Source organism: Aulostomus chinensis, chromosome 15 (assembly GCF_037954235.1).
Source record: "Aulostomus chinensis isolate RoL2024-O1b breed Wild chromosome 15, RoL_Achi_v1.0, whole genome shotgun sequence".
NCBI classification, from domain to species: Eukaryota; Metazoa; Chordata; class Actinopteri; order Syngnathiformes; family Aulostomidae; genus Aulostomus; species Aulostomus chinensis.
The window spans coordinates 4,420,692-4,563,730 of record NC_141334.1 but is presented as its reverse complement, the minus strand read 5'-3'; the positions used below and the strand labels follow the sequence as shown (position 1 = coordinate 4,563,730).

The 143,039-nt window shown below is 43.9% G+C and overlaps 5 protein-coding genes across 16 annotated transcripts in view; 2 read left to right on the top strand and 3 right to left on the bottom strand.

Annotated features, from left to right (window-relative positions):
• Nucleotides 1-10,143, bottom strand: part of gtf2ird1 (GTF2I repeat domain containing 1) — a 25,401-nt gene extending 15,258 nt beyond the window's left edge. Inside the window, exons 1-8 of one of the 4 annotated variants that reach the window (XM_086226247.1) lie at nt 9,754-10,143; nt 3,626-3,755; nt 2,862-3,003; nt 2,539-2,715; nt 2,195-2,378; nt 1,004-1,311; nt 769-864; nt 161-244 (exon numbers count right to left, since the gene is read on the bottom strand). In XM_086226247.1, coding sequence (XP_086082373.1) covers nt 161-244; nt 769-864; nt 1,004-1,311; nt 2,195-2,378; nt 2,539-2,715; nt 2,862-3,003; nt 3,626-3,751 — 1,117 coding nt within the window. In that variant the 5' untranslated portion in view covers nt 3,752-3,755; nt 9,754-10,143. Of the gene's footprint in view, nt 1-160; nt 245-768; nt 865-1,003; nt 1,312-2,194; nt 2,379-2,538; nt 2,716-2,861; nt 3,004-3,625; nt 3,759-9,753 lie in introns of all 4 variants that reach the window. The other 3 variants (XM_086226246.1, XM_086226244.1, XM_086226243.1) reach the window with 3 other exon arrangements.
• A 1,428-nt stretch (nt 10,144-11,571) lies between these two features.
• On the bottom strand, nt 11,572-45,464 carry clip2 (CAP-GLY domain containing linker protein 2). Of its 3 annotated transcripts, none has more exons than XM_086225865.1 (18): nt 44,963-45,464; nt 42,759-42,981; nt 34,224-34,726; nt 32,831-32,955; nt 31,488-31,701; nt 28,293-28,490; nt 28,097-28,200; nt 27,270-27,330; nt 25,868-25,972; nt 22,043-22,426; nt 20,678-21,253; nt 20,532-20,589; nt 19,982-20,065; nt 18,877-19,033; nt 16,014-16,173; nt 15,714-15,902; nt 14,889-14,948; nt 11,572-14,803 (listed from the first exon to the last, which is right to left on the bottom strand). In XM_086225865.1, exons 2-18 carry the CDS (start codon nt 42,868-42,870, stop codon nt 14,792-14,794), a joined length of 3,102 nt encoding a protein of 1,033 aa, XP_086081991.1. In that variant the 5' UTR covers nt 42,871-42,981; nt 44,963-45,464; the 3' UTR covers nt 11,572-14,791. The 3 variants fall into 3 exon arrangements, with proteins under 3 accessions (XP_086081991.1, XP_086081992.1, XP_086081993.1); XM_086225866.1 differs by lacking the exon at nt 25,868-25,972 and adding an exon at nt 24,136-24,186 and having other exon boundaries at nt 44,963-45,457; XM_086225867.1 differs by lacking the exon at nt 25,868-25,972 and having other exon boundaries at nt 44,963-45,452.
• Nucleotides 45,465-47,670: 2,206 nt separating this feature from the next.
• On the top strand, nt 47,671-53,512 carry cldn2 (claudin 2). 5 transcript variants are annotated; one of them, XR_015109288.1, is made up of 5 exons: nt 47,671-47,883; nt 48,977-49,059; nt 49,404-49,473; nt 50,719-51,619; nt 51,800-53,512. XR_015109288.1 is itself a non-coding variant. In XM_086179401.1 (4 exons), exons 2-4 carry the CDS (start codon nt 48,985-48,987, stop codon nt 51,567-51,569), a joined length of 996 nt encoding a protein of 331 aa, XP_086035527.1. In that variant the 5' UTR covers nt 47,671-47,883; nt 48,977-48,984; the 3' UTR covers nt 51,570-53,512. The 5 variants fall into 5 exon arrangements, 4 of the variants coding, with proteins under 4 accessions (XP_086035527.1, XP_086035529.1, XP_086035530.1 ...); XM_086179401.1 differs by having other exon boundaries at nt 50,719-53,512; XM_086179403.1 differs by having other exon boundaries at nt 48,977-49,493; nt 50,719-53,512.
• Nucleotides 53,285-61,544, bottom strand: rbm41 (RNA binding motif protein 41). The gene is made up of 7 exons (XM_086179397.1): nt 61,508-61,544; nt 60,249-60,365; nt 58,596-58,797; nt 57,943-58,141; nt 56,278-56,783; nt 55,275-55,422; nt 53,285-55,095 (listed from the first exon to the last, which is right to left on the bottom strand). Exons 1-7 carry the CDS (start codon nt 61,513-61,515, stop codon nt 54,935-54,937), a joined length of 1,341 nt encoding a protein of 446 aa, XP_086035523.1. The 5' UTR covers nt 61,516-61,544; the 3' UTR covers nt 53,285-54,934.
• On the top strand, nt 61,094-139,199 carry klf8 (Kruppel like factor 8). 3 transcript variants are annotated; one of them, XM_086179398.1, is made up of 8 exons: nt 61,094-61,181; nt 62,580-62,691; nt 100,439-100,777; nt 119,040-119,312; nt 119,394-119,628; nt 126,155-126,266; nt 130,567-130,706; nt 131,156-139,198. In XM_086179398.1, the coding sequence occupies exons 2-8, from the start codon at nt 62,665-62,667 to the stop codon at nt 131,335-131,337; spliced, it is 1,308 nt and encodes a 435-aa protein (XP_086035524.1). In that variant the 5' UTR covers nt 61,094-61,181; nt 62,580-62,664; the 3' UTR covers nt 131,338-139,198. The 3 variants fall into 3 exon arrangements, with proteins under 3 accessions (XP_086035524.1, XP_086035526.1, XP_086035525.1); XM_086179400.1 differs by lacking the exon at nt 61,094-61,181 and having other exon boundaries at nt 62,334-62,691; nt 119,040-119,291; nt 131,156-139,199; XM_086179399.1 differs by lacking the exon at nt 61,094-61,181 and having other exon boundaries at nt 62,336-62,691; nt 119,043-119,312.
• Nucleotides 139,200-143,039: the final 3,840 nt, after the last annotated feature.

The following is a 143,039-nucleotide window of genomic DNA, read 5'->3' as shown; positions in this document are numbered from 1 at the left end:
AGCACACATTTAAAGCCAAACACTTGTGTCCTGTGGCTTGGTCACAGACAGCTGGTCTCTCAAGGACATTCCAGGTTCTGCTCGCCACATCGGCGCTCGTCTCTTCCTGCGTGATAAAACTGATTTCACAGGACCCTCAAAACAGAGGGGCTTTTCTCACCGTATCTGCTGTTGAATAAGATCTGAACACATTCTCTCAATGTGTTGATGTCCTCCGTTTCCCGAATGAATGAATCCCATTTTTCTGCAGAGACAGAGAGGACGTTCCTATGAGTATATCACATACAATGAAGAAGCCCGCAACTTCAAAGTAGCTTTGTTTCATTGTTGTGCTAACGGTTTAAAATTAATCTTCTTCATCTACTCAGTGTCAGCTCGGGATATTAGTGCAATCTTCTTATAGGATTACTCTTAACATCTTAGCTTAGCCCCTTAATGGTTGAGGGTTAGTATAGTTTAGCTTAACTTCAGTAAACAATGCTTGGCTACTGTTTAAGCCAGAAAATCCAAACAGGAGGACATGAAAAGATACGACACAAAATGCAAAGAAATCCGCCTCAGATGATGCAAATTTTTACTTCTAATATTACAATATTTATAGATTGTCTTTTTGTCTTGCTAAGCAGGTCAAAAAGACTCTGGAACAGAAAGTCAGTGCACGGGAGCCAGTGGCCGTGGTTTTCTCTGATAAAAAATAGGTGGCCTGGTTTTATAAAACATAATCCTCTACATCTACATCACAAGATCTACATCTTTTTTCAATCCCACCTGATTTTTCATGGACTATGGAGAAGAGAAGCCTCTTGGATATGTGGATACCAGCTGGACTCTGGCCCTGCTCACCAGGTAGCCGTGTTGTCTCATCTGTAAACATCAGATAAATTAAACAGTTTCATCTTAGTTCAGTCAGAAATGTTTGCAGCCTTTTTTCATTCTGCCTTGCACATCTTCAGCATAACGGTTTCGTATTCTTTGTTATTATGATAGTTATCAGCATCCTCACCACTGTTCGTGCCGTCCTTTGTCGATGTGCTCTTATCTGTCCAGCTGGCCAGTCTGTCCTTGCTCAGGTTGAGGAGGGACATGGGTTTGAAATCCAGCTTGCCATCTGGGTGGGGTTTGGAGGACATGGGCATGCCGTAGAGGAAGTTTGAGAGAACAGAGTTGGTGGAAGTGGTGGGACTTGATGACGTGACTACCTGGGCAGTAGTCTTCACTGGGCCGTGGCTGCTCTGCGACATGATGGCAGTGGAAGTGTTGTGATTGTGATCTGTACTGGACTTGGCTTCTCGAGCCAGATCTTCTGCTGGCCTGAACACACGCACGCACACGCACGCACACACACACACACACACACACACACACACACACACACACACACACACACACACACACACACACACACACACACACACAAAATAAATGAAGAATAGCATAATCAAGTGGGTTTCTGTCCCGTGTTAACACGTCCCTGATGACTATCCGGGCACTTCTACGAAGAGGACTACATACCGTATATAGAGAACTAGTTTGCAAAATGTAAACAACAGTTTAGGACACTACAGGGATCTGCTGAGGCTCGCTGTCCTCTCACATAGCCAGCAGAGTGCATGATGGGATATAGTGTTGGGATAGTGACCATTAGCTGTACCCTACTTCTCCCCTGGCATTGTGGGCCAGCTTAGAAGACGATACTGTAAACACTTTCATAGGATTCAGTGAGATTGCAGGTGCTGGTAGTTACAGAGGCAAAACTGCATCAAAGGCACCACAGGAAAGAGGCAGGACAACATATAGAGACTTGTAATGAGTTCCGCGTCACCTTGTCTAGAGCTGTTAGGACAAAACAAGCCGTCCAACCCTGTAAACCTGTACCTGCCCTGGAGAACAGCACAGTGAGAAGACTGTTTTCTGATGCGTGATGTCCTGTGTTATTGTGTTTGCAAGGCGTGTGATGGCCCTGAGATCTGAAAGGTTGGCTGCAGAAGAGCAGGAGGGGATTTGGAGTGATGTGCCACTGTACAGATGACCAACGGTCTTTGATGCTCCTTTTGTAAATATTCTCTCTTTGCATGCTGATCCAAGCTGTGTGTGCTTGCAGCCAAACACAAGATGTGACCGAGCTGGTTCCATGGTTGAATACAAGCATTCACACAGCCGTCTCTCATCCCACATACTCACTTTGCTCACTCACCTTTTCACTGTGAACTGAATGCGGTGACTCTGCTCCAGAATCTTCATCAGGGTCTTAGTATCATACTCCGAGGGCTTTTTCAGGGTGACGCCCTCAGGCAAACCGTGGGCCACCAGACAGCTGGGGTCCTTCTGGATCCATTCATAAGGCACAGGGACCAGACTGCTCTTCCCCACAGCTTCACCTGCACATGCCATCAGGCAGTTAGTGCTGTGCTACATAACTTGTAAAAGAAATAAAAAGTGTTTGATTCTTGACAACAAGGAGTGGCAATGAGGAGAGAAATGTTTAGGAAAGAAAAAGCACTGTGGGAGAGAAACATGTTGTCTTTAGGGATTCCTTACTGTAAAGCACAGTGAAGACTTCCTCTACCATCTTCCTCAGAACAAAGATGTTGGACTGAGCATCGGAAGGAGCTCTCGGTTTCCCGTGCTCATTGTCCTTACTCAGTTTGCTGGGATCGCCTTCCTGGTCTTTGGTATGGGTATTGGCTGTGGTCATGTTTTGCAGACATGGCACCCCTGAAGCCAAATAACAAGACAGACATTACAGCGGTGTGGTTTCAGAGTGAGTACATGTTGTTTTCACTCATTGATGTTTATCTGATAAAGACTAACATGAGCAGAATGGCAGCTCCACTTACAGGGTGAGAGAGAGAGAAACTTACGACAAAACTTGTAGAAGTCTGTCTGGATTTCCCTCCTGGAGTTGAGGAAAACTCTGCCCCTTTCTGTGCCAACGGCAATCACGCTGTCTTCGTGTACGGTGACGCACGCCACCTCAGCGTTGAGTTTAGACATCGCCATACACTGAAATACAAGCACACAAGGATTTTTGACTGGTCAATGCAAAATGAATTAAATAATAAATACTAATAACAAATAGCTAGGCGGTTGGAAAATATTCTCATGGAAATATTGATTTAAAAACAATGCCTGTGTTCAGAATCACCTACTAACATACCACCCACACATTGGTGTTTCTCAAAAACTGGGCCGGGTCCCATGGGTGGGCCGTGGAGTGCTTTCAGGTTTTGGCTCATTTTCAGCCGGGGAAATTATTTTTTCATTAAAGTAGAATAATAATCTAAAAACGTGATGAGATGTATATGTCCAAGCCATATGAGGTTTATACAAGAGCTAAAATAATAAATCACTGACAATAAATGCATTCTATTTATTTAGTTCCATCACTCCTGCCTGTCTCACAGGGAGTGGTGTTATTGGATTTAAATTATGCATTTCAGATAGATTATTAGATTTAAATTCAAAATTCATTTACAATACAGATGGCAGGAACTACATTCTCAGTTTGACATCATACTGTGCAAACAGCACATTAGCAGGTGATAGTGAGCACAGCCAGTCATTGGGACACAACAGAGTGAGACCCTCAGAAAGGAAACAGTGTGGTTTCTTCCCTTGGACGTACCACTGAGTCGAGGGCAGACACCAGGCTGGTGAGGATCTCCTGTCTGGCTGACACCAGCGGAACCTGTGGCTCAACCCGGGAGTTCGTCCTGACGCCTTCACACGCCAGCTTTCTCATCTGAGCCATGCCTCTGCTGGGACCAGATGAACACAGTTTAGCCACAGTGCTAAAGACACAAATCCTGGACAGTAAGAGGTCCGGCATGCAGTCATGACCACACATAGCAGCCATCTGTATTCAACAAAGTTTCCGCTGACATCATTGGTTTGGATTTAAGCAATTTAAAATTTAAATTCAGACATCGATACAACACTGGAGAATGAAAGTCGAATACAGAAAGAAAGGGTAGAAACTTATTCACTGACACCCTGGAGCACCACACGACTACCAGAAGGTGGCTCCTACACACCTAAAACCTGTTTGCCAAACTCCATTTAACAATAAAAGAGCGGAAAAAATACTTTTTAAGAAGTGAATGTGGGTAGAGTGCAGTGCTTCAGAGGGATCCAGCCTTAAAAACCCAGTTTGACTTGATGAATAAGATCTCGTGTCTGTCAATCCACAGTATGAAACAGGTTACCCTAAACATAATCATGAAAATTCCCTAAGCGCATTAACATGCTAACATTTGCCAATTACTCAACACAAAGTGCCGCTAAGGCTGATCGGAATTAACACTGAAAGTATTTGATCAAAGCACCAAACACATTTTGCATCCATTAAATCCCATTTGTTTCTCAAAAAAATCTGATGTGATTCTCAAGTCCGATACATTCGATAGTGATGCTATCACACATCCGCAACCAACCTACTTAAGACACAAACTACGGTGGCCAGTATCAGTGGAGGAACCGGTCGCAAGTGACACAAAAGACTCTTTGTTCTTTTCTTTTCCCCCCAATTTGAGCGTAAGGATGGTAGACACTGAGATGCTTCTGTTTCTGCAGTGACGTGGTTTAGATTGGATGCGCAAAAAAAAAAAAAAAAAAAAAAAATCAGCTTTCATAGCGACACGTCACTCGGACCCACAACCGTTAATGTCATGGTGGTGCCTCAGGAGAAGTCAGACCGTGAGAATTCAGACAAGCCATCATCTCAGGAGCCTGCATGTTGGTACAGTAGTTAACTTCATGGCAATCCCATATTTACTTGAATAACTCACTCTGGAGTGACAACAGCACTGCTATCGTTACGCCAAGCATACAAACCAACAAATCCATCAGAGTTAACCAACTGGTGTTCTCCTTGCCAACTGGGACTAATTAAGGCACTCACATGTTCAGATCATGATCACTGGTGGATGGCAAAGGAAGAAGAGACACTGACTAATGATGGGCCGTCGGCCATATAAATAGAGACTAACATCCTATCAAAGCAAACTTGCATGAACCCAAATAAAGAAAAGACCCCAAATGTAAATGAAAGCAAAGAGGCAAACAGATAGGAATTGTTTAAAAAACAACAACAACAAAAAACGCTTGGATAAAGCCAGGCACTATGTTCTCATGGCAACTGAAACCCGTCTCCTTGGAAACTAATCTCAGGGCATTTGAACAATGCAGCTCTGGCCTTTAATCTCTGCAGACACTGGGAACCATTATACTAGCCTCTGGCAGGCCTGAACCACTGACTCAATAGAGAGAGGACAGAGAGGTGGAGAGAGATAGGCAGAGAGAAAGAGGAGGGTGGGTGGGTGTGGTGGGGTTCAGCTGCACCAGTCTGAACGTGCCAAGTCTATTGGCCATCTAAATCGGTCTCCCCTGAGGCCACTGCAAACATTAGCCCCCCTCCTAAATTATTATGGCCTCAAAATAGACGGCCTCTTTCCCTCACATATTTAAAAGGCACAGGAAGGAGCAGGCAGGAGAGAGGTGGAGGCTCGAAATAATGCCGTGTCAATTACTTTGCAAACGGCAAGCCTAATGTCGTGGTGCAATGATGGTTCTGTGAATATTAAAGACTTCAGTGTGGAGCAACAAAGTAACTCATTTTAACCACGAGTCTATTGTGAAGCTAAAAAAAGGAAATCCACTCCAGCATTCGTCAGAGTAAATCCTGCTGTTGCTCTGTTGATAGACTCCAACTTTGTGGACCTGCCAATAGCATTCGCTGTGATTTTCTCCAGTTACTTTGACAAAAGCTCACTTATTCTCTCAGCCCATAAAAGTCCTTGTTAAAGTGGTAGCTACAGGTCGAGTCACGTGCTTGACATCGGGGCTTAACTTCTGACTTCACAGCGGAAGGAACACAAGGTTTCTACTGGACTTGATTAGCACGAATCAAGGAATGAAAAGTCCCTAATTCATTTAGAGATGTCTCATGAGGATCTGTGAATCTTGCAGGGTTCTTCCTGCATCTTAAAATCCTGGGCGAGCTGCCTGAATGCTATTTGGAGCTCTCTGTCCCCACTCAGTAATGCCATGAAGCTATTTACTGACAGAGGGTACTTTGGCCACTGATCCATATTACGTCAATATCAACACAAGTCTGTCAAGGTGACCAACAAAGTTTTTATGATCCTATAAAAGAGAACACTGAGGTTGCTCTAACAGCTCTATGCTTTTAACAATAAGGTACAGAGGAGGACTCAGTCTCCTCCAAAAAAGAGCAAAAAAATGACAACAAAGAGTCACAAAGGCTGGTTTTCTACCAACATTTACCTTCTCTAACATTTAAGCTAAGCTAATCCTTACGTCTGGTATGAGACGATGATTTCAACCGCATTTGATGGTTTGTTTTCCTGGAAGTCAGCGTCGCAATGGGTTCCTTCCGCCAAAGACAGATGGGATTTTTACACTGGATTTTGAGTAACTGAACAAAATAAAGTAGAAGGCAAACAGAAATCTATGAGACTTAAGCACCAGACAATCTTAAGCAAGATAATCTTCACCGCTGATCATTGCCTGCATGACTTTTACAAGCTTAAATGCAATCTTTAGGAGTACAAAGCTAACTTTATGGCATGACGAAACTCCACCACAGACGCGCGGCCTCAACATCACCTTATCACTTCAGCATGATTTAATGTCTGCGACAACCTGTGTGGTCTTGTTTAGCCGCTTGCTACCAACCGCCGTTTTTAAGACTAAAACTAAGGGATTCTTAATTGTGACCAAGTGATCTTATTTCAGGTATTTAACTGAAAAAAAAAAAAATCCCAATGACTTTGAGACGAACAAACCGAAACTTCAACATCGCCAACTTATTTTCCAGGTTTTACGACTCATTCCGATGCCATTATCCCCAACACTGTTTTAACTCCCAATCTGGTCAACCTCAAATACATCAGTCTCACGTCCAAACCGAGACTGATCCACTGCAGTCATCAGAGGTTGAGCAAATTACACTCTCATATGTACAATTTGTACGACCTGGGAGACTTCACTGCTGTGTGCTTCACCTCCAAGCATCCTTCTGGGTCTGAAGCTGCTCTGCTTGGTTCAGTCCCATTCAGCAGCCCATCAGCGTTATTTCCCCCCACCTGCTCTATGTGAATCAAAGACACAGCAGGGCCTCTTCACTCAGTCCACCTGTACAATCCATCAGCTCTGCCGCGAACAAAGCTGGTAATATTTCCAGCTTTTGTTGACGCTGTCAGAAAGGTAATAACTCAGTGTGTTTGTAATTGAGGCCATAGCAGGTTCTGTTGAGTACTGAAGTGCATTATACTGAAAGCTGTTTTCTATTGTTCCTATGTTCTGCCCCCCATGCATGTTAAAATAAATAAACATGCAGTTAAATCAATATGTTTGAGAGAGCGTTGATCAACAGTGAACATAATAACACGGTCATGATCCACACAACAACAACAGGTTTCACATTTCAATCTTCGGTCTGCTCTGCTCCAAATGGGAACACTGAGCCACAACTGTCAAATGCTCTGACACAAAAATGCTTTCTTCCACATTGGAACACTTTTTAACTTTCATTTTAAGTCTTGCAGTCAGGAAGCCGAGCACGATAAAGCACCTACAGTATTTGTAACTCCTGACATCTGCTGTGTACCTGTGTGAACTGTCTATCACCCGGTCACGCAAAGAGGAACTTGAAAGACGTCACAGACCAGTAGTCACCAAGGGCCATTAGCCAATTAGCCAACAGCCCCTTTACACCACCAGTGTCACTCGTCTTTTCACAGCTGTACTATTTACTCACTCTTTAAACACATTTATGTATTTCATATTTTGTTGAAATGGTGCACAGGGCTGCTGATTGCACATGCTGTTTTGTATGCTTAATTAAAAAGCAAACAGTCTAAACCAGCCGAGTGAAGACCGCCTCCTGTAACACGCCCAGCGATAAAGTTGTATCCTGCCACAACAGGTGCAGAACTGCGAGTGAGGAAGATGCCAGTGATGCACATTCTCACTTTCTATGGGACCACGCAGTTCCCCTGAGGTCTAATTAGTTAAGATAAGTGTTAGCACCTGTGTGGGAACGCTACAAATGTGCAGGGCTATCAAGACCATCCTGGTGTCTCTGCTCACTGTCGCTGCTCAGTAGTTAGGTCAATACTTCAGTGGTTCATTTTACACACACACACACACACACACCTTTATACTTTCTGGGTATCAATTCCTGGATAAACAATATTATAACGCAGTTCTCTGATGATGTATATGAAGAACAGAATAGGAATTCACTAGCAGCGTAGACACAGCACGGAAGTGAAATACACTGCCATATAAATCGATTTAATATATTTTCTTGAAAGGCTGAGAGGGAAATTATTTTATTACATCCTTCCCCATGCACACAAGGGGGTAAAAAGCCGGAGAAAAAAGTAACCATTAAAACCCCATCGGTATCTGCCAAATTATTATCTTAAACATAGATTCTGATATTGACCCAGAAGTTCACAATTAGTCGCTCCGGTAACCTGCATTTGCAATCCCTTCAGAGAAAAGCCATCACTGACATTGATTTTGAGTTGTGGCAAACCACCTTGTCAGCTGGCAATGTTATACTTAGTTTTATACAAGTTTTCTTTTACTGGCCATGAAGCGAGTCAGGCTACAACAGCAGTCACACAGGGAATCATCAGTGACACATGTGGGGCTACGAGTTGTGGAGAGGTTCCTCGGGCTGGCAGAAGCACCATTAACTCCAGGTCACATGGGAGTGGAGGGGAATTACATTGAAAAACTGACCTCAGAAGGGAAGAAGAAGAAAAAAAAAAGAGCCTGAAACCACAGCATGCAAAACATGGGTGCAATAAATACAGTGAATCTCTATTCTTCCAGAGGACATTAGTGTGTGTTCATGCACAATCTATCTGTTGATTCACTGTCTTTTTCTGCTGTTAAAGGCAACTTTTATTCCAGTCAGCTGTTTTTTTTTTTTTAAGTTTAAAGTTAGTACCAAGTAGAGACAGGCAGGCATAGAGAGATGAAAAAGCTCTCTGCTGCTGCTTTCACATTTCTCACAAGTCAGTCCTTGATTTTCCTATAAATGAACATTTTGTAAGGACAAGATTTATTGATAGAGGAGTTCAAAGTTGGTGTTACAGTTGGGTTTGCTGCCATGCTGTAACAAAGTTGGAATTAACTTATCAAAGCTTCACCGCTGTCAAAACCAATACTGTTCTGCTGGAGATTTAAAAAAAACAGAAAAAAACAATGTGATGGTTATTTTGCTCTTGAACTCTTGCTAATTTGGCTAGCTGGCTTTGTTGTGCTAGCTTGTAAAGAAAAAAAAAAAACCTTTTCGTCACAGCAGTAAACAGACGGATAATTTAGCAAGGACACAAACGTTGTATCCCAAACATAAATACAGGTTAGCACTCCACTCGCACTGGTACGAGGAGAAGTCACTCCATCATTAATTCACTGCAAACTAACGATAACCTTTCTACGCTACCAGGCATGTGTGTAAGTAACCACCGCTGGCTAGTCGGCTAACGGTATCATAATAACGTAAGCTAGCTAACTAGCTAGCTAAACTCGTTAGCTCTCCCCTATAGCCCTCTTGCTAGCTTGCGCTAGCACTTTCCTTTCATCTCCTCCCCCAGCCCAGAAATTAGGTAATAATCCGTAATTCCTAAATGTTCAACCACAAAACCGAACACAAACGTCGTGAACCCAGTCTACAACAGTTCACTATTCCGAAAAGAGATGGCGAAATCTCACCTTAATTAGCGATTAAATAGCCTTGTTGCTGCTGTCAATCCCGGAATAGGTATATTCCCCCGTTTTAATCCATCAGAAACGCTCACAATTCCCATCCACAATGTAGCCGTAGCGTCTGCTAAAACATCGTAATCCGGAACATCACAACGTTGACCTCGATCCCTCGTCTTATTGTCTGTTATATGTGAATGTTTTCTCAGTTTATTTCTCTTTTTTTTCCCCTTAACAGAGCAGGGTGTCCCTTTCCCCTTTCTTTGTTCTGTAATCCAGTAAAATTGAAACTCATTCGCCTCCTGCTAATCCCAGCCCAACTCAACAACAGCATCTATTGGCTGCAATTTACATACAGGATTAACGGAGGAACCTCTGGAAATACCCTCGGGGAGCAGATTTTAAATGGAGAGGAATTCCTGGTGTATGTCCTATTTTATTAGGACTGTGACAGTTAAATCACTGTCTGCCACTCCACTAACTTCCCCATTCAGTTCAGTTTAGGAAAAAACACACACACACACACACACACACACACACACACACAAAATAACCCCTGCATAAATATCTTTGTCCAGATTATATTTTGGATGGAGATATATCCCAAAACGGTGTAAACAGCACATTTCTGTTAATCTAAATTTATTATATAAGATAGTCATTCATATTAAAATGCCAAAATTAAAGTATATTAAAATCATGTGATCCCACTGCATTGTTATTGTCTGTTCAGTTTACGTTTTGACTGATTTCAGGCCAAGTGAAAAACACTGGAACTACATTTCTCCATGCGTCCGCGCACTTCTTTGCTTCTCGCTTGCAAATGAATGTATCTCTTATTTATTCAAATGTCACCAGCATAACCAATCTGCCCTCCAGCTGGAGAACTGGGACATGTGGATAAGACCCGACATTTGCCAAAGACGACGTATCTGGAGGTTAGAAATCCTATGAAATATGCAGCATCTGGGCGTTGCATCGCATCATCAAGGAACTTGGCAGTATATCTGCATTAAGGAATTAATGCGTCCTCTTCTGCTTGACACGACTCATTTTAATAACTAATGCGCGCCGGAGAATACGATCTACAAGGCACAGTTTATTTTAGTTCATGTCTGCGTGAGTAAGAGGAGGGTAAATGGTTGGTCTCTCTGAGGTTCCTGTGGAAATCTGACTCCCCTTTCAATGTGGAAATATGCCCATCAGCTGGGCTTTCCCTCAAAAAACAAACACCCAGTGACACCTGTATAAAAGAAACAACACCACCAGGCCTTGCCGACACTGTTAATATTTAATGACTCAATCTCCGGGACCATTGCAGCAATCATCCGAAGGGTACGAAACCCTCCTGCTGAAAAGGCTGTGTACAATATCCAGTGGAAAATTTAGGTTTCACCTTGGCTGACCAGCACTTGTCCCTCAACGTGGGACACCTCAGCGTAATGTCTCCGTGAACAGTAACCTTTGACCAACGACAACACCGTCTAGCTGATAGATGGACAAAAACAATATCTGGAAGACTTCCAATCATAATAATAATAATAATAATAATAATAAAAAAAAGATCAGTATGAATTTATGACAAAAAAATAAAATAAATCTGAGGTACAGAGTCCTGGAGTGGCCATAAAGGATAAACATATATTTCATGGTCATGGGATAACTTGTTCCCTTAATTTAGTTAATTTGAGGCCATTTGGTGCCTTCATTTGAGTTCATTCACGTCCACTAGACATGTTTCTGCTTCAGTTTAGCAATTTTGTGGCACTGCAGACACAACTTGTACCCTCAGTTAAGTTAATTTGAGGCCACAAGATGTAACCCCCCCCCCCCCCCCCCCACACACACACACACACACACACAAATGAATCCAAGCGTGGGAAGAAGTTGTCTCATTATCTTGTGGTCACATATTCATCAAATTATGATGAAAATTTGTGGTTTCTGGTTTCAAAATTATTAGATTGGTAGAACAAGTTCTATCTTGTGGCCTCAAAATAGAGGAAATACGTTACATCTTGTTCTAACAGATTTGTTAAATCGAGGCGGCCAAGGTGTATCTTGTGGTCTCTTTTTTAAACAAACAAACAACTTCTCTATGGCAACAAAATATATGCACATATTCTCCTCTGTGGCTGCCCCAGGGCTCCGTAGCTGAGGGATGAGCAGGGTCATCCATTTTGGATTTTAGCTCAAGTGACAGCCCTTCAGTTAACAAAAGGTCAATAAAGAAATCAAGGACAGTTTAATATCCGGCGTCAAAATGGGTTGAAATGAGCATCATTCACTTAAACGTGGCACTTTTATGGTTTCAATAACACCAAAGTATGAACGGAGTCTGGACTGACACACAGTCAACAGTAGGGTTGCAGCGCCGTACCGTTTCCAAGGTCAACATTGACGTTACCATTTTACAATAACAACCCTTATTATCATTATTTACACATAATTCCATTCCAAAACAATGTTTCAAGCTCCAATAATGATAATAATAATAAGGATGATGATGAAGGCTTTGTCGAACCAAATAATTCTGTTGTCATTCCTTTGATAGTTGCAACTGCCAGTTATGGAAAACTGTTCAGACAATTATTGTGCTGCTGCAACCCTCTGTAACGGAGAAACAAAAATGGCTGCTCATTAAGGAGTGTATTGGTACAAGGTCAAACAGTCGAAAGAAAATTAAAAAAAAAAAATTCACAAAATTCATCCTATACAAACTTGATCATTAGTCAGAGATGAATTCAGCAGGTCTCCCACGCTCGTCTTCAGCGTGGGGGGGGGGGGGGGGGGGGGGGTCCATTGATGCACGGCGGCTACACAGGAATTTGACCCCGCTGACCACCTCACCCGACACCTGAAGACAGGATTTGGGCGTTCAGTCACTTCTGTCTGTCCGTCCTCCAACAGCCAGCACGCGCTGCACGTGACGCATGCCAGAGGATCACGAGCAGTCGATGGTGACGACTCACAGGGATCCGTAGTCTGGAAGGTTTCCGTATAGAGTAGACTTGCTCATCTACTCTACTCTAATTCCATGGTTCAGGGCTTAGAGTAAAAATTTTGGAAAAAAACAAAACAACAACAACAACAACAACAACAACAAAAAACATTTCAAATGAAGTTTCATGTCTGTCAGGGCGTTCTATTGAGTGATGAACCCAACAAAACTTCTTCATGGAGTAACATTCCGGACCAGAAGACTTTCTGAGGCGGTTCTGCTCAAGAAGATCTGGCACCTCAAGGACTGAGTAGAAATTCAAGTTTACAGCTGCAACAGCATGTGTTTTTTTTTTTTTTTTTGTTTGTTTTTTTACCGTAATACACGTACTACAGAAGTACTTTTGAGCGCTTGACTGTGAGTTTTTGGCGAATGACACCAGTTTCGCCAATTTCACGATCGGACGTGAAACGGTCGTTCACAGGACTCTGAATGGTCCCGTCGTTTCCAAACGTCACGTCTCGTTCACCCTGTTTACATTTCAGGTGTTGCTTTGGTTGAACTAAGGGGTTCGAATCAGATATGATAATTACGCCACAGTTAAAAAAAAAAAAGGACTGTTCTTTTTTTTTTTAAGTCACCTGTAAAGTAAGCGGTATTTATGAATGACAATGTGCTAAAGGGTCTTCAGAAGGAACCAGGAAGCCCTCAGAGGGCACAAACCTACACCAGGACCAACTCAGCCAAACCCACTATAAATTCAAAGATTACTGGTTTACTGGTTCCTTCCTCAGCCCATACAACAGCCCTCCACCAAGGGAGGGTAAAAATCTGCCTCATGGGTTTATGAGTCTCCCGGGTTGAGGTAATAACACATCTTTATGTCTGAACTTCTTTCTCATATTAAGACACCTTGTTGTGATTCAGCCTTAAAAAAAACAAGTTATCGTTTTGTGTGTGTGTGTGTGTGTTTTTTAAATCATCCAATATTTTTAGATTCAAGACTTTTCTCTGATAACATTCCATGGATGTTGACAAGACCGTGAGGGGTTTTGACGACCGCCATGACTGGTGTTAGAGGTCAACAGGCTAAAAAGAGAGAGAGAGAGAGAGAGAGAGAGAGAGAGAAAGCAACCAAAAACAAATATGGACTTTTTTTTTAAAAGGTATGTTATTAAGCAACATGAGAGGTTGTATGTGCGAATGAAGACAGAAAAAGTATCAAAAGGAACACGTACAGTGAATGGAGCATACTCAGTACATTGAAAGTGGAAAGCTTCATTATGCTGTTTGGAGGTTTTGTGGTTTTGAAACTTGTTCACCCGTTCTTTTTTGTTTGTTTGTTTTCTTCCCCCCCTCCCCATCCAAAACGGTAAAATCACCCAAATGGATTCAATCGGACTGAACCTCCATGCATCATGAAGAGAAACATTTTTACAACTTTTCTGATACTCAAATGACACATTTAGTGTGTCCGGTAATACGAATGACCTTAAATTACTTCTCGATTTGTGCACAAAGTAGGAACTAGGGACGAGAATTGCAACATGGCGGAAAGCAACCCTCTCATCGCGTGTGGAGTAAGGTGACCAGTGAGCCTAATTCCCTTATAAATGTCAGCGTTATCCTCCGAGAGGGTCACCGGCCGAGACGGCTCACCGATCCATGTTGGTAACAAAGGTGAGGAGCAGAGAAAAAGTAATAAATAAAACAAAGGGAATGAGACCCAGTTCAGTTCTTCACTTCAAGGTCCATCAGCCGTTTTTGCCTCCAGGATCCCAATTCAGACTGAAAAGTTCCTGGCAACTCGCAGATTTCTAACTACGGTAAAGCATCAGACGTTGCCGTGGCGTTTTCAAGAGTTGATAATATCTCTTCCTGTCCGTGTCCCGTTTTTCAAACTATACTTCATAGTACTTTAAGCGATCCTTATGATTGGCTAATAGGTGCTTTCTGCGACAACACATAATTTCACTGGAGATAGAGATTCGCTGTTTTGGTTTTATCTGTGAACTGCAATTTTCTTCAGGCGTCCGTCGCAGCTTCGGGGGGAACGACGGACGAGGTTTTTAGATCTGCGCGTCCGTCTCAGCTTGTCCGCTCCTATCAGTGCTGCTCCTGCAAAGTCCGAAGTAAGATGTCTTAGTGGTTTAAAACACACAGCGGTTCACAATGGTTTCAAATGCAATTGATGAATACAAACATCTCGAGTGCTGTCTGACTCCTGATGATGAATTCCATTGGCTGACTTGGCGCTGTGCCCCTAGAAAACACATAAATATTGAACGTAGAATCACTTGGAATGACGAAGCTGCACCACACATCTATAGATTATACTTTTATATATGTATGCTCTCTTTTGCTGTGCAAGTCAGAAGTTTTGCAATTAAAAATAGAACAGAAACTCAACAGCGCAGTAAAAGAGGCTTAATCTTTTTTATATAATTTATTTTGCGACGTTTTCTATAAATTTGTTATCAATGTATTTGTTATTCGTTAATACCGTTCCTCCATTGGCCAAAAGAGATGAGTCAGTTACTTCTTCCAGCATTAAGTCCCACCCACAAGAGCGAAAAAATACAAATTTGCAAGAAAAATGTTTGTCCCACTGATATATTTTTTTCAAAGAGTATTTTACTTGCAATCAGACATCTTTTTTGATCACAGGGTCATTTGCTCTCTAGGAATTGTTAATTATTTTATCCTACAGATTGTTTCCAAAATAAAATAAATGCAGTATGACTGCCCCCTATTGGCTGAAACTGCGCTGTTGCAATTGAAGCCTGCTATTGGCTAACCTGGTGACAGGTGATGTCATTGGACCAGCTTTCATGAGGAAAAACGGCTTGAAGAAGACAAGAACGTGGATGCGACCATTTTTTTTATATGTTTTAGACGGAGTGATTTGATTTTTTTTTTTTGCCCCTTTTTTGACAGAACTGCACTTTTCCCAAACGCCGGCTCCTCCCACGACTTTCATCTACCTCCCGGTTGAAGTTCAAAACACAACTGTTCATCTCCATTTTACCGGGCTTTTCTCTGGATGCCGGCCCATGGCCTGAACCAGCTGGTCCACTTGCTGGTTGTGTTCCAAGGCGGTTCTCAGTGCGTCTTCAGTGCTGAGCAGCCGCTGCCGCAGACGGTTCACCTCTGAGTCCAGAGCCGACGGGTCCAGCATGGAGTACCGGCGGTGGTCAGGTGAAGACCGTTCCCGACCCTGAGCCCAACATTCAGAAAAGAGCACATTTTCATTGTATTTGCTGGAGGCAACGGCCACAAATCTGTTCAATAACACTACAAATGTTAAATCCGTGTCCTTCCTGCTCACCAGGAGAAGAAGTTTTTCCCGCAGGGTCTTGATGTCGTCTTGAAGTTTTTGCTCCTTGATCTTCCACTCGGCCTTGTGCACCTCTCGGTTCAGGTCTTTCTCCATGTCGCGTGAGTGGCGATGTGATTCCAGAAGCAAAACTCTCAACTCATTCAGACTCCTGCCGTAAGAAAGAGAAGAAGGAGAAAAAAAAAGAAGCGCCACAACACTGAATACAACTACAAACATGAAAGGTGCTCCTGTCTTGGAGACCTTGACCTCTTAGAAAACCGAATCCTTGATCCTGGAGTACCAAAAGACGTTAAGGTCAGATTTGAAAATGAGATGTTGTGTTATGTTGCCTTCAGATTTCTCCTGCACGGAGGCATAAAGAGCACCGGAAGAAACACAGGAGTTTTTCTGGGTTGTGATGCGTAACGATGCTGAGATTACAAGTCGCCCGTCTGTTCAGGCCGGGCACAAAGGTCAGTATCATTTCACAGCTTAGCGCTCATTATGTGGATGATATGTTCAGCAGTCAGGCCATCGGTGGCCTCGTTCTCTCTAAATGTCAAGACCGACTGTTGCCAAAGGATGCTCGCAGTTAAGCAGCAGCATTTTGGCATTAAACTGTACTTGGTTAGCTGCCAGCTCACTAATATCACTGACTAGACAACAGTTTCCTGCAACCAGGGTGCCGCAAGTCACCACACAGCGCAAGAAAGTTTTACAGCTGCCTGATTTAAAAGAAGCATCCTCTCACAATAGAGACGTTCTGGACGCGCGTAGAAAATCTTTTCACAATGAAACACTAAAACTTTACCATAAGGATTTATCGCTTAGCCCCATTGAATCCTTCCTTTCATTAAAAAAAAAAAAAGAGTGCTACATAAGCATTACTTAAGCATAATTGACTGTTAAACCACTCAATTACTCACCATTTTTTCCCCATTTTGGTCATTTAAAGACCCCGACACTGCAGGCCGGTGTGGCTGCTTCCTGCTCTCAGTCAAACAACCACAGGCTTTCTTCGCTCATTTGAGCTGTAATCACGTCTTATTTACACGATGCACGCTCGCAACAGGACTCCATGAATTATGTTGCCGACTTCCTCATTAAAAAAAAAAAATTATGCACGAATATTAAACGACTGACTTTTTTAGGTTGCTTCTGCATTCTGATGTCACAGACTGAGATGCAGCACTACGGAAGAAAGCGATCTAACAAGACTCGCTCAGGGGAGAAGCAGTGAGTTCTCAGTGTGTGATACCGCATATATACACTTTTAATTATGCAACATAATTACTACAGTAATGATACATGGGAAATTATTCTGCTATAGCCAGAGGCATTTACTTCAGCACCTTGTAGCACTTACTGACGTCATAAACATGAATCATGTAAGAACTGCACAAGATAGCCGATAATGTAAAGCAATTAGATAAATCGGATGAGTCGCTACAGCACGACAGAGAAGTCCTTTGCTGAACGTGTTCGTGCTTGGACTTAACGAAGCCCCGGCGATGCTGCTGATGCAGCTTTCTCTTCACTCTAGGGTGGTTACAGGGACCCTCAATAGTCAGTTTTATCAGTTAATGAACTCAAACCACACGCATAACTTTGAAAAAAACGCTCAAATGTGGTCAAGGAGCTTGAGTGTCATCATCCGACCAGATTAAAACTACAGAGCGAAACGTTATATTACGCCAGTGTTAGGCCTCGGCGTCAATGTTTGTCTTCAGGAACCGAACAGCAGGACGGATCATTCTGCCCGTGACCCAGTAGCGGACGTAGTAATGGCACAGAATCGGCGGTTGAGTTTATACGTCTCTACGAACTATGACTTCCCAGGCTGGAGCAGTGGGCCAGCGTCCTGCTCCTCAGGACAACAAACTACCACAGTAAACAATACGACATCTCAATCATGAAGACCACACGTGCAGTAGCAAGGGGGCGTGGACCAGTTAACTGGGACCTTGAGCTCCTTGACTGGTCTGACTGGGCTCATGTTGTCTTCACCTCCCGCTGAGTAATTATGTTCCAGTTTCATCGCAGTACCCGCACATAAAACACGCGTCTCACCAAGTTCTTGTGCTGGAAATTGAGCTCATATCGATACTTCAGCAACTGCTGCTACACCGTCACAGTGCAGTGCCCCCCCAGTAATTTCTGTGTGTGAGTGTGTGTGTGTGTGTGTGTGTGGGGGGGGGGGGGGCATCAAATGCTTGTGTAAAAAGTAAAAATAATTTCGATTTGAAATAGGTTGTTTGTTTGTTTTTTAACATCCCGCCGCCTGTAAACCTTGGTATGATTTGTCTTCACTTGTATTTTACTGAATGCTGTGGTGATAAGTGTACAAAAAAGTATGAAAACACTTGTTAATATTTTATTTTTGTACATGTTTACAGGGATAATTGGTAATATGAGAATGTAAGGTTCACATATTGCAGTGCAGTTCGTCAGATGGATCTGAAACACTAAAGCCAAAATAGAATCTATTATTCTGTTTGTAGGCAGAGAAGTGCAGCCAACAGGTGGGAGCAGGCAGGATGGGGGGGCGGGGGGTCGCCAACACCAACCTGGTCAACCAGACTCAGAAAGGATGACAACCACTAGTGGTGTATTGTTCTGTGTATGTGGCTGGATGTTGTTGATTGTAATGCTGCTGTCGTTAAAGACAAGTACAGATTTAAATCCAGATGAAATAATACAACCCTTAGTATGATGAGACCGACTCAGTACCCAAAGATTCCAAGCATCCGTCCATTTTCAGACAGGTAACATGAAGCATTTCATTGTCGTATAATGTCTGCGTGTAATCCCCCCCCCCTCCCCCGTCTGTTCTCAAACAAGCAGCAAATTGTAAAATCAATACAGCCATTACCTCTCTTTCTTCAGCAGCTCCTGGCTGATGCTGACAAGCTGCCCAGAGGCATCATGGGACTTCCTGGTCATGGATTCCAGCTCGGCCTCCACACGTATCTTCTCCTTGGCCAGCGCTTCCGCTTTCTTCTCCCCCGAGCGAACTTTGCCCTCCAGCGCTACGGCGAGAGGAAGAAGAAGAAGAAGAAGAAGCAGCTGTGACTTTAAGCTCCACGGAACACGTTGATTAGTCTTCCATTATCTATAACTTATAAGCCGTACACGGTCAGGATATGTAATGTGTGTCAGTCGATGGAGGGAGTGGTTGTACGTGTACATAAGAACATTTTAATTGAGACACGGGGGACAAACAGGGAGCGGAGGCGCTGCGACTGATAAATTCTGTGAATGTTCAAAACGTTTCCTCTGCTTCCCCTGCATTTGGTGAATGTGTTCATGAATGTAAACTGTAACCTCATCGATGAGGAAGTCCACTCATTGAAAAGATCATCACACTGCACAGATTTATTTTCAATAAGAAAATAGACAGTTCGTAGTTCAACTACGCCTCGCGTCGCTCTTATGGCTCTTTTCTCTTTTTAAATTATTTACAAGCCATTCTTCAAAGGGTGTCAATCTGATTAAACCACATGGAGCAGGTTTTGAGATCTTTTGATGTGAAGGAACCTTTTCAAAGGGGAGGCGGTCGACAGAGTTCTGAGCGGCGATCAAAGAAGGTTAACGGAGAAGATGAACACGATCCAACAATAAGTCGACTCGGCTTGACGGCGCAGGCAGGAAGCACTCGGGTGTGTGAAGAGCGCAGCGCTGATTGAATTAAATTAATGGAGGTCAGTGACTCAATATCACAGATGATGGGATAACACGTTGATCAATTGTTCCGTTTTTTTGTTTTTTGTTTTAAAACAAGAACCCATTGTGGCTAATACAGGTTTTAGCACTGCACGGACACAAGGTCCTAAAATGAAGAGGATACTCTTCTGCCACCTGATGTATGAGCACTATTTTGCGACATCACCTCTCAGCAGATGTTAAAACATCAAGAGGCGAGACAAGAAAGGACAGTCGTGCTTGGAGGAGAACAACAGCCGCTGCGGAACGCGTACCTGCGATCTGTGATTTGAGGGCTTCAACCTGGGAGGTGAGAGTAGAGGCTTCTTTTTCCCTTTTCAGTAACTTCTCCATCGTTTCTGCAGATAAAGAAAACAACAATAAACAAAGCTGCGATCTAAAGCTGAAGCCCAAGATCAACTTTGAGACCTTTCTGCTACATTATGTAACAACAACTCAAAAAAAAGGCACCAGATTCAGGGAAACAGCTTGCAACTCTCTTTACACGGTGTGAGAGCGTGACGAAAACCAGCCAAAATATCCGCCATGTCTGAAATTCGCTGGTCGCGGGCTGCTGGTCAGGCTGTGATGGGATATGCTGCTGATTTCAAAGTGAATCACGTGTCTCAAAGTCAAGGCCAAAAACAGGCTGAAACATCTCCGTGTTGCCCAGCTGGAGGCAGGACAGCCATTTCACTCTACATACGATGCAAAAATCAAGCACTCATGTTGAGTAGACTTAAACACCTGCTGTCATTCTCTCTTGACCCAGGCGTGATGATAAGACGTCATTATTATTAAGATAAAAGAGCTCTGACACCTCACCTTCAATATTCTGTTTCAGCTTCATCTTCTCATCTGAAATCTCGTTATCTTCTATCACCTGAGGAGAGAGTTGTGAAGGGTCATGAAGCCATGACACCATATCAGCAACCTGAAAGTATGGCCTGGATTTGTTAGCTATGGCTCACGTTTGCGTCGCGTGAAGTGTAGCGGTCCGCCTGGATGGCCTGCAGCTGGTTTGCCGTCACCCTCAGCTTCTCCTCCAGTTTCTGGATCTCCTCTTGGCTCTCCGCCTGGGCTTTCTGCAAGGCCTGGTAGTCTGACATCTTCTTCTCTGACAGCTCCAGTCTCTCTCTCAGCTCCTCCGAACTTTTCTCCTGCTCTACCTGAAGCTTCTCCATCTCTGCTCGCCTCTGCTCCGCCTTCTGTAGTTTATCGTTCGCCTCCTCCAGCGCCTGCCTCCCGCTTTTAGCCTCCACCTCAGTCCTCCATGTCTGGTTGCCATTAGCCAGCTGGTCTTTGGCCTCCTGGAGACGAGTGCTGAGGTCCTCGCGTTCCTTGGCCAGAATGGCTGCTTCAATCTTATGTTTGGCCTTGAGATTCTCCAACTCCAGCTGGTGCTCCATCTTCAGGCTCTCCAGAGTGGCTCTCAGTTCCTGGGCGTCCAGCTCCTGGCCTGCTGGAGTAGCATGATTGCTACTGAAGGAGGCTCTCAGCTCCTCCAGGGATTGCTGGTGGTCGCTCACTAAAGAATCAAATTTAGCCTGTTGTGGGTTGAGAAGAGAATAATCAGATGCAAATACTGCAATGAAACAGTCAAACATGAAAAGATGACTCTAAGATGGGTACCCGCTGCCTTCAAGACCATTAAGAGTACTTCTGCACATTTTAGGTTTCATTTTTCAACCATGTTTGCCGTTTAGATAATTATGTCATACAATTTGGCAAAATTGTATATTTTAGGGGGGGTCAACCAATCTTTGCATACACAAAATGGTTTAATTTGTCCTTTTACGTTCCATTTAAACCCATTAAGACTACAACTATCGATCTTACAGCTATCAGAGCAACACGCATTGTATTCTTTCCGAGTCTCATTCTGGGCTTTGTGGCGCCATTTTGGTGTTTATATGTGTGTGTGTGTGTGTGTGTGTGTGTGTTTGTGTGTGCGTGTGTGTGAGTGTAGATGTAACTCAAATCAAATAAAACTGTACTGCTGTATTAAGGATTTTTTATCCCTACGAATCTCTTTCCCTGAAGGCATCGTGACAAAAAAAGGCATCTGAAGAGTTAAAATATTGAAAAATGAAAGAGTATTTCATATTTATGATCTGAACTGATGTTAGTCAACAAAATTAAGTCAGTGAAAGGGGAAAATAATATTTGTCTGTTTTGAAAACATTTTGTGTGTGTGTGTGTGTGTGTGTGTGTGTAACAAAGTGGCACACGGGTCCAGATGGTTAAAATCCCTTATGCGGTTTCACAGACACTAAAATGACTCGACTCTGCTTCTCTGATGTCAGCAGCGGATTAAGGGGAGTAGACCAGGATACCTTCCAGGTGTCCATCATGTCCATGTTCTCCTTGGTGGCCTGCTGGACTTTCTGCTTCATCTCGCTGATCTCCTGGTTCTGTTTATCCACCGCCTCCTTCAGCGAGTCGATCTCCTGCTGCTTCGCTGCTAACACTGTCTCATACTTCTCTTTAAGCTCACTGCTCTCCTTGTAGTGCTCGCGGCCCACCGACAGCAGCTGTTCATGCAGGAGGGGGGTCTCCAGTTGGCTGCCGGACCCTGGGGTGTCGTCGCCGCCGTTGGCTTGTTGTGAAGTTGGGCCTAGGCCTCTGAGCTGAACCTGGAGGGTCTCGATTTCAGCTCTCCGGAGGCTGAGCTCCTGCTCCAGCTGCATTATGCGACTCTGCTCTTCAACTGTGGTTTGCTGATGAGAGAGAAACAACATTGGTCACCGCAGCTGAACACTCCGGTGCAAGACGACAGCCTCTCAAAAGAATGACCTCATTGCAGGTGGAAGCGCCTGCAACAGCAAGACGTCATTCCAAAGAAAAGGTGAATTTATGTGCAGGAAAAAGAAAAGTCTTCAGGTCCTTGCAAGGTTTGGAAACAGTCGAGTGCATTCCAGTAAATATAAACATATATGCTACAAATATACTTCAACATAAATGGACAGTGACAGATTTGTTTGGCTCCCTGCTGCACAACTGATGAAAGACAACCCAAGACGTTCAGGCAATTTTTCTTCATAGTTATTAGGAAGTAAAGGATTGACATTTTCCTGGGGAAGTTACATTCCAAGTGGTGCTAGTAGCTGGATATTTGTTTAAAAGAATCGACGCAAACTACAGCGTTGGATCAAATCACCGTGCGCAATGGCGTCACTCACCACGCTGAAGCCGCAGAGAATGATCGTCAGATTAGTAAGCCATTGTTGTGGTTTTGCAGCCTGCAAATAAACTGTTTTGATTCCCCCTCAGACAGTCAAAGTTAGCGTCTCGCTAGTGAATATAGAGGAGCAATTAGCAGCAAAACAGGCCGATATTTCCCTCGGGAGCTGGAGGAGACCGAAACAGCAGAAATAGAGTGTGAACATGAGGAGTGCTGGAGTTGATAGAGTGAACTTTTTCTAGCCGTGTTCATGGGGGTGCTGGAGGGTTTGCTGGAAACCCAAAACAACGAGCTTCGAGACACTGGCTGCAGTTAACTGGGGGGGAAATAACCTGACCTGGTTGGACACTCCAGTGAAGAGATGTCAGAATAAGGTTAACAGTTGAATTATTGTTTTCATATAATCATGAATCCACTGAGGTGAAGGGGAACAAAAGAGTCAGGTTTGTCATGATGAGCAACCACTTTCAGATTGCATTTAATTTATTTTGAAAATGAAAATATTTATTCAGGCATCATCAAGTCCTCTAAATGACTCAGATCTTACTGCTGCATTCCACTGTGCCTTTTCTAGCAGACCAAACGTAAACTTGCTTAATATTTTAGGGCACCATCAAAGCACTGGCAGCACTCCGGCTTTTTCTTAGGGGATCTAAAAATCCAAACAAACCATTAAGACTCATTACATGATACAGCTGCCTGAGAATCAGACTGGACAGCCAGCACTTGAATGTTGAAGTCATTGTATCATTTCTATCTAAAGTATTAAAAGTAAGGAGCCAAAGGATCAATGTGTCACTGTCCAAATATTTGTGCAGCTCACTAAATGTGCCAAAAAGTGGAAGATGAGAGGCGAGCACAGCCATTCTCTGATCACCTAGAAGCAGCCAAGCAAATATAATAAGCAAACTTCCACACAGTCACACTGCAGACAAACAGCAAACATCTGACACGCACTTGTCTCCAATTAAAACAAAGAGATTAAGAAGGAAGACCTGCTGCACAGATGTTAAATTCATCTCGGAAAACAATCTACCAGACCGTTCAGTCGCTAGTTGATTCCTATTGCAGATGTTGCCCGAGCAGCATTCAGAGAGTGTGTGTCCCACACACAGGAGTGACAGAGTAAGACGCGTCTGTGCAAGGTTAATGTCCTCCACAGCGTCTGAGGTCGATTTGAAGTCAAGATTTGAGAGAGATCAGCAGCGGATCAAAGCCAAAACGAAGTGAAATCTTTATTGTCACCTTGGTTCTCTTACCCAACCTCAAGGATGCTGCATGATGGCTGCCTCTTCCCTGTTGGCAGAAGCAGACCTTACTGCATAAAGGAATCCAGCCGTTCAAAGGGTTTTCTCATGTTCTGATGCCTGACACACGCTTGTACGGTTGGATTAGGGTTGCCAGGGTCTACTAATGAAGAGGCCTTCTCTCTGGGGAGCAGCGCTGCATGTCAAAGAGGTGAAAACGACACTACCTTTGCTGCACTAAAGCACTGATGGTAAATGACCCCTATTCAGACACGGACTTAACATGCGCCCTGAGAGATCTGATAACAAGTGGACTGCTAGCTGTTGAGATCCACATCACTTTGCCCACATTAGATGGTAGTCTGGGTCAAACGTGGTCATATTTAGTTAGTAAATGTGTCTGAAGGACCAGCTATTGGGAAATGCTGCCTCTCTGTAACAGTGGAAATGGTGCAACACTCCTTCAGGACATTCTTATCTTGCCTGGATAGGCGTTATAGCTACTTTCTCCAGAGCTTGAGGGTGACGCTCCTGTTCTATTTTTGACTTTTTGTGGCCTCTAGTTAGTTCCTGTAGCCTCAGGTAGTAGCTGAATGTTGATGTCTTGCAGCTTGCTACCCCCTCCCCCCCAAAAAAACAGCACTGTGGCTGTTGTTGGGTGTGTGGCTACCGTCTTGTGCTAACGGCTATGCTAACACAACTCAACATCACGAACCCAGAACTGTTACAAAACCATGTCAGATCATAGAAACTAACATTTTATATTCATTTAAATCACCAAATGGCATTTAACGTCCATAAGGAAAATGATCCGTAGCATTATCTGTGCAGTCAAAGCCTGATGTAGGTTATTTTGCATTTTTGCCCAAAAAACAACAAAATTTATCAGTGGGCGACACAGCGCTGCAGGGATGATGATGATGATTTTTTTTTTTGAGCCAAGCAAGCTCTGCTTATGCTGTGAAAGAATTACATGTACATCACACACTTCATCTTACTGACAGATACACAGAAGGGTATTTATTTGCAAGCTAAAGGATAAATGTTGGAGTGCATCCATCCATCCATTTTCTACCGCTTATCCTGTTAAGGGTTGCGGGGGGGTGGAGCCTATCCCAGCGGCTTTCGGGCGAGAGGCGGGGTTCACCCTGGACGGGTCACCAGTTTATCACAGGGCCAACACATAGAGACAGACAACCATTCACACTCACGCCTACGGTCAATTTAGAGTCTGGATTAACCTCATCCCCTCTTGATGTCTTTGGACTGTGGGAGGAAGCCTGAGTACCAGAGAGAACCCACGCAGGCACAGGGAGAACATGGAGACTCCACACAGAAAGATCTCGTGCCCGGGCCGGGGCTCAAACCCGGAACCTTCTTGCTGTGAGGCGACAACTGCACCACCGTGCCGCGAGTGCCATGTTGTTCTGGGAAATTATTCAGCCTCTTTACAGTGTTACTGTGTATCTGTGAGTCATTTTAAGATCATCAACTAAACAGATGGACTTCAGGCTTCAGAGTGCAACAGATGCGCTAAATTCTTTTAGGGGCCTCTGAAGTCTCAGATCGACCCTCCATGTGTTGTTTAAAATCAGTAGGTCTCAAGTTAAATTTGGACATGAAACCTCGGCCTGCGAAGGTTGTGCGTCAAACGGCTACAAACACAGAAGCAAACAGATCCACACAGGGCCGAGGATACAGGCAGGGGGATCATGCTTTGGTTTTTTTACCCTCCTCTTCTCTAATTCTTTCTGAAGCGCCTCTGCTCTCGACTTTTCAGCGAGCAGGAGCTGCTCAAGCTGACGAATATGAGCATGTTCCAATTTTGTCTGAGTCTAAGGAAAGAGATAAAGAGAAGAAAAAAAACATAAAGGAGAAAAGAGAGTGCTGGAGAACAAGAAAAAAACAAAAGACTCAGAGGGAAAGAGACCCAGGAAGATCAAATGGGAACGAAAGAGATCAGAACAGTCAACAGGATGAGGAGAGGGCAGCTTTGTAGGCTGCAGCATGGAAACAGAATTTGACTGAAACGATGATTTATCTTCCACTCAGGTTCTTTCCAAAGGGACATAAAGGAGAGTGTTTGGTTGGTTTTTTTTTGCATGGCTTTAGAGGAACATGCTAACCTTTTGGGAAATACAATCTTTCGACAACCTCCCCAGAGCCAGACCATTATGTGCATCCATTAGGGAGCTGAGACTCACAGAGACCTCAGTCAGACCATAATTAGCTTAGCACGATGAATGGTAATGGATGGGAAATGTTAGCATAACTCTGTCAAAAGTCATTTCATGCATTTTTCTCAAGAACTATCTTTGTCTGCATTGGTATAACTAGAGTTGAACATAATATTCACTATTAAATAACCAGAGCACGACCAATACATCCGTGGTTATCAGCCGACCGACGGCCTTGTTGATCGTACTGGCATGAAGCCCAAATGTAACTTCAGTCGACAAAACAAAACCTTTGCTGACGACTGGAGAAGCGACTGCTACTACTAATCATGGCTGACTTTGGAAGAGACGATGAGGAGGACTACTTCCTCTCTATTTGATCATTTTTGACGGTGGTATGCTAACATTTACCATCCACTCCCATCCATTGTGTTAGCGGTCAGTCGGTCACTGCAGGTCCCTGCTGAGGTCTTCTTGTCTCGTCTCTGGGGGAGACGGTGAATGAGCACATTTCCCCAAAAACGGTGGAATGCACCTTTAAAATGAGGCCCATATTTAGTCATCTCAGCCTCTCATTCCTCAGGTTTGGTGGAATTTTTCCCTAAAATATTCTGCAAATGAAAGCCTCTTCTGATGGGAGGTAGCTGTGTTGTGGTGGGGGGAGAAGCTGTAAATCAAAGCCGGTTACTGACTCATCTAAGCTCCTTGTTCATGGAATAATACTAACAAGTTTAATTAGGTGCATCCAAATCATAAAGCCAAAGACATTAGCATCTATTCTACATGCCCTTGACACATCTTCCTCTGTGCCTAGATCTCCAGGGTTTTACTGTGCTGGCGATGATGTGTACTTGTACACCATGAAGAACAATCTACTGAAACACACTGCAGCCTTCTCTTGGGGCCGTGACATCAACTGACGTGCAGGCACAGATATTCTAACACCGATAAATACCTCCAGGTCTCCTTTGGTGATGCACTCCTCCTCCACTCTGAACTGGAGATCCTCCACTTTCCTGTAAAAGACGTTGAGTGAGATGGAGCTCAGAGGGTAAAAGCGAGGATATTGTCCTGACTTTAGTCAGCAACATTTGGCCTCATTCATGTCTCAAACCCTTACACACTAATTTGTTTTTACATAAACACACACAGGGAGTTTTAAGCCCTCGGTTTAGTCTCACAGGCAGGGATCAAAGCTACATGGCTATCTGTAACTCTGCTCCTGACATCTACTGTGCAACTCTGGTAACATAAAACATAAAATTCCTTGCAAGGAGAATAACTTGAATTTTTAATTGTTGGAAGACACAATTAGCTTAGCTGTTGACAGAGGAAAACAACAAGAAAACTAGTGTTTTCCTCTGCAACAAGAAAACTAGTGTTTTCCTCTGCTCCAAGTATTGTGCTAAGCTAAGACCTTCCTTATTATACTCTTGTACAGATGAAGCGAGGACAGAAATTAACTTGAAATTCATAAAAAAAACAACGACATGTCCTTATTTAGTGAAGAAGAGAAAAATCTGGGGCTTTGCTCGGCTTAATTCATTAGCACTTGTAGCATTAGCATGTAGAGAGCATGTAGATGTAGAGCAGGAGAAGCGAATAAGCACAGCTGTGGTTGTTGGTTGCTAAGCTAATGAGGCTGGTATCCACGAGGTGGAAGATGAGAAACTTATCAATTTGGTATGGATCCGACGGTCAAGACTGTTGATGATCACTTTTGTAAAACAAACAAACAAGCGATGCTTTCCGACTAAGGAAATGATACACTTGTGATATTACCTTTTCTCTTCTTCAAGCTGATTGGCCAGTTCCAGTTTATCCTTCTGCGTGCTGGCCAACATGGCTTTGACTTGTTGGAGAGTGTCCTCGTTCTCCGTTATGTACTGCAGTCATAAAGACGGTATTTGTTCATGTGTGTAAAACTATAAGAGACACTCAAGGTGTTCAGGTGAGATCATTAGTACCAGACCAGTACCTGCATGTGCTGCGATTTGAGGACGCTCATCTCCTTCTCCACCTCACAGATGTGGCTGGTGGCCTTGGCCATCTCGGCTCGCTCCAGGTCCCTCTCCGCCAGCAGCTGCTCGATGTGTTGCTGCTTCTCCTTGAGGGCTTCCTGGAGGGCGGTGGTGCCCGAGATCTTCCTGGCGTAACGAGACGATGTCTCCGTCAGCTTAACCAAGGAGGAGAGAGAAAACGTTAGGAAATATGAGCACAGGAAACCCCAAAATCTGCAGATGTCTTATATCAGAATATACTGGACATAATTACACTTACGATTTCTGTATAAGTAATTTTTCCATTCTGATTTGGGGAAGTAAAGTCCCTTTAGGAAAACTGTGACATGAGTTTCACATCAAAGGAATCCTAAGAGATGCATTATTTCCTGTCACCACTAGAGTGTGCTCTCTGCCAGGATTCCTGTCAGACCCGCCTTTATTCCGTAAGGGCATAATACAGAAAATAGTTTTCTTTCACAAGGGGAAATTTAGTTGAAAGCCAAAGTTGCAAATAAAAAAGTACTGGGATTTCACAAATAATCCTGACTTTTTGTTTTGCCTGCTGATAATCTGGTATTTACAGCCCATGAAGAAAGAATAAGCTCAGAGTGATCACACAGTTACTCCTGGTCACCGGTGTGATGGGTGGTGATTGAAATTAAAAATTAAGAAAAATATAGACAATTCTTTAGTTGGAGAAGTGGTGGTTAGGCTAGGAAGAAAAAGATGAAGGTGTGAATGTTTCAGAGGAAAAAGGTCAAGTCTGAGCTGGCAATAATCGGAGAGAACTTTCAAATTTTAGTTGAGGAAATATTTCAACCGCTTAAATAAATCCTGGATCGGGAGATTCAACCTTAAGTGGGAACTCCTTCAAATTTTTCCAATAGGAAAAACATCTTCAAAGCTTTCAGAAAAGGCTCTGGAATTTAATATCATAATAATTATGAGGCCGACGTAATCATTTATGAATTTATTCCACTTGTTCTTCCCTTTATCAGCTCAGCTGGGCAGCTGGAGAAGGGTAATGAGGGAGGGGCAAACGCTGCTTCTTCACTTCACCCCCCCCCCCCCGTCAGGTTTATCCTGCCGGTCTGGAGATTGAATCTCTGGCCTTCTGCTCACAAGATGGCTTCTTTTAAACCAGAATACTGCTGCTTGTTTGTTTGTCTGCTGTGGTGAACCGATGCGTTTCACAGAAGCTTTTGAGAACTCTGTTATTTTCTGACAAATAGAAAAAAATTACAGAGGTGAAGTAAGAAACAGTTCCAACTGACCCTCTCAGACTAGTGTAAGGTTGAAACGCACACAGAAACTAAAAAAAAACCTCAAACTTAAAAAAAAAAAGTTCTGGCAGGTGATTGGATGAAGCGTCTGTCCATCAAATTCTATCACGGTTCAACCAATCAGATCAATGAACTGACGTAGAAGCAGAAGCCAGTAAAAACGAGGGTGAGAACAACTTCAGTGGCTTTCTTTTCCCTTCTTTCAAAGAGGAAGAACTCTCCACTTCTATCCTAGCATCTGCGTTAACCTCCATCGCCGCCATCGTTGCGCGGCTCGCCGTTGTCACACCTAAGCCACGCCCAATATCTTCTCACTGGACCCTAAATTGTAACTGAAATCTAATATTCAACATTCTCAATACATTTCTGTAAAAATTCTTGCTTTTGTGTTGTGTTCTCTTCCATGTAGGCGTGTCCTGTATCAAGGGGTAGAAGCAAATAACTGGGACTTTCAGTTAAAGATATTGTGAGGCTCATCTATGTTTGATGTCAGTCATTTATAATGAGGATGTACAAAGTTAAGGGCAGTTTCTCCTCAACAAAACAGATGATTTATGATCTGTAGGAGTCACATGCCAGCTTTCTATCCATAGGTATCGCAAACTTGAGTTTTTATTTATTCGGCGTCAGTCGGTGGCGATGAGCACTAGCTGGTCCACTTATTCCCTCATCAACCTCCGAGGAAGAAGGTGCGGCAAAGATGATGTCATCAAAAGAGTGGAAGACAGAACAACAGGATGGACATAAGACCTACTGAGTTCTTTGCAATACCTTGTGCAGCAACTGAGCAGGAGGAGGCTCTGTTGTCGTTCTGCAGTTGCTTTTGTTTGCGTACAAGTTCCATATAATCAAAGAAGCCAATCAAATGTGATCTTCTGTATCAGCAGCCTGATATAAAGTTACATATTGTGAAGATCTTAGCCATTTCCTCACCCTGAGCATGCTCAGCTAATTCCTCTTAGTGCTGCCTGGCTGCCAGCAATTAAGGAAAGTGTCTATAAAGTTCTGGCTGAAGACCAGCAGCTAAAATCAATTTAAAGTTGCCTGATATTCATCTATTTCAGTTCACCGTCAGCCGTCCGTGAGCGTGTTATTTCTACAGACGCTCTGCTGAAAGAGGTGGACTGGAGCCGCGGGAGTTGTCACAGAGTAGCAAAATGCACGGTCAGTGAATCAGAGCCTCACACCACACTGCAACAAAAACTGTAATTAGCTGCTCAACAGATAAGAATTCCATGCAGCAGAGAGCGGAGGAGCTCGTCTTCTCATTGTTTGGATTTGTGGAGGGAATGTGGGTTTCCTGAGACTCCGGGTGACAAAAGCGAATTCAAAGGTTAAAAATACCCTGTGTTTTAGGAAAATAAGACAAGGTTGTTTTCTAATCTCGCGTCCTGCATGAATCATGTGAGGACATTTTTAAATTCGCCATATATATATATATATATATATTCATACAATTTTACTCAAACGTAGCAGGCCAGGTGCGGTATTGTGGTTAATGAGAAAACACCTTCACTGAAGCCACCTGCTTTCTCTATTAAAAGGAATAAGTTCGGTGTACACATCGATGAACTTTCTAGTCACAAGTTAAACAACCCCCTGCTGGTTAGCTTAGCTGAGCATTAAAACAGGAAAAGGGGCTAAAAAATGCTACCTACCAGCAACTCTCAAGCTCATTTATGAGCATGTCATATTTGGTTTGTTTAATCTGCACCAGGAAGGAGTGTAAAATATCTATATTGACATTAAAATATGGGTTTTAATGTATTTCAATAGAAAATATTGATGGAAACTGCCAAAAAAAAAATACATCTTTCTCAAGTTGCTCTAAAAAGTTTCTCTGCTTGCTCCAGGTGGTCTGTGGCTGAGAGACGGGAGCTATCTTACCAGTCCGGCGCGGCTTGGTCGTCCGCCCACTGAGGAGGCCACAGAGCTGACTGAGCTGATAGAGGAGCTGCTGGGGCTGTGGGCCAGAGAGGAGACCCCCATGGCTACACGCTTGCTCTTCTTGGCCTTGGCGGGGCTGGTGGAGGGGAAGCCGATGCGGATCACTTTGTGGATCGGAGCGAACAGGCCAAACTTGGGAAGACACTGAAAATATCTGCAGGAAGTGAGAGGGAGGGAGAGGTAGGAGGTCACAGATTGGCGATAGCCGGCAAAGGAACTACTTTACAGTCAGCACAGTCGTTGCAGTCAGTTTTGGGAAAGAATGGAAAGCAAAAATTCTGATATTCTGATTCTGGTGAAAACCAGTCCTCCCTACTCTATATTTAGGGGTTTTCATTTAAGGGATGTACCATGTGGTACAACAGGAGCCCACAAATGACCTCCGGGCACTACATGGGTTCCCGAGCACTTTAGACAGCTTAGTGATTTTATACACCTCAGGTGTTTAAGCTCCCTGGCTTTTTTGGGGGGGATTTTTTTTCTTGTTTTTTTTAAAGTGTATGGATGATGTTTTTGTTGTGAAATACAATATATTGCATACTTAGTTGAAATCATTTCCAAGCAGACACTAAAGATGGGAATGTTGATGACAGTTTGCCACAGCGGCAGGCTGAAGAACCACTGAAAATCAAAGTATCATCAATGCACCGATGTCGTGTTGCTGTGGCCTATTTACTTGACGTCAAATTTGCATATTTTAAATAGCTTAAAAGTCACTGTCAATAAATTATACATTATGCTTTCTTTCACTATCATCTCTGTTTTTTCCCTCTGACAGGAGATGCAAGGATTTCAAACTTCTTGCCTTCTTTTTCTATTTATTCAAATAAACCATGAATATATATGTATTTGGGAACTATACAAACATGACAACCAATAATAACAAAATCCCAAAATGAATTTTAAACAAAGAACTGCTTTTGTGGTAAATATGTCTTCGGCAACTGCAACTGATTCATTCTGCGCTGCCTGGCTCGCGACTGCCTGCCGACAAAGGTCATCTACAGCAAACGGTTTGTGGCAAATGAAGAAAGAGGAATGTGCGCCGGTCTGAGACGAAAACCTCGGTGAGGAAATGAAAATGACAAATATTCTAAAACTGTTACATATGAGAAGATAAAATCAGGCTCAGGCAGTGAGTTCGCAGGGAAAAACAGGACGATCTGCAGCTCCTCCACTGCCTTTTAAGGGAAAAAAGCAAAGGAATTTGAAGAGTTTGATGTATATATATATATATACGGTATACATCTTACGTGTGTGTGTGTGCGTGTGTGTGTGTTTACCTTGTTCCAGCAACTGCGCCATCATTTTTCCCCAGGGGCTCATCCAGCTCGACCCCACACCATTCCCCCTTGGCAAAGTCCGTCTCCCCCATGTAACGTATGACGCCCATCTTACTGCCTCCAACCTGACAGACGACAGAGAGGGAAAACCATCAGACTGCTGCTGCTGTTGGTCTACGAGAACATGTCAGCCCTGCAGAACTCTTTTCGTCCACTGTGTTCTGAGTGAGAGGAAGAATAGATGAAGAATCTTTGAATGAAGTCATTAGCGAACGGCTGAGTTCCTTCACTTGGTTGGAATTCCATTCCGAGGAAATGCAGAAATGTGCTTGTAAACGTCAGCTGCTGGGAGGAAAAAAAGAAAAACTAAGAGAACCTCAGCTGGACTCTCCGGGATCAGAGACCTCCTCTGGTAAATGTCGACAGTCGCGAAGCAGAGAGTTTTTGTTCTCGCTGTGGGTGATCAGACATCTGAAGTGCCGAGGTAAACGGAGACGGTAATCATGTGTTTAGCCTCTGAGGGGGTCCGTCTCTCATTTCAACAGTTACTTTAGAAATATCCTGTGCAACATGTCTTCTCTAGATGACTACTATTTACTCTCTCTCACACACACACACACACACACACACACACACACGTAAAGTTTGACCAAGATTTCCACTCTGCGAAAGAGCAGCACCAAATGGTGTGTTCAAGTGTGTGTGTTTACAATCTGAGTTTCATACTTTTTACCTATTTTATTTTATTTTTTTAACAAAATGTTCGAGGTCGTGTTGTATTTCTAAAAGCAGGCTACAGGATAGCAACACATCCCAGTAAGAGATGACACAGGAGAAGATTTGGAAATAGATGGATCCACTGATCAATGTGTCAGCAGTGGTTTCTCCTCTCTTAAGTGCTGAAAGTAATCCGGGCTGATTTACAATATTGACCAGTAGGAGGGCCCCTGGTGCAACTACCCCCGGTTCCCATCAGTGGATTGGAGGCAACGTGACCCCGCCAGGACCAATCGTTCCATTCATCGCTGATGAAACAAGCCAGAAGGAGATACAACTGGTCTCTCTCCTGGTGAAGGTGTAATCAAGGTTAGACAAAGGTTGAATATTGACGGAACAGAGGAAAACAGAGTCCCATCATATATCACCTTACATGCATCCGTCGAATGAGGCTTTCGTGAAGCTGAAATGACTGAGAACCTGAAACGAACCCAAAGCTGTGGTATCAGGCTGGTGTTAGGTGTCGCTATCAGTATTAAAAGACACTAAAGGCAGTGGTATTGGTACTGGAAGATCCTGAAGGGTGTAGTATCAGACATAAAGAGGTGTCAAGCCATCCCTAACCAGCAATGACATCACTACTGTTTCCAGACTTGTGGTTCAACACATTACTTACCAAAACTCGATCTCCAACTCGAAGATCCTTATCCCCGCCTTTCTTAACCGAGCCACTGTCAGACATGTTGGATCCTGACTCGTTGCCCGTCTTCACGGCGCTGTTGAGGAGGCCCTCTCTGAGCGGCACTACCACCCGCTGGCCGGGAGGGGCACCGCCGCCGCCACCTTGCACGTTCTGGACACTGAGGGAGTCGGTGGAGTGGCTGTCGCTTCCCTCTCCCACCGGCTGCCGGGTGAGCTTGGAGGGGCGCGTGAAGATGCCCTGGAGGGGCTGGCACTCAAAGTAGCGCACGCCCCCCACCGAACCATCGTTCTTCCCAACTAGGTCATTCAGTATCACTCCTGCCCATTGTCCTGGGGCAAACTGGGTCTCCCCAAGGTAGGCGATAACTCCTGGTTTTACACCGTTGACCCACACCTGTTCGCCCACCGTGTAATCCCCCAAAACATCGTCACCTTCCTCTGAGATTTTAGTCGGTGTGCTGGCCTTGAGAGGAGTGTCTGGGGGAAAAAGAGGCGCATTCTAGATTAATGTCTATACATAAAAGCCGGGGAAGAACAAGTTTAATATTTAATAAAATACACTCTATGTCAACAATCTAATTGTAACCATGTCATCTTAATATAAACATAAAACATTCCCCCACTGGAGGGTCCAGTTTGAAACACTGCATACATTGTGAGATCATCCTCATTCGCAGTCCAGCAGAATCGCCTTCACTCTATTCATCCCGTTTGACCGTGTCATGCTGGCAACAAAACAGAAAGAAAGAAAAAAACACGCTTGGTTGGCAGCATCCAGCACAACAGGGCAGTTTGTGCGAGATTAGACGACGCTAATTCCTCCAGAAAAGTGGGTCAGAGAGACACATCTGAGATGTGGCGGTGATTAACCCTGCCATTCAGTGCCGTGATAGTGCCTGTTTGACACATAGATGAGCAGGATCTCCTTTTTTTTTTTTTTTTCTTCTTCCCACAGCAGCCTGTAAACTGATCAGGGCGCCATTTAGCACGCGGTCTGCTGCACCGCACTGCCAGTAAAAGTCTGTGCTTATCTGTGTATGTCAGAGTGTGTGTGTGTGTGTGTGTGTGTGTGTGTGTGTGTGTGTGTGTGTGCAGGAATGGCTGGTGCCAGGGCTGCCTCCCCGACACCCTGAGAGAGGGCCTGGGGCTTCTCGAGCCCCATCGCTCGTGCTTTATGCCCCAATTGCTCCCATATGTTGTTGTGTGAGATACATTCAGCACAAGTCGGTGCAACATCAAAGAGGTCTGAACTTGATGATACAGTTTCCAGGAATGTGCTGTGTCTAGAGGAGATTTATTTTGGGAGAAAACTTACTGACAAAGTGATTACATCGCTCCAGATGAGCAACAAAGCGCTCAGACTTTTCAAAGAGAATGTGGAGTCAACCTTCTTTTCTTTTTTTTTAACTCAAATCAATAAAATATTTCACACATTAAGTGTCAGCTGACGAGCACAAACCCGGGTCGCTCACTGATCTATAAAGTGCCCACGTGAAGGTCGCCGGGGATAAACTGATGCACATCAGTATCAGCTGTGAGTCGTTCTGTGTTTGAATGTCTGATCGCCACCATGCTGGGGGGAAAAAAAAAGAAAAAGTTTGCTCACTGCCCGCAAAATCAAACACTGGGAGCCTCACAGTGCGCGGATCACCCAAATCGAACCAGTTCGAAAATAAATTCCCTCAGAAAGATGCAAAATTAAAGCCCTTGAAGTTTTTAAAGCAATGCATCCTGGTAGTTGTAGGAACAGAACAGAAACAGAACTCTGAGTCAATATAGCACACACACTGACCACATTTAGCGGCACGTTTCCTCTTCAACATGACAGTGTTTTGGAAATAGCTACCCAGCTAACCAAGTGTGGGGTTTAAAACCTGAGCTAAGCGGTGATTGGGGTTGCCGGGGCAACAGGAGAGCAAGGGTAAAAGGATCCTCGACAGAAGGAAGAGTGGACAGACAACCTTTACTTCCACCATTGTGCTTGGCCGCCTCCCACCACCATCTGAATCCCACCATTCATCAGCTTCACACAATGAAACCTCCACAGCTTCCTCTCCTCCTCCTTCTCCTCCTCCCAATTATCCCTCCATCTCTGCCTACTTTGGTTACACACACACACACACACACACGCGGCTTTCTTGTTTGTATGATATTACTTTTTCTCTTGTCGTTGCTGTGGTGTTGTTGCCGTCAGTGGTGGTTAACTGAGACTAAGCAGCAGACGGTAACAGATGGAATGTTTTGAGCTTGTTTTCTTTTGTTTGTTGTTGTTGTTGTTGTTGCTGTTGTTTTTTTCTTTTTTTTAAAAAAACAATTTGTAGCTTTAATAACTTGACAACTTCTGGCTTCCAGCACGGGTGTTATGAAAACCCCACTTGATCTTGTTTGAATGACAGTCATAGCTGCGTTTACTGTTACAAATCTAGCTTCATTTAGCCGCCAGGTTGGAGGTGATCTGGGACTCGTGTCATCACATGGACTCACATGGTTGAAAGCTTGTTCACTGGACGGTGTTTAATGAGATTTTGGCAGTGACTTTGTTACCATATGCAGCAATAATTTGACTATTGACCTTGTTCTAAATATGACAATATTTTTGAATGAGGCATTTTCACGAGTTTCTTTGTTCCAAGTCATATTCCTGTTAATGCGCAAACTGCCTGAATAACTGAAGCCATTTCTTTCATGTTGCAGTGTATTTTTGAGTGTTTGTAGCACTTGCTGGAAGCTGAACTGTCACAAAGAAATTTGACTACATGCTGCAAAATGGGTCAAATTTTGACTGGCACTCAGGGCCAGTCATAACTGATTATCTTACCAGGTGATCTGTGTGTGTGTGTGTGTGTGTGTGTGGGGGGGGGGGGGGTATGCATTCAGTCTGCCTCGATCGTTCCAAACTTTTTAGGATTTTAAATGGGTACGTTTACATCAGTACTTTCCAAGCTGAACCACTTCAGCTAATGAGGAAGCAGTGGCGGGGCAGCTGGTGGAGTTGCTAGGCAACATTAGCTAGTTAGCTATGTAGCACTACTGTTGAGCTCACTGTTGAGTTCTCATTTAAGAACCTGTGGTGATCGTGCATTCGCCAAAATTTTTACATCCTGACACGTCAGTCCGTTTCACTGAGAAGCGCTACTTGTTGCCCCGTACCAGGTGATCTGTGTGTGTGTGTGTGTGTGTGTGTGTGGGGGGGGGGGGGGGGGGGGTATGCATTCAGTCTGCCTCGATCGTTCCAAACTTTTTAGGATTTTAAATGGGTACGTTTACATCAGTACTTTCCAAGCTGAACCACTTCAGCTAATGAGGAAGCAGTGGCGGGGCAGCTGGTGGAGTTGCTAGGCAACATTAGCTAGTTAGCTATGTAGCACTACTGTTGAGCTCACTGTTGAGTTCTCATTTAAGAACCTGTGGTGATCGTGCATTCGCCAAAATTTTTACATCCTGACACGTCAGTCCGTTTCACTGAGAAGCGCTACTTGTTGCCCCGTGCCAATCTGCGTTCTGTTTACATCTGCTTCTTGATGAGCACATGTAAGCGCGACGGCGTGAGGTGGCGGGTCTTCGCCTCAGACACCATCATATGAATACGATCCTGTTGTGTGTCATTACTGTTGGAGATAGGATACGTGAAGATTCTCATTTAGGGTGTGACGTAAACAGATTTAACAACTGATCAGGATTTAAAACTCCTGAAGCGTGTGTTCAGCTGAAGGTAGCTCTCTCTCTCTCTCTCTCTCTCTCTCCACTCAATTGTCGGCAATGTTGCACATCAGTAAGCAGAACAAATTCATGGCAATACTGACTTGAGAGGAGTGCTGCATCAATATAATGAAGCACTTTAAAGGGGTAGTTGACCCAAAAATGAAAATTCAGTGGTTATCTACTCACCCTCATGCCGATGGACAGAAACAACTCCAAACAACTGAAGTGAATGGAGACCAATTTTAAAACACAAACAGATACTCAATAAGCCATCAAGTGCCTCTATACTGCTCCTCTGGAGAAGTAAAAGCACCCTGAAGCCTCGACGTGCCGAGTTGTTTCAGGAAACGTCAGTGCCGCCATGCTGTTAGCCTCACCGGTGACCGTAGCGTGTAGCTATGTCATGTTTGAGTGAGGCTAACAGCATGGCGTCATTCTACTTAAGTGATCAGGAGCTACAGCAACACCGTCCCTTTAATTTGTTTCTAGATTTGATGGATTAGGATGGTAATCAAGGTTGAAACAAACTCTGTACCCTGCCAGTCCACTTCTTTTTAGGGCCCAAATAAAAAAGCAGTACATATACCTCATGATAAAACAAACAAACCAACCAACAGACTACTGATTGCTTTTTTTGTTTATTATAACCTTCCACTGGATGCTGGAATCTTCAGACCAGCTGACGCTTGAAACGAACCAACTCAACTATGAGAAATCACGCCGGCACGTCTATGCTAAAACGTCACACTGGCTGACAATCCTGCCACTGGGAAGAGAGGCAACACATGATCATTTTTGCAGATAAGGAGGCATATTTTTCGACAGGCACATTTTTGGACAGACTGTCTTCAAAGGCATTCATTAAGCTGCTCTGTGAGCACAGCTAGAGGGAGGGTTCGAATCCTTTCATCACTTTGTTTGCCCTTGATTCAGAGTTAGAAAACTGTAACAGTGTCAGAAATGTGTGTGTGGGAGGCAGTTTTATGTAAACTAGCTTTCTGAGGTGTTGTAAGTACAAGACATGTGAAAACTGTGAACTCATGAGAGCCAAACCAACGTAGGAAGCTGCATGTGTTGAAAAAGGCAACAGCCAGTAACTTCTTTTTTGTTTTGGAAAGTAGCTGTCTAGGGTAGAGCAGACGTGGCACTGCTCTGGTGTTTTCGTACGCAATACTTCAGAAGAAAAATGCTTTCCTTCATCCACTCGATGACTCCAGAGGAAGAAATCAGCTCTTCAAATTGACTAAACTCTGACGACATCGTGGCTGCTTCTTCCCACAGTCTTGGCAGCTAAAACCAACAAACCTTGTTGGTTTTGTTGATGTTTGCGGGGTTGAGAGGTGATCAAGGTCAGGCCAGTGTTGAGGCGATCTGGAGCAGGAAACGACTCCCTCCGCTGACTCAACGAGGCCTCGCTAGCCGCGCAGAACCATCGGCTTTTTTTCTGGTGTCTTTTCAAAGTCACGAATGCAGTCGCCACACCGGTGAGAGGTGAAAGATGTGAAAATACCACCAGGATATAAAATATCTAGTAGCTGTAGTAAAAGCGGAATGGTGGACAGTGACGGTGTTTCTGTGGTTATTATTTTATCTTTTCTAACCGAGCAGCGACTGAACAATGTTAGAGCATCGCTGCTTGAACACAGGAACGTTTGTGGCTGCGACAGAAAGTGGAAGTTATGAGAGGGGGTGACGAGGTTTCATCGCCACCACGTTGTTGAAGTCCAACCTCTGTGTGTATGTGTGTGTGTGTGTGTGTGTGTGTGTGTGTGACTGACTGGGAGCAGCAGAAGCTGAGAGCAAATTACAGCGTTCACACTGGTTGATGTCAAATAGCCTCATCTACTTCAGGGTCATTTGACTCTCAGGGGAAAGGAGCATTTTGGTCACTAGCTATCTGAATCTGTGTGTGTGTGTGTGTGTGTGTGTGTGTGTGTGTGTGTGTGTGTGTGTGTGTTCTTGTACTTGCTACATAGTGAGGATTAGAATATGTATTTAACCAACACAGTGAGGACATTCTTCTGAGGGTCGAGGTTAGAATCAGGTTCTGGTTAGGTTTAGGGTCAAGGTTAGGGTCAGGCAGTCAGTTGAGATGGTTAGGTTTAGGGTGAGGGGAAGGGGAATGTATTATGTCAATGAAAGTCCTCACAAAGATATAGTACAAGGATATGTGTGTGTGTGTGTGTGTGTGTGTGTGTGTGTGTGCAGTGACACACAGTGACAATGGAGCCTTGGAATGTAATGTATTGAACGGTTCAGTTTTGAATCCCTAGTCGATATAAAAAAAAAAGACGATTTATTACCTTTCACTTGTCAATAATTAAAATGTTACGAGACATGATCAACTCTATGAAATGTCAAACCTTCTTTGTGCGGAACAGATCACGTTTTCCCCGCCGACACGGTGACACCGGACCACTGTAGCACATTCGATCACGAAAGCATTACTGCATCCACCGTGACTGTGTGTTTTCTTTGGCGGGTAAACAGGAAGCGACCCAACTGATGAGCTCATGCACGGAGGAAACAAACTGTGAGAGTTTGGTTGCTGATCTGATGAGCGGTAGTCACATCAGGACATCTACCTCCGGTGACAGATGCAGGGGAACAGGCTGCCGTCCTGCACGCCACATTAAGGGATTAACTTTTTGAGCTGGTAATGGAAGAGTTGGGGATTATTTCAGACACAATTCAAGCTGTTCCGGCCTCCACGCGGAGAGAACAAAAATGACCTCCAGGCTGGGTTGATGAATGAAAGAGAGTTGTGTTTAGAAATGGACTCAACACACCACAGAGAGACGATTATAATACACAGAAATGTTGTCCAACAGTATTCTGAACTGTTCCTTCCTTTCACTCCACTCAAACCTGTGCTCTGTATCGTATCCTATAAATGATGGTTTGATTTGGAGCGCTTACTGCAACTAAAATTAGTCCTTCAGATGTAAGAAGTTGTTGAGATTGGACTTTTGCAGCATGTAGACTGGTACATCTGACACTGAAAAACAGCTCCAACATCCCGCATCTCTACGACGAACTCATAAACCTTCGACAACTTGGAGAGTTAAAAATTGAAAACCTGCAATCACGATGCGTTCACTTCCTTCCCTTTAATCACCCTGACAGACTGAACAGTTCCATCTCCCGGTTTTAAAGTGGGTAAAATCTAATCGTTTCAGCGGTGATTCGTCAGAAAAACTGCATATCTGAGCAGGAAGATCCAGCGCTTCTCCGTCGACACCGTAGAAGAGCTTGAGACGGAAAAGGTTGGTGACCGCTGGGATTCGGGCTGTTCCATTCCTTCGGTTAAATATGGCATGAAATAGCAATGTGCTGGAATAATTACAAACAGTTTAGAGTCGTTCCCGACACTTCCTGTTGTGAGACGACCGTGTTTCCCTTCTCTGGTGAAATGCCGCTGTTAACGTGACCCGTGACGCGCTCGCAGCTGCCTCCGATAAAAAGCCTCCCTTTACACACAGGGATGAGAAGAAATATCGAACCAAAGAAGACTGGCTCTTCTTCTGCTGTACTCGCTTCCGCCGGGGGAGAGAAGTTGTAATTTAGACCAACATGCGCTGGTGGGTCTGGTGGGCCGGAGCTGTCATGTGAGCAGAAACTGTGCGGCTACATTTAAGGATGAGAGCAGCTGTGTTTACTCTGTGAGGACAGGGGTTGTAATTTGGATTCCGCTGCATTTTCAGAAATGTCTAATTGTGGTTGGTAGTCAGAGTGCCAGTAGCTGTTAGGTCAGAGTCATGTGGTACTAATTTACGCTTCCAATTTTTTTTTCTTTTTCTTTTTCAACAACAGATTTCTGTTAAATGTTTTTTTTTTTTTTCTTTTTTAATACTTTCAAGTGCTTTGTTTTGGCAAAGTGGTTATTGGTGATGGAATTTCCAGTTGTGTGGCGAACTGGGCGGAGTCAATACAGTGGAGACGAGTGCACCGCGTTGCATCAGCAGGGTTTTCACTGGAGGGAGCTCTGTTTGTTCCGTCCGCCCCGAAGCACAAACAGAGCCGTTTCCAGGGAGACTCTGTCATTTTTAAATATCTGGACGACCACAACCTCACAAGATTAGGGAAAAAAAATAGACTTGCCTCAAAAAAAAAAAAAAAAAAAAAAAAAATTAGAGATGCTTGCTCAGTGCAGTGCGGCTACTCCGATAAATGACAACGATTATTGACTGCAACGACGCGCCAACACTCACGATACGAGTTGCAAACAGGTCCGGCGTGATCAGGCCTAAGCCTTGATGACAGACACAATGTCTGAGATGAGAGGCAGAATGTCACTGATGACAGGCATAACGACCCAGATGTCAGTAACTGAGATGACAAGCAGAATGACTGAGATCAAAGTCAGAGGCTGCCAGGAACGCATTACATAAAGGGGCGGGGCATATCGAAGCACAGACATCACATTATTATTTGACGGCCTTGAGATTTTCTGACATCAGACAACTTGACCAGTTGTTTCAGTTCCTGTGACTAACGCGCCTGCAACACTGGGTGCCTGCTCTGTTAGATCAGGATTCACGTCCACCTTTATGGGCCTTAGGACTGTTTCTTTTTGAACCAAGTTTAATACCGTGACGTTCTCCTGGTACCCTGACAGCTTGGCGCTGGTCGCTTTCTTATCTCCCTGTATGAAAACACTTTGAACACATGTGGCCAACTGCAGCTGTGCTCTGGTGACTCATCCACATGAATCAACGGTCTGACACACTTCCGGGGATGAGAAGCTGGAAGGCATAAGTCTTTTTTTTTTTTGTTTCCACAAGGTCAGCAGCAGGAAGTAACTTACTGTCTTTAGGGACGGGGCTAGAAGTTCCACCCGCAGAGGTCCTTCCCACTGGGCTGGAATGCTTGGGCCCACGGCCAGGGATTTTCAATCCGCTGGACTTGAGCATGTTCATTCTACAGTAGCAGGGAGACGGCCAGGACCTGAGAGCTCCTTCCCTGGGTGACGAAGGCTTTTGGGTCAGGCACTAGATGTGGGAGCGGCGGCTGTCACTCTCCATGCTTCACTGTCAGAGGAGATTAAACGGTTAAGCCAAAAATGAGGGGCGAAACCTCCAAACCTGGAAGAACTGACAAGCTGGAACCGCCGGCTCTCCTTTAAGGTTGAAATAATTGTGATAAATTAATTTAATCCACATTGGGTTTCATGTCTGGTCAAAACCCAGACATGTTTGGCCGTCCTCATGACACTGCAACGTTTGTTGTAGGTCAGCAACTTCTGCGGCATCAGGCTGGAATATTTGTTTGATATTATTTGTTAGAAATCGTCGCCTTCTTGGAATCATTGCCTGAATCATCTTTTGACATTTTTTTTTTCTTAAACCAACTCCTTATGATGTTTTGTCTCCAGTTGTCGACAGCCAATTATTTTAAGAGGGCGACGAAATCTTTCTGTTCAGATTCTTGACCTCTTTTTTCACGTCTGTGCGCGTGACACTAATTTAAAAAAAAAAAAAAATCAAGATTTTCTATCCAAGCATGACTTCCAAAAAACAACAACAACAAAAAAAAGTGTATTTTTAGCAACACTGGATGAATCTAAAATGTTGCAAGGGTGAAAGAAAAACAAAACGAAACATAAAGCCGCAATAAATTCTCTAGATTTACAGGTAAAACGGCCTCTTAAAACACTTCAAACGAAACAGACCTGTGTTTTTGGCTAAATTACTCCAAACTCACGGTCATCCTATTGACTAGAAGTGTTGTGGGTCTATATAAATATAAATATATATATACATATATATATATATTTTTTTTTTTTTTGCTTCTTGAAACACGATGGAGGATGTCACATGATTTGACGCATTCCTGACTTATAAAATCCTTCTTTGCTGGTGTTACACGGGAGCTGCTGGTGCAAACAACGTCAGCTGCAGACTACCGGTTTACAGCAGTGAAGAAGAAGTGACTTCCTGTATTAGTCTGAGCTAACTGGGCGAACAGGCAGCGTACATTTTATAATATTATGCGTTTAGTACTTGTTAGCTGCATCTATGGTGAGCAGATCCCCAGCTTGGTGAGAGGAATCTCATCTCCTTCAGGTTTCTGACATTTCTTTGACCATCTTAAAGGTGTCATTCATGTTGGGGGGGGGGGGGCGGGGAGGTGGGGTCCTGGTACAGATTGAGGCCCCCTGCTGCAACTGTGATTTTTAGGTTCTATAAATAAAACTAGACTTGACTTATTTGGTTGCTGAACCCACAGGGGGGAACGGAAATTAATAGGCTCTTTCCCATGTGGCAATCCCACACTGCTACTGTAATACCTTTGAGCAAGGCAGAGAAACTTGCAACCAAACACTTAAGACGGCGCAGATTTCGTCATGTTTGGTTCTGTGTTTGGTGGCACTTGGCCACATTTAGTGGCTGGGTATCAGCTGACACACTGATGTTCACCTGGTAACCAATTAAAAGATAATAAAAATGATGGCGGTGCATTAATAACACCTCACTGCATGTATATTACCTCATGGTCAACTTACCACAAGGGTTATAATGACTGAGGGCCACTGTGGTGCCCAAGTGGACAATAATTCACGGCCCAAATTCCATAAAGAAGATTTAATAGTCAACAATTAGCACATCTGGTTGGGGATTTTATCTAACAGTGATAAGGGCGGCGAGCACATTCTGAGCCGTGTTATTTGACACAAAAACAATACAAAATCTAAAGAGGATGATGAGTTTTTTTGGGAATGATAAATTAAGACAAAAATCAGGCCCCGGGCTGTCTACTGCGGTGGTTTCCAGGCTCTACCTCTCACGCGTGGGCCTACGTTCCCGATCCACACCTGATTCTGCTGCCAGCGGGGATGGGAACCGGTGATAATGCGCACCTCCACCAAATGTAACCCAACGCCAGTTTGATCCATTGTTGTAGCTACTGCGGCAACGTGGTCCATCCACGCTCCCCTTCACTTAAAACACCCCACCACCTCCCACGGTAAAGATCCCACATGAAATCAGCACAAAAAAACAAAAATCTCACCTTCCTGTGTGCGATTAAAGAGTCCGAAGATTTTCCGGGAACTTTAGCTGTTCCTCCCAGGGAAAGGAGGATTAATGGTTGCCACTCCCTGGGATGCAAATATGGATGCTGAAGCAGGAACTGAAAGGGAGAGTCAGCGCGTGGAGGATGGCAACAACTGCACGGTGTCAGGGGGAGACAGACCGGTGATGGCTTAGCAGTTAGCCCTGCCACTTCATTCCAGCCTGGCAGCTAAGGAAGCTACCGAGGAGCATCGATAACCGACACGTAGCCTCGTTTCAGGGATTGAAAACTGTCACCACCCCGCCGCAGCATCAGCAATTCCGAAAAGGCAACTTTTCCCCCCTCCGTGTTTGTTTAAAATCCACTCCCGGCTGATAATTTGTCGGTCTCCTCTTTTTGTGGTCGGTGCTCCCACACACTGTCTGAATTTGTGGGGTTAGCACAGCCTCCTTCTGACTCAACCCACCGGCTAGACTGAACAAAGGGGGCCGGGAAGCAGAGCCTCCTGGGGGAAAGATGAGTAGACTACAGACGAACCCATTTTTTTTTCGTGACGTGTCCCGTTTAAAAGCGTGAGGATTTAAACTTGCTCTCGCTTGTTCGTCAAAATACGTGACCCAAAAAAAGCAGTACTCCCCACAGGTCCTAATCATTGGTGCTCCCTTTCATTCGGCATAAATAGAATAATTGAAACCCAATTTTTACAACTGTAAGTAGCACTTAACCGGCGACCTCTTGTTTCACCCCCTAAAAAAGCGCGTTCATTGAACATCTGTTGTACCAATTTGAAAAGTCAAAAATGTACCCGAATAAAGTGCTGTTTTAAGTGTTATACATACGCCGAATCAAAGAATCATCTCTAAAAGTAAATACGGAGCTGTTTTTCAAGTAGAAGTATGTCAGCAACTTCAGTAATGGGCAGGGGAAAGTTAAATCGTAAAGATTCCTAACGCAATTTGGTGAAAGTTCTCTGTGAGACACATACGAGGATATTTGTGATGTGTTAGAATGTTTGAGTCGACTGTGGTCGTGTGCAGCTATGGTGTTTTATGTCTTTGTTTTATTGTGTTTTATTGTTTCTTTGTCGTTGTTGTTGTTCTGTTGACTTAAATTCAAACTTCCCTCTTGACAGTTAAAGTTCTTAACTGAACGGAATGTAAATCCACTTCAAATCCAGAAATATCAAAAGATTTATTGACATTGTTCATAAGAAGCAGCTCTTTTTTTTTTTTTTTACTTTAACACAGATGTGTCAATCAAACGGTTGGTTGTGTGATATATCAATTTTCATAATAAAAATGAAATGAATCAACTCATTTCTCCAAACATTTCCATTAATTACGGAATTATTTATTGTTGAGTATTTAATCATCTGATAACCGCTTCAAAACTCTTGTCCAACAACTAGCAAACAGTGCACAGGCGTCGGCAGACAAAACAGAACCAAACCATGTCATTATTGAACTGTGTGAATTTAATTTTTTTTTTAAAAAAAAAAGAAAAGAAAAATGAATTCAGAAGGAGGCTGATTTTGCTCCTTCTGCTGGAGGCACCAAACAAGGTATGGGATGCACAAATAATCAATAATCATCTTTAAAAGGTGATAAATGCTTTATGCAAAAGAGGGAGGAATCATCCCCTGATAGCTTTCTATTCCCTCTTGATGCCACTGAGGCTGCAGTTGTGTGGCAGACTTTAGTTACTAAACAAACTTGGCCTGATGAAGCAGCAGAGTTGCATGTTGTTGTTCAGCTCCACAGTGGCCAGAGACTGAATGTGAAAAGGACACCTGGTCACATTTTATACCAAATGTTTAAGTTGCAGTTTAGCACATGTTGACAGCTGAGCCAAACATGCCACGACACGCTGTTTTTGGAAGTAGTGCAGTTCTTCATCTTGACCACTAGAGGTCAGTAAAAGGCCTGTAAGGAGCTAGACTACAGATTAGCCCCCAGTTTCAACTTCTCAAGGGCTGCTTTTCCTTTTCCCACAGATTTAAATTCATAATTTCCTAATTACAAATTTTCTTTTAGATGTTATTGTCTTATATACATAACTTTAGCAATAATAACTACATTTAGATGTATAAATTAAAGAAAAATATGATTATGAGTGTACAGAATTGTAGCTTTATTTACTCCACTGTTAAAACTTTTGAAGTGTTACAAAAGGATACAACCTGTTTGACCTGAAAATAACATCCATTTCACATCTTGACCACGACATCAACTGACTGCATCAGGAACATTTGATCACCTAAGACTTGTTTTTTTGCAGTCATATCATTTTACATAATCGCTTCAGTGCAGGACTTTTACTCACAGCAGAGTGTTTTTACAGTGTGGTAACTAAAGCGTGTGAATACTTCCTTCGCCGCTGCTGACCTCACTGAAACTCTTAATGGATGAATGGAAGCAAATTCCTGCAGCCAGGTTCCAAAATCTCGTGGAAATCCTTCAAAACAGGCTGTAAAGGAGATTAGCTTACACAGGTGCCCTCTGTAACAGTTTTTTTAAATGCGTGTTTTCCATCCTGCATGCATGACAACATGACACCCTCTCTTTCTGATGTTTTACTCAACTGTTACGGCTCTTCAGCTCATTCACAACACTATGACAAAGGGTCACGGGCTGAGCTGCCTCATTAATATGCAGTGTGACCAGATAACGTCCCTCTGAGGTTTACAATAATGGCCCAGTGTTCCTGAATGTGTGGACGTTGCCCTCTCCGACTGCTTCTGAGGGGAAGTGGCCGGATTACACGCTAATCCCATTATGACGCTGCTGCCATGCGAGGTCCGATTGGAGGGAATAGCGACCAAAGTCTTGAGGACCTGATCAACAGTGAAACTGAGACGCACTCTGATGGCGTGTGATTGACAGGGGAAGGCGTGTCCTCTCTGGAGAAACACTTCTATGGTACGTAGGATTTGGTTTTATGATGTGATGCATCTGCAGTCTTCAAGTTGATTACCCAGTGAATCTGGTAGGTGATGTCATAGGAGATTTCCTTTTTTTTTTTTTTTTTTTTGGAAGGACCTGGAGAAACTGTGTTTTCACTGGAAACACAAAGCGAGGGAGGGACATGTCACAGATGTTGTCACAGATGTTGATTGGTGTTCACATCAGCCAGCAGAGCTAAATTTACATGGCGCCCACGGCAGCACATTGGCCTCCGAAGATTAGCTCTCTGCTAACTGATGTGATTAAATATAACTTTACAACCCTTCAGACTTTCCAAATGTTATCAGACCAAAAACAGGTTACATGATTAATCCTCAATTAATTATAATTGATCTACCTGAGTTTGTCCTTTTTCCGCCGGTGGGGAGTTGGTCCAGTTGGGGTTTGCATGCTGAATTTCTAACTTCTAATTTAGAGAATTTTGACCAAAAATAACTTGGTTTGCAACTTGAAACTTTGGTTCCCAGTCGAAAGCAAAAGTGATTACGTGCCCTCGTTAATGCTCATGCTGGAAACATGAGGAGGAACAGGGTGGTTGCCTGGCTGGCACCAAGGTTCCGAGAGTCCTGAATAGAACTGGTTCCTACTTGCTGGGAAAAGACAAAGCAAAAAAAGTGAACTAAGGTTACAGAGGAAAGAAGCAACACGACAAAAATCAAAGTAAAACCTTCATCAAGTTTATGTTTAGTTCTCTGGCTCCTTCCTCACACTTTCTTGTCTCAGAGTGGGAAATGAGAGAGAAACTTACGACTACAAAATGTAGAATGGAGAAAAAAAAACAACTTTAAATTAAACTAAAAAGGAAGGATTCTCATTTTCCTTCCCTGAGGTTAGTTTGTTTCAGCGCCGATTTTAATGAAAATATAAAAATGCTCGCAAGCATTTCTCTGACTGCAGACTGAATCGAGACAATTTCCTTCGAACATCAAAGAACAACTAGTTTGAGTCTTCCTCTTTTCACAAAAGTAATGTATGACCATCGCTTGGTTTGCTGAAAGAAAGATTTGACTCAACTGTGCAGCTAAATGAAACATTCTCTCTCTTACAGTGGCTGGAATGAAACCTCCCTCCTCTGTCAAGGCAACCTGTTTTTTGTTTTTGGAGCGAGCTGCTGCCAATGGTGTACCAAAGGTCTGTTTTGGAGGAATGACCGATGAGCTAATGATTAACCTGACTGGTAACAAGCATGAAACTGTGTGTAATGAGTGTGTCACTGTCAGAGGTGTCAGTGTCAACGTGTGTGCCAGTGTGTGTGTGCATGACGGGAGGTGACAGCAGAGCATCTGACTAAGACAGAGGCAGGAGACAATGAGCAGGAGCGCTTGTCTGGTAGTATTTTAGTCGTAAGGGGACACAGTTGTCTCATGCAAGAGGCTGTAAATTCGGAGGACTTTTTTTTCACATAAGCAGATGAACTTCTTCTAAAAGCGTTTTCTTTTTTTTTTTCGTGGCTGCCTAAACACTGGCTGCACAAGCTGCAAACGCTGCTGTTTCTTCATTCTCTACCTCCTCATCCTCGGCTACTGCTCCTGCAGGAACCCCTCGGTAAGCTGCTGCAGTCTCAGGTAACACACGAGAGTGGGCTGCATGCTACTGTATCACTACTGAGAAAATGTACACGGGGAGAAAGTACTTAGTGAATGAAGTGGTGGGGATAAACAGCAGCAGCCGGCAGAAACAGGAGTCAGGAATGGATTTATTGTACAAAAACAACAACAAAACAAAACAAAAAAAACAACCCAAACTCAAACAAATCGGGTTAAAGGCAGCCAGCAGGTAGGAAATCCCAGGTGAGGCGAAATACAGGATCTGACAATGTGAAACTGAACTTACAAAATCTTAGATACAAAATCTGCTGATGACACAACAAGAATCAAGTGGGAGAACATGAGGGCAGGGAGGGAGCCGATGGCAGGAGGAACACTGGGGACTGGGCTGTGGATGACAAAGACGGATTCATTTTCAGAACAACAACAACAACAAATTATCGCTGGTAATAATATATGCCACCTGCTTTGAAGTAATGTAGCATTTAGACAGGCACTAATGTAACTTAGCAGCATTTGAAACAGTCATTGAGTTCTATAGTCAAGCGATTTCACTGTTTTGAAGAATCCACAAGCATAAAAACAGAAGCAGTCGCGGACGTAAACACGAATACTTAAACCACCGACATTTGACATTTACTGCGTGTATTCAATCTGATATATAAAGGAATATGACAATCGCTGCAAATTAGTATGCAATGTTTAGTGTGCTACTGATTGTGGTGGTTTTTTTATCAAACGTATTTATTTATTTAGGATCTGATGCACAAATGACATGCAGGCGGACATGAGGAGGATAAAAATAGCTGCATCTCGTGTGTAACAGTAAAAACGGACACCTTTGCTGACTCTCATTTGGACCACTTCCCTTCAATTTCAGCTGAGCTCATGCTTACAGGTTTTGGTTGACACAAGATGAACTTATTTACTTCCAGAAAAGATCTGAGTTTGACCTGATTTCAATTTAATTTCATAGTAATTGAAGGTGCTTTTTATGAGGTTTTTTTTTTATATCGAGCAAGAGCAAACCACACTTTTCTTTTTATAAAACAAATTCCTTGTGAGTAAGCAACAGTGGTGAGGACAACCAGCAGCAGACTCAGGGTGAGCGGCCATCTGCCTCGACCAGTTGGACTGAGAGAGAACAGAGCAGATGACCAGATGTTAAACAGATGTGTGACGCCATTAACAGCAAAGCTTTGACTCCACCTGTTCTCCCACAAATATTCTTTGCGGCATCCAGGAGCTGCTCTCTCCAGGTCAGTTGTTGCCATGGCATCAGCAGCTCTGGAGCTGATGGGCTTCTTCCTGGGCCTACTGGGGATGCTGGGTACCGTGGTCACCACTGTGCTTCCATACTGGCAAATCTCTGCCCACATTGGCTCCAACATCGTCACGGCGGTGGTCAACATGAGGGGCTTGTGGATGGAGTGCGTCTACCAGAGCACGGGGTCCTTCCAGTGTGAGACTTACAACTCCATGCTGGCGCTGCCCGCCGATTTGCAGGCGTCTCGTGCCCTCATGGTCATCTCCTTGGTGTTGTCCGTCCTTGCCATCGCCATTGCAGTCCTGGGGATGCAGTGCACTCTCTGCCTGGACGGCTCAGGCGCAACAAAGAGTCGTGTCGCAGGTGCAGGTGGAGGCCTGTTTCTGGCTGCAGGCTTCCTATCGCTCATACCTGTGTCATGGACCACACATGAGGTGGTCCAGACCTTTTATCGACCCAACATACCTTCCAGCATGAAGTTTGAGCTGGGCGAGTGCCTGTATGTTGGTCTGGCCTCCGCGCTCATCTCCATGCTGGGAGGGGGGGTGCTGTGTGTGTCGTGCTGCGAGAAGCAGGACGGTGGTCGTGGGCGACGACATGGTGGCGGATACCCCTATCCAGTAGGAGGTGTCGTGTTGGGTACAGGGGTACAAACAACCTCCCAGACCTACCGCAACCCCACCCTGCAGGCGGGAGGCATCAACACGGCCAGCAGGGGGCAGACGCTGGTCCGCAGCACCAGTGGCAGCTCACAGGCAAGTGGTCGTGGACTCCAGGGAGCCAAGAAACCTACTGCGGCAGGATATGACATCACAGGATATGTCTGAGGTCACTCCATCGTCCCGCCACTTCCCTGACAACTTCTGCTCATTCACATGTATTTATACTGTTTTATTATTATTATTATTTAGCTGTTTTATGTATGACAGAACAGGCAAACACATGATGGAACCTTTAATATCTGGACATATTTTAAAAGTTTGAATATTAATTTGTCTCCACCATGTTTTTTTTATGATTATTATCACCAATTAATATGCATATCTCATTTCAAAAGTTCCACTGCAGGACACAAGATGTCTCCTACTTGACTGTGACTGTTCTCAAGTGTGGTTGCCGTAGGCGACGCGTTTCTAGTCTCGTATCACGCTTGTGGAAGTGGACACGACTCAAGGCTGCGGAACACAAAAAAACTTCCAATGCATCATTTGAAGTTCAAACATGAACCTGAAGGAGCAGCACGGAGCAAGGACTTGACGTGACACGAGCCGACAGTGTCACGGGACTGGAGATATTCAGAACAGCGGAAGGCTCTCAGTGGGTTTTATTACCTTTCTGGAAGTTTAGGATTTTACTGTTGTTCTAAAGGTTCGATTGTGGAATTTCAGAGGACTGTGACAGACAACAGTGACTCTCATGACATCGATACACTGCAACATGTATGTTTAACATGCTGAGCTTCCTTTCCAGACACTGTAAACTGTCACACGTGCACAAAAAGCAGCATATATGTGCAACTACATACAAGCAGATGTGCTGAAATGACTTCAGATAAAACTTTGAGAGCTAGAGGGCTGTAGTTGGAAAAACGTACCTACCGGTGATAGAATTACCTATATTCTTGTAACTGATGTCATCCTAGTAATTTGGACCACCGTTATGTTGAAAAATCACATGAAATCAATGAAAATGAGAGAAAAATCTGTGTGCATTGATGGAGGGAGCGCCGGATGGATGCAAGTGTGGAGCAGGAGACTCATGTTGGAGGCTGCTGAGAGGAGGAAGCTGCTTTGATGGGATATTTGGATGCAGCACGGCTGCGACAGTGGGAGCCGGCTGTTGATTTTGTACGGCCAGTGGTGAGGGTTGGCCTCCTATCTTACTTTCAAACAGCTGAACCCAAACCAGTATCTTTGCCTAAACAACCCTAGACTTAAACAGACCGTGCCAAAATAAAAAAAAAAGTGCCATATCAGAGGGCCGTAACAAGCAACTTGTATGGTTGGAGGGTTTGGTGGTGGTGTTATTCTGCATTGCCATGAGAAAATGATCCTAATCTCACTTGTTTCATAACTTCAGGTGACATTTTCCTGATAAATTCATGGTCTCAAATGCTGGCTTATGGTCTTGTTTTTCTGCAGCATGATTTTATTTTATTTTTTTGTGGCAAATTTTGGTCTCACTTGGAGTAAAACACTCAGGGAGGGTACATACGGGGTCGTGGCTTCCTCGGGACTGACAACTTAAGTTCTGAATCAGGAGAGCGATGCGCCACCCTCCCAAATATGGTCATCGCCGTCAAATCACGGTGGCAAAGTTTACTCATCTTATAACATCTATGACTGTTTGCTAATTTTACTCATTTTCTCAGGTCATAAACACTGCGGTCATCAGAGAACATCTGTTGCCGGAGTGGAGCGCTACTTCCTAAAAAAACCCCTGCTCCAACCATATCGTTTCATCATTTCATAAAGGATGTCTGGTGCTGTAAAGGGGTTTATGTATGTAAACAACAGAACATGTTACATTTTGTTATAAATAAATAGAGCACAAGATGTTCACCACCTCACTGGAGCACCGGTTGTTTCATTGGGCTCTTGATTTAATTTTAGTGTAAAAAAAAAAACCAAGCAAACAAACTTGATGTATTTGACGCCAGGGAATGTGAAAATTGGGAAAAGTTTGTGGAGGCTTTACAGAGAAACTTGAGGTTATGAATAAAAGTGCTGTTGTATGAGATGAACTGGGTGTGTCATCACATCCAGAAATGCTTGGATGATTAGGAGATGTCAGAATGTGACGCGGACGGTCGACCGCCAAGGGAAGTTAAGTATAAAAAAAAAAAAAAAAAAAGGATCACAACCCTGAACTGAAGGCAAACAGAAGCTGAGACAAATAAACCTAAACCAACAAAGATCCAGGTTTTTTTTTCTTTCTCTCTCCTCCCTCGCTCAATATACAGTTTCAGCTCAGAGGCTGGACCGTGGGACCGACTCTCACACGGTTTGGAAATCGTTTAGAAACGGTTTGACTGAATAGTGCTGAACTCCCACCATCAGCTGAGAGACACAACAGGTGACTGTTGGGTCGTAAATTCCAAACTGTGGATAGAAATCAAATTATTGTTACCTTACAACACAAATATGATTCAATACAGGATGCATCCACTTTCCATATGAGGCAAGAGCTCTGTCACTGTATCTGCACTTTGCTGGCAGAGACATCAGCAAATACAGAAGTGAGCTGAGGGCTCGCGGAGGGAAGCGTTTGTGTGTGTGACCTCATTTTAAATGCTTAGTTTTCCTCAATGTCTAAGTGTCCAAAGTCCAAACAGAATGTTTCTATTTCAGGTTTAGAGAGTGAACTGGTTCAATCAACATGCATCTGACCGGGAGAACGCCGGAGAAAACTGGGGCACGTGCACGCACGCGCACACACACACACGCGCGCGTACACACACTGGGATGGGAAAGACTAACAACCTACAACCAGCTGGATATGTGAAAATGTCCCTGTCCCTCATGTGCCAGCAAGTTTGAGAGAACAAAAAAATATTCATACAAAATATAGGAGCACACGGAATTCAATAAACAGAGAGGTGTGTCCTACATTTCTGGTCTAGAACCAAAATGTGGTACTGACTGGAGTCCTATAGGTCACATAAGGTATTCATTAAAAAACATATAAAGGAGGCAATAAAATTAAAAATACAAAGATGCGTGCCTTATATGATCAGTCCAGTAATATTATCTGCTGTCTGGAGACCTTGTCATACCCCAAAACAATTGCTACAAATGAAGTTAGAACAGAACACAAAGACATAAATCTGGTTGTATTTCGAAATAAAACTGTTATTTACTTTCTCTGAGACAACCGATCATATTGAGAGCAGCTGGTGGGATTATAACAGACACAATAGGCAGTGATGTCATAGCGCCGGTGAGTTCAATAGCGTAGCAATAACATGAACGATCTCACGAGTGCATTTGTTCTCCCTCGTTTTTAGCTCTGCCGTCATTAATGTACTTCAAAAAGTATTACAATGTCACGCTAAAAAAAGGCAATAGTAAAGATGATGATAATAATAATGATAATAGGTTACGGCAACTCATGACAAAAAAAACAATTTTGTACAAAATAGGTGATTATTAAAATTAAACAATAAGTAGCTCCTGCAGCACGAGTGTCATTGTCAAGAATAAACATTCACTGTTTTTGATCGCTCCTCCTCCTTCACATCCTCCCTCTCTTTCTCCTCTTCCTTTCGCTCACGGCCAAATTCAATCACCAAAGGTTTCCCTAGCAACCGGTATCCATGGACCAACTGCAAAGCTTTCTGGGCTGTTTCAGCATCTGCCAAAGGAGAACAAATACACACAGTAAGACATCTTGCATATCATGCAAAAGTACACACATTTATTTTTAGCGGTGCTGCTCTGGCGAACAGTGGAGGGGAATGTTTACAGAGAAAATGTAACATATGTAGAATCTAGCCAGACAGACATGAGAGCAGCAGCGCTGTCACCTCTCACCTGGTAGAGTGATGAAGGCCTGACCTCTCATCCGTCCAGTCAGGAGGCGGTAGAGGACCGGGGGGCCTTTATCCTCCTCAAACCTGGAGAACAGCCCCACCAGCTGGGCCACGGATGCCTGTGCACTCAAGTTCTTTACACACAAAACCTGCAGCAACACACAACAATCCTAAATAAGTCTTTCTCACACTACGTTTTTAATTTGATTTTGACTGGATTATTAGACTTTCAAAATAAGTTATAAATATTAAAAAAGGGATTCTGAATATCTTGATATATTTTCAGCATCACCCAGCCCTTGTTCTACACTTTCTGCAAGGGAGCGGTGAGGGAGGGGTATTCAGCTGGGTGCAATCTGCAGCTTCACCAGTAGAGGACAGTACATCCATCATATTTGAATGTTCATCCAACATTAGAGGGCGGCAGGTTGAAGAACCTTTCCAAGGAACTTATCATCATGAACCATCGGGACAATGAACATAAATCCTCATCCTGATCATCATCATAATAAAACACCTCGAATTCACAAGTCAGTGGTTCTCAAACTGAAAATCTCATTGTTACTGAATATACAGTATATTCAATAAATAATGTGTTTTTTTTAAATGTGACTTTTTGGTTAAAATGTCATTAATAGCATCTTGACGGGGTTCTTCATAAAATTTTTACCAAAACATTTCCATGACTTTTTCGCACCTTTGAGAAAACCTCTCATGCCCTCACATTTTTTTGAAACGTCAGAAAAAGCTTTGACGAGTGTATATTTAACCAAAATGAATAACAAGAAACTTGGTTCAATACAACACATACGACTAGTACTTCAAAGACTTTTCCAGATTTTTAATGACTGGATTAACCCTGCATGTAACCCCTGAGAGCATCTGCAGCAACATTTAAACAAGTGAATCTAAACTGGCCTCATTTTGAACAGAAACTTTTCTGACAAGCAAGTAAGCTCACTAAAAACATGGTTCCATGTGTAGCAGAGCTGGGCTGTAGATACCTTGGAGGGTTTCCCAGGCTGGTAGTTCCTGAACCTTGGGATGCTGCGGATCCCGTCCTCAGCTTCACGATTGTTCAGGATTTCCTCATCTGACACGGTCTCAATCTCCCCTCTGACAGTCAACGGTCCCCCTGATCCCCTCGTCGCTGCTCCACACAGACTGCCGATTGGCTGGCTAATATCTATTCTTACTGGAGCAGTTGACTGTGGTTGCTGGGATCCGTCCTGATGTTCTGAGTTCCTTGAACTTGACCCCGGCTGCCCTGAGGAGTTCCAGTTTTCATCCTGCAGTTCTGACTGATGAGCGTCCTTTGATTTGTCTCCCTGTGAGTTTTGTGCTTTTACAAATGCAGTTTCACGTGTACAAAGGTGGGATGCTCCGGCAGTCTCTACCCGAGAGTCCTGAGGAGAAGCCTGCTGTCTCCCCTCACTGAGAAGATCTCTGTAGAGCGAGTCCATGGGATCAGAGGATGAGGCCCCCTGCTGGCAGTCCTGCCTATCCTCATCTGTAACGGGAAACAAAGCAGATCCTGAGACAGGGACAAGGACTGACTAACGCACTTCTCTTTCCTGTTTTCAACAGATTCCTCCTCCTGTTACCCATTTCATTATTGTACTCTCAACCAAGTACGAGCTGATCGTGCCCTTGACTCAGTTTTCAGTTTTCTTTCCAACATAACAGGACTTCGTTTGTTCTTGCATTTAAGATGAGAGACATTTCGGAAAATCTCACCACTTGTTTGGATTTGGACCGTTTGGATGAGAGTTTTGGACTGAGAAGAAAAGATGAAACAAAAGAGAAATGACAGAAATAATCCAAGGGCGGGTGGCACAGTGGTGCAGTGGTCAGCTCTGTCGCCTCACAGCAAGCAAGTTCCAGGTTTGAGCCCCGGCTGGAGCACGGGGTCTTTCTGTGTGGAGTCTGTCAAGGTCAACATTCCATGTTTGGATGTGGGATGTTTTTGTAAGGTTTTCTGGTTTTATCAAGCCAGCATCACCAGCAGAATTTTCTTTCAGGTGTGTCTTTTCACCTATTTATTTATATATTTATTTATATGGCACTGTTCAAGATCAGACGTCACTAAGTGCTTTAAAAAAGAAAGAACACAAACAGATCAGATAGAGCGCACAACAAATGCCACAGCAGGCAGACAGAAAAACAAGTTGCTAAAAGCAAGCCCGAACAAATGTGTTTGGACCACTTTTTTAAAAGTAGCAGACGAATCATGAGGGGAATGGCAGTAATCAAGGACATTAAACCATCTTTCCCAACTTTAGACACAATAGGTCTGACTAAGTTTAGCAGTGTTTCATAACTGTTAAAAACAGGAGTGAGGCAAAAACACTGACATGCTGGACCGGGGTCAAATCCTGGTGCAGTGATACGACTTAGTTACAGAGTCAAGATTTCACAGGAGAGGATGAGAGCAAAAGTTTTCCATCGCCTTCAGAACAGAAATAAGATTTTTTTTTTTTTCTGTATTTAGCGACAGACAATTATCAACCATTCAGGCTTTTATACAATTTAAGCAGTTCAGCAGAATAATGAAGATATGACTTATTATTGTGCTGAGAACACAAGCCAAACTACTTCGGGCCCAGGACCGAACCCTGGGGTACACCACAGGCCAGTTAAACAGTTGATGAGGTATAAACGACCCGTACCTCGATGGTAAAGTGCTGTGAGGAAGCCAAGGCGATCATTCCCCTGGAACAGAGCTCGTTCTATCTCCATCTCCCGCCGTGTCAGTGGCTGGCTGGTGGCAAAGCGCTGTGGGCGGGCCAGAATCTCTGCCCGGGCTTCAATCTTTTCCCTGATCACCTGCAGGCGCTGCTGCTTCACCCCGGGGGCTGCACACACTCCCTGACACAAAGCAAGGGGTCTTAATTAGTTCGCTGAACAAGGTTCATGTATAGTGAGCAAATCAATGAGGTGGACTTGACTAACTTGTATTTACGAAGAACTGACCTCTGCTAAAATCAAATTATACTTGTGCTAAAAGGAAGGTAATTTAGACAAAAGAATTTAAACGTTAAATTGTTTGAATGCTCAAAACTTGAATTACTTCCTATACAAAATGAACGTTTTTACAAGAAGTGGGAGGAAGTCCTAGACTATAATCTCTTAAAAATGGACATGAATTAATCTTTTATGAAAGCATTATAATAGATACATTGCTTTTTTCATAACAAGCAAATTTATATCAAAATCTCTGTGACCCGAATGTGAGAGAATAAAGAAAGCTGCCTTGAATATTTCATCTATACATACGCAGGGACAGGAAACCTCGGTTCTCCTGCTTTCCAGCTGATCCTACCTGCTCTGCAGTCTCTGGTGCATCTCTGCTCTGCCACAGCTGGATCTCAATGTCCGTGAGACCCAGCTCCCTCAGGGTGGCAAGCTCCTGTTCCCCATCCTGCAGGGCCTGGAACTGGGACAGACTCCTCACTCCGGCTGCTTGCTCCCCAAATGGCCGATAAAGTGCCGCTGGGGCGAAGCATTGCCTCTTGGCTACACATCTGAAAGACAGAATTTCTCCAAAATGAGATAAAAACGGAGACTTCATGAGTACACACTGTGAGTGACACGGATAAAACAATGGCTTCTTTTACTCAACACAAAAAGCTCAGGTAGGACTCCAGCTGCAGACACTTCAGTCTCTTTCTGCAAGAATATTCACAGCTTTGACAACCAGCTGGTAACAGGGCCAATCACCTCCTCATGCTTTTGTTTATAAGCCTAATTGATCATGTGTGCTCTGACAGGAAAGAGAATGGTTGCATTGATTCACTCAGTTTGTGTTGATCTGTTCTTATCAACGACACACAGCAACAGAACAGTTACAGGTTCTTTTCATGTCTGGAAAAAAAACATAACTCCCTGTCAAAAATTTACATATATCGGTACACTTTTTAGAAATTAGGTCAAAAGCTGGTGTTTCTCAACCACTGGGCCATGAGCGCCCTCTACAGGCCACTGAAACACTTTCAAGTTGAACCTACATTACTGTGAGGGTTTCTTTTTTGCAATAAAGTATGCAAATGTACGATTGGAAATTCTATGTTTATAAAATATCTAATTTAAATAAGTATAAACATGCGTTTCAAGTACACTTCTTGGTTTTGCCTGATTGCGTTGGCTTCATTGTGTTATCGAGAGGTGTTGTTGGATTTCATTAATACACTTCAAATGGATTATTAGATTTGAATAGAATACATCAGTCAAAACTAACAGGGGGCTTTTTATATAATGGGCCGTGAGCTGTTACAAGTATTGGCTTTGGAACAGAAAAGGTTGACCAATTGTGCTAAAACTGAGCTGAATTAAAAGACAGATTATTCAAACTGTCGGTAGATGGCCTTCGTGTTTCAGACTAATTAATATTGCACTCAGTCGCAGATGTAATAATGAGAAACTCATGTTGCAGAAACACTTGGGATTTACATGGGAGGAAAAAGAATAGTTAAGAATCTTGCCCACTTAAAGCAAATATAGCAAGATGAACAGGTACAATTAGACTCCAAACAGATCACATGAAATGGGATGAGTGACAACTAACTCATGCTGGCAATGGTAGAAAGAAAGAGGCACATTGTGACACTTCAGCCTATTCAGAAGCAAATGTAAGGACAGAGTAAGTGACTCTGAGAGAATGTGTTTATTAGGTGAAAGGTCACAAGAAAATAAGCTATCCAAGTAGGAATTTTCATTGTTGCGATGACTTGTGTTAGTACAGCTACAGGAATAGGACTCAGCTGTTAAGACAGCCCTGAAATCTCTGATGTCCGAGCAACTGTATTGACCATATAATCTGTAAAGTCATATGGTTGTGTGGTGGTCCTTTAGTCCCAACTGCACTGAGTATGCGAGCAGTGCTTCCAGCTGGCAGCACAGCGTGTGTGAACTGTGCAGCACGAAAGGATTTAATGTTAGCCCCGTTTCCTGGGAATAAAGACAGACAATTTCTCACCGGTCAATGTCGACGTCAGTGTGGAGCTGTTGCAGCAGGAGGCTGTGCAGCTGCCGCTGTCCCTCCGTCTCCTGCTCCTCCAGCAGTGGACCATCTTCACAGGGTCGCCGGCTCACTCTGAGACAAAAATCAAGTCAGACATTCACTTTTCTGTAAGAATTTTTCAATTTGATCCCTCTCACGGTCAAGTGATCTCCATGGCGATGCAAACTTCCCTCTTGTGGGGCAACCGATCATCTTATCTTTTTTATCAGAGGCATATTGCAGTTATAGATTACAACATATTAATGGTTACATTTAATGTTTTTCCATTACTATCTCCCATTTATTATCCCATTTCACCAGTTTTAATCCATTACACGCATGAAAATAGCATAAAACTTATAATTAAATGCTACCACTTGTTATGTAGTCCATGTTAGGTGAGAACTTCCTTTTTTTTAATATATTATTGGTATTTTCTCAGTGGAATTTGCTGTTTTGACCACACACAAAAAAATCCCCCCCAAATATCTATTTTGAAGCCTTTTAAAAAAAACTTTTCCCCTAAAAATTGTAAAGATGTCTAAAGATTTCTGGGTTTATCGCTGTGGTTTTGGTGCAAAAGACAAAGCAAATTTTACAAATTTCATTGTTTTCACAGGTTTCTGTGACAGACGCCAAAATAGTTGGAGTCTCCAAGGTTAGCAGGGAAATGAGAATCCAAAAATCACTCGAGACCAATAAAATAACAGTATTATTTCCTGTGAGTTTTACTCACATCGATCAGAGCGTTAGATGCTATTAAGTCAACGTTTGGCACAGTTAAATTGCTTTCTGACACCGCGTTGGAACTTTCCGCGTTCCCTCGTACCGCTAACGACACGGCAGCTTTAGCTAGAATACTAAAATGAAAGACGTCAAGGCGTCTGGCGGGTCAGCTGCGAGCCGGAGGTGAGCCATATGACCGTCTATGTTTAGCTGAGTATGTAGTATAGTGACCTTTTAATGTCTAGGATAATATAGTATCAGAATTAGGCCTTTATAACGAAACATTTCACTCCGACGGAGAGAGGCTAACGCTAGCTTTGCCTGTCGTATCGCCATGACAACGGCGGGGAGATGAGAAAAATGACTGCGTTGTCAGCGTAAATTACGTACGGCCGATTTAAAGTCGCATTTTGCAGCTATGACGAGCCAAATCAGCCCTTACAACGAAGTCGCTTGATCCAAAAAAAATGCTCCAATTCCCCTCGCATATCTGTCGTGACAGTGTTTACCTCCGCATGCTTCCGGGCTCTGCTCCAAGTTCCGGCGCGAAGGTGCATGGGAAATGTAGTTAAACCCCAGAATGAACCCTAATGAGCGGTTTCATGGTTAAACCACGGTTTCACTGGTTATGCTAGAGAGAAGCAATACTCCAGCTTAACACTGGGCTGCAGGATGAAAAAGAAAGGCCTGTACCTTTGAGATATTATAGAACTTATACAATTTTAAGGGGGAAAAGCCTTTGTGGAAAACAGATTCCTTACCGCTGTATTGTGTCTGTCATAACATTTACAATTCATGTTGTGAAATGGCCTAAACACGAAAACAGACTGGCACACCCTGTCTGATTTGAAAAGGTGTGGCAATATCCTCATATCTTTCATCAGAGTTGGCCTCCTTCCCTCCATCTATAAATCTGTGTCATATTTATCAAGCCTAATGCTGCAAAGCCTCACTGAATATACTCCCTGCACCCTCCCCACCCAGCTGAAGTGTCCTCAATTAGCCTGCTGGATGACGTCAGTAAGGTGACATGGGTGCTTCTCTCCACCATCTCTAAGCAATAAGAGCCTGCTGCTGCAGCATGGCATTAGGTATGGGGTTACAGGGATGCACGGAGAGTAAAGGTGGTGCATGCAACTCAAATTTCCCATGCATTCAAGCGCTGTTCAGCTGCATCCTCTCCTCCAGCTTGCCTGCCTGCCCGCAGCCGGTGTCGGGTGGCCGGCGGCTCGGCTAAGCTCCGCTCTACTCGGCTCCTCTGCAGGGCTGCGCAGCTACTGACTGACAGAGAGATGAGGGGTGGGGACGCAGGGTGGGGTCACAAGCAGGGAGAGGCGGAGGAGGAAAAGGCAGAGAGAGAGAGCCCAGCCCTTGAATACACGGCAACAACACGCCGCCAGAGAGAGGGAGAGACACAGAGACACTGGCTGTTTTTTGGGGGGAGCAAAGGGAGCCTTCGACGCTGCGGATATGAATTGACAAGAAATACGAGAAGAGGCAGGGATCGTGTTCCTATATCCCCAACATTTATTGTAAAGGTGGAAACTAGCCCCCCCGAACCCTCCTTTCTCCCGTATTCAGATAGAGCTACACCCAAAGCCCCGACCGACCCCCCTCCTGCTGTACTGCTCCACCCCTCCGCCGCTGCACCGCTCCGGCAACCGAGATGCACACGGAGACCCGTAACAAGAAAGTAAGTGCACATTATTGGCTTGTGTGAAGAATAAAGATCTACCTGTGCGGATGAATCTGCCTGTTGACATTGTCAGCTCAACATGTGCCAAATATGATGTCAGTGGCTGTAATTGCAAGTGTATCCTTGCAGACAGGCAGTTTATTTTGCAATTAGTGCAAGAGTTCTGCAAGAACACCAGACATGTCATTTCCACGCTTCCACCGCCAGCCCCTCTGTCTCCTCTCCCTCTCGCTCTCTGAGCCAGGTTAGTTCAGGCTCAATTTTAAATGCTCGGTGATCTCTGAGGGGCAGGAAGGAAACGGAAGGCAGAAACTGCAGCTTGTAGGACTCCATCTTAGCTCTTAAAGGGCCAGCAGCACCCCTATATTATATATATATAATTTTATTTTTTTTTGGGGGGGGGGGGTGTCCAACAGTCCTGGTTAGCAGACAGGTGGTGCACCGCCTCCAGATGAGTCCAGTCCTTCTGGTTCTACAGTTAGAGTGCGCAGTTGCTGTGGAGCTGTAGTTGTAGTTCTGTTAGGCCATTGATTTGATCTAATGCCCTTGTCCCTGCTTACAAGAACAAGAAAGAATCAGTTTATTCACCAAAGCATTTCCACCTCCACAGCTGTAGGTGGCAGTATGCCCCTTACATCCAGCTGCAATCAAAACTTTTCCTGATGCACCTTTTGTGCAACAAACCAAACAAGCTAGCGAGTGGTGTCCCTGTTGAACAGCAGTTAAACTCAAACGCTATTTAGAAATGTGTAGCATGAAATTTGTCTCCTCAGTTGTTCAGAAAAGTTATGTTTTTACTGTAGTTCTGTTGCTATGACGACACTAGGGGTGCCAAACTGAACTGTAAAACAACAACAACAACAACAAAAGACTGAGACTTCATTCAACTGACAAAAAAAATGACATTAGCAAGGACTTGAAGTACATTGTTGACCTGCTGCCAGTATTTAAGCGGGTATTCAGAATAAAAGCATCCAGCGGGTGAATTCATTTGTGGAATCAGGTTTCCTCAGGTAACCACGAGATGATATTGATCTTGGAAATTTAATATCACATTGAAATGTTTGAAACACAACAGAGTGGTTTAAATTCCTGTGAGACAGTTTACTTCTCCGGAATTTCAAAGTTTGCCATCAGTTATCCATCGTGTTTCTGAATGATGTCACGCAAACCTCTGTTTCTGAATCATTTCCTAATTATAACTAATCATCCTTCAACTTGTGTTCTATACTCCTGTCAAACGTAAGTCAAAATCCGTTCACAAGTTTTTATGTGATCTTGCTCAAAGGCAGATAAACCAACTCTGATGATCACATGATCACACACTACGGGTCTCCACAGCTTCCAATTGTAAACTTGAGAGACCAGAATATGAGGAGGTTTGAGAACCATTTTATGAGAACCATTTTACGGTGTGCTCATGCCTCCCGTCTTTGTCAACAAAGTGTGTGAGTCAGCTTAAAGAGGGGCCTTCATCGTAAAACTGTAGTTTGCCGTCTGCGTGAACGTGGCATCAGAAGGTTTACTGGGGACGTTTCAAGACATTTTATCTAACCAGCCGCTGCACATGGAGTGAAAGCCGATGGTGCCACTTCTGTCCCGCTGCTTTGCTGTGTGAATACACCAAATTTCATTTACTTTGAATATTGGATTGCTTCCCAGGTTTTATTAATAGCTGCACAGTTATATTTGAGTGTTGCTGCACAAACTCTCAAGTGTGTGTGATTAGCCTTTATGTCTTTATTCACTTGTCAGTGTGTGTGTGATTAATTGCTTGACCCCCCCAAGCCGACCTCCAGTCAATATGTGTTGGCCTGGTTTTCAATAATGCGGTGCAGATAATAAGGGCATGAGCAAAGCAGTGCGCCTTCAGCTGGGAAAGTTGGGAAATTTGACTCATTCTGACAAAAACACAATTTGTCACGCTAATAAATAAATAAATATTCTATCGATGGATACACCAGCCAGAACCCCTGCACAACAGTAATGTATTTCACACTTAATTTCCCGTCAGTTGTGCATCATTTAGAACGATGGTTGTATTCCTGTCGGGTGTGATGTTGACTGTCTGGGTGTATAAGTGTGACCGTCAGCTTGCTGGGAAATAGAAATAATTGCTATCATTGTTAAGTTAACAGGGGACCAAACGCAGCTCTATGGAAGTGTTGTTAATATTAAATGAACGCTTCTCGGAGGCAGAGCTGCAATGTTCAAGTCTACATTTCGCAAGCATGAATGGAGACGACTTTTAAGTTCCCAGCAGCATAGATGCAGGAGTTTGAATTCACTGTTTTGCAATGTGCAACTGTCGGAAAAACAACCGCAGCATCAACAAAAGGAACTGATAGGCTCTAAAACCTCCTTTTCTGATGGATGAGACAACGTCGAAGCAGTTTCACGCTGAAACTCTCTTCTCCACTGCCAAGGTGGATTTAGCGCAGCTAGCAGGTTAGCTGTATCAGCTGGAGTATAGCTGGTTCAGAGCTGCCTGTCAAATTATTCTTTATATTAATGTTAGTCTCGGAAAGTAGAGGATAGAGGCTTGCCACTGGGTGATAATTTAAGCCAGCATTCTCTACCTCCTCTGCTTTTTGTTGTGCTGCTGCATTTAAAATTCCCTTTGCAAAGTGAAACTCGGAGCCGGCTAGCTAATCGCAACCTTGACACTGAAAATGGCAGGTTTTGATGAAAATTTGGTTTGTGGAATAAATCATGGCTGTACGGTTCTCTTAGTGAATAATTAAAGAAAATAAAATAAAAGATGAATAGAATCTGGCTTCCCTGTGGTGTTAGTTTTGCAAGGGCATTGTCAGTGGTGGAACTAAAAATAAAATAAAATGGAGTATGTAGGATGGTATGTGATTTATTTGCAAGAAGTCCCCAGATGGGAGCTGAAGTCTGTCAGGACATACTCAGCTGCCCCACAATGCATCGCAGACTGCTTGTCTCGTAATTTTTCAGGTGAGAAAGTAGACTCTCAATATGTGGCCAGTTTATCTCAATAATGCCTGTTACAGCAACATTCTCGGGGATGACATACAGCTTTCAAGTTGCCCTGGTACAGAATAAATACACTTCTTGTCATTGCCAAATGACATCATTTTTTCCCCCCAAAAGAACGTGACAAATATATTTGGACAAAAGTGTTGCTTTTGATTTGAAGACTGGATGTAGACAGAACAGCAGCCTGCTGGCAGTGTCTAGTGCATAACTTTGAGTGTGCATTAAAGGCCGTGTGTTAGGTGATTTCAACCTAATCCATGACATGTTTACAATCAGAATGACCTTACTGTGGGCTTCAGGGCAGACATGTGACTGTTTTGCTCAATAAGGGGCTTTTAACTAAAAGTGGAAAACCCATAGATCTGTCTGTAGCCTTGTGACTGAAGAAGACACCGCATAACCCTGCCGCTTTAACAGTAGTAACCACAGTAAATAGCTCTCAGCCTGCAATAAACCAAGTGAGATGTTGCCATAACTCCTCTAGTACATTTATCAGTTCATGCATTAGGGGAAAAAAAAACAGGAACATCGTTGCAGGATTTGTGATAATACACAAGCACTGTTGCAGAATACATCTGGAGGAATTTACAGCTCGCGTTGCGCTTAAGCTGGCGCTGCTCAATTTTTTTATCATCTTTTATGACTTTCAACACTGAATCTTTAAAAGTTGGCATCACAACGGTTATCAGCCGGCAATTATAAAGAGTAAATCCTGTGGCTAATCATTACTTTTAGAGGTGAGGTGAACGCTTGTTCTACATTCTTAAACTTTAGTACAAATTTTGTATGAATAACTTTAGGTCATTCTTGAGCATATCTATCAGGGAGCTGAAGCCCACAGAGACTGGCTGGCTGCTCGTTAGCTTAGCTCAATGAGTGGTAGGGGATGGGAAGTGTTAGCATACTTCTGTCCTCCTAATGCAGCATGTCCAGTAGGAGGAGGGTATATGTCATCTTTTTTCCCAAAGGTTGGTGTGTTAGTTTAAATTCTTTCTTTTGTTTAGGACTCTTTCTAGCTTTCTTTCTTTCTTACATTATGTTTTTACTTTTACTGTTGACCTAGATAATTGTTTTCAACACTGAGGGAGTGGAAATCAATTTCCTCTTGTCATAATTAAGGCTCTGTGTTACTGGATGTGTGGTTAAGTGATGGCAGCACTGAGAGTCAGCATCTCAGAGGCCTAACTGCACGTGTGTGTGTGTGTGTGTGTGTGTGTGTGTGTGTGTGTTTGAGATCAGCTGGGATGTGGACATGAGAGCAGGGTTAGTCGTACATTCCTGGGAAGGGCATCTGCTGCAAACAGCCCTTAAAAAGTCTGTGTGTGTGTGTGTGTGTGTGTGCGCGCGCAAGAGGCAATGCCATGCATTAGACAATGATTAACTATGCTGATCAAAGTTTGATCAAACTCCTGAACGGTAGTTGTGTGTGTGAATCCCCCTCCTTACTCCTCACACCACACATGCAGACTCACACGCTTCTGAGTTGCCAGGACGACCTGAAGGGGCGGAGGGGCCAACATCAGGCCAGTCAGTTAAAAAGTGACATTCCTGGTTGCCTGTGTTGCATGAGATAAGAGTGGAACTCCTCCTGGTCACGTCTAGACATCTTATCAACATCTGGAATCGATGTTTGCTTACTGTCTAAATTGAATGATAAATTGGTGTTGAATTTGCTGCACATTATGTTCAAATTAGGTAAACTAGTGGGTCTCTGATATGTTTTCCATTTGGTTTTACTGTTTCTCTGCAGCCAAAGGTTTTAATTTCAGTTGGACGTGGAGATCACAAATAGAAACTGCTCCGTATTGGTAATGCATCTTTATCTTTTGGTGTCTTACTGACTCCGCCAAGGAGGAGGTGTTGTTTTTGGTGGCATTTGCAAGTCTGTCAGCAGGATTATAACAAAAATAAGAGAATGATTTTCAGCTAACTTGCTGGAGGAGTGTCCAGTGGGCTTGGGCAGATCAGTTATAGCGCTACCTGGTGGCAGCAGGGAATTACATGCTTGTATTTTACACTCGGATATTCTCCGCCGAGTGGGTGGATGATGAATAATGTGGATGTGTCCTCATCATTTGGATTCTCTGTCGTTTAGAGGCTCCTCTGACTGAAAGACCAGGAGACTCAAGCTTCACTGGCTGGACTAAGCACTTCCTTATGTACTGCTTGTGGTTCCCAGATGGTGAGGTGGTCAGTTTTGATATTGAACAAGAGTCTGTTGTATCTGGGCTTCACATGGTCGGATTATTTCCCAGTGAACGCGATCACGGATACAAGTGGTTGAAATGGATTTGCTCAGTTGCAGCACATCATGTGAAATAAGCCTGATGTAACAAACCTTTTATTCACATCAGAATCCCAGTCTGTTGTCTTCTTCTGTGCCTGACCCCATTCGTTTGACCGTGACCACATGCTGAGAGAAGGAACAAAGACTTACAGGTAGATCTACCCGTACCAGTGTCATAGACCAGTTCTTTCTTCTCCATTTGTTGGCTCCTGTGACCTGGAGATCAGGAGTCTTGTGCTTCACTGGCTGGACTAGCATCCTCTTATATGTCCTGAGAGTGGTTTCCAGGTGGTGGAGAGGTGTCAGAGTTTATCAGGTCACTACACTTTTCCATTTTCATGCATGCAGGGCTGTTATTCAGAGTAATTTACAGTACGTGTGCAGCATACAGTAAGCTTCACCTCCTCGATGACCAGCATTCAAAGTGACCAGCAGGGTTGAGTGCAAATGGAGGACAGAAATAGAAAGAAAAGAAAAGGATGGAAAGGAGCTGCAGAAAGTGCCTGTCCTCTCTGCCTCAATTTTACAAGAGGACCCTGGCGAAAGCTTGATTTTGAGTACTTGTGTATCAGGTGGTGAACTGACTCAGCTGGGTGTATGCTGGTTAGCTGGCCAGCTGACTGCCTCTTGTGTGTGTGTGTGTGTGTGTGTGTGTGTGTGTGTGTGTGTGTGTGTGTGTGTGCGCGCGTGCACGCACGCGTGCAGATGACAGAAGAGATAAATGAGAGCAAGGTAAGAAGACAAGGTGTGAAGAATATACCGGGGTGCTTTAGGGCCAACTCAAGGGTCAGCGCTGGCGGGTGGCATTTCACTCAGGTCATACAGTGAGCGGTGTCACTGAGAATTAATGGGAAGCAGATAGTCTGGAGAGCAGAAAGGAAGTAAATGTCAGATCGGGGTTTTCATTAGTCTGCGCTCCACTAAAGAGTCAAAGTGAGCTGCACAGAAATGACATTTTCCGTTTCCTCCGAGGGAATCCTTCAACACAATTTACTACAGCAGCTTGTATGGTGTCGTCACATTGTGATATGATGGTCGATATTACTGTCTATTTTATCTTGAGTACTTTCTAAAATCATTTTATCAAATGTTCTTAAGATTCAATAAAGATATTCTGACAGTCAGCACTCAAGGCTGAGTCTTTGACCAGGGAAGAAAAGAAAACAAGCAATGGGACTTTGCCATGAAATATTCTTGTGCGCAAATTTGTTCTTAGGATTTATAGGATTAATTTAGCCCTCAATGTCGTCTTACAGACAGGAAGTGAAGCCTGATGACCTTACAAAACCACTGAAGCAGCAAAACTGGAGATGTTGTCCTTAGTCTTTATGGGGGCAGGATTTAGAGACTGACCCGGGAGTCCAAGTGTGGGGAAACTTGGCTGGCCTGCACTGGGCTCTGACATCACCCTTACCCACCACCTTTAGGGGCAGCTGTCCTCACCAAAACTCTCGTGCCTGATTGGCAGCGACTCTGTGTTTTCCAGTTTTCCAGCTCTCTCCCAGAAAAGGGGAGACTATGATCTCGGAATATTTCTTGTATTTGAGGTTGCGGTGTTCAAATTATTTTGGGCGTGTGTAGTTGTTTCGGTAGTGGTTAGAAATGATCTTACAAAAGACATTTGATTCAATTAGATTTCAGTAAAAATATATTAATTATGTGTCTGATTTTGCTAAAATCTGATGCTGGTGACACTAAGCCTGCAATTATTCAGGTATGTTAATGTGTTGCTAATTTGCAGTGTCTGGAAGAGGGTTAGCTGACTTTCTTGCCCTGGATTCAGTTGAAGCAGCAGGGGGGAAGTAGAGTTGTCATTGGTGTCACGGTATCATTTTTTTCCCTTTTTTTTCTGTTTGCCGGGCAGCCTTGCTTGGGCTGGCCTGCCCCGGGCCTTACGGACTATTTATAGACCCACAGCACCGTTTATATGGCAAAGGCAGAGCAGAGCGGGCTAATTCTTTTTTCTTTTTTTTCTCAATACCATAATTAAATCCTTAACATCATCCCTAAGTTCAATACTCAAACATTTGAGACTCATCTACTGCAAACTCCAGGCACTAATCGTACTGATCAGGCCTCAGTTTGTGTAAGAATCTCATTTTCTTCACCCACTTGACGAGAAGTCAGACCTGGATTTAAGAGCAGTAGAAGGGCGGCATCATGCTGTCACCAGTGGGTTCAGTGAATGCCACAGGAGTGATGGGGAACCACAACAACAAATCACAGCTAATTTAGTGGAGATGTGGGTTAGTACGGTTAGAAATGCTAACAAGAGGCGTCTCTATTTTGAGATAAATACTGGCTCCTACTGTATATACCATGTGTACCCAAGGTGGCTGCTGTATGTGCAGGCAGATAAAAAAAAAAAAAAAAAAAGACTGCCGTGCATGAGCTTTCTGGTTCAGTATTTAACAGATCGGTCTCCTGTTTGACTCCTGGCACAAACCACTTTTGATGTAACTGGGAACCAGTTCAAGTAATGATGGACTACTTGACTCTGTTACAAGTTAAACAGACTATCAATAAGAGGCTGACTGATGCTATATTGCAGGCCTCCTCTTCATTTTTCACGAGTCTACACATTGGCATCCTTTGGAGGTGGCACTAACAGAAACAGAATTTCTGCCTGTATGCCTCAGCTGTTGTATTTTATGTAAGACTTTATCTATAACATCTTTTTTGGTGAGATTTATAGTCGGTCTCAACAAGCCAGTGCTTCCTGAGTCACACTCCCGATGAATGAGGGGGGGGATTTATGATCAGTAAGTTAGGTTGTCCATCTTTATTGTTTGAAACCAGGAAATGCTAACGTGCTTAGCGTGAACTGCAAGGATAAACTTGTTTTATTTTTAGTCAAATGCCGACTCTCATCTTTGCTCACTGGTTTAGGTTAGTGAGTGAACGATGTCCACTCTTGATTTAAAAACCACATTCAGAGGCATTTGAAGCCTGGGTAGGTTTTATTATTCTGTGAGGACCAGACTGGTTTGAGATGGACCACAGCCTTTTTCCTGTTCTAGAGCCATATTTTGCCCTTTTATGTGATACTCATTGATGTCATCGTTTTACCCATCAAAGCTGCAAAGAAACCTTAAATTGTAAATACATTCAGAAGTGTTTTTACTGAACAGGAACTGAGACAATGACTCTTCACATGGTGTTGTCCTTTTTCCTTTCAGTCAACTGCAGTCACATATGAACAGACCTGCTAATGGATGTTCAGTCTTGTTATGTAATAAATTGGACTTCATGTTTTCCAGTCCCTCAAGTCCTCATGGGACCAGGTGTGTGGAAGTCTGAGCTGCCTGAGTCAGTCTGGCATGTTCATGCTACGGTGAATTCTCCCCCCCCCCCCAAACCCATAATGCATTACGTCGTAGAAACTTCAGCACTGGTAAGAATATTTGTCAGTTCTGCTGACAAAACTCTGACTCTGGAGGTCCTTTTTCAGAGGGTTACCAAACTGCATCACAACCCCACCATCCAGCTGGCCAGCCAGCCAGGGGACACGTAGGAGAGCTTTAAGTAGCACCGCGTCATCCTGGACAATAAACGGAGCTTTGATCATCACATCACAGGCGTCCTTAAACACTGCCAACAAAGACTCTTAAAGCTCTCACTGTCTAAACCCGCCTCCTGCTCCTTCTCTACTCAAGTACTATTAAACCCATCCTCCTGTACGCCGCCATCTGCTATGTCACCATGCTCACCCTCGCCAATAGAGACATATCATCTAATAAAAAAAAATGTCCTCGCCTCTCCCAACCTGCCAGCCCTCGTCGACAGTGCCGCTACTCGCTGAGCATCGTGCGCGACCCAGGCCACCTCCAAACCCTCGTGTCACCCTACGCTTCATAACTACTCTGCAAAAAACAACAACAAAAAACAACACTGGGAGGCGTTTTGTGCCCTTGGCTATCACTGCCTTAAATAGCCTTATCCATGAACAAATGCGCACACACACACACACACACACACACACACACACACACACACACACAAACACACACACACAAACACTCTTGTTTGCGTGTAGCTTATACACGGAATGTGAGAGAAAATTTCACATGAGCATGTGTGTGCTTGAGCACAAGCACATGCATGTTTACACGCTGAGTTCTTTGGGACAGCTTGACCACCCGTGCTGACTATACATCCATGTGACACTTGAGCTTCTTTTAATGTGCTCTTCCATCATGTATGTTTTATTAATCTGGCAACAGATTGAATTGGACTAAACCTGGTTGTAAAACCAGTATCCGGCCCAATGAATTTACTACGTGATTCACATGTGTTTGACCCCTCACACTGGACTGTTGGTCACAGTGTTTCCCAGGGGCCAGTATTCACGCTCTGTTTTAATAAGCCTGGATATATTGTGTGTGTCGTGTTTTCGTCACACTTTTCAATTTTTCTCGGCTAACATGAACTCGAAGGCATATGTACTGCTCTAAACGTTTTTTTGTTTTTTTTAATAAAAACAGCTGTAACTTTTTTCCAAAAAAACATCTTTCTACATAAAATAATGTAACTTTAATTGGTGTAGTGCTTTTCAAGAGACCCGAAGACACTTTACATCGAAGGGAAACAATCTGCTATGACTTCATAGACAATTTTTGTATAGATTAATACTTTCAACCTGAAGTTTCTGGCATTTTTAAGCCTTTCAGTCAAATGCGTGTTTGAATTTTTAAATGTCAAAAAAAAAAAAAGGGGGAATTTTTCAAAATTTTCTGAACCAGAACACACTGAACTAAAGCTAAAGCTAAATGTGATACATAATAATGTATTAGGGATGGGAATTTCATATCCTCTTATTGGTTTTGTAAAAAAAAAAAAAAAACGAGAGTGAACTTTATGAACTTGCAGTCCTCTGTGTGACTCAGTAGTTCAGCAGCCATGTGAACAGGAAAATGACAGTGTGCTTATGTTGAGAAAACAAATGTTAGCTTTCCTTTGGTTAACTAGCTTGTCCACTGCCAGCTAACTGGCTAAAGGTTGTCTCATGGCTAGTATAGAATATATATACTGGCAAGTTTTTTTGACAGTAGTTCAGCTGCCATTTTGGACTGAATACATAAATAGCAGTCCAGATATTTACCAATTTGTCTAGATTTTTAAGTTCAAAATGGCGGAGAATGAGCTTTCACTTCTCGTCAATGAGTGTTCTTTGTTATGGGTCTGTGGCGGTCAGTGTCAGGGCTTGTCATGGTGCGGCTGCTGATTGTAGAGCTGAGTTTTCTGGACCAAACAATATCAGCACTTATTGCTTGAACAGAGTTCATCTGAAGGTCATTAAGCTGCCGGGAGTTTGTCATGTGAGCTGCCGCCTCAGAAAGCATGGCTTTGTTAGGACCCAGTGGTTTAAGCTGCCTTCACATGGTAAGAGATATGCTGTTCCCTCACCGCGAGGTAGGGCAGGAAGCAAAGTGGCGCAGGGGCACTTCCTGTGGCGTACATTAGCAAAAACTGCAAGGTTTCTAGGTGGCTACATTTGCATAAACCTGCTGGTAGCTCTATCTAATTGCTTGTCCTGCCAACACTGTGATAACTTCTTAATGTGCAGTGTTCGGTGGCAAACTTCCTTGTCATTGGGTGACATGTCTCTCCCCCATGAAAGCAACAGCACCGCTAATGCGGAGTCATTTCGCCGCTGCTCATTTGTGGGCAGTTATGTGTCTCACCTCCCTCCGTCTCCTGTCTTAGGCATCACCTTGTCTTTCTTTTCCCTCCATCATTCTTTTCTTGACCTCTGTGCACATCCATTATTTGATACAATCTTATTTATGACAGTATGACATTGTTTTTTTTCCACCAATATAAAGAGTATTGCTGCACAGTCTCTATGGATGACTTTAATAAAGGCGATATCCCCCTGTCGAGACCCAGTCTGACAGCCATTGACCAAGGAGGATGTAGGTGCATGACACCGTCCGGCAGACATCACTACCGTCAACTGATGCTCTCACCGCCAACTTTCTGGAGCAGATGTCATTTTGTGGCAATGTGAAACTAAAGATATGAAATGGAGTTTCAGACAAAAGTCATTTTCAGGGTTAAGCGGTTGGATGGAAACCTCGACTTTGAATGGGAGTTGAAGTAGAAAATCTGTGTGAGGTACCAGCTTCTGCTGCTCAGATTTTGTCTCTGGAGCACAACATACATGACCGATGCTAGCTTGTGCATACGAATAATTACAACCTGTCCAGTTGGAGGTTTTTCTGTCAGACCTCTGTCCATTTGGTAGACGCCTCCTCTTTGCCTATTTTGTTTGTTACAGCCACAGTCAGATGTAACATTGCCAATACCGCCATTCCGCCAGCACACCTAATGCGCATTTTCTTTTTGCAACATTTCCACAGTTTGCTTAAGATGTGATTGACTAATAAAAGGAAACACTTTTGTCAAGGACTCTTTGCATCTTCGCAGTAGGGAAGGAAATTAAGTTCTGTCAATTTTGAGAGTTTTGGCAACGACTTGGCACCGAAGTGTCAGATCTTGCAAAATCTTTAATGGGAAGCGTTCAAAAAAAGTTGCTGGTGTGCACCATCTGGACAAAGGGGCCATCATTCCAAAGGTTTCCCCTGTAGGATGTGTTTGCTATATAAGTGTTAAGTCAGCCTGTTGAACCACAGTAACGAGACAAATCCTGCTTCCAGGTTTAGTTAATCATTCAGAGGAATGTGTGTGTGTGGAGTCTGAATTCTTCAGTATACAGGAGGAGTTCCGATCAGCATACACTAACACAGAACCTCTGACTGGTAATTGTGTGTATAAACACACACACACACATCCTTGTGCTTATATATTTGTGATGACCTTCATCCACGTAATGCGTTCCCTGATGCTTTAACTCTAACGGTGACTTAAATTTAACCCCCACCCTAAAAAGTATTCAGGGTGAATTGAATACGCATTCTAGTCCTCAGTACTAGAGTTCTTGTTTCTTCAGTGTTGATTTTAACTCAAAATAATTGGTTGGCTTTACAGTACTTACATTGGCAAATTTTACCACTATATCTCTGGAGAGGGTAACTACAAACACCAGTCAAGGCGGCGATGACATTATACTTTCCATTATAATCAACTTGTAGGAATTCATGAAGGCTTTGGGCTTGCTTCTTCTCAGCTGAAACATGCAAGCATCTCCACTCTAGTATTAAGACAGATAATCTATGTCTGGCATGTTTATCTCAGAAAAAAAAAAGTATGAATGTCACACTAAATCCCTTAAAATGGCACCTACTAATTCTCCATCATTAAAAATTCCAGAATACATGAAATTATCCTCATAGAAGTTCGACTGCTGGACAAACTGCTCGTGCAGTTTCCACATCATACCGGGGTAAATTGAATATACAGGACCAGGATTGGTTTCTAAACTATTTGTGACGACACATAATTCCAGATTTTTATTTATTTATTTTTAATGTAATGAGCTGGGAGAAAATTAACACTTATCAATGAAGATGAAAACAGCTGACTGGAGTAAAAGCTGCATAAGTGTAGGAGCACGAAGGAGAACTAACTGGAGGGGGGACTTCAAACCTTTTGCTGCTGTATTGCATTGCATTGCAGTGTCAATGCCCTGAATTAGCCAATCAAATATGTGCAAGTGCGCATTCTTGGTGGATTATGTAACAGATACAGAGCTTTGATTATTTTCCAGAGATGCCTAATAGTAGTAGAACCTGCACTGCAGTGTTGTAGCCGATGGTGATTCAGCATCATTTGGGGATGTGTTACTCCAACTGTGTCATTAATATTGATGTTGCTTCCAGATATTACCTGAAGATATTTGCTTCAGCTGATGTGACATGCCGAGGTTCACGTGCATAATCACACACAGATACAGCTTTGTTAGCCAGAAACACAGACCTTTTTATGATGTTTGGGCACACGCGGAAAGAGTTTTGTTCATTTTGAGCAGTCTGCAGTTTGAATTTTTGGGGTTCATCCTTAAAAAATAAAAAGTAAGGTCACAAGAGAGCCACGGGGGCCTGATTTGTGTAGTATCCATCCTAGTGAGTGTAAATGCATAAGATGCTGAAAATAGCATGTGCCAGTCCACCTGGTTAGACCACACCCTCTGCACGCCCACATTCAACCATAAATGGCCAATACGAACCACCTCATAAATGCTGATTGGTGGTTCTGTGTGGTGAATCATGGCAGCAACTCTTTCACTGCTGACATTTTGACTTGTCAGTACCTGAGAGTGCATCTGGGTGAGAGAGCAAAGTTTGTGTCATATGTGCTAGAGCTCACCACACGCTCGGGGCAACCGTGAGCCAAAAGTGGCCTCAAGCGTGGTTAGACTTTCCAAAACTTGACGTAGACAACTCTCTCTGCATTACTGCAATATTTGTTTTTTGTTTTCCTTGTATACCTGATCATTTTTGTTTGCTGTTCTGATGTGTAATGTTCTGTGTGGACGCCCGGAAGAGTAGCTGAAGCCTTGCATGAGCTAATCCGGATCCGAATGAAATAAAATAACTCCCTGTTACCGAGCCACCCAGTTGCAATGTGGCTGACAGAGAGATGGCAGCAAAGCTATCCAGCATCCTGACCATCATCTCAGGCCCTCGGCCCTGCACTTCCCCGAGGCACCAGTCCACAAGTCTGATGTCAGTCATAAAGAAAGAATTAATTTTTAAGTCCCGTCCTGCTCTGGAAAATATTCCCCTACAATGTACGCCTTGCAGTGAAATGAACTATCTGACTTCAGCTCACAACATCCGTATTGCTAATTTCTTGACCTCCTAAACGTTCTCTTGTCAAGTTCTGTTTAATGGATCCCGAATTTTTTTTGGTGTGCATTTATCAGCTTATCAGTGATAGATGAAATCTGGAATTTCCAGAAGGGAGGGAGGGAACTGCGTGTGTGAGGAGCTCTCACTCAGCAGAGAGAATTCTGAGGTTATGTGAGGCGAAGGCAAAAAGAGCTGAGAAGCTTTGGTACTGGATGTTCAAGGGTGTGTGTGTGTGTGTGTGTGTGTGTGTGTGTGAGGGTGTGTGTGTGAGGGTTCATTAGAAGAGGGTTGACTGTTGCTGAATGTGTATGTCCAATGGGAGTGTGTGTGTGTGTGTGTGTGTGTGTGTGTGAGAGAGAGACTGTGAATTATGTGAATGACTGAGTGGTGTGGGAGGTTGGTGAGGGGTGGGGTCTGTTGAGTATTTGTGTGTATGTGCTTGCACTTGTACACCACACACACACACACACACACACACACACACACATTCTTCTCAGTGGGCTCTTGTGAATGTTTGCTGCATGCCAGTGCCTGTGTTGACGCACTTGTGTGTGTGTGTGTGTGTGTGTGTGTGTGTGTGTGTGTGTGTGTGTGTGTGAAGATATTGGCCGTGTCACCTCAGATTAGGCCCTGATGCGGTGGTGGTGGTGGCAGTGGAGATGGTGGAGAGTGACCCCCTACCAACCACGCCATAGTCATTAACAGGGGAAAGAATCCTGTCACCATAGCAACCACTGCCGCGCTGCCAAAGCAGCCACAATGAAAAGAAAAGGGGACAGAGGAGGGTGGGTGGAGGAAGAGGAAGGATGAGGAGGAGGAGGAGGAAGGTGAGGAGAGGGGGGTGGGGCGGTGGCTGAGGTGAGGTGGGTGTGTCTGAATTTGTGCGCGTGGTGAGCAGTGGAGTGATGATGTCACAGGGAGGGTGGGAGATAATCAGGTCACAGTTGCTAACACACGTACATACACACACACACATGCACACACTGGCAGGATTTCTGGGTTAAATGACACTGATCTCATACCTGCTTGTATTAACATGTTCACAATTACATGAGTTGCTTCACCCTGGGTTGAACCGGAACTAACGGGGTCAAAGGTGAGCGAGGTCATCTCCTCGCCACAGCAGATGTTGGACCACCATGTACAGGAGGTGATAGAGCCGGCTCCGTCCCATGTGGTACAGTGCTATTTCGTATGACGTGAATAGAAGTCACGGTGTAGACACGCCTGCTCTGATATGAATGTGATGTCATTGCATCCTGTTAATTTTGTTTGGCGAGAGGAGGCGTTTTCACCACACGATAGACCCGTTCTCACTGAGAAACGTGACAGAAACACTTCCTCGTTACACAGCAGCACAAAGGTACAAGAAGCAGGGGAACTAGGCTGGTGTGAGGTCAATAAGGATCCAACAGTATATCATTCCTGCTGGTGTTGAGGGTTGTTTTGTATTTAAATGGACTTTATTTTATTGTTCTCCACTGACAGCAACCTCTTGAATGGCATTCATGGTCGGAGAATAAAGTTTCATGATGTTTCACTGTGGCTAAAATCTGGTTTCCGTTAGGAAGGAACAACACTCGCTTATGGTTGAGAAACACAATCTTGCACGTGAGAATCGAACACACGGCTCTTGCTGCAAAGTCTGGTGTTTGCTGCTGAAACCAGCTAACTGGGAGAGACCATCTGGTGAGCCCTGCAGCTACATCTGGAACTCTTCCTATCTACTGCTACGTTCTCGGCATCTTTGTACCGGGACTTTTCTGACCTCTTTGAAAAAAGAAAGAAATACACCAACGCCACTTTAAGTTGGGGTTCCTTCTCTCTCAGTCTGAACTCGAAGAAAATGAATTCTGAATTCCAAGAGAATTTGTTTTCTGATGTCAAAGGGAAATGGCGTTAATCGTTACGAAACCGAAAACGATTTCGGTAACGTGAATGATCATGTGGTGAAACATATTCTGCATGAACATTGACGTCTAGCATGTCGGGAATGTGATGAGTTATCTGGATACAGGAAACAATATCTGAAAGTTATTTTCTCCGACTCCACAGTTACCATTCTGCCATGTTTTTATGTTTTCGTGCTGCTGGAGCCACCTTGGAATGCTCGCCTTGAAGTGTCGGAACTTTGAATTTTCAAGCGGAAGGTTGTCGTTTCCAAGTGTTCTGGAATGCAGTATTGAAGCACTATGCGAAGGTGGAATGATTTTGATCAAATCAGAACAGTATTGCAGCTTCTGATTGGATGTGGTTCGACTCAATAGCAGCCGTTAAACAAGAGCAGGATGCGTCTCTGATTGGCTTAACGAGTGTGTTTTTTTTTTTACACCGGACCTGTTGGAAATATTGAGCATCTTAATCTGCACCATCTCTGTAAACAGAAAACTCCCATGATGGAAACGCCAGTAGGAAAGCCTGCAGTTTGTTTTCTCACTTGTGACCACACTTGTTGGGTTTGAAGTGTTGAAATCTCTCCATCTGTAAAGCTAAATCTTTAATGTCAAGACTTAACTCTGCACTTTAATATCAGGAGAAACAAACCGACCTCTCCAATTGCTGCTCCTCTAAAATATTAACGGGATGTCCTCCATTTTTTGACTTGGAGAGAGTCCAGAAGAGTTCAGGGCTGTTTTATACCAGTGCTTTCCACTTGCATTTTCTACATGAAATGACATGAATTTGTCAACACAAAAACAAATGTTGAGCTTCCCATTAAAATGAGGCAACAGGAAGGTGCTGCATTATGTCACCCATTTACGTCTTGATTTGTGAGGACAGGGAGTTGCCGTTATTGGCCGTTCATGGAACAACTTTTTGGTTTCACTTTGACATCTGCTGCTGTTGGTTACACGTATGAGTGCATTTTTATTGCAGATGTGTTTGATGACAAACACTCAGGTTTGAGGGCTTCAGTGTGTCAGAGAAATGCCACAGCTTTGAGGTTTTGTCACATGAATGTGTATGTGTGTGTGTGTAAGAGAGAGAGTGGTGTGTGTTTTAGTTGGTGTCAAGTACACTAACTGTGTCTAGCGTTTCTGTGGATAAGAAGGTGTGTAGGGAAGCGGTGGCCGGCTTTGCGTCAACAGGGTGTGGTGTGATAACAGCCAGGCAGCCTCTCTCTCTCTCTCTCTCTCTCTCTCTCTTTCTCTCTTTTTCTCTCTCTTTCTCTCTCTCTATTGCTGCCAGATGGAGACACACCCAGCTTTTACTGCACTTGACTGCGTATGTACAGAGTGTGGGCGTTTCCCCTGACCAACATTTTCAAGCATCACAAGGCAAAAGTACGTCAATCCTATTGATTCAGACAAAAATAAATGTAAAGTTCTCAAGGAAGATGGCGTCACGTGTGAACAGTTCTCAACAGTTCTACAGAGGTGGGTCATCTTTGACCAGTTACCAGCGTCTATTGACTTGACAAAGAGCCAGTGAGTAACACGAGTCCACCAACAGAGCGCCAGATGCCAAATGATTTGAGCCTGAACGGTAACAGCAAAATACAAGAAAATGTGGGGCGATTGAGAACATGTGTCAACTGAAATGTGTTTGTTTTACAGCTGACCAGCTCAGGTTGTTACTATCAGTGTTACAGGAGAAATCACGCTGAATCTTATCTGACTGAAACCTGCAATTGAAACAATTCATCTCCGACGTTTCGGAGTTTCGGCATGTTAGTCTCGGTGGTTTCGAGGTTTTGGTCATGTTGGTTTTGCTCTGCATTCGGAACAGTTTCAATAATCCATCTATCCATCCATTTTCTACACCGCTTATCCGTTAAGGGTCGGGGGGGGGGGGGGCTGGAGCCTATCCCAGCTGACATTGGGCGAGAGGCGGGGTTCACCCTGAACGGGTTGCCAGTCCGTCACAGGTCCATGAGGAGCAATTAGGGGCTCAGTATCTTGCTCAAGGACACTTTTACATGGTCACCGGGGGAAGAGAGGATCGAACCAGTGACCTTTTAGCTGCTAGACAGCCACTCTACCTCTGAGCCACGCCGCCCCTGAGTTTCAGTGACTTTGTCCTTTCCCCTATTTATCATTTTGATCCAACCACATAAAAAAAGGGCTGAGAAATCAGAAGCTAACAAAGAAGAGTAGTGAACTGGACAACAGGGACAAATGATAGATAGATTACATTAGTCATCCCCGAAGGGAAATTATGTCATGATAACATCTTTAACTTTGACTGGACCTTAAACTATCGTTAACAGCAGGACTTAGAGGGAGCTGCTAGCCACGATGCAAACTGGTACAACGGATCAGTTGTCCCGGTGTCCGTGGGTTGGTGTTGCTCGTTCCATGTCGCAGCGTCAACTGGGCTGTGTTCAACTTGCAGCGCAAAATGCCTCTCAGTCACGTCCTGAATAACGGCGAGCACCTTGTTAGCAGAAATTGTTAGCATAACCTGGTGGTATTTGGGTGTAGCCACAGTGATTGAGAGCCATGAACCGATGTCATAGTTTTGCAGCAGAATCGTTTCCACGGCTGCTGATCCCAGCTGGAACCAGTACACTTGTCAATTTGACCTGGTCTGATAATCAGTTATTTTTTCCCACTGAAGACAGAAGAAAGGGAACGTTAGATCTTAAATCATCAGATTAAATGAAATAAACTTTTATCATAAAAATAATACATTTTCTCTGAATAGCACCTTCCATGCCTTCGTAGATAAAGTAAACCTCAGTGTTTTACATACAATATCAATTAAAAGGACAAAATGCATATATTTTAGTGACTGAATGAGTTCAAACAACTGCATTTGAACCGTGAAGTTAAAAAAAAAACATTCAATTCGGCTCAAAATACCTCACAAAGCAATGGAATAAAAGGGTGAATGGTGTGTAGGAGAAATAGGATTAAGTGTACAAAGTGCAAGGTGACCTGATACGACCCAGCGTACAGTAGTGTTTGTGTTGTTATCTTAGCATCTTTTCATGTGAGATGTGTGTTATTGTAGCGTAAATGCACCTTTCATGTCAGCGATACATTCTTAATAACTTGTTGATTCATACCCATCATGCCTCTAACTTGTCTGTCCTCTCTCATTCTCTCTCTGTCTCTCTCTCTTTCTGTCTGTCTCTCTCTCACTGCCATCCGTTTTCTCTTGTCCTCTGCGAGGCAGCCAGTATTGTGCAACAGCAGTGACCTTTGACCCCGTAGCCAGTAAACACCTCGGCTGGGTCATCTTCTGACTCGTCTTTCCTGTTGTTGTCCGAGCCGGACAGGCAGCTGTTGTTTTGACTGTCGTTGCGCTTTCGATTTGATTTCTGTGATTAGATAAGACATTTGCGACATGGATGGCAGAAACATGAGCCGAAGCGCAAAACCTGACGGATCACATCAACGCTGTCATAGATTAAAACACCACAGATGTGCTTTATTTTATTGATTTCAAGTGCAACACGAGAGAGTGCAACAGATGTGTCTGGAAAGTTTGGCAGCTGTTTGCAGCTGGTGGCTGTGAGGTACCATTAGCTTCAAGCTAAATACACATACGTGGCTGGCTCTTTCTGCATCCTGGAATCTCAAAGAAGTAAAAATACATCTTTGTTAGCGTGAGATGTCTATTAGTGAGTTGAACGGCAAAAAAAACCCTTCAATCCAGGAGTCCGCAGGCACGCAGCAGCAGTAGTCGAGGCTTCATCAACCTGTTTGGACGTATCTCGATTGAAAATGTTAGTGGAAGTTTGGGATAACCTCCTAAATTTTGCAAAAATTATTTTCATGCTCTTGTAGCCCCTGGGTAGTTGTTGCTCTTGGAGCGCGGGAGGCAGATGAACGCCAGCGTCAGTCGCCAGCTCGTCTCTTAAGATTTGATGGAGTGATGTTTACTACCTGCTGGTCCCTGTCACCCCCGAACCCTCACTCCCATCTGAGTTTTGGTATCAGTGTAACCTGCGTTGTGTAGACAGGAACCATCCAACAGTGAACTTGAACACGTGCAACCGTACAGGGGCTGGACACGGAATCGCTGCCTGCACGTAGCAGGACATAATGTCAAGATCTTGCTCCAGTTTTGGAGGTGGATGTTTGTAGACTACTAGTTTTGTTTTGGGGTTTGCAACCACTTTTTTCTGATTGTTACTGCCATACATTGACTACAGTGCCACTGCCAGACAGAAAAATTGAACTGCGTAGCTGAGGAATTCATATTTCCTTTGGCATGATTTCCAAAGTTAAATTAGCTTGAAGTTTAATGGAAACATGACGAGTGATTCGGGATTAGGGTGCTCGAATATCTCCAGCTCTCTCTTTTCATCTCCTCATGAGTGTTCGACACCATTGGGTGTACAGTGAGTGTGAAAAGATTCATGTCTTGTTTATCCAGCCTCAAACTCTCTGTTGTACCGCCTGGCCCAGCCTTGTGCACCGCTCGAGGGGTGGCCCCTCAGAGGAGGACCCTGGCCCTTTAAGAGGCAGTGGGCGCTCCTCAGCTGAAGGAAGGGTGGACCACGACGACAGGGTGTGTACAAGATAAGTTCGTCTGCTCCGCTGCAGCGCAGAAGAGAAGTAGATGTGTGTATTCACCGTATAGAAATTTAATACCCTAGAACTGGAAGATGAACCTTGCTAATTCAAGTAGAAGCACAGATGCTTTCCTAAAGTAAAGTACAGGCACTTAAATGTACTCAAAAGTGTGAAGATTAAAAAGTACAGTCTTTTTCTTCTGCTTCAGGTGGCTGAATTATGCATCCATGCTAAAGTCGCTCTGCAGTAAAGGAGCAAATAACCGCGGGCGAAGCTTATTTTAAACAACAGTGTTCTCTATTTATAAGACCCAGTATTACTTGTTGAAATTTAAAAACTGCTGATTACAATTTGATCGATTTTTTTTTTTAAAGATTGAAATCAATGATTTCTACGCGATTTAAAAAAAAAAAAGTCGAATGAGAGATGTGTTTACGATACTTCAACAAAGGAAAATAAGAAAAAAAAGTAAATTTATCTTATGAGTACCTGAAAAATGTACTGAAGTCCAGTTACATCGCATCTCTGATCATTTGCTCACTTCTGTGTTTTATTTAAAGGTTGCCTGTTTATATCAGAAACCAATATTATGTAATAACCACTGAGAGGAGTATCAGAGTGCACGTCCAACCTATTATAGCACAGGATAAAAATACACGTAGTCAAAAGGAAAAAACAGAAACCTATCCTACGCTGTCAGTACTTAATTGACTACAAAATAACCACAGAAGTTCATCAAAAGTCGACGATTGTTCCTCTTCTTACTCGTCCTGTATCAGACTGATGCATGTAGGAACTGCTGTGTAGGGGCGGGGCTTGTCAGAGAAGAGCGAGTGGTTAAAGTTTAACAAGGAGAAGGAAGACATGGACATGTAAGGTCACAGCTGTTTAGCGAGAAAGAAGTTTCCCTCCTTTTTTCCCCCCCTCTCTTGTTTTATTTTACAGACTTCTCTCTCTCCTAGCTCTTCTTTCCACTTCATTACCTTTCTTCTCTTCTTTATATCTCCCTCTTCCCGAACCTTTTAATTCAGTTTACTGCAACGACGTCGCTTTATAGCTTCTTCCTCCATCCTCCTCCTCCTCCTCCTCCTCCCCTGTCAGAGTTTTCTTTTCTCTATGAGAGACAATAGCGACAGAGATGGCACTGCTTGGCACAGAGCGCTTCGGGCCACACGCAGCCGTACAGGGAGAAACAACCTATAGATCAGCAAGCAGTTGATATTTTTACAGTCTATAAACTTTCACTGAGCAAAACATCAACTGAATATTAACGTTTTCTGACCGACATCGACACCGTGTCCACACACACAGACTCCTCATTCATTTCAGTGAGACCACCATGTTGGCACTGGCCCAGCAGCCCAAGTGGTCCGGGGCCCGAGAGCTACAGCCTCTTTGTCAGAACGCCAAGCTGTGCCTAAGTATAGCTGTAGACTCTTAAGCCTCGTTCAAACCAGCCTTAGCCCCCGGTGGAGGAAAACAGCCCCGCTGTAGCAACGCCGCCACTGTTCCAACAGTTCTACTCGTCTCCACCATGATGAGAGCAACCGTGCTGCTTTGGAGCACTGAACCGTCAATGTACATCGCTTTTCTGTTTAAAATACACCAGAACAGAATCAGGCCTGTGCATTATGACTGTGCTGGACTGGGTTTTATATGTGGATCGTGTGTCATGTATTTCATTGCCATAAAATCCTGCCCTTTTAATGTAATTCTTTGCTCATTTGGACAATTTTTTTTTTTTTTTTAAATTCCGGCACCTACAGAAGTATAGATACAAGAAGGACGTCTGCATCAGATGAACACAGGCAGCGTCGTTCTGAACACAAAGGACGGCAACCAAGACAAAACAAAAATTGAAAAAAGGCGCTACTTTGCGTGGATGGGCAATCAAATTTCAGAGATTAGGAGAACCTACATTGCGATCAATGCACAGAACGTGTGCTATGGGGTGATACTGATCAGGCCATGTAACATCATCCATCCCAAATGTCCCATTACTGCAGTCAGGGGTCAGTGAATATATGGTTTTCAGCAAACCCTCCACCTCAACATACGGATCTTTTTTTTTGTCCTTTTTATTCATGTCATGTAACGAGCCACTTTAAGTGGTCATAATTACTTTGGCCTCTAGGTGGCATTATTCATTCTTATCTTGTATTTGTGACCCTGATACTTGTTCGTAGGGAGAGGATATACGTAGTGTTTTTGTTTTTTGTTTTTTGTCAGAGCTGATGTTGATTGTTAGAAATCAAGGAGACCTGTAACCAACATTTGGAAATGATGTAAGTTTTCAGTCAAAAATAAAAAAAAAAATCTGGTTATCTGAATTAGGAGCGACACAAAACTCGTTTGAACTTTTTCAAACGCTGGACTTGGCTGCGTTCGCTGTGGTGGAGGTTTGCGCTCTTGGGCTATCTTCTCGTCTGGTGAAATGTATTTGATCTGCAAGCGGGTCAAAATGCTAATTGGATCCGAGCATATTCTGATTGTCGGCCGACCCCTGAAATTGAGAACCAAAACAGCAGTACAGCTGTTATTCCAGTGTCTGTTGGCACGTGTCTTGTTTTCTCTCTCTCTCACTTCATCCTCTTTCCTGTGTTGAGAAACCTGCAACAGTACTTAGTGTGTTTCAAGTATTTTTTTGAGTGGTGTGGAATTACTTCCCTGTATTATCAGTCTGTTTGCTGACTTCTTGTTAGCGTATGTTTCCATGTCCTGTTGTTAAGCTCATTTTCTTCCCTTCAATCGCGCCTGTAAATGAATTATTGGACTCACTTGTGGGCTCTGGAGGTTTAGGACATTCAGCGTAAGATGAAAAGCCTCAGCGTGCTCCTTCTGTGGACTGGCCGTGTTGCTGTTTGCCCTTCACTCTCCAATGCTGGGACATGTGGCCCTCTGTGAGGGTTCAAGACTTTCTTTTTATTTAATTGAGTGGATTATTTTATCCTCAGTGAAATAGCTTTGTTCATGGACTAGTGTTTGGTGGCCAGGCCCTTTAGCACCCGGCTCGCCTCCGCCAAACACCCTGCCTGTCTCATCACTGTCACTTATTAACCAGCCCCACCCTTCCCAACACACACACACACACACACACACACACACACACACACACACACACACACACTAGCACACAGAAAGTAGGAGGGAGGTCAAGAGGAAGAAAAATGAGACTGGAAGGGGCGTGTGTGCGTATGTGAAATTTTCTTTATGAAGAGGGCGGAGGGCAAAAGCTTGTGACCCTGATAGCGCGCTCTCTCTCTCTCTCTCTCTCTTTCTCTCTCTCACTCTCTCTCTCTCTCACTCTCTCTCTATTGCTCTCTGTCTCACGTACACACACATACTTACTTTTATATTTTTCTTCGAAGCTCTTCTCTGAGTGGGGGTCCTCATGCTTCTCAGGGCAGAGAGTCTGCAAGGGGTGGAGCAGGGTTTTGTGTGTGTGTGTGTGTGTGTGTGTGTGGGGGGGGGGGGACTCCAGTTACAGCAGTTGAGCAATCTTTGGACCCTCAAATACAAACCACTGGGATGTGACCTCCATGCCCTCTTCTCTTCTCTTCTCTTCCCCTTTTTCTATTCTTCTCTTTTTTCTAACTTCATTCAGTCATAGTCATGATTGTCAGAGATAGCAAAACTTCCCGGCCTGCACTTGAACTGCTGCAGTCTGTAATTCTTATGTGGGCCACATTTCCTTCACTCACTGATAATAACTCTACATTACAGCACTCTTTTAGCCCTCAATTCAGTCTTACAGACAGGAAGCTTGGTCCTCACATCTATTGTGTGCCTCTTATAACTGTCAGTCACCCAGGCCTGTAAAGACTTAAATGTTGTGAGAGGTACACAATTCATGCCAGGAGCAAGAAGTTACAAATCAAGCTTTCCCCCGTCGGTAAGACTAAACTGAGGGTTAAATAAGTCTAAAGGGTTGTGACAAAAAAAAAAAAAATGCACATATGGATGAGGCCAAGCTTTTACAGTCTAACAGGTCATGTTTTAGTGCATCTACATGTAAAATCTTGATGGTGTCTTGCATAATTTTGCATAAAAATGAACGCGTGTTTCACTCAAACCTAACCAAAACTGTCGTAGCATCACAAGTTACAAAATGACTCTTTAGAGTAGAAATGAACGATGTCAGCAGACAGTTCCGTCATTTATACAGTATTTAAATCACTATAAAAGAAATCTTATCCAGTTGCACCGATCTGACTGTCAAAAATATAAGTAGAGACATCAAGAAGTGTCTGATATCCAGGTGTTTATGAGCTGATTTATTGATTTCACACATCATTTTGCTGATTTAAAAAAAAAAAAAAGAATATTTTTCAATATTCCATTCTTTTTATTTATATTCCCCCTCAGTCATTTAGTATTTTGTTGTTGTTGTTTTTTTTTGCTAAATTGCTTATCACCTCGTTTCCCAACAAGTTCATAAATTCAATTCATTTCTTTGAAAAACAAAATACAAACAAAGGAGAGGAGCCTGAAAATTGCTGAAAAATCTGATGAAAAAAATGATGTCAATATCAAATAACAACAGCAAAGGAGAAAACACAAAGGAAACAACACTGCATGGCATTTATATCAACATGAAAAACTATAGTCGTAATTATTTAAACATTTTTGTGTGTCTGATAGGTGGTGCTGCGCTTTCTTCAGTATTTAATGATTTCTATCCATTTCATAATCCAGAAAATCAATTCTAATGTGAAATTGTGAAATGTAGTTGAGGGAATCAGTAAGAAATTACCCCCAAAAAATTGTAAGAAATTGGTCAAAATAAGAGCTGAAAATTACAAGTGACATTGGATCCGTGACGCTTTGTCAGATTTTCTGTGACTCAACCGTAATTTTTAAACTACATGTATTTTTATGTATTTGGGTCTTGAAACCAAGCAAAAAGTTGTTCGTACTTCCTATAAAATGGATGGATGAAGTACAATATAGTTTTTCTCATGAGAATTTTGTGAGGGCGTATTGTCAGCAGCAGTTATCGACTGGTTGTTACCTGATTATTGACAACAAACCACAGACACTGTTCTGAGAAACGTCTTGAAGTTTGATTCAGCAATTTTTATTTTATTTTTTTTATTCAGTCCACTGTGAACTTGATAGGAACTGGAGAGACTTTATGAATGGTTTAGGTTAGTTTTATGTTTAATGTCATTTAAACAATGTGATGCAAAGTTTACTCTTAATGCAGGTTTTTTTTTTTGATAAACTGTGAATACTGTGCATCCTCGATGAAGAAACTTTCAGTTGAACGCGTGTGAACGTCAAGGCAGCGCCGTGTTTGGCACTGAAATTCTAACATTGACTTCAGCTGAGTATCGGCAGCAAGCATCAGGCTTGGTCCTGATCGACTCTATCGGCCGATCCCCGGTGAGCAGAAACCAGAAACAGCCGTCCATTAAGGCCGACCTTCAGTCAGCAGTGACCGTTCCCACGTGAAACCACGTGTTGCCTCTCATTTACTGGCCAGATGCAGAATACCCTTCCCACAATGACTGATCTGGAGCCTCTGACAGATGACCGTTTCATATCGGAATGCTATCGCCGGCGTGTCGTGACGATGATGTGAACTGGGATTGAACCCACAGCGGTATGAGCAGGCAGTCAGTGCTTTGGTTTCTACTTTCTCTTCTGCTTCTCGAGCTTCTTGTGCCCTCAGTTGTAAGCACTGGTGATGCTGCTGCGGCGGCGGCAACAGGGTGAAATGATGCTCGATGAGAAGGAAGTATTGAGAGCATCGGAGGTCGGTTACAGACAGAAAACAGGAGATAAACGATCTTGTGATGGAAATGAGTGAGAACCTTTGTGTGTGTGTGTGTGTGTGTGTGTGTGTGTGTGTGTGTGTGTGTGTGTGTGTGTGTGTGTTCGTGGGTGTGAGCAGAACTAGGCAACTATGAATGTATATGTGCTGATCCTGTGGGAGCAGAGTGTGGCTGACTGGGGCAATCCCCCACTCCACACTCACACGCACGCACGCACATACACACACACACACACACACACACACACACACGGCCAGGGGGTTTGGAGAGGCAGCAGTGACAGAGAGGAGAGCGCTGACCCAGATAGTCTCTCTGTCCCTCCCTCCCTCTCTCACACACTGTAAAAAATAATCTCGCCAAGTATTTTTATATCACGGTGAAAGATTCCTGTCATATTAGATTCAAATATTAATATTGTCATTATTAACTAATACTCTAATGATTATTTTAGTATTCTTAGAAAATGTAATAAAAAATTGAAAAAAAAATCTGTGTAAAGCCCCAAAATATTGATTTGATGAGGTCAGTCACTCGACCAGCTTTGACAATTTTCATCATTTATTGGGTTTTTAAGACTTTTTTTTAAAGTCTCCTCTCTCATTTTCTTTTTTCCCTTAAATCACTTAAGTATCCTTATCTTCCTACTTTGATTATTTTTTTTATATGAAGCGGAAATACATAAAACAAGAAAGTTTTTAATTTGAACCAGGAAAAAAAAGAAGATACAGAGAGACAAAATGTAATGGACAGACAGAAGAGGAAATGAAGTGGGGGGGACAAAAAGAGGTCAAAGAAGTGTGGAGGATTGTCTGTGTACCTCGTCACATATTTAAGAATCGACAACGTTACCTCCATCTAATGGTACACAGGGACGGACCTGTTCCTGGTTGCCATAGGAACGCCTTGCACCGCCTGACTCTGGAGTTCTGCAGGAGCTCCACAGTCAGAGCAATGATACAAAGACTTCTCAAACAAGCGTCCAAAGCATTTCAGGTCCGAGCACCGTCGACTGAGCCGGCGTGTCGTTGTTACCATGACGACACGCCCGCTGGGTTGCCCTCGCGCTGTCTGATTTATCACGGAATTTCCATGATTTTCCAACATCGCCTCAATGTGCTTGCAGTGCAAGTCTTTCTTGTGCCGTACATACGACCCTCCCGTCCGGTTTTAAAACTTTCTGTCTTCGCCATGATTCATAATGTTTATGAAGACGTCTTTTTTTTTGCAGCAACTCAATTCCACACTCAGCCCGTCAGCTGTCTCTCTCTCTCTCTCTCTCTCTCTCTCTCCCCTCTTCACTTTCACCGTCCCACATCAAAAACAAAATAAAACAAAACCCACATTCACTCTTAAGAGTCACCAGGTGATCTGAGCGCTTATTTGCTGACATATTTCATTGAGGTTTGGAAATCCAGACGTGAAAATAGAGATTGAATGAGGGCCTGCGTCAGCGACCTGCGACGTGACTCCTCAGCAGTAACGGTCTGGTGTGAATGTGTGGGATCGTGTGAGGATGAAGCCGAGCGTTCAGTTCACGCTTAGCCTGCCTTTACAGGATAAAAATAGATTTTCAAAAAAAAGGTTGAGATGGGTCTGTTTGAAGCCCGCAGACAGATCCTCTAGCGGACGGCTCCAGAACGACCAAGTTCATCTGAGCTCACCGTGTCTATTTATGGGGATTTTACTCCTAATTAATCATTGATTGATCAGTTGTTTATCAATTCTCCCTGTCAGTCACACAGTGAATGACAATGAGAAGAGGAAGCTGAGAATCGTGAGTAGACAAGGATGGGAATCGGTCGATTTCATCAGAAACTCTGACCTCTGATCTCGTCAGTTCCTCTTATCAATGCCGCCGTATCGCAGCATCATCAAGTTTCGCCAGGGACGAGCTGACAAGTGGCTTTTGCAACGGATTTCAGTAAACATTAATGTATCAGAAGGCCACTTTATCAGACGCTTACTATATGTTACGACTAGATCTGCATAAATAATAGCATCATAAAGTCAGTTATTGTTTAATTACAAGCCATAAAATGAGCTTTAATGTTATTGGTAGAATTAGGAACCTTAGAGAACAATGACCTTTTAAGGTTAATAAATCCTGTATTAAAAACATGTAAAATAGATAACTACACCTCCGATTTATGTTGTTGTTGTTTTTCCTGGAGTGTCATGTTGGTGTCGGAATGCTCCAGATTCGTCTTCGTCATCCTCCGCTTCATCCGGTGGGTCCGGGTCGCGGGGGCAGCAGTCTCAGCAAGGAAGCCCAGACTGCCCTCTCCCCAGCCACTTCAACCAGCTCTTCCGGGAGGATCCCGAGGCGTTCCCAGGCCAGCCGAGAGATATAATCCCTCCACCGTGTCCTGGATCGGCCTCGAGGCCTCCTCCCAGTTGGACATGCCTGGAAAATCTCCAGAGGGAGGCACCCAGGAGGCATCCTCACCAGATGCCCGAACCACCTCAACTGGCTCCTCTCGACATGGAGGAGCAGCGGTTCTACTCTGAGTCCCTCCCGAATGACTGAGATTCTCACCCTATCTCTAAAGCCTGATTTATGCTTCTGCGTCGTGGCGACGCCGTACCTACGCCGTAGCCCCTACGTCGTCATTGTGCATTTATAGCTCTGCGTCGAGGGAACGCGTTGCTCTGTAATTCACCGCCAAGCCACTAGAGGGGTGTGGCTTTATCTTCGTATGGTTTTGGGGGACTCTTGTCGAATTCCCTAGTTTTCTTCCGGTCATAGCACATGGGTCAGAGACAGAGACAACAATGGAAGTTGTAAAGGTGGTCATACTTGCGAACCTCCTCGATAACTCTTTCTTCGGCTTGGTCCATTTTTATTTTTGCGTGTTGCTCTCACCACAGAAACTTTAAACATGGCGGTGTTGTTGTGCTGAACTGGAAACGTCGTGTGAGCGGACCAATCACAGTCCGTTGACATTCACGTCACTACGCGTCGCGTCGACGCGTAGTGACGTGAATGTCAACGGACAAAGCACAAAGCACATGTGGACTGGTTGGGCAAACTCCCATGCCCCCTCCAGCACCCTAGCGAGGATGAAGAGCTGATCCATGGTTCCACGGCCAGGACGAAAACCACACTGCTCCTCCTCAATCTGAGGTTCGACTATCGCCCTGACCCTCCTCTCCAGTACCCTGGCGTAGACCTTACCAGGGAGGCTGAGAAGTGTGATCCCCCGATAGTTGGAACACACCCTCTGGTCCCCTTTCTTAAAGATGGGGACCGCCACCCCGGTCTGCCACTCCAAAGGCACTTCCCCCAATGTCCACGCAATGTTGCAGAGACGTGTCAGCCAAGACAGCCCCACTACATCCAGAGCCTTGAGATACCCAGGGCGGATCTCATCCACCCCCGGGGCTCTGCCACTGCGGAGTTGTTTAACTGCCTCGGCGACTTCTGCCCTGGAGATTGGACGACCCCCCCCCAAGCACTCCCCAGACTCTGTCTCCTCCACGGAGTACGTGCTGGTGGGATTGAGGAGTTCCTCAAAGTATTCCTTCCACCGCCCAATTATCTCCCCAGTTGACGTCAGCAGCCTCCCACCCCCACTGTAAATAGTGTGGGCAAGTTGCCGCCTTCCCCCCCTGAGGCGACGGACGGTTTGCCAGAACCTTTTTGGAGCCGACCGATAGTCGTTCTCCATGGCCTCACCGAACTCTTCCCACGCCCGAGTTTTTGCTTTGGCAACCGCCACGGCTGCACATTGTTTGGCCTGCCGGTACCAGTCAGCTGCCTCTGGAGACCCACAGGCCAGCCATGCCCTGTAAGCCTCCTTCTTCAGCCTGACGGCTCCCCTCACCTCTGGTGTCCACCAGCGGGTTCGAGGATTACCCCCGCGGCCGGCCCCAGCAGCCTTGCAGCCACAGCTCACAGCAGCCGCCTCGACAATGGCAGAGTGGAACATGGCCCATTCGGACTCAATGTCCCCCACTACCCCCGTGATGTGATCAAAGCTCTGCCGGAGGTGGGAGTTAAACATCGTTCTGACTGGTTCTTCTGCCAGGTGTTCCCAACAAACCCTCACAACTCGTTTGGGCCTGCCAGGTCTGCGTGGCATCTTCCCCTGCCATCTGATCCAACTCACCACCAGGTGGTGATCAGTTGACAGCTCAGCTCCTCTCTTCACCCGAGTGTCCAGAACATGCGGTCGCAGGTCAAATGATACGACTATAAAATCGATCATAGACCTGCGACCTAGGGTGTCCTGGTGCCATGTGCACCGGTGGGCATCCTTATGGCCAAACTGCGACTTGCACAGAAGTCCAATAACTGAACACCACTCGGGTTCAGGTCGGGCCTGCCGTTCCTCCCAATCACACCTCTCCAGGTCATGCTGTCGTTGCCCACGTGAGCGTTGAAGTCTCCCAGTAGGACAATAGAGTCCCCAGCCGGAACACCATCCAGTACCCTTCCCAAGGACTCCAAAAAGGGTGGGTACTCTGAACTGGTGTTCGGCGCATATGCGCAGACCACAGTCAGGACCCGTTCCCCGACCCGAAGGTGCAGGGGAGCAACCCTTTTGTCCACGGGGGTAAACCCCAACGTACAGGCAGAGAGTCGAGGGGCAACCAAAAAGCCCACCCCCGCCCTCCGCCTCTCACCCGGAGCAACTCCAGCAAAAGAGAAAGTCCAACCCCTCTCAAGGACTTGGGTTCCGGACCCAGAGCTATGTGTCCAGATTGATTTTATTTATTTATTTATTTTTGGTGATCCAACGCCAGCTGAGTGCCGTCACAGCTCCAACAAAGCTTGACTCTGTGGCTGAGGTTATTTTAAAAAAGTCGCTGAAGTTACCAGAGTGGGGTGCAAATTACGGCGGGTTTTGTGTTCACTTCAGCGGCGGAGCTCGTCGCTACTCGGGTCCACTGCTGGGTCATTTGACTGAATGCTGATTAAACCCATTACCACCGCAGACACGGGTGCTAGGTTTTTGGTTCTGTGGGAAAAAAAGAACTCCAGAGACTAAACGAACTCCTGGATCCTGTCGCTGACTCGCTTTGCTAACTTGTAAACAAAGCGAAACATTTCAGCATGCATTTGTGTTCATGCTTGAGAACTCTTTTAACATCTGCAGTTCACATATTATATCAGTGAAAATGTGCGGCGGGTCAAAGAAATGTTCTCCGCTCCGTCAACCCGGAGAACCTTTCTTTGACCCGGCTGGCTAAAAATGTGTCCAAAAAGATTTGTCTTTCCCTGCTTGTCTCTTGATTCTTGTCCGTCCCTCACTACCCCCACCCGACTTCCTGTGCTGGGATCAGAGGCTGACAGGGTCACGCCCACCCCACCCTTTTTATTCCTGGAACTCCACAGATGGACCCCTCCTCTGGGGGGAAGGCGCACAGACATACACTCATGTCACTCCTCATTTGCACACACACAAAATGCGCATAGACACTCATACAGTCTCTCGCTATCACTACTCGTTAGTGCTGCTCCACACACACACACACACACACACACACACACATGCACTCCTGGCCCCCTAACTGAACTCCCTTCCCCCTGACTGCCTTGTCTGCCTGCAGATGTGGATCAACTTGGATTTGCAAAAGATTCTCACTGTTAGCTTTTTCCTTTTCGGAGTGCTAAACGGGTGTGGCCTCAGCACTGAAGTACAACTGCAGCAGCTCCAGATGACTTACATGTTCAATTGACTGTGTTTTTTTCCTTCTTCTCCGTGATCTACTGCTCTTTTGCTCCGTCTGAATAGTCCTGGAGCACTGAACTCCACCCAGCTGGAGCTCCAGATTAGGTTAAAACAAACGCGAAGGAATTATTTGCTAATCCTATTGGATCCAGGTCTGGCTGCAGCACGTAACCCTTACGCTCCAAAATAGTTCTCAGCAGATTTACGCTGAACTTGTAGACAACATTCTTTCATGCACTTTTATGACACGTGAGAGCGGGTTCAGTTTTTTTAAGATCTTCAGTGGTTTTCTGCAAAATATATATATATATATATATATATATATATATATATATATATATATATATATATATATATATATATTACAGATAATACATCAGGCTATTTTGTCTAAACAGTCAACTAGAAGTTATTTTATCTCAACTTGAAACACTCTGTGCGTGACAGTTCCGTGTGTGTTGTCCTTTGTTCATCAGTGTATCGACTGGCAGAACCCGTATAGCAGCTTATTTACTATTCTGCTTGATAAATCATCACTTCATATTTTCTAACGTAGGAGATCTTGGCTTTGATGCAGGTGGTTTTATTAAAGTTCCTCCTGTTTGCGGCAGGTGCAGGTGTTTGATGATGTGTGAATCTTCACGTTCTCTTGCCGCTGTCATTTGCACACAATACATGCCGGAGACGAGTGTCTGAGTCTGGCTGTCTTAACAACACCCCGTGTGAAAGCTGACTGAATGGAGGTGTCACAAAACAAAAGATCAGGTTCATTTCCTGCTCGATTCGATACCTTAAAAAAAAAAAAAGAAGAAGCCTGGATCAGTTCGATTGTTCCACTTCAGAATGTACACACTTGAACTGGCCTCACATGGGCCTGGCGTTCTGCGCGTGTTCCATGTTCCCTCTGTGGTATTTGACACAGAGAGTCGAGGAGGGTTTCTTGATGGCCGATGAAAATTTGGTGAAAAGAGGTTTGTCCACCACAAGCTGTGAAGGAACATACCACCACCAGCCGTTTCAGGGGTGGACGTGCTCGGGGAAATAAAGTAATTCATGTGTACTGAGACAACAACATTAGTGGATTAACTGACGTAACAGAGTTTCAGTTTTTCCTGGACTGCAACTGTGCGTGTGAAACCCACTGAATTGTCCCGCTGCGCTGTTTCCTGATATACAAACTTAATAATGTCCGGAGAATCAGCCTTCTTTTCATGCTGTAGTCCAATTCGCGCCCGGCCCAGGTGATTCTGTGCGGTACAAATATCAGAATGGCCCCTGTGTCTGGGTTTTCTTAATTTTCTTCAATAAGAGCTACCGTTAAGGGGGGGAAAAAAAATCCCACATGCTAACCGCTAACTTTGTTGCTAAAGGGACTGTCTGACTTTCATCTGTTGTGGAGCAGTTTATGCTGGGACTGAGGAAGATCAATAGAATTGACACAGAGATAATAAAGTACTTGCTTCCTCCTTTTGGAGTACTTGATTTGCCATTCTCTTAAATGTCAGTGCTGCTAAGAGAGATGTTTTCAATACTAGTGTGAACAGGGGTTAATGCAATTGATGCAGTTCCTTCAGTATCCTAAATACTAGCTCAAGTATCTCGTGGTCGAATCTGGGAGTCACAGGTTTTAATGGAGAGGGATTTTATTGAATTTCAGGGAGGAACATTGGCTGTGCCGTCCTCAGACTACAGCTCTTTCCGGCAGACTAAAACAATTCTCCCTCCTCAAGGCCGTCTGACAACTAAAAATATCAACAATATGTTTTCACCTGTAGGAGTTGACTAATGGTCTGGCTGTGCACTACCATATCAGATTTATTGGGTGTTTTTCTAAAAACGTACTTAGAAAAATCCTCCTTCAAATCTTTTCCTTCTTGCTCAGAGAAATTATGGAAGAGAAGATGTGATTTGGTTTCCATGAGGTGAGATAACGATCCTCGAGGAAACTGATGGAATAATGCAGCAGTGTCTGTATTAATTCGGGATGTTTCACGTCTTGGAGCACTTTTAAACATTTACAATGGGCAGGTTGAGCGTCAGTGGGAAGTGAGAAGTGGCCATGATGGGGGGGTGGGAGGGTTACACAGAGTACTGCTTCCTGCAACGTACCATGTTCTTCACCATATATTCAACAAGTTTTTTTTTAACCAATAAAACACTGAAAAAGAAAAAAAAAACATGAGGGTAGAATGTTGACCACGGCGTGAGATACTGTGGTGTCCGTCTGCCAGCTGTGGGGGGGTTGGGGGTGGAAGGTGTGGCCTGGAGCAGCCTTTACCTTTGTTTAGAAGCACAGAGGGGGCTCTGTCCCCTTACAATAGGACTGGGAGACCACTGTTTGTCGTGTGTGTGTGTGTGTGTGTGTGTGTGTGTGTGTGTGTGTGTGTGTAGGAGGGGTGTTGCATGCAGCCACACCCAGGCTGATTGGCTGAGGCCACACCTCAGTGTGGAATCCACTGGAGCCAGGTCACAACATCTACGACGCTCTGCCTGCAGCCACAGGCAGAACAAACCTCAGAGAACAAAAATACTATCCAGAGATTCTGCGGGAACGTCTGATGAGGTCATTTTGTAGGACGAGACATTTTTTTTCTCCTCAGCTGACTTCTAATCAATGTCTTTGCACTGCTACCAAAGATATGTTGAAGATCTTTGAGACGTGTGTCCCGCTAAAGTCAAGACGATAGTTTGGTTTATAAAGAGATTAAAATGACTCTTGTTTTTCCTGCGTATAACTTGAACCATGACGGACAGCCTGGCAGATGTGACGCTTTATTAAAAGAAAAGCTTGAAATGTTTTTTATTTATAATTACCCTACATACCACAGAATTCCCTTCTTTTGTAATCAAGATTAAAAAACAACAACAACAACAACTAATGGCTTGAATTGACACCCCCTGGCCACCGTACCGTGGCTGCGTACTGCTCTAGTTAAGTTGAGGAAGTACATTTATTCTCATTCTGTACCGAATACATTCAGTCTTTTGAGAAAACAGACTATGTTTCCTGTTTCTCCCTTATGATCGACGCCGTAAAACTAATGATGCAGTTTTTAAAGTGAATGCGCCGCAAATGTATAGAAGTTCAGCGGAGTCCTCGCGCAACATTAGAAGGCTGCCGGCATCGTGGCTCATCAATAATTCAACAGTCTGAGAGAAACTGTTCTTCTGTCAGAGTGCTTTTACTTTTTAAAACTTTCCATGTAGAAAGGTTAATTTACTTTTATGCAATGTAGAGTTTTTAATTCCCCCCCCCCCAAAAAAAATGTAATTGCTGCTGTTACTTAAATAAAGATGTGTTCGTTGAAATGTGTTGAGTCCTTCTAGCTACAGCTAGACTGGTGCAACATACGGGTTTCTCTTTCTTTAAGATCTGAGGCGACATCCAAGTTATCTTTCTTCTTTGATTTAAAGAAAAAAAATTAAATGAAAAGCTGGGTAGATGTATATTTTTTTTATGTGAAGAAACCAAAGGACTGAGTTGTTTCTAAAGTTCATGTTTAACTGTAAGAGAAATCAAGGTTCTGGATTGCAATGATGTCAAATTTTGCCCCCCCCCTCCCCCGTCAGATTTTAGGAAGTTATTTACAGAAAGAGTTTTTCTAGATGCTTCCAGGTCTAACTTGAACTACATGAGGTTAGTTTGTGTAATTTATTGTCTGTCAAGAGGCCGTCGAAGCATCTTCCTCTTTCTCTTATCTGAACCTCCATCACGGAGGATGACACGGCTGTTACGAAGACATGTCGTCCCCTAGTTCACTCAAGTTCAACCACAAACGTCTCTCTCACGGGGAGACCCCGCACGTAAATCATGAGTCAAAGAATCACAGCTGAAGTTGAGACGTGAAACTGTCTACTTTTTTTTTTTTTTTTTTTAAAAACCGCGACTCTGAACGTTTCTGCAGAAAAAAACTCTGCCTAACTGCAATTTAATTTAATCATCAGCAGCTGAGCTGAAAGAGGAAGAAAAAGGCAGACGTCATTCATAACTTCCCCTGCTTTCAATGAGCGGCGTCGAGCGCGTCAGTGGCTCGCTCCGCAACTGGCATTTGATAAATCGTTCAAGGCTCAACCGAGAAACAGAACACATCTGGCTCTGGATGCTCTTGAGCTAATCTTTACAATTTTCTGACATTATAAAAACCAAGTAAGTCACGGACGCGGTAATAAAAAGATTCACCTTCACTAAACAGCAAAAAAAAAAAAAAAATCTTTTTGGTTTCGTATGACCTCATCATATCTTTCCATTGTGCTGTTCTGCCGCTGAATATCATGATGGATATGCACATGCGTTGAGGTGTTCATTGAGTAGAAAAGCACTTGTGGAGGTTGTAGAGGTCTTAAGCTCCCCCGGAGAAGTGCAACAGTGACGCTGATTCCTGGTGTTTTCATCCATTTCTGTTGGAGCAGTAATCATTAGAGTGATGAGTCGATTGACTGAAAATTAATCCTCAAATCTTTGTTTCTCCCCCAGACGTCATTTATGACATAAAAAAAAGTTTTGTGTGTTTTGGGGTTTTTTTTTTGCTTTTTGAAAGAACAAAAGGATTTGAACTCTGTTTTTTTTTTCATATTTCTTGATATTTCATAGATTGAACAGTTAATCGATCGGTCGATCATGAAAACGATCCACAGATCACTCAATGATGAGGAGAGTCAGGGGGGTGCAGGAGTGCGGGTGGGGCTATTCGATGTCGGTCAGATCTTTTTTTAACGTAACACCAAACTATTCGACGTGAACCCTGGCGGCAGTCGTCTCCCTCCTCAATCCTACTGACGCTTCCTTTTAATTTGCTTTAACAAGACTCGGTATTAAACCTCAAACCCCAGTTTGGGTTGAGAAATTTCAAACAATACCGAGCAGCTCCTCCCTTCTGTACCAACATTTACTGAACTAAGTTTGTCTGCAGTTTTTATTTATAGGAGCGAATCTCCTATAGAACAGAAGTGAATGTCTGTGAGAGGATGTGGAAGGAAAATGGGGGCTGAGAACGAGTGTGTGTGTTGCTAGATGTGTTCCTCAGCACTCCCCACACCTCTCTCTCTCTCTCTCTCTCTCTCTCTCTCTCTCTCTCTCTCTCTCTCTCTCTCTCTCTCTCTCTCTCTCTCTCTCTCTCTGTTACTCGGCTTCCAGAAAAGGGTGTGTCCGCCTCTCTGCTGCTGAAAGGGAGGGAGGGGTCACTTCACGGCTACTCCTCCCTTCTCTCTCTGGCTCTCTCTGTTATTTCTCTTTCGCCCTCATTCCCTCACTGGCAGCCTCAGGATTAGGCCTTTGTTTCTCTGCCTCTCTCTCTCTCTCTCTCTCTCTGCCTTCCTTTAATTTTCTCTGTGAGTGTGTGTGTATGTGTGTGTTTGTGTGTTCCACCCCCCCCCACCCTCATTCTGGCTGATAAGAAGTCTTATTTTTGGGAGGGGGTTCTCATTAGCCAGCTTTTATAGCAGAGGTAATTTTTGCAATACTGTTTCTTCCCTTCTGAAACGCCGGGGTGCTATTTCCTGTCTTGCTTCCTCTCCTACCTGTCTTCCTCTTCCTCCTCTCATGTCTTCCTGCTCCAAATCCTTAAACAAATCTCATTTCACATTTCACTCTCTACTGCTGGCCTAGAAGTTTTTCTATCTTGGTCTCCTCCTCCTCCCTCTTCCACTTCTCCCCAACCCCCTCCCCCCCCCCTTCCCCACCCTTCCTCAACCCCCCCCCCGCCTCACTTTCCACTCTTACTCTCCTCTTTTATTTATCATCAACTCCTTCCTCCTCTCACCTTTGTCCTCTTCTCCTCCTCAGTGCCAGTCGACTAAGCAGAGGAAGAGTGCTGCCGGCACCCAAAAGAACCAGAGGAGCCCGTCCAAGCAGAGCACCCTGACCCAACAGCAACCACCACCATCGCCGTCACCTCCACCGCCAACAGCCCAAGAAGAGGAGGAGAAGGAGGAGGACGAGGAGCCAACGAACAGGCCTCAGCCGCCTCAGGAGGAGGGGGAGGAAGGAGGCGAGGAAGAGGAAGTGGCGACGAGGTCCGTGAGAGAGGAGGAGGAAGGAAAGGAGGCGGAAGAGGAAGAGGAGGAGCAGACAGATATGCCCTCTGTACAGATCAAACCAGAACCTGAGGAGATGGAGTGCACGGTGAGGGGGGGGTGGGGTTTGGAGATGATTGGTCAGTTTATTAGAAGGGTGGTGGTGGTGGGGGGTGTGTGTGGAGGTAAACGAGCTGAAGGTTTGATGGACAAACGGATGGGTGGAGGAGAGGCAGGCGGGTGTGGGCGGCGGCCTGATTGCTGGTGATCGGACATGTTTGATCACGTCGAGTTCACACTTTCACAACATTAGAATCTCACAGGGGAGTAAGAGGAGGATTGCTTACAGAGCTTCTTCCTATCCTGGCATTCGCAAACAAGCTGTCAATCCATTTAACAGAGAAGGGGGGGGGGCATCTGAACCATTGTGAGTGTTCTCACCAACTCCCAAATCACGTTTGTGGTAGAACCTAAAAATGACTTGATAAGAGACAGATGTGAAGCCACATGTGATATTAGTTTATCGACAACTTTTTAAAAAAAGAAAAGAAAAACAGAAGTGCGTCTCGTTTGAATCTCGTTTAAGTCGTCAGTCATAAACCCAGTGACAGGTTTGATGCTTCATATGAGCAGCAACAGCTCTGGAGCCTGCACTGGTTTGGTGGGACGAAGGTTAGAATGTTACAGTAATTAAAGTCAAAGCGATGAAACAAGTGAGGCAACTTTTTTTTTAAATTTCATTGGAAAAACTACTGAAGTACTTAACATACAGTGTAAACATCTCGATGAATACTTGTCGATGTCTCCGAGGAGCTAAACGTTTGTTAAAAGTCTGGTGCGGTTCTGTCTCCTTCGTGAACGACCACTCCTCAGTTCTTTACCTGAGTCAGTCTGGGATTTTATTATGGATTTTATTGATTTTACAGACTCGCATTGCGCAGGTTGAATCAGGTGTTTCACATTTCATTTAATTAAGGATCCTGCTGAAGGACAAACGACGGCTCACTCTGAAAGAGTGGGACTGTCTCTCCTCACTCAGAACGTGATGTTAGAAAAGTCAAATTACGTCTTAAAATTCAACAGATTAGTCCAAACAAATTCTACTTTTTAAAATCAAACTCGACTCATCTCTTCTCTCCGATACCACCAGCGAGTAGTTCCCCTGGTTGTTCCTCAACATTCCTGCCATCGCTATGAAACGGGGGAACGTTTGCACCTCGGCTGACTGTCGCGATCAAATAGTTCTGACCAATTAGTCGTCTGTTTTACGCTGTCACCTTTCAGTATTGGCTCAGCTCACTCAGAAGCCCCCTCAAACATTACCAAGCACGAGCCACGACTTTTAGGAAAATGAAGAAAAAAAGAGATGACTAGAAGCCGGTGAAATGAAGTGGAACAGCGGCTTCAGCAGCTGAAATAACAACTCTATCTGTCGATTCGCGAAAGTGAAGGCGGCCTATCTATCACATAAACTGAAACCAGTTTCCAACCTGTTTCACTGCACTTGTCTGTCCATATTTCACAGATGCTTTGCCCACAAGGTCATTGCTCCACTGCATCGTCACAAATTGCGGAAATTAGGAGGAATTTCATTCTTGGGCGATTATTTTAGACACAGTAAGATCCAGATAGATGAGGACTGATGAAAGAGGAAGGTCTGAGTGAAATGGAAAGCCCAGGTAGTGGATTAGTGGGAGGAGCGCAGGATGAAAGATTGATAGATGGAAATCTGTAGATAGATGGAGGACAGGAAGTGCAAGAGTGAAATTGATGAAGAGCCAGGGCTGACTAGGATGTATGGAGGGGCGGCGAGCGGCAGCAGGCTGGGGTGGTGGGTGAGGAAGAGGAGGGGTTTGGGGATGGATGTCATTGGAGGACAGGAACAGCCGAGTTTTTATGGCATGGTACCATGTGCTCCTCTGCTTCTGGAAATGATTCCAAACAAACCACAACTTACTTTCAGATCACAGCTCCACCGTCGAATATTATAGATATTTTCTTAGTGTTAGTCATTGTGGAGGGTAAAAAAAAAAAAAAACCCAGAGAAAAATGCAACAAAAAAGTGACATGTAAAAGTAACAGTTTGGTGCATTGAAAGGTAGTGTGCAGCTGTTTTAGCAATAACATAAACAAGTGTTAAACCAGTTAAACCAGCAAAAAGGGAAGTTTTTGCTGGTCATAATCCAGCCATCCATCCATTTTCTTCCTCTTATCCTGTTAGGGGTCAGGGGGAGTGGGGGGTGGAGCCTATCCCAGCAGCTTTCAGGTGAGAGGCGGGGGTTCACCCTGGACAGGTCACCAGTCCAACGCAGGGCCAACACATAGAGACAGACAACCATTCACACTCACAGCCACACCTACAGTCAATTTAGAGTCTGGATTAACCTCGTCCCCTCTTGATGTCTTTGGACTGTGGAGGAAGCCGGAGTACCGGAGAGAACCCGCGCAGGCTCAGGGAGAACATGCAATCTCCCTGTTAAACTCGCTATAGCAAAATAAATCCAGCAGCAGCAGCAAATAAATCAATTGTGAATGTGAAACAAGGAATGCGTGAGGAAAAAGCATGTGCCCCGGTAGGCTTCTGTGTGAGTAAAGGTCGCGACCAGTCTTTTCTTTCTTTTGGCGAGACGTGATGTCAGGAGAGTGAGGAGGCATGAACATGTAGGCCTCACAAATGATGGATGGACAGTAAGAAGCCATGAAACGCTCCCCTACGAGCAAACACGTAACTGCTCTCCTGTTGTAAAGAGTCTCGACAGTAGCGGTTTTGTATTTCAAGTAGCGGTGAAGTTGACCTTTTTATATTTGCTTTAATCCTGAGTGACGTTCAGGGAGCGTACCGTCGGAAAAAGGTCCAAACAAGAAATGGTGAGGTCAGAGGTCAACATACCCTCACAGGAGACGGTGTGAATAACTTACAGAGAAAACCTCTCCAAACCAAACTCCTGCCTGAATTCCCAAAGGTTCTATTTGTTTGGGTCTAATTATAAATGAAGTAAGTTTGGAGCTCCATGTTGCTCCATGGTTTTACCTTGTGATTTGTGACAGAACCAGGAAGTAGGAGGTGAGGAGAAATGCCTTCAGTGCCGTCTTTTACATGGTACTCTTTAACTTTAGCTAATGTCGTCAAGCTTGCACCTGCAAGCCCCTGCTCTCCCGCTGTTTTGAGGGGAAGGGCGTCTTCTTTGTCGTCGTTGCGCTGGAGGTGGCTCGTCCGCGCAAAGGCCCCGTCATTTTCTCAGCTTCACCTGGCTGGCTCATTGGAGGAGAAAAACCTGATCACCCGATAAGAGTATTTGTATGCTAATAAGGTATAATTGTAAGTAATAAATCCAGCGAGGGCGAGCATGTAGGTTGACAGGCTGACACGTCGAGCTGTAGCGTTGATAGGTATGTCCCCCCCCACCCCGTCATAACCACACACAGAAAGTAGAGAATAACGGGTGTGTGCAGTTATGATGAGGTTGAGTCACATGTGTCCTGTGTTCATACTGACAGGGGGAGGTGGGTGTTGTCAGTCTTGTGGGGAAAGGTGAGGTATGACTTAAGGAACCTGTGATAAAAAAAAAAAAGCAGCGAAGTGACAGACGACAAGTTAGAAAGGGGAGATGGAGGAGGTGATGGAGAGGGTGTTGACGCTCTGATAAGGACCCGCTGGATTGGGACCATCATTTGTTTTGTTCCTCTCTGCATTGCCATCATTGTTTTGTCATTTTCCATGATGGTGTCCCAACTGGCTGGGCGGAACACCAAGAACAGCAGGGAGATGAAGAGTGTGGCTTGCTAGCTCCTTCTGGCTTTGAGCGAACAATGCTAAGACAATTTTAAGTGCTATCTTATGCTGAATTTGTGTCTTAATGATGTGAGTGGGTTTCAGTGTTTATCCCGTAGAGTCTTACAATGTGAATTTAATACAGCATATCAACCCTACCCAAGCCTGGAACAGTTTTTGGCCAATATTTCAATAGTTAAATTACGTAGCATCTACTGGAAGCTAGCACTGTAGAACATCCTGTTCTCATCTCAGAGACCCTTTTTCTTTTTTCTTTTTTAGGTTCAAGGTGAAATGCCTGAAATAAGGACTGAGGTTAATCTTAAGATATTTTAACATTATTTTAGCCCATAAAATATGACATTAAATCCCACCCTTGTTTTTTTTTTTTAGCCTTTTTTTGGTAGTCTTATAAACAACGTTTGCTAACAAGTCCCGTGAAGGTAGTTATGTCTGTGTGGTGTAGTTGGTTCTCAGTACTTCCAGTGATTGCATTTGAGCTTCAGAAGTCATAAAAGTGGTGTGTAATTGTGAAGATGATCTTGCTGAACAAAGCGTGTAATGCTCCGATATCAAAATCCCTCTGGTCTTTGGTCAAGGGAACCCAAGGTGATGCGAACTTCGAGGTTGGCCTACAAAAAAACCTTCAGTGGATCAGCTATGTTCTCAGGCGATGTCCCGTGCTCTCGTCTTTGGCTTTCTACCCGTCAAGCAGCCTGAAGTGGCCATTTTGAAATTCTAAAGAATAAAAGAGCACATCAACTGCTTGTTTCCTGGATCCACAATGACGCCGTAGCAACACAGGAAGCTGGATTTTTGCATTACTTTGTCTGAAATGACCCTCCTGTGAGACTTGTGGGACACCATTAGATCCTCAATCATGAGGCTACTTTACGTGGGCTGTTCAAGGCAGGAATATTGCACTGCTGTGACAGGATCTCCTGGGGAGGACAGAACGTTCTCCCGCTGAAGCGGCAACGGATGTAGACATAACACCAGATCGATGCGCGTGTGAAAAGGACGCCTAGAATCTAGACATCGACAATGTTGTGTTCCACGTCACACCTCTGATTTAGAATGCCATTTAAAATCCCATGACTGGGCAGCACTGTGTGTGTGTGTGTGTGTGTGTGTGTGTGTGTGTGTGTGGGGGGGGGGGGGGGGTCATTTTTTTTTTTTTTGCAGTTGTATTTTTTCTCTGTGTAAACGAGACTATAGAAATCCCTCAGTCTATAGCAGCAGAGATTTGCATTTGTGATGGTATGTGAGAATGTGGGACGGGCACGCCTGGCTCTGCTGACAGGGAGCGGTGCGATTAGGAGATAGGAGGGGAAGTTAACAGGGACGTTTTTCATCCTCAGCTGATACTCCTGGGCTGTAGCACCCTTTGTGATGGGACTTTGAAACACCAGGTGAGAAGTTATTCGGGAAAGACTAAAAGGAAGTTCATTCATCTTTTTATAGTTTCAAAATGTTCTCAGCACATGCGTTTCACTTGTCCTTGACAAGAGGAACATTTTAAGTTAAGCCAAAGATTTTAGGTGTGCTTTTTGTTGTTGTTGTTGTTGTTGTTGTTGTGGTTGAGTGTCAGTTAAACAGGAAGTGCACCATCATTGCTGAAAGTGAAGTGTGTTTGTGGATCAGTGACTCACCGGGGAGGTAAATAAACAGTTGTGTGTCAGCATATTGGGTTCACCCACAGGTTGATGCAGATTCACAATTATCGCATTGGAAAGGGTTATTGATTGAATTTGCAAAATTTTCAAAACTGACTCTCAATTTCACAGTGATTTTCGCCTTTGTTCAAAGGAGCAAAACGAGAGATTGAATTCCCAGATCGTTCCTAAACTTTGTCTTTGTCTCCAGACAGCATGAAACATGTCTGAAAGTGGCTGGGACAAAATAACACTTAGAACAATGATCTGCTCAACTCCTCACCACCTCCTCTTCTACTGTTTGTTGCCATCTTCTGATGAAATCAAGCATAATGCAGCTTACTTTATTCCCCCTATGCATTTCCTCTGTTACAACATTTCTAAAGTTTGAATATTCGCTCAACAGTTAAATGGAGACTTCGCTATGTGCCACATGCAGTGTCCTCTTGTCTGTTGTCCAGCGCTTGTCTTTTGTAGCATTTCTCTGCCCTTCCTTCATTGTGATGCGAACAGTTAGGGTAAAATGCACCATCTCTTTCACTTCTTATCCAAAGTTTGACATTTTTCAACTCTTGGTGATGAGGAAAATAAGCCCAAAAGCTCAGCAATCAGCTGTTGATGTTTGTGTCATAGCGTAAAAATGCGGCACTCCCCTCACAAACAGAAATACACACTTGCCTCAGGGAAGAAAGCTTCACTGCTCACTCTTGCTGATAAAGTTGCAGGTTTTTAGATCATGAAAATTTTTTCCATTTCCCTTTTAGTATAAATTCTCTTTGATTTGATTGGAACCCGGTGATAAATCCAATTTAAATAGTCTTAAAAAGCGCGCAAGGTTTTCATGGCTGTCGTGTATCAGCGATCCAGTGGATGCAGCGCGGTTGTTTCCACCCGTCGACCTCGCCATCTTTGTCGTGTCCTCGGCTTCTCTTATGAAGGAAGCAGGTGCAGGTGTGTCATACCCGCACCTGTTCAGACTTGCCACAAAGTTGATAACACATGATCTGCTCAATCATTCTTTACCACCCTTTGCATGGTTGACATGGCCAATGAGCATTTTTAGCAGGTTATAAATCTGTTGTGACACTGTTGACGTCCTCACGGATATCCCCTAAACCCCGTCTTCGACTCTGGACAGTGTGCAACAATACTTGACGATAATGACGACTCGCCCACGTCAGACTCAGTCCTTGCGGCCTGTGTCCACGGCTTCATCCATTGATGGCTGAAACGTCAGCTTCTACTCTGTTTTTGCGACAGACATGCGTAACCTCGTCTCTGCTGCCATCTTTGGACAGCATTACGAAGATATGAGCACATCTAATGCACGCTTCCTTTTTTCCAGCGACATTTCCGCAGTTCGCTTAAAAATCAGCCCAACAATTAAATGGAATGTGTGTTCGCCGGAGACCAAGAGGGTAGGATGTTGTGGGGGGAGGGGACTTGGTAAAGCCCTGTGTGTGTGTGTGTGTGTGTGTGTGTGTGTGTGTGTGTGTGTGTGTGTGTGTGTGTGTGTGTGTGTTGTGGCATGGTGTGGTTTGGGTTAATGAAGGGTGGGGGCTGGGTGGAGCAGTATTGCGTAAGGGCTCATTAAGCAGCAGCAGCAGTGTGTGTGTGTGTGTGTGTGTGTGTGTTGACCACACCTCTGTGGTTGCCTCAAACAGAGGGGAGTGGAGTTTCCTGTCCAAAGATAAAGTCTCCAGGAAGCAGATCCTCTTGGTATTCACTCCGCCGGGAGCTTACAAACACTTAAATGCCTCACATCCTACGTAGTGCTGTGTGTAAATCCATGTCCCTGTTTTATTATTTTTATTATAAACCCACAATAACACAGGCAGGAGGATTTGTGGTGTTATTTCATCCCTGTTACGCACAGGATGTAATTTCACGTTATCTAAATACATTGAAAACCATCCGTGTAAATTGGACCCCAAGGAGAGACACTCACTTTGCCACAAGTCAGAACACATAAAAGCACTCAAATGTGAAGAAATAGACGCATATTGTAGCAAGAGTGTTTCTCTGTCCAATAACTAAAGTAACAACGATGGATCAGAAGGAGATGACGGCCCTGCAGGCTGGTCTACGTGCTCTCGCGTGCTCAGCTGCAAACCTCTTCAGTTACGTATCCGCGGCCAGCCCACTGACCCGTTACTTGCCTCTTGAAACATGAAACGTCACCGTCCGCAGCCCGCTGGCTACTCAGTGGTCCCTGCCGGTGACTGACCTGTGGTCTGTGGGACCAACAGATATAATCAGCGGGTGCTCACACAGGACAATATTCCTTTGTCCAGATCTGGATTTATTTCCTTCTCCATTGTGGGGCTAGGTGGGGGGTGGGGTTGGGGGGGCACATGTGACCCAGACCGCCTCCAAATATGGTCATCGGATCTTGATGTGTCCCAAGTGTGTTCGCACCTGCAGGGTTCCCATGGGTACTTGAATTCCTTGGAAACGGTTCACTTTTAACATGGAATTTTCTGGTAATAAATATTGTTTGTAATTTTGAAATAAAATGCTTTGAACTGCTAGAAATTGTAACGACATGACCGCCGTGGTAAATCTCTGGGTCAGTGATGCATTTTTTTGTTTTGTGAGGCATTTATTTAGATCGGAGCACTGCCAAGCACGTTATGACGCAGGTATGTTGTGACGGCATTACCATGCGTGGTCATGTCTCTTCAGGCTATTTTTGGGTTGATATCATTGTTCGCTGAGATTTGCAGCAAAAAATTGACAGTTTTTACCCTGTGTGAATTGAAATTTGTCAGAAAACCCACCGAAATTCCACATTAAGATACTGAAGTCTTGAGGAAGGCCTTTGAAAATGAGTGTATGAATGAGGGAAATATATATATGTATGTATATGTGTGTGTATGTATGTATGTATGTATGTATATATATATATATATATATATATATATATATATATATATATATATATATATATAAAAGAATCTGCTTTTTTTGGACAATTAAACAGTCTGTTTCTGAAAATTTCAGCTTCAAAACTTTGGCTGGTTTATCCAACCACATTTCTATGTTAGTTGAAAGGAGTTTATTTGGTCTTTTTTGCTCTGTTTGCTCTAGATTTGCCCACATTGCAAACTGCAGTGTCAGAGTGTGACGGTGCAGGTTGTGGTTGTAGACGTGATGCTTTAAAGTGAGACCAAACAAGATTGTTGGCTGCCAATCATATCGGATTTCAATTTTTTTTTAAAAACGAAAGAAGAAGAAGAAACAGCTCATTTAGCTATTGCCATTTAAAAAAAATACCTGTGATGGCCACAGTACAGAGGACTAAAACTGCCAAAAAGCCTCAATCATCAAATAAATGTCCAGGTTAAATGGAAAGTAGTTGAATCTGCATATTTCCATAAATTTGATATTGAATTATTACTTAATATGTTCTTTTCCCAGTTTTATTCCTGTGTGTCTTCAACTACATGTCAATCGTGGGCTCTTGCTGGAAGGATGAAACCAACATATTGTGGTCTGAGTCCGATCCGATCCTAGATCTCCCAGTACTTTGCTGTGGGTTTGATTACTAATGCCTGAATCGTCCAAAAAGGCCTTTGCATTCACATATGAGTAGATGAATAATAATAATGATGAATAATGAAATCAATGTATATATTCAGTGTATATATGTGTGTACATGTACATTATACATATCTATCTATCTATCTATCTATCTATCTATCTATCTATCTATCTATCTATCTATCTATCTATCTATCTATCTATCTATCTATCTATCTATCTATCTATCTATCTATCTATCTATCTATCTATCTATCTATCTATCTATCTATGTAGAGGTGAGGAAAAGTGGTGACAGAGGAAGACAAAGAGGAGCTGATACACTCAGTGTTTGTTGATGCACAGGGACTGAGTCAAAGGTCAGTCTGCGGCCTTGTTACAGCTCTCTCGAAAGAGTTATTCTGGCAGTGTAGTTTATACAGTCTCTCTCTCTCTCTCTCTATCACACACACACACACACTTATTGTAATTCTTCTACTTTCTCTAGTTCAAACTCACACTTGACTCTCCCTCTAATTTCCCTCACCCCCTCCTCTCTCTCTCTCTCTCTTTCTCTCTCTCTCTCACCCTAATAGGATATGTTGAGGGAGGCTCTGTTTCCGTTCGCGCTGTCACCATGGCAACCGCAGCTCTGGCGGGAGTTGCCGAAAAGACTCTGTTGCCTGACCCCTCCCCCTCTCCTCTTCCTCCTCCACCTTTCCCAACCAGCCTCCCTCCTTCTCTCTCTCTCTCTCTCTCTCTCTCTCTCCTCATCTTGCCGTGCTCTCGCTCGCTCTCCCTGCCCCCCCTTCTTTCTAACTCGCCACTTCAGCCAAAGGCGAGCACACTGAATACCTGCCAGCACAGCACAGTGAATAGCTCTGTAATCTCTCTCTCTCTCTCTCTCTCTCTCTCTCTCTCTCTCTCTCTCTCTCTCTCATATACACGCAATATAACACACACACACACACACACACACACACACACACACACACACACACACACAATAAGGCCCTCAGTGGATGTGTGTGTTGTGTCACTGATGTATGCACATAAACAAGTCAGTTGTCCTCCAGCAACCAGGAGCAGTCATGCACAAAGCCAGGGCCACAACACCCACAGACACACTCACCCACATGTGCACACCCTCGATGACCTCCTGTGTGTGTGTGTATGTATGTGTGTGTGTGTGTGTGCGCGCGTGCGCGTGTGTGTGAGAGAGAGACAGAGAGAGAGAGCATGAGACATAAGAGGTTACAGGCCTTTTCAGCCTCTGCAAGGAGGTCTTTGCTTACATGAGTGTGTTGTGTGTGTGTGTGTGTGTGTGTGTGTTAATGTCCAGAACAATTTTTGGGTTACAGAGAGTGTGTGTGTGTGTGTGTGTGGGGGGGGGGGGGGGGGTACACTGAAATGCAGAGCAGAAATTGAGCCAATGCAGATGCTGCTGGTGCAGGATGATGACATCATCACTGCCAGACTTCCTCTAGTAGTTCCACTCCTCTTCATCGTGATGCAACAGCAGAGTCCACTAGGAGGGGGAAAGGGAAAGTAGGTGGGGGAGGGGCAGGGGTATTCACTCACTTTTGTCATCTTTATTCACGGTGTGTCGTGATCATCTGGTCTGACACTCACACTTGTTGAGTTTTTTTTTTTCCTCCAGTTGATCCAGTTTTGTTCGGTCCATTCACAAACTTGGCTTTTATAATAATTTAGTTAATCATGAATAAAAAACAAAACAAAACCAGCTGCTGGGAATTGTATGGTTATTCTAAATCTGCCCACATCAAATTTGCAAGAACAATGACGCTGGGGTGCAGTCATGACTGTGCAGTTAAATGCAAATATATCAGAAGCTTCAGCTGCGTCTTCGCACGGCAGGGAGCTTGATTCTTTAAACGAGGACACGTTCAGCAGTGTTGCTATGTTGGAAAGAAGTTAATTTATTATTTAAGACATTGAAATCAGGATGTTACCAAACCAAGTTGAAGTATCTACCGGTATGCATGGTGAGGAAATGAATCTGTTCTCAGGAAACGGGGTTGTTGACACTGTCTGTAATACTTCTGAAACTCAAACCAAGATGTTTGTGGTTTGGCATTTGTCAGGTTGTTGATGGATGGATGTGCGTCTCATCGCTGGTGCTTGTTGTTACTGCAGTGAATTGATAAATCCTCTTCCCCGGGGGGACGTCTGAACGGTTACGACATACAAAGTTTTTAATTGACTTTCGTTTTTGTTTGTTTTTTGCTGCAAAGTTCTTGGCTATCAATCCTTGGCTTTTCCTGCTTCTCAAGAAGCTCAGGCTTTTATTTGGACATTGAATGGGTTTTTGACAGCTGTGTGTTTAAGTCAGAGTGCTGAGAGCCCGCCTGCTGAAAAAAGGCAGAGGGAAGGAAACTGAATGTAGCACTCAGGAACATGAAAAGAGGCAGGTTTCAGTTTCTGAGGACGTGACGTTCACAGGAGTCTCTGCAGACGGCTGTGACATTAGAGTCAAAGCCGCGCGACATGGACAGTTTCTATTGATACATGTCTGAGAGAAAAAATAAAAACACGATCCGAAACAAGTATCCTTTTTACTGTACCACATCGAAAAAAAACCAAAAACCTGCAGAGACAAGTATGACGACATATACCTACCAACAAAATTACATTTGATGTTGTCAGCAAAACGCAGCTCGTATTTGGTCTCACAGTCAAACATGGCAATCAAATCATGGACGTTAATTAAAAAAAAAAACAAGTTTTAAAAAAGAAAAAAGGAGCAGCACTAAAGTGAGAAAATAAAGGTGCACCCAAGAGACCGGATGGCTCTTGATGTTAATCTCAGGATGGAATACGGTCAGTGTAAATGAAGGGGTTTGTGTGAAGGGAAGGCTGGTCTTCACTCCACACATGCAGAAGCCTGCTTGGAGTGACAGCAAGCTGATGAATTAACCACGTTCATGCAAAGCAAACAGGGTGATCGTCGCCGTTGATTTCAGCTATAAAAAAAAATACACAACGCAGTAATGTGAAAGTCTGTCAGTCCAATACTCCGTCACTCAGAGGAAAACGTTCTCAGTTTTCTTACAGTTGCTTGACGTCTGCCGTCACCTCTCGGACAGGTGGCTGTCATCTGATGGCTTTATGGTGGAGACGCTGCCCGACACTTCCACTGGTTTTTTACTGGTGGAGTTGCAGCACAAACAACCCCACAGGTTAGAAATCCAGTTTAGCTGAGGTGACGGTTGAAGAGCTCCATCCTCTATATTGACTTCTAAAATTGGTTGATTAAACAAAGAACTAATGATTTATGAAGTATTTATGGCTTTCCAAATTGATTTCTTTTAGGAGGAAGGGTGCACGTCGGCCCAGACAATTTGCTTAGACTCTTGACAACACGCCGTGCTAATTCTGTCATGTTCTACGTGTGTGTGTGTAAAACATGCAGCCAGTCTCTTTAATCCCATTTCCTCTCGTGTATTCATGCCTTTTAATGTTAAAATCATTTCATTCACTGACAAAAGCTTTATTAATCTTCACAGGGAGCTTGTATATGACCCCTTAACGATCTTTGCATTTAAGTACCTATTTATCGGCGTGCTGAAGGAATATTAATGGTTTCCCTAATTGGTTCGTTATTACCAAACGACTGGACAGGAAAAGCGTGGCGGTTAAATCTGTACATACTGAAGTCACACACACACACACACGCGCGCACACACACACACGTGCACACACACACACACAAGTCAAATCAATTCTGCTCTTGTTTGCCACAGAGGCCTAATTAGACCACAATCACAAGCTTAATTGTGTTCCTTAATTCTTCTACACGTATTTCTTCGGTGGAGGATAATTTTTCGATTTGAAGCAAAAATGTACTGCCATCTATTTAAGTTGTGTGTTTTATTTATTTTTTAATTTTTCTATTTTTATTGTAGCAAAACAATATCAGAAATGTGCCCTAAACTCTCTCTTTTTTTTTTTTGATTATTTATGACACAAAATAAAGAGTCTTTGAGTTTTTGACTGTCAGATGGAAAAAAAACTCACTTTGGAAAAAATGACATTTTATCACGTAATGAAAATAATCACAAGTTGCAGTAATTCATAGAAATACAATCATCAAAATCTGCTTTAAAAATACCTGTATATCAGAATATATATGTAATTTAATGTTTTTTGGGGGAATCAAAAACAGCTTTTCATTAATTTTACTGCACTTCCTCAGTTTTTATTCCTAGTTTTTATGTTTACATAATGGTTTCAATTAATTCATGGTTATGAAAACTGCCTTCAAGTCATGGACATTTTTTGGGGGGGTAAAAATGTGACTGTAAGCACCTCAATGAACCTTCCAGCCAGCACACTGCAGATGCGTCTCTGAACAAAGGTGTCTGGAGGTGGGTTATTGAGTCAGGCGATCCGGCGTGGGCGTGCTGGACGTTACTAAGCACTCAGAGAATCAAGGCTGGCTCGTGTGATTAGGTAACGTCAGGTTGAGAGTTAACAGGCCTGGGGGTGGGCGTGGGGGGGTTCGGCTCGGCCTGATAACAGGTGGGTGAACCACTGACAGATAGCTGGGTTGATGCAGGGTGTGTGGGGGGGGGCAGTTGGTGTTTGGGTGGGTCAGGCTGTGACGGGTGGAGCTGCATGAGTGTGCAGGGCAGGGCGGGGTTGCATGCTTGGTGGTTAATATCTCACCCAGCTGTTGTTTTTGCTCTCACTCTTTATAATTTCATTTTGTATCTGCCTTAATACTCCGCCTTCAATGCACAAAGACCATTTGTGTATAAAAACACATTTAGGACTTACACACACACACGCGTCCTGATACGTTAATCACACACTCCCAGAATCGTGAAAATCAATGCTAAAGCTGCCCTCCTCTTGGCTTCTGCTTTTATCCGTCTCTCTCTTCCTCCATCCTTCTTTTACCTTTCACATTAACACACAGTCACAGTATTGTTTGTCTCACCTCTCGACCTATTGATTTCCTCCTGTAGGAGAAACAACTGTCACATGGACTGGAGAATTATTAGGCTCCAGTGGAATTTTGAGTGGATGTACCATCTTCTCTCTGTTTATACTGTCGTCTTGTTTTTGTTTTTTTTGTTTTTAATATATATGAGATTATATTGTTGGCAAAAGGTTAGATCTCGTCATCCACAAAGACCCAGTCCTGTCCCTACTCTTGATATTTACAGCTACGGTTCTGTTTGGTTCTACAACGTCATACATGCAGTTTTAAGTTCTTAACGCTCATCGCAGGTCCAGTAGAAAATCCTTTCCTTTGGAAGACGGGATGACGGTGATGGCCTCCTGCCGTCTGCAGGATGCGGGTCATAACATATCTTATGGAAATACTTTATTATTAGCATGTCAGGTACTAAACGGGAACAGGAGCTGCTGCTGTTGACCCCACTTGTGTTATAAATAAGTTATGTGTGTGCCGACAAAGGTGTATCAGCGCTGCCACTCAACTGGCATTTTCACACAAAACAAAATAAAACCCTCAGCGACGCAGTGACCTGGGTTCAGTTTCAACATGGCTCCTCTCTCTCTCTCTCTCTCTCTCTCTCTCTCTCTCTCTCTCTCTCTCTCTCTCTCTCTCTCCCCCCCCCCTCATGAAATACTAAATGCTGCAGCTGGTGATCGTGCCGCCGTTCCACATCCACTTCTATGTAACAAACTAGCCTTCTGTGGGCTCATAAGCTGACTGATGGCGGCGCTGGATTGCTCCTATAAATCACACGTTACTTTATCTGTGTTAGTACAACCAGATTAAAGTCCAGTGGACGTATTATTACATCTCTCTGCCTGCTGCAGTCACAGCTGCTACCCGCCTCCATTCAACTTAGAGATCACATGAATTAATTGCAAGGCGAAGACTGGGTGACCCATTTTATGGTGAGGCAGTTGAACTGTCGAGCGTAGGGGGGTGAACGCCACCTCAACATATCTGGCCCGGCAGGGATTTTTCATATTGCATGCAGAAACACTTGAGTTTATAGTTTTAAGGTGTCAGTGTGTTGCAGTCCTGGACGAGCGTCTCAGAGCCTGACCCACGCTGCTGTCATGCTCACAAACAATGCAAATCCCTTCTTCAGGATGAGGGAACGATGGCGATGTGTTTCCCCTTCGGTGTGAAATGTGTTGCAGGTATTCGTGTTCCAGTCAAGATGGAAGTCACATATCTGTCACATCTAGATATAGAGGTGAAATGGTAACTGGAACCCTCTGATACTTACAGTTCCTTTTTTCTGAACATTCTTGATGCTCAATTTTGACCTTGACTCTTCCAAATGTGTTTATTCCTCCATGCTGGCGACAGTCGTGAGCTGCTGGGGGCTTTCTGTATTTGGGTCGTCTAACAATCCCGTCCTGGTTAGCGCGATATCTCAGGAATGCCATGAGAACATTTCTTTAGATTTGGGGACCGTAGGATAAAATGAAGAGATTTTGGCAGCTGTGCTGCGGCAGCCACTCATCATGGTGTTTCTGGTTTTATTTTCAGAGCAGTTGTTTGCTCTCATCGATGAGAATTTAATCTTAATAACCACGTTTTTGGTCCAGTTGATTCAAAGTCGTGGTGCTTCTTGTTCTGTCCTTGATGTCAAACACACTCAGCTGCAGCATTCTTACACCTTATAGAACAAGTGGTGTTTGTCTCTGGTGTAAAGGGGATCTGTACTCAATCCAGCCCCTCCATGAAATACGAAATATACGAAAATAGTAGTAGAGATAACCCCGAACATTAAACCTTCTCCTTGCATCTACTGTCTTGCGTCATCAGAGAGAATATGTGGTTTTAAAACTGGATTGATACCACAGCAAATGAAGTAGACGTGTGAGAAACCTCAAACATGCCTGTGTGCAGGAGAGGAGGAGGGAAATCCAGGTGATGAATCCAGGCCGAAGTGTCCTGGTCTAGTCTTGGAGTTTTTATTGCTTTTGAATAATAACCCTCGTGGTATTTATTTATAGATTGCCTTGGCAATCTTGACGAGTTTGTCCTCACCGCTTTGGTAGAGTGGAAACATACGATGATGTAAAAAGGTGTCAGACTAATGATCTGTGTGTGTGTGTGTGTGTGTGTGTGTGTGTGTAGAATCACGCAATAAGATGCTCTTGAATGCCAACGTGAACCAAAATAGGGACAATACAATCAGAATTGTCAGCTTGGAGCATCCGCCTCTGTTTTAAGCTCATCACTCCATCCTGACATCAGAGGGTTTCTCATCCTTCACCATCCAAGTCTCCTTCTCAGATCACGGAGCTCGTTGCGCTCCACAGAGGTTTCCTTTTTTCCTTTATTTTTCTTTTTCTTTTTTCAGTGGAATTCAGCCGCTCCGTCTCTTCTTTGGGGGATTTTGTGGGGTTTAATCTGAGGGACTGTGAAAGGAGAGCGGAGGAGAATAGAGAAGAACAAGTGGGTGGAAATTAAATGGGATGAGAGGGTGAGGTGGGAAGCAACGAGGGTGTGGCTGACGTAGAGAGCAAGAGATGCTGCAGGGTGAGGTGGTGGTGGTGTGGGAGAGAAGGTGAGAGAGGGTGTGGTTTGCAGAGCGGTGGGGAGCCAAGAGAGGGTGAGGTGATGGAAAGACGAAAGGACTGGGAGGGAAAGGGAAGGGTGTTGGTGGGTGGGGAACAAGTGGAAAACATGGAGTCAGCTGATAGCTCCCAGTTTCCATGGCAACGCTAGGCCTTTCCCACCCACTCTCTGTTTCTCTCTCTCTTGTCTTTTTCCCGTTTCTGTCTCACCCACTCCCTCACCTCCTTCACATGTATTTTTTAGGCTCCCCGTAATCACGTTACTGTCCTCCTTCCTCGCTAATCTTCTTTCTCCTTCGTCCCTCATCTCCTCTGTTCCTTTCATTTTTTAAAAAAAAACTTAAAAACAGTTCCTTCAATTCCTCCTTACCTGAGCCAAGTTTGGTACAGGTGTGTTGCTTTATCTTGACATCAAAGCCTTTCCTTTCCTTTCCTTCATGGTTCTTTTGAACAGAGAGTGAACATTACAACAGATTTTTGTTCTTTTTCTTTCCTCCCTCATCTTCTCTGTTCCTTTCCTTTTTTTAAACTAAAAGAGTTCTTCAAATTGTTTCACACCTCCGCCAGGTTCAGGGACAGCCCCCTTTCCTTCCTTTCTTTTTGAGTGTTCCATTATGGACTCCAGAGTGGTCATACAGAAAATGTATTTTAATTGAATGTGGCCCCACACAGTTTCAAAGTAATGGAACTTGAGATAAAACTAAAGGTGGTCAGTGGATCACCTAGATTGCACTAACAAATACAAACAAGGTCCAAAACTGCAAACTGGCTTTTTTACTTTTAGAGTAAAAGAAACCCACAACAGTAAAAGTACTGCATATGTACCGGTACCTGTAGTGTACCAACATGCAAAAGTCTGCTCCTGTAACAGAGCGTATTTGCATGTGTGATGTTTGTCAACTGCAGGAGCTGCTTCTTAAGCAACCTTGATATTTGTGTCCGCACAGCCACCCGGCCCCGCCTCTGACTGAACTGTATGACCCGATGAAAGGGCGTAGCAGAGTCTCCACCCTCTCCTCCTCACCCAGAGCCAAGCTACGCTCAACTGAACTGGACGGAAGCCAGCTCCTGGACTGGGGCTCCCTGCTGCTCCCCCTCTCATTCCATCTCTCCCGTCTCTCTTTCACTTTCCTCTTTTTTCACTCTCTCTCACTCTGTCAGTACCAGTCTGTCTCTGTACCCATCCAGCCCTCTCCCTCTCTCTCCCTCTCCCCCCCCCTCTCTCTCCTCCACCACCCCCCCCAGCGTCCCACACAGCAGCCATTGTTCCCGGTGCTTTTGAGCTACATGGCAGCTGAGCCCTGGGTGGCTGGAGAGACGAACGGGGTGTTTCATTCCTCAGAGGAGGCTGAGAAAACTAGGGCGTAGAGTCCATAAAACCCTGACGCAAGTTTATACGAAAGCATCAGTCCGGGATGAAACAGCCCCTCAGAGCTTTCCATTTAAGACCCGAGTCGAAGAATTCACATCGTCAGACTGTAGCCAGCCAGTTCTATTAGCATTGAACATTTCTTTCATACTTCCCATTACAGAAGCACATGAGTCACTGAACAGTTTTAGGATTGACTGTCTGTTATTTTTCATCTCAGAGTTTCAAGTTTTTGCGGTGGGTGCAGCTCCCTAAATAATCTGACGTCTTTAAGTGAGTAGCTGTCACTCACACCTGCAGCGGCAGGTCTCAGCTGATCACTTCTGATTGGCAGTAATGGTTCTTGACCAGTTTTAGTTTGTCAGAGGGGCTCATTGACACTAGTAGCAGTTTTCAAAGAAAACCTATAAAATGTAATGTAACGTCCATGTTTGTTTTTTTTTTTTCTTGTTGTCACATAATCGCCATCAGTAACGGTTCTTGTTTTTCCCTTCCGTGCCCCTCTTCCCTCCAGCAGGCTGATCTGGGTGGCGACTTCTCACAACCAACAGACCTAAATGTGAAGACAGAGTTGACAAGTTGTAAGATAGAGGCGTCTTCGCCCCAGCCGAGCCCAGCCGAGGACCAGACTGAACCCGTCGACTTGTCGCTCAACAAGCCCCGCTCCTCTTCGGTCCCTGCCTCCACGACAAACACCACAGTCAACCCTCCGCCCGGCAGTACGGTGACCCAGCCCAGCCTGTCAGCAACACCGGTTCCCTCCACGGTACAATCAATAGGCTCTATGGTAACTACTGCTTCCTTCAGCTGTAGATAGTGCACTGTGCAGGTCTACTGTGACCAATCATACCCCCCCCTGCACCCCCAGGTCCTCTCTCCAGGCTCTATTCTAGCCACGCAGGGTGCCGGCGGCCAGCAGATCCTCCATGTCATCCACACCATCCCCTCTGTCAGCATGCCCAGCAAGGTGGGCCAGCTGCAGACCATCCCCGTGGTGGTGCAGTCTCTACCTGTTGTGTACACCACCATGCCCACGGACGGCGTCGCAACAGCAGCCATTACAGTTCCGCTCATAGGAAGTGACGGGCGCTCAGAAGGATCCGGTAAGTGGTGCAAGTGTCAGTTATATCGGCGCTCAAATTTTGGTGAAACTGCAGGATTGTTGGTCTCATTAGCATATCAAATAGTCTAAAAAATCAGGCCGCAGACTGAGATTAGTTCTAGCATAATCTGATAAATAACAGTAGCTCAACACAAGATTATACAAATGAATCAATAATGCAATTTTTTTTTTATATAGCATCTTTCCAATAAATAAATTAATGTTCAAAATGCCGTGAGAGTTGGAGACTAATGAACACTGAAGGATCAGTTAGAAAAATACAGTTAGGGTATGAATCCAAGCTGCATAGATGGGTTTGTAATTCATGTTTAAACAAATTTCCAGCTCCTCTTCCGATACTCTGGAAGTTTGTTCCCAGCGGCTCAGTAATTTCTAAAAGCACCAATTCTTTTTTGGTTCAGCTAAAAGAGAAGTGCCCGTCTCCTTCACACTCGTCTGCTTTTTGTGGCAAATTCTTCTCACCTTGTTTCTTGCCCAGAAAGATGACGCGCCCATTCTCGTTGCTCCCGCTAGGAAGGATCGACTGAGTTTTTCCGACAGTGGAAGTGACCATCAGTGGTTTCCTTTCTGTCCACCAGTTCTTACGCACATTTTTTGTCAAGATTTTAGGCGTGCTGGAGGGTTTTGCTTTTATTAAAAAGTTTGTTCTGAGAATGTTGGAAACACACTCTGTGAGTAAGTGCCAAAGTGTGTGTTCAACTCAGACCGGGCTTGCCCTCACGATACAGACCTGCGTTGATATTGTTCACCGATATTAACAGTTAATTGGCTAATTTTTGAAGTAACACGAATACGTGATCAGCGCTCCGATTGTGCTGCTAAACCTCTGTGTGATGTATTTGAATGGAAACGTGACTGAATGATATCACGGATGTAGTGGAACCGTGCTAACAAGCTAACAGTTCATTCTAAATATCTTAGCCTGTCAAGCGATGACACGTCTTCCTCTGTGACCCGCCGCAGAGATACCGTCATTCTCAGTCTCTCGTGTCACGTTCACCTTTTTTTCCCCTGTTATTTTATGCCCCATCAGCTCTAATCCTGCTGTCGTGCGTCCTGTTTGTGATACTTGTGTTAAATGGTGCCTGTTTTGGTTTGCCTCATGTTCAGTTTGTACAGTGATACTGCAAATACTAAAATGACTACCAGTATCACTAGTACAGCTTCTGCTGATGTCCTCAGGACAAGATGGTCTCAGGCTGACATGCACAAAACAATGTAGTTGAAGTAGAAAAGATGATGACATTAAATAGGATAGGGAGATTAGCAACAACAACAACAACAAAAATCATGTGGAGGAAGTAAATTTGAGATGGTTATTGGATCACTGGACCTCCCCTGTAACGTTCTCTCTCTATCTTTACTGTCACACCCATCATTGTTCATCCATGCCGCTCTCGCTCGCAGTCTCAGAGGAGTACAGTGTGTTTCCCAGAGGGAGATGGTGTGTGTTTGTGGTTAGCGGTATGTTAGACCTGCCGTCTGTCTGCCTGTCTTTCTTTGACATTTTAGAAGCTCCCCATATGTGCCAGATGATTGATATTCGTCCTAACATGACGAGACCCGTCGTGAAGAGAAATTTGACATATGTTCTAGGGAAATGTTCCCATCAGAAATTCATCTGTTGGTGTTTTTAGCGGCTGATTCCATCCGTCCTCTGATACTCTGTGGAGGGAAACACCTTGTCTCATAAATCACAACGGCGAACAGAGGTAGTAATTGAGTTGGTAGTCACACTCAGTTGTTGAGTAATAAATAATCTGTCATTATTTAACTTGTGTTACTCAAATGTCTCAACCTTTTCTGACTCTGTGGTAAATCAGTAGCCCATCTCAAACAGAGATCCTGGTAAAGAGAGCGTGCGCGTGATGTCACACACCCTCAGTGTTACAGAAAGATGAGAGCCAGCTTGAATGCAGTAAAACTACATCTTAGGAAGGAGCTTAGCAGTCATTGTAGGTACAGGAACCCTCATTGGAGGAACCTTTTTCGCTCCTACCTGGGGGCGGTACTCAGCACAGTAAGAAGCACAGGTTTCCAGCAGTGTGGATGGCTGTGTTATGAGGAGAAAATGGCCGACCATCTCACCTCACTTGACCATTCTGAATACAAACAGGAAGAAGGCCTTAGAGAGAGGTGCTCTTCAAATTGTTACAGCCTGAGAGGGCGGTGCCTAAGGAGCCGTGTCCATGTCTGCCTACATTATAATCTTCCCTCACCTGGCGTGAAAGCCTTTGGTAAAAGGATGACGTAACATTCCGGATTTGCTTTGTGAATTTCAAAATCAGTTCCATTAAAAAGTCAGGAAACGTGATCCAAGCTGCAGGTTGTTCTCCTGGACTCCCACTTTTGTTGCTCCGCCTACCAGTGGCAGCCATGTTCAAGCCCATTTTGCCCCTCTGTCCGACTGAAGGCTGCTATGAAGCCTAAAAGCCTCGTTTTCACAGCTTTGCTTCTTTGTATGGAGCCAAATGAACCCGGCATGACTGGTCGCTCTGTGCAATGACAGTAAAGTAGAACAACGGCATAACATTCACATTCATTGTGGGCGGCATGGTTCAGGGGTAGAGTGGCCGTCCAGCAACCAAAGGGTCGCTGGTTCGATCCTCAACCCCGGTGACCATGTCAAAGTGTCCTTGAGCAAGATACTGAACCCATAATTGCTCCTGATGAGTGGGTTGGCACCTTGGTAGCAGCCTTCACCATCAGTGTGTGAGTGTGTGTGTGAATGGATGAATGAGATGACGCTAAGGTAGAAAAGCGCTCTATAAAATTGAGTCCATTTACCATTTACTTTGAACAGAATGTAGCACAGCGTCATGATCCGATGCCGCTCAGAAGCCTCAAACACTCTGGTCATTTCTTAGTAGTTAACAGTGAAAAAGAGGTCAAAGGAATTGTAATTCATCCCTGAGTAAACATGAGGGGAAGCTTGACGTTGACTCAAGCAAGCTGGCAAAACAGGCCTCCGCCTCTTTGACAAACTGCAGTCGTCTGTAGAGTTGGTCGCTATTCCAAACCAACGTGGCCACAACTTAGGAATGTGGATGAGGGATGACTCTTCCAGAAGAATCTCCAACATGAAAGCTGGTATGAAGATGCTCTCACACCCCGTCACCTCAACACAGTCAAGAGTTTGCTTCATTTCCCAGCATCAAAAACCTCTTAACCATGCTTTCTTGATTTGTGCTTAAAGCACAAGTGCTCCCAAAACATTTTTAAGGATGTGGGCTGGCAAAATTTAATGCACATTAGTCCACAAAATGCAGGATCTGCAGCTGGCCAGGCACCAACGTTGGCTCCAGGTTTGATGCGTTTACAGTTAGCGCAGTAAACGCTGACTCAGTGTGCTCACGATGTGAACTGATATCTTATCTAGTGAGCAGGGCCTGGTAGATTCTAAAGGTTCAATTATCAAGGAAGGAGCCACCTATTCTTGTAGCGTGTATTGAGATTTGAATTTCACAGCCCAGCAGCAGCATTGAAAAGAAAAACGGAAGCAAAAAAATGACGTGAGCCGGATTAGAGGAGTGTGGGAGGGAGAGAGAAAGAGAGGGAGAGAAAGAAGGAGAAGGAGAGGAGAGTGAAGAGCTTTGATATGTTGTGTTGTTCTTCCTGGACCTGCTAAGAGAACAAGCAGGAGACAGCTGACATGCGCCGTGCTGTGGGGGTGTAGGAGGAGAGGGAGGGCTGGATAGGTAGAGCAGAGAGGAATTGGGTGGAGGAGGTGGAGGTGGGGTGGAGTCGAGCATGCTGCAGGGGTGAGGCAGCAGGGGTCGACACAAGAGGAGATGGGATGTTTTGCCTTTGAAAGAGGGCTACAGTGATGGAGAGGTGGGGGCGGCTGAATTGTCTCCACACACAAAGAAGACTTCTTTTTGTGTAAGACCCTCCCCACACCAACACGTCAACCTCGTAACCCCCTCCTCGCTCTCTCCAGGAAGGGTGGACTTTGAACAGTATGGCCGCCACATTCCAACAGGGATGAGAACGGGGAGGGCGGGATTAACCATTCCAACAGTACCGTTTACCATCAGATCCTGATTTAGTCGGCCTTTGTTGCTTCAGGTTGTGTTACTGACAGTTAAGTTGTCAAACTGTGAATTTAAGGAGGAAAGAGGGAGCAATGAAGCATGAGGAAGAAAGAGACTGACTCAGTATGAAAAGGAAAAAGGGGGCTGGAGTCAATTTTGGGAGAAAGGCGATTGACAGCCAATCGTGTAATCTGGAGATCAGATTGAAATGTGACTTCTGCTGCGTCCTGAGCGATAGACAGAGAGAGAGAGGGAGAGAGAGAGAGAGATCAATGACTGCCGATAGCAACGACCGTCCCTCCTTTTGTGTCCATTTGTCTGGAGTTGTTGGCGGTTTAATGGCAGTTAGTAAATGTTTATGTATGCGTGTGTCACACAAACTGGCCACGTCACCGCGGCACAGCTACTGCAGTGCCCGATTTGGACTGAAAATCTGTTTCCATCACGTGGCAGGACATCTTTGATCGCAACGGGCGCGCCGAGCTTGATACCGGGATTATAACGTAGTCAGGATGTTGCAACTCTGTGGCAGTGCGTTTCCAAACCCGCAACTATCAGTTGCCTCTGTGTTGATATCTTGTTCGTGTGCTTAGAACATGTGTGGCAGTTGAAGCTGTTGCATTTATTCAGTTCAGTGCTCTTATGCACAAATATCACATGTGTGTTTTTTAGCCCTCATTTTAGTTTAGCGGATAGAAAACAAAAAGTGGGGGCCCTTTTTAACTCCTTGCTCCTGACATCTATTATGTATCTCCTGCAACTCGGAAGCCATTTCAAGTGTGGGTGACTGAAGTTGTGAAGCTTCACAATAGATGTCAAGAGCTCAGAGATAAAAGAAGCCGTCAGGGGTGGCGCGTCCTGTCGGTAAAAATGTCCAGCAGCGTGTAAGATTTGTACATAAGAACATTTCATGAATGAGGTCCAATGATTTGCAAACAATGGAAAAGAAAACCAAACGACATCAAAGGATTTTTAAGTTTTTGTGTATCAAAAAATATATATCAGACACAGTTTCTTAATTTTAGCAGAAAATTGTTGTCCTCTGTCTCTCAGATACAGTACAATGAATCCATACACTTACAGTTTGAACAGTTCCTCTGTATGGGGGCGCGTACGTACACACACACTCACACACACACACACACACACACACAAACACACACACGCATGGATGCACATACAACCACAACCACAACCACAATCAGCCTCTTTCACCTGATCATGAGGCTTTTGTCGTCCCATAATGGGAAGCTTAAATGATGCTCCCTGCCTCCTGGTAGCCAGGAGGATCTGCAGGGTGAAACGTGAGCGTTTACACGTACGAACAAATACACGGACGCCTGGTGGAATACACACATGCACTCACACCTGCAGGAACCTCAACTGTCTGCTGCTTGTGTGTGTTACGGCGTGTGTATGTAAATCTGACCCTCCTGCTCCTGTCCCTCATCACAGCGGAGTGCCGTGGACAAGCAGACCCTTCATGATTTAAGATATTTGTGGAATCAACTACATGTACATTTTTGAAAATGACAATCATATTCAATGATATTAACTGTTTCTGTCCGCAATGCTGATTACCCACCTTTTTTTTTCATGATCCCTCTTAAATGATTGGTCCAAAAATTGTCAATCAAAGGAACTGATGTAATTCTGAAGAACGAATGCGTGTCTTAAGGCAGCAGAGCATGTTTACCGCCTACGGAATACAGCGAGTCTGCGTTTCGGCTATTGTGCCGCTCAAAATATTCACCCGGGGTTGCCAGGTATGGCTCTCACACATACAAAAGCAACACCTTAAAACGATCCTCCCTGGTGGAAAAACAAGAAAGGGTAGAAAATGAACAACAGCATCTCCTGGTTGCATTCTCTGAAGAGATCCATCTTCAGTTGCTCATTAGCATTACTGGCAAGTTCTATGTAATCATTTTTCATGAACACCAGCTCTGGTGTCATTTTAGAAAATGGAAAGAAAGAAATTTTTGGAAAAAAAAAACCCTGCTTGGATCAGACTTTTCTGATGAAGGAACTTTAACAGTTGAAGAGGATCAGGAATTGAGAAAGATGCCGATTTGAGGTGTCGTGCCTGGAAATGCAGCACGGGGTTTGGCCTTTAAGTTGATCCATCAATTGTGCAGTCTAGCAGACCACACCTAACAACACACACACACACACACACACACACTCGGAGTAAGTCTTTGTCTTGCTAAGTTGCAGGAATCCAGGCATCGCTCTGAAGAAGTTATTAACCCCCTGCTGTTCTCTTCTGTCTGCTTCCATCCCTCCTCTCCTCCCTTCATTCCCTCACTTTAACCTTTTCCATTTCCTAATTGAATTCGCTGATTAATCTCTTTGTCCGGGCCTTATGTCCTCCATCATTACCTACTCAATTTTTTCCCATCCCACCATATTCTTTTCCCCCCTATATCCCCACTTTCTGTTCTCTCTCCCATCGTCTTTTCCTCTCTGCAGTTCGTATCAAACCAGGTTCCACATCTCCGGTGGAGTATCAGAGCGACAGCGAGGCAGAGAGCGGTACAGAGTCTGGATCGGCCTCCCTCAGTGCCCAGAGTCTTGACGCAGGGTGAGTGCAGCCATGATAAACAGTTACATTTATCGGCATCGCTTAATATCATTCTGAGTGTCTATGGATGCGAGTGGGTTGGTATACATTAAGTTGTCCAGAGTTTAAACTGGTACGTGCCAGGAGGAAAACGGGATGCAGTGGACAGTGGCAACAGAAAACAACCAGAAAAGCTGACTTTAATTTCTTCTTGTCCACAACTGTCATATACAAATGCACCTCAGGGAATCAGAACAGGGCACCTTGATGGTTGTCATGGTTGTGCTGATGGCCTATTTTTCTCACTTTTTTTTTAACTGAAAAGTCAGTTGTTCCACTGAATCACTTTACTGGAGATTTTCCTATAGCGTCCTTCCTGTAGGCTAACCTGGAAGTTGGCACCGCCACAAGTTCTCTGGACCACAGGCCAATGGGATTGTTGTACTGGATTCAGGACTAGTGCTGAAAAGAAGCAAACAAAAGTTTTCTCCAACAAGACGCTCTTCACAAATGAACACCGCTTGTATGACTTTGGAAGAGGAAATGCAATCACCGGAATTACAAAACCAACAAACACGCAACTCCTGCATCACCATGACTCGCTCTGTGCTTCCTCTGATTTGTGATCACATTTAATGCCCACAACAACATCTGTAGCCTTGTTAAGCCACTTGTCAGCAACTGCTGTTACTTACTGGCGTGTTTTATTTTCAGGACTTGAACTCAGATTAACTTTGCTGCTTAGGCCTTTACAGTCTGCACTCAATTACCCCTGAGTGGGTTTAATGTAGTTTCATGTCCAGGCAACAGGTGGCAGTAATATGTGCTGATGCATCATTATAAGAGCAGAAGAAGACTTTGAACACAATTTGGAAAAACACTTTTGCTGGAGACAGGAAATGCACTCATGGAGTGTGACGGAACAGTGCAACACAACTGGAAATATAATGAAAAGGGGTCATTTTGAAATATCTAAAATATGTAAAATATATGACTTAATAGAGGCTTGTGGTAAATATAGGATATCGTCTGTGTAGAACAAGGTGAGGTTAGTTTTATGCTGCATTCAGACAAGGATGCTCTCAGTATATAGAAATACATACCGAATAAGAAGACAATAAAAGCGCAGTAAAAAACAATAAAAACAACTTGTATATCAACTATAATCACACTGAAAATCATGGGGTAGAGAGACACGAGACTGTATTTAGAGGAACGTTACAGTCAAGCCCTGATTTAAACCTCAGACCTCAGGTGTTCAGGAAGGTCGTTCCACAGGTGAGGGAACGTACACCTGAGCACAGCTTCAGTTTCGATCCGGGGAGCACCGAGTAAACGTAAGGAGCGGCTGGCCTGAGGGTGTCTCCATGTTGTGTAGCACACTAAGACCCATTGAACATAAACTCACGATCTCCTTTGCTCTTTTGTTTTATTGTCTGTATGTTTTCATTTTGTAAGCTTTACCTGAAGACTTTTTTTTTGAATAGTTATAATTAGGTCAGAGATCATTCAGCACTTCATAACCTTGTAAAAAGATTTTAACATCTATTGTTTGACATTGCGGAATCCAGAATAGTGATTTAAGAGGGAAGACAATTCAGACCCCCAGGATAAAGGTGCCAGAGACTCAGGGCTGCGGGTGTCCCTGCTGGCGGGCCCGTCAACAACTGCTGTTTTTATGGGGGATAAAATCGTATTTTATCTGTAAAAAACAGTTCATTAAAGCATGGGGGCACGGCAGTCTGGAGCAACAGAAATACAAAACAACCCATGATTCTAGAGATTTCTAGATGTGCCCGTCTCTTCTAAACTGTCCTGATTCATTTTGCATTCTGCTGCAGCCTCTCCAGCATCCTGTTGCCTCATCTGGTCATTTCTGGTTTGGCCACAATGGCACCAAACTCTGCTACAATGATGTGCCAGGCTGTATACGACTGTCACTGTCAAAATTAAAATCGACATTTTGCATGTATGTTCACGTATGACTTAAACAAGAAACATGTATGTAAATCAGCTTGGTGCTAACTGGACTTTTATGAGCCAGACTAAATAGATCCAGTTCCCTATTAAACCCAGACAATGTCCTCATCCCACATGTCTGCTCAGAAAATTCCAAAAATGTATCCCTTTCCTGGAGTGTGCAAAGGAACGAGGAACACTAAGCAAAAAAGAAAAACAACAGCAAAAAAAACACCCCAACAAATAAAACCTATATTGCATTGAATCTGGCATGCAGAGTCAGCCGGTGCCACAAAATGTTGACAAAAGAAACATTTATATCTCCATCAAGTACCTAAATAGAAGTGATGTCATACAATGTGAAGTCTACAGCAGGGTCAGAGAGAGATGGAGAGACGTTAATGCACAGCAGGGTTTATGCAAAATGTGTGTGTGTGTGTGTGTGTGTGTGTGTGTGTGTGTGTGTGTGGATGGCCTCCCTCGCCTGCAGCCTCCTGACTAATTACATTACTTCAGTGCAGCCATGACTGGACACTTATATAACCTTATATAACCCTCTGGAGACGCCCGACTGTATCACAGGGAGACAAGTGTGTATACATGCTTGTGAACACACATGAGGAGCGTGTGTGGACACGGGAAAGGTTGTTACTGAATGCTGTAGAGTGAAGATTAGGATTTTGTGTGTGTGTGTGTGTGTGTGTGTGTGTGTGTGTGTGTGTGTGTGTCCAGTGTTTATAAGTCAATCAGGACACAGTTCTTGCCACACCTTGTGGGCGAGGCTGGCTAACATTAACTGACATTCAGGGTGTGCACCTTGACGGTTAGATTAGTGTCGTAATCTGGTTTGTGTGTTTGCGTGTGTGAGGTGGAGAATAAAAGAAACCGTACTTAATAGGAACCAAGAATGTTTTTGTACAATTTGTGTATGTGTGTGTGTGTGTGTGTGTGTGTGTGTGTGTGTGTGTTACTTGGCAGGACTGTCCCAGACGTGGGGTGTAAACATGGTTATGCAATAGAGTTTCCTGTCGCACCTCATTGTAACCGGGCTCAAGAGACAGAGACAGATATACCTCTCTGCCAGTGACCTTCATTTATTCACGGCTGTTATATGCACATAAAGATATGACACTGTCAAATATGGTAGTTTGATAACTTCATCTGAATAACGGCTCAGGAGCTGCACCATTGAATGATTTGAGGCACGTACCAGTTAGCCAGTGGGCTACACCAGCTGCTAGCCAGCGGACATGGATCATGGTCTGGACAGTGTAAAAGACCTGGACGTCTTTATTTGGCTTCATGTGCCACCAAACAACTGTAGGAGGAGTAAATGCTACTGATGCTGTTTCCAGTTTCTGTTCAACAGCATCCTCTGTTGTTGTTAGTTAGCCCAAAGCTAGCAGGACTTGTTAGCAGGGGGAATATGCTAAAAGCGTACTGTTTACATACTTAGTTTTATGTGCTACTCCAACATCAGCTTCAATCTCTGGAGGAAACACATGCTTGTGACTAAAAACTAGACAGCTTGGAGTTTTGATTTTAAATCCTTTACCTCACAGGTGTTTCAGCTGTGGTCATTAATATTTGAGTGTTGCACATTAACGGGATTGAAGGCTTTCTAGCTCCACGTTTGTGTTCTTCAAGACCGCCTGTTTTTTTTGGTCTGATTTTTTTTTGTTTTTTCCTTCTCATTCTTCTATCTCTGCTCCTCACAGAACCGGACGCTCGTGTTCCCGTCGTTCAAGCGTGTGAATAGCAAAGATATTACACCATGATTCCAATCTGCTCTTAAAGGTTTCTTCTGCCGGTCTTTACCTGCCATGATAAAACTTTCTCATGCTTCTGAAACCGCCCGTGTGGGTGACACGAATGAAGAAGTTTAGGGGAGTTTTATTTCTAGTTGGAATAGAGCCGTGAAGTAGCAATTAGTCAAGCCTTCTTCTTCTGCTTCTTTTTTTTCCATCATGTTATGAAACACATTTGATGTGGCACAGCCCTACCTGTAAAATTTTCCACCAGCCGTCATTGAGAGGGATAAAACTGCTGAAGTAGAAGCTGTTGAGAATGTCTCTCTGGCGCCTCCCGGTGTTTGTAGAACTCAGTTTTTTTTAATTAACCTGGGAGATATAAAAAAAAAAAACATAAAAAATTACTCAATCTAATCAGATGAAATAGTTTTTTGCTTGTTATTTAATTTATGTTAAATTTTTTTTTTAAATTAGATTTATTTGAAACAAAAGGCCTTGCAGCAAGAAAACAATGAAAGTAGCATTTGTGATAGTCGTATTAACTCACAACAGTAAGCAGCATGAACAGTGTGGCCCGGTCTTCTTAACTCCCATCTCTGTCTGTCTCTCAGGTCAGTCATGGACCTGGAGCCCGTCGATCCAGACTCTCCAGACATCAAGAGGAGGCGGATCCACATGTGTGATTATGAAGGCTGTAAAAAAGTTTACACCAAGAGTTCTCACCTCAAAGCTCACAGGCGGATACACACAGGTGAGACCTCAACACACCAGAAATCTGAGGAGAAGGAGGAACTATTTAGCGACGGTCCACCCCCCCCCCCCCACCAACAGAGAAGGTTCTTTTTTAAAGAAAAGTGTGAAAGACCAGAAAGAGATCTGTTTTTCTTTAATCAAACAAATAAGTTACGATGGATTGAAGTGACATCATGCAGCATTTATTTATGTTATTATAGTGTATGTATATATATGTATATGTAATATTGCAGTGCTGCCTTCAGGTATTAGATGATACCTTGTAATTCTCAGTACTGATCAGAAGAGGGAGAGGCCTCTGTGTTGCTGGGAATTATGGGAAATTTCTTGAATCACTGATTGAAGTAGGATGTGTTTGTAGATTTTTCAGTGTCCTTTTTCCCCTCCCCCCTGATGCTTCCTCCTGCCGTCTCCTAACTCTTGCCCTCGTGTGTTGCTTCCTCCCAGGAGAGAAACCCTACCACTGTACCTGGGAGAACTGCACCTGGCGTTTCGCCCGCTCTGATGAGCTGACTCGGCACTTCCGCAAGCACACAGGAATCAAACCTTTCCGCTGCACCGAGTGTGACCGCTCCTTCTCCCGATCCGACCACCTATCTCTGCACCGCCGCCGCCACATCATGATGTGAACTTTGACCTCCCTCCAACCCTCTGGAAAAAAACCCAATATCAGCTTTCCCTACAAACCAACCTGTTGACCCTCAATGTCTCAGAAGTCCCTCACAGCACGTCTTGTACCAGTGCCCCACCCAAACCCGTGATAGTCTCCCTCCGCTACCCCTCCCTTGTCCTCTTGGTCTTGAAATCCCAGGAACGTCAGGAATGTCGTTTGTGTGAGTCTTTGGTGGAGGATTTTTACTCTTGTGTGTTGCAATACATGGTCATGGTCACCGTCCATCCACCCCCCCACCACCATTGTCCGACTCCATCCCACCTGTCCCCAAACATGTCCTCTCCTCCGAGAGAGACGGATGAACTGATGGGCATCCGACAGGAGGGACGTTCATCCTTCCATCCAAACAAAGGAGAGGAGGAAGAAGAGGGCATGTGATTTTAAACTGTTGACGAGAAGAGAGACTTCACGTCTGACTTCACTTCAGCTGCTTTCTTCGTTTTAACAACATGAATACGGCACATATCCAGAGTTGGGAAGTCTAGATTCTAATGAAACGACTCAAAAAAAAAAAAAAACCTTTTCCAGGAACTTTTTAACTGTCACTGCAACCTCCCTGTTCATACCAGAAGAATCACGACGCAATTGGCCAGAGAATGAGACTCGAAATGTCACCAAACATCAGTTTGTAGCCTCACTGAAGCCGATGCTGAACTCTTACTTAGAGCTCTGGAGTGGCGTGGAGAGACACGGGACAGTGTCAATAATTTGTTGCTATGCAACTCAATCCCTCAATTTGATTTGTGGCCACAATATGTAACTAATTTTCCGTAATCTGATTTGTGGCCATGACATATGATTGCTCTCACGCTTTGAACTATTAGGGACCCCGAGTTATGATTTTAATGCCATGCTTTGATTGATTTTATCCCGACCACAAATGAATCAAAGGGAAGGAACAACTTCCATCTTGTGGCTCTGATTTCTAGAGGCTCTGTTCTTGTTCCCTCTGGGATGAGTTCTCTCCAACGACCTAGGAACTATTGTGGCCAATCAGAGAAAAAAAATATCCATAAAAAAAATTGCGCCGCTTTTGCGACATCGCCTCGAACATCAGAACAACTTCAACGATTTGGGTGGGTGGGGGGGGGGGGCAGAAGGCAATGCGCCATAGATTCCTGGACTTTCGGTCCTTGTTATTCTTTGGTTCCTGGAAATTTTTGGGAAGAAGAATAATCAAAAAAAAAAATCTCTTTTGGAATTTTTTGAAATTTTTTCGCAACAGTTGGTTCATGTGATTTACTCTAAAAGCTTCCCACGTCTGAGTATGTGTGTGCGTGTGCGTGTGCGTGTGCGTGTGCGCGTGCGTGTAGTGACCCTTTCCACAGCAACTGAGGTGACGTAAGACACCAATTTCCTCCTTGACAGATTCAGAGGTGTTTGAGGTTAAGATCGAAATATTTAGTTGTGAATCCCACGCCAACCGACTGCCCCTCCCCAAACTCAGCCCCGCCCCCTGGTGCAAGGAGCTCCAAGACTGTGAACTTTATAAAGATTCATTTGTTTTCAATCATGTTATTGTCATTTATGTGTTCTTCCCCTGCACAGACCTTTCCTCGATAACAGTATTTGCTTTTATGCGCCAGTTTTGTCCTTTTTTTTTTTTTTTTTTTCTTGTTCTTTCACTTGTTGCTGGGTTTGGCACTATCAACAACAACAACAACAACAATAACAACAACAACATAAAAAAGAAGTTTCATTTAAATGATTTCAAATCCTTTAGTTCTCTTCTGCGGCTGTGAAAGAGACAGGAGGTGACACAAGTAGTTGGAGATTACAAGTAAAACTCTCGCAGGGAATATGGGAGCTTTTCAGAGTGTGTGTTTTTGCTGTTATGTTTGTGTGTGTGTGTGTGTGTGTGTGTGTGTGTGGTTGCCTGAGTGTGCATGTTTTGAGACAAAAACATAATCAGAATTTAAGATTTTTACGAGTGTGTGTTCCGGGCACTTGTTGTTCTTTTACCTCTTGCCCGTTGAGCCTTAATAACTGAAGTCAATCTGTAAAGGGCGAACCCAGAACCACTGACGGATCGCCTGAGAGCCTCCTACTGACTCTCTCGGCCCGTGGGAACCTGATCTTTGCGGGGTCGGCTTGTGTTTCGCACGGCTTTGAACTGGCGAGTGCTCGGCATGTTTCTCAGTGACGTTAACGTGCAGAACTTAAGTTTCACATTATGAAACCGAAGAAGAAGAAAAAAGACAGGGCCATGTAAGCAGACACAACTGCTGCCCGAAACACTCCCAAGCGTTTGCAGCTTTTGACTCAATATTTCTAACAGGAAATCTGCGCAACACAAATTACAAAGACTGCACTGTGGATCCACCTCAGGCAGGTTTAAACATTAACTGAACCCAGTTTAAAAAAACAGAAAGCTTTTTTTTTTTGCTTTTTTTTTTTTTTTTTTTGCTGTGTTAATCAGATCCGCCCTCAATTTTTTATTTTAATGTTTTCTCTTTTATTCCATGCTGCTGGGTAACCAGATGGAAACTGGAGCTGGAAACACACGTAAACATGGGAGGAGGTTAACAGTAGCAAGAACAACATTTCTGCTTCTTGAATGGATCGAATCCTGTTTCCACTCGCCTGAGAGGATGGCAGGAGAGAGATTCCAACAGTGCAAATTTGTTTTTGAATAACAATAAAAAGAAATAAATTTAAAAAAAAAAAGAAGATTAAAAACGCTACAAAACTTCAAGCCAACGTGCTGAAACGGTCAACCGTCAGCAGCCAGGAGGTCTGTCGGTGGTTCTGGGAGAAACCAGGCACTGTGTCGGGCTGACAGGGTCCGCTGTGCCAGGGTTTAAACTAAGGGGAAACTAAGCTCTCTCCTCACTAGCATTTCTAGCAGGGCAGGGGGGGGCAAGGGGTGGGTGAGTGGGTGGGGTCAACACTGAAGATTATAATGAATTGTAGCTAAGAATATTGTTTCTTTCTTTTTTTTATTTTGCCCTTCATACATAACTCCTTGTATCCAGGGTGTGTTGAATCAAATCTACAGTTGTGACAGAGTTGACCCCCCACCACCCCCCACCACCCCCCCAACCCTGCTCTTGAACCCACGGTGTCCATGTCTTAAGTGGGCTGTTTTTCAGCTCCCGATCTGGGCTGAACTTGATTATGCAACATAACACAGACCTCGCTCCAAGCGCTGTTCTGAACTCAGCAGTAGAGCACCAGAGCTGGTCGTTGCACCGCTGCCACACAGCTCACGTGTAGGTTGTACAACCCAGAACCTTCAAGAGGAGGTTCTGGAAGCCTGTCCTGTCGACGAGAAACAGCAGACTAACGCGAGCTGTCGCGGACTGAGGAAAAACAGGGTGTGATCAACGCAACACACTTTTCAATAACCCTGACGTGTGTGGCTCTTTTAGGCAACAACAACAACAACAAAAGAAGGCAAAACACACTCTGCTTGGGCGGCGCTGTTCTCGTTAGCGTGGTGGTGTTGTTATTGTCATTTCAAAAGCTAGGAAGTGAGAGCGAAATGTTAAGACTTTTCACATAACGGAGACGGACGTGCAGGCTTCCAGTGAGCTGAGTGCATGCCATGAACAGGCACATTGTTCTGCACACTGCAAAAAATATCCCTCCAAGCAAGTCACTGAATCAGGCTGGGGTTGTTCTTGGTTTGTTTGTTTTGTTTTGTTTTTTTTTTAATTTCCACTTCTGAATAAAGATCCGCCTCTTTTAAGTATGTTGTCACTTAAAGTCTGGAAATTAACCCATGAAAAATGGCTTCACTTCATCATCTGAACTGAATTCTGTCACTTGTTTTCAGGGAATCTGTTTTTATTTTTTGTTTGTTTTTTTGTTTGTTTTTTTTTGTGTTTTTTTTTTGCAGTGCAGAGCAATGTCCTCATTTCTCTTAACATCCCCTTCTGCTTCAACTAAAAAAAAAAAAAAAGCACATCTTTCTAGAAGAGTATATGCATTTGATTGCAATTTTCTTTCTTTTGTAAACTGTTGATAAAGACATTAAGGACAATGACAAATAATTAAGAGAAATCCATGTACATAAATGTATATAATCAAAAAGTGCAGAGTAAATGTAACGGGTGAATTTCTATTTTTAACACTGACTAGATAATGTGAAAGAAATTCTTTTTTTTTTTCTTCTCTTCTTCTTCTTCCTCCTCTGTTGGTTTGATGCAATGTGTTTCATCATGTGTTGTTCTTTTCAGATCTAATATTACATTTGTTTTGTAGTTTTCTTTTAAAAAAGAAAAAAGGAAAAAAAAAAAAGACTATTGGTCCCAGTTGTGTTGTGCACACTTGTGTTGCATGGAGAGTAGCCCTCTTGTTTTCTTCTAGTGACGTTGGTGAGCATGTCGGTGTGTGTGAGGCTTCGGGGGTTCCCTTAACATGAATGACCCGAGGAGGGGGAAAAAAAAAAAAAAGGAAAAAAGGAGAGAACAGTTTATTACGACAGAGCTTGATATTTCTGCACAGGACCTTTAATAAACGGTGAGGTTTAGTTGGTTTGATTTCTGAAACGCTACATTACTCTCCAACTTGAGCTGTGTTTGAACACATTTTTAAAACAGACGAGGCCGACGCAAACTGTATTTTTTTTTTTTTCCAGCAAATTTAGCCCTGTGTCGTTGTCTGATGACACAGCAGACCGATTATGGTGAAAAAGAGCATAAAATACAAACATATCCAAACACTATTCTGTTATTTAAAGAAAATAAACAGAACAGGAATAAGCTACATTTACCAACAGAAAACCAGCTTGTCGTCTTTTTTAAGTTCCCAGATACTACAGAGGCGATTAAGATACGCGAGCGCCTTTCCTCTCGTTTGAACTTCCGTAGCAACTGAAACCAACCAAGGAGAGCGAAGCAGCATAAATGCTACACACGTAGCATCAGCAGACAGACGCTCTAAGATGCATGGGGTTTTTACATTTTTTTCTTTAGGTTGTGTTAGCTTTCAACGTGCGCCTCAAGGCCCATCGGGGTTTGCTGGGAAATCTTGCTACTGAATGCTAATAAAATAATTGTTGCTTTATGGAGAGTTTATATGTCGTAGCCCGATGACTATTTAGCACAGTGAGACAGGACAATGTGTCAACTTTTCCAAAAAACCCCGTGAAGCTAACTGGACTGATGCTGGCAAGCTAAGCTACACTTACTAGCTTAGCTTTGCTGCATTTGAGAACTCTGCTCAGATCTTTGCCCCCTTTCTAATATTGTGGAGGTGTTTGGAATTTCATCCAAAAAACAAAAACAAAAAATCCAAGGTTTCAAAAGAATCTTAGATAAATGTCCCCCCCCCCCCCCCCCCCCTCTCTCTCTCTCTCTCCCCCGTCCCAGGTTTCTAAAGAATGACCTGCTTGCTGTTTTCAGACCCGGTCAGAAATGTGTCTTCTTCTTTCAAACCGGCTGGGATCTGTTGTAGCACTTGAAAACAGAGGAAAAGCTAATGAGCGGAGTTTTAGTCAGGATTATTTTGTCAAACTATTTCTTAAAGAAAGAGTTTCTACGCTCCGTTGTTCCCTCAACAGTGTGATCTGTGGAGGAGTATGACTACGCACAACGGATGAATGCAGAATCTGTTGAAAAAGAGCACTACTTTGGGACTAGAAGCCTTCTTGCATCCGTTTGTAGTCATCGTAGTGTTGATTAATGGCGTTTCAGTGAGATTCAGATCCATGCAGTTAAGCTGTCCGCTCTTGAACTGAAACTGTTCTCGCACCTGGAGTTTCCTACACTTTCATCGTATTGCGAAGGAGGCAGAAGTCTCACCAGAGCAACGCCCCCTTTTAGGTCAAGGAACATTTTACTTAATGCGAGGCTGATTAATAATTCTATCGACCCATCGGCTCACGGTCACTTTGATCAGCTCAGTCACCCTTCAGGGTCAGTTGTTACGCTTCACCACGTTGTTTCGACTGATGCATGTGTTCATGTTTTTCCTGCTTCCTGTTGGTTTTTTGCCGTTTGTGCCAGCTTGTTTTCCTCTGTACTCCCCCTCGGAAACTTCAGTTTACCTGTAAAGCAGGACATCCAGATGTTTAAGAAGCTGAAATCCTGCTTAGACCTTACCTGCGATAAAAGTTCACTTCTGAGGGTGTCCGTCTGTGTACGAGTGCCTCGACTCACCACCAATCACAAGTTTTAGGTATTTTCTATTGAATGCAGTAACTTATGGGCCAGTACTATATTTACTCAGTGCAATGCAGTTATCATTATAATAATACAATTATTAATAATATTTTTTCTTTCTTTTGTATTTGTACAGAACAAATGTGTAAAGATCAGCGAGGAAAACATGAGCTTTTTGATACTGTGACTCATGGTGTTTAAAAGTCAGTTTCTCCCTGTATAGTTGTGATTATTCCTCCCTCCCTTCCTTCTTCTTTTATAGAATAAAATGTTTTTGGTGCAATTTAATGTGCCCTGTGTGTGTGTGTGTGTGTGTGTGTGTGTGTGTGTGTGTGTGTGTGTGTGTGTGTGTGTGTTGTATCCTGAAAGCAGTGGTAGAAGAATTACGTATCAGTTGCGACTTCCTGTATTTTTCATAGTAAAATGGAGTAAAATGGCAAAATTAATAGCCGTTTCTGATACTTTTTATGTCTTGTTAGTACTCTGACAAAATTCCACACAACTTTTTGTTGCATTTAGCAAATATTGTTCTTTTATATAAACCTTTTATTTCAAGTTTTTTGTTTTTTCGATATCTTCCATGTGTATGCAACCTAAAGAATACTATATGAGTACTACTGGAATTGTAGGACACACTTCTATCACTGTATTGTATTGTGTGTTATATTTTTTCATATAGATTTCATGCAAAATCCTTTTTTTTTTTTCAATGTACTGCTGCGAAAAAGTTCTGCGTTGTCTTTCTTCAGATGACTTCCAGGTGGCTGAACGGATGACGCGCTGTCAGTGCCAGACAGGACAGATCAGGCATTCGCCCTCCCAGGTTTGATGTGAATATTTTAATGGATGTTAATCATCTCCTTTATTTAACGTGTAATGTTTTACTCCAAAATACCGTTAGTTTGGTTCGAGACCTTCCGTGTCATCTGACATACAGACGCCACATCAGGTCCAGATGTTTGCGCTATAACCTGGCACACACTCACTGCATTTTAGTTGATATAATTACAGCATTTCAATGCAATTTAATCCTCTGTTTTTTATACATAGAATGACCTTCTGGTGGTGGTCAAAGTCAGGGACCATCAGATCGAACACAAATCCCTCAGAGTCCATAACATGTACATGTAGTCCTTAGCTACAGTCCCACCCAAAATGATTGTTGAGGAAAGTCACAGGCTGAAACTCTTCTGTCACTCTGTCGCTGTGCATCATCGAACCCGTGACGTACTCGGAAGTGGCATCCAGGCGGACATCGATGAATGTGAGCGAGTGTCCCAACAGCCCATTCTATTTCTGTTCGCTGATGAAACACTCACAGGGTCTCAAAAGCTAGTGTAGTTATAGTGTTCACCACAAGAGGGAGCACTGAGGCAGGAAGTGGGAGGAAATACTTGAGGATCCCATCAGGGAGGATGAGGAGTGGACGCATCCAATTCAGAAGGAAGGAACCGCCAGTTATGATTAAAGTCACCTGTTGCATCGAGGGAATACCCAAAGATAAATTTGCTATGCAGGCAAGAGATCCAGCGGTCCGACATTGAAATGTTTGCAAAAAAAAAAAAGAATAGAGCAATGCTTTAAAAAAAAAAAAACCCACATCAACCACAAAACTTGATTTTAGATGCAATTCATAGAAAAAAGCTGCCTGAGATCAGCGCAGTTAATATAAAAACACAACAGAAAGAAAGAAGTGTGTGTGTGTGTGTGTGTGTGTGTGTGTGTGTGTGTGTGTGTGTGTGTGTGTGTGTGAGAGTGATGGCACAAGAGCATTTTGTGCAGAAGCTGTGTGTGCATGTGTGTTTATATGAATCTCTATCTGCCTTTGCCATCTCTTCTAAATGGGTTTATTGGCTTGGAGCGGTTGTGACGGGCCAATCATTAACACACAGCGATAGAGGCCTGATGCATACAGACAGACACACACTACATAAACGCAATAAAGGACCCAACGTTGCCGTCATCCGTGAATTGGCGTCCTTGATAACGACGCTGTGCTGGAACAGGAAGAGGACACACCCGCTGCTGGCTCCTAATTATTTGGTCAAGTTTTGTAAGTTGCACAATAGTGAATCACTGCGGATCACCATCTTAAGTGCCTGATTCATTCTGACCACACCAAAATGAATCAGGCACCCGAAGGTGGCACATCCGCATCATGCAGAGCGTCACTGTTCTGCTGTGTCATGTATCTGTTGCTGATTTTCTGCGATAAATACGATCGATATAATTAATTCGTGTTTTATTGGCTACATATTGGCAATTAAATCTAGGTTTATAACTCTTAATGGTTCTCTCCGTCTCCGCGATGACCAGCGACATGTGTGACACAGTGAACTTTAGAAAGGTCCCGCTCACGCTGGGTAAGAGCTGCAGATTGACAATGTGAACCAGCACGTTGCTTCAAATGTCAGTTATATAAAGAAGATAAAAATAAGGTGGCGATGGCGTCCTCGCACAGGTAAAACGAAGCTGTGAGAATTCTGTTTGTTCTGTCGTGAACTTGCCTTTGACGCAGGCTTTTTTAGGTTGATGGATTTCATTTTACATGTCAAGTGTGTGATGTTTGACATCTGAAGGCACCACGGACGCCATTGCGCTGAGTTTACACTTTGTCCATCCATCCATTGTCTACTGCTTATCCTGCTAAGGGTCGTAGGGGTGGGGTGGGGTGGAGCCTATCCCAGCAGCCTTCAGGCGAGAAGCGGGGTTCACCCTGGACGGGTCCCCAGTCCATCTCAGGTCAATGTAGAGTCTGGATTAACCTCGTCTTCTCTTGATGTCTTTGGACTGTGGGAGGAAGCTGGAGTACCAGAGAGAACCCACACAGGAACAGGGAGAACATGGAGACTCACACAGAAAGACCCCGTGCTCCAGCCAGGGCTCGGACCCTGAACCTTCCTGCTGTGAGGTGACAGTGCTGACCCCTGCACCACCGTGCCGCCACGCTCCTTTCCATCAGTGAAAAAAGTCAAATCCGTTTTTTCATGCAGACTTAGCCATCAGAAGCTCCTGTTCCCACGAGAAACACTGATGTAATAAATGAAACATCCAAAAGTGATGGTTTTCAAACATTTGTAGGTTTCTGTGATTTCATGATGGAGTTCAGGGAAGTTGATGTGAAACATCAGCAGCATCCCTGGAGAAGCGTAAGATGAGAATGAGAGTATCGCCAAGTCTGTGTTCACACACGCCCAGGGTTGAAGTTGACGATGACACTCCATTTCCCTTTTGATACTCATCCATCACCTCGAAGAGATGAAGCGTTCAGTATCTGAACAGGTCGTCTGTTAGCCCCTGAGCTCATTTCCTCTTTACGCTCTACAACCGTAGTTGATGGGGAACATTTTCTACCTCTTATCCTGTTCAGGGTCACGGGGGGGCTGGAGCCTATCCCTGCTGCCTTTGAGGCAGGGTTCACCCTGGACAGGTCACCAGTCCGTTGCAGGGCCAACACATAGAGACAGACGACCATCGGCTCTCGTAGCTGATTTTAAACACTGATATGAGAATAGGAGCAGCTCTGAATTATAGGTGAGGGTTACCAGAGCCTGGAATGTCAGTGAGTCACAAACTCTTCACGACAAAAGAGTGAGGGATGAATGAATCACTTGATATGTGGGCGGACATCTGCCTCGACCATTTAAAACACCACTTACCAGTATGTGAACTCTGGTTTAAGGTGGTTGCTGTGTGCGAATATCATAAATCTTCCCAGGCAGACGATGAATAACTGTGCAAAAAAAGCTATGAACATCTCATCCCTTAACTATGTAAGTAGATGTTCAGTTTAAACCACTTTTCAAAGGCCTTGGGCTTCAAAACCCCGCCCTCCAGGATTGCCCTGAGGAACATTTCATGTTCTGTACTTGTTTTCCTCCAGCAGGCCAGCAAACCACAGACTTGTAGGACACCATTTCATGAAAGGAAAGATCCAACCTGCCAACTGGGTGACTTATCTGCTCCCTTCACTGATACGTTTTCAGGTGGCTTTCCTCCGCTGGTCCATTCGCGTGCCTAAAAAACTCTGCTCATGCATGACGAAGCTTAGCGAACTTTAGATGTGAACGTGTCCAACCTCGCAGCCCGTCTAAATGAAGGCCGTTGCGAGAGGCTACTGTGCTGCTAACTGCTGCAGATTATGGTGTCAGTTGTTCGTAAATCCATAAAGTCTACTTAGTGGGTTTGGCGTGACTTGTCCAAGAGGCTCTTTGCCAAACTGTAAAGCCGGGTGAACGCTACAGCTGATCCCTGCATGTCTGAGAGACAAGTCACAGTCTGCAGGTCCGTGAGTTGTTTTGAAAGATATGTTGGCTGCTTTCCCTTTTCCATCATCTCACATGTCATCCGGACGTGGCCCAATGTGCAGGCGGCTATTGTCTGCCAAGTTGTTTCATAAATGAAAGCGGTTGAAACAACGCCTATACGCAGTGATACCGGTCTGGCCACGATGACAAAAAATGGAACGGTTCATGTGGGTTGTCGAATTCAAAGAGCTCCTTGCCCTTGAATGCACTTGTTCTTTGTCTGCTGTAAACATGCGCAGGGCTAACTTTGTAAGGGATTTCTCAACCTTTTATCTCAGACATGCCAAGCGATGTTCTCTGCCTCTGTTGTAACAAGCAATTTATGAAGTTTCATCCACTGTTTTATATCATATCCTGGGGTGTTGTATTTATTTCAGTGACACAACAAAATCAAAAGTACAGCAAACTGTGAAGTGATTGGTAGGAACCCGGAGAAGTTAGCTTGGCGTTCAGAGAGGTACCGCTAGATGGGACAGGCCAGTGTGAGCATGTTGTACCTGGTAAAAGTGTCATAGCTTAACTCACAAAAGATCTTGCCAAGATGTGTTGAAAGATTACAAATAATATCCTGGAGATTGAAAAACACTGAATGTCTGCACAATCTGTCGACATCTACATACATGAGGCAACGTTGACAACAATGGCAGCTGTGATACTCGAACAATTAGGTCCAGCGGTGCCTCCTCAGGACATCCATAGTATATATGGGTATATACCCTATATATAGTATAGTATATATAGTATACTATATAGTATATATAGTATATATGGGTATATACCCTATATATAGTATAGTATATATAGTATACTATATAGTATATATAGTATATATGGGTATATACCCTATATATAGTATAGTATATATAGTATACTATATAGTATATATAGTATATACGGGTATATACCCTATATATAGTATAGTATATATAGTATACTATATAGTATATAAAGTATATATGGGTATATACCCTATATATAGTATATATATAGGGTATATACTGTATATAAAAGCAGGTTATCATGAGCATGATGGCCTGAAACAAGAGCACACAGCTTTTCAACAACATCTGACAACTTCTGTCAATGTTTTCAAGGCCTGCGCAGGTAAGTTAGGTACCCAAACCAAAGCCTCTGTGGTCTTCAGTCCCAGGAGGGATACTCAAGTCCTCCGAGGAGATTGCAGGCTGCACTGCAGGATCAGCCGGACAAGTTTTAACAGGTGTTTGACTTCTCTGTCTGTGGAA

What these genes read in the sequence shown, in the direction of transcription:
- clip2 (XM_086225865.1), bottom strand. Translation starts at nt 42,870, where the DNA reads ATGAACATGCTCAAGTCCAGCGGATTGAAAATCCCTGGCCGTGGGCCC. An exon ending in CAGCTTGAAGAAGAGAAAAG is followed by an intron (nt 27,331 to 28,096) that starts GTAATATCACAA and finishes CGTCTTTTACAG; the next exon opens with GAAAGTGGAGGATCTCCAGT. An exon ending in GGCATCCAGAGAAAAGCCCG is followed by an intron (nt 14,949 to 15,713) that starts GTAAAATGGAGA and finishes TGTGTTTTCTAG; the next exon opens with GGGCACAGCGCCAAGTCAGC.
- cldn2 (XM_086179401.1), top strand. Translation starts at nt 48,985, where the DNA reads ATGAAACCTCCCTCCTCTGTCAAGGCAACCTGTTTTTTGTTTTTGGAG. An exon ending in CTGCCAATGGTGTACCAAAG is followed by an intron (nt 49,060 to 49,403) that starts GTCTGTTTTGGA and finishes TGGCTGCACAAG; the next exon opens with CTGCAAACGCTGCTGTTTCT. An exon ending in GCTCCTGCAGGAACCCCTCG is followed by an intron (nt 49,474 to 50,718) that starts GTAAGCTGCTGC and finishes TGCGGCATCCAG; the next exon opens with GAGCTGCTCTCTCCAGGTCA.
- rbm41 (XM_086179397.1), bottom strand. An exon ending in CACCAGAGACTGCAGAGCAG is followed by an intron (nt 58,142 to 58,595) that starts GTAGGATCAGCT and finishes GCTTTGTGTCAG; the next exon opens with GGAGTGTGTGCAGCCCCCGG. An exon ending in GGCCTTCATCACTCTACCAG is followed by an intron (nt 55,096 to 55,274) that starts GTGAGAGGTGAC and finishes CTCCTTTGGCAG; the next exon opens with ATGCTGAAACAGCCCAGAAA.
- klf8 (XM_086179398.1), top strand. Translation starts at nt 62,665, where the DNA reads ATGCACACGGAGACCCGTAACAAGAAA. An exon ending in TACAATCAATAGGCTCTATG is followed by an intron (nt 119,313 to 119,393) that starts GTAACTACTGCT and finishes CTGCACCCCCAG; the next exon opens with GTCCTCTCTCCAGGCTCTAT. An exon ending in TCACAGGCGGATACACACAG is followed by an intron (nt 130,707 to 131,155) that starts GTGAGACCTCAA and finishes GCTTCCTCCCAG; the next exon opens with GAGAGAAACCCTACCACTGT.